The sequence below is a fragment of the Dromiciops gliroides genome, chromosome 1, assembly GCF_019393635.1.
Source record: "Dromiciops gliroides isolate mDroGli1 chromosome 1, mDroGli1.pri, whole genome shotgun sequence".
Classification (NCBI taxonomy): Eukaryota; Metazoa; Chordata; class Mammalia; order Microbiotheria; family Microbiotheriidae; genus Dromiciops; species Dromiciops gliroides.
Window position 1 is genome coordinate 140,918,596 of NC_057861.1, and position 121,896 is coordinate 141,040,491.

The window sequence follows — 121,896 nt, forward strand, 5'->3', positions numbered from 1 at the left end:
CCTGGGCAAGTCACTTAACCCTCATTGCCCCGCAAAAAAAAAATAATAAAATAAAGAGATTACAGGGGAGGACCCCTGGGCTGGCACTGGGTGCAGGACTGGATGCTGTTTGGAAACTCCATTGCGCATATACTGTTCCAGGTTGCAGTTTCAGGACAGAGAGAAGCAGTAGCACTTGTAGCTGCCGGGGAGCAGGGGTAAAGACCATTTGAGTAGTGACCAAACCAGATCACATCACCTAGGAAGGAATAAAAACGTACAGACCCCCAGAACTAGTTCTGAAAAGAGCAGCACACACACACAAAAAAACAAACCCTGAAGCTTTAGACAGTGCCTCTCTAACCCCAGGGGAGTAGAGACTAATTTTAACATGAGTTCAAAGTCAAGAAATTAGTTGGGAAAATGAGCAAACAACAACAAAAGAACCTGACCATAAAGATAAAGACGTGAACTCAGAATAAGATGACAATGTGAAAACAGCTATAAGCAAAGCATCAAAGTTTTTTAAAGAAGATAAACTGGACACAAGCCCAATGAGAATCCTTGGAAAAGTTAAAGAAAGAGATGAGTGGTAAAGGAAAAATTGGGGAAAGAAATGAGAATGATTCAAGAAAATTATGAAAAGAGAATTAACAGCTTGGTACAAGAGGAACAAAAATTCACTGAAGAAAACAACTCCTTAAAAAGCAGAATTGGCTAAATGGAAAAAGAACTGCAAAAGCTCACTGAAGAAAATAATTCCTTAAAAATTAGAATTGGGGGCAGCTAGGTGGCGCAGTGGATAAAGCACTGGCCCTGGATTCAGGAGTCCCTGAGTTCAAATCCGGCCTCAGACACTTAACACTTACTAGCTGTGTGACCCTGGGCAAGTCACTTAACCCCAATTGCCTCACCAAAAAAAAAAAAAAAAGAACACTATTCTTGAGGGTTTGATTTATTTTTATTTTATTTTATCTTATTTGGCTAGAAACGCTCATGAAGAACCATCCTAGATTCATCTATTAAGACCTGCAGGGGTTGTGATCTGATGTCCTGGAGAAAATATCCAAGATGAAATCATGGTTCTTTTAAATTATTGATATTTATATTTCTGATCTCAGCCAGACTATGAATTCCATGAAGGAAGGAACTAGGGGATTAGAATCAGGAAGACCTGAATTAAAATCTCTCCTCTACCATTAGCTAGTTATGTGACCATAGACAAGTCTGAGCTTCGTTTTCCTCATTTGTAAAATGAGAAGAATAGTACTTCAAATGAGATCTCTTAAAGGACTTGGCAAACTTTAAAGCATAAATGTCAGCTAGTATTCCTTGTTTTTCTTCCAAGTGAATAATAAATTCCCAATAAATAGTTACAACTAGAAAGTCTTGCTTCCTTCTCAAAATCATTAATTTGCATGTCTTAGCTCCCCAACTAGCCAAAAGAAAGTTTCCTATAGTATCTTTAGGCATCTTTTGATATGTCAGTAATAAACTTCTCTATTGTGTATGTCTTTGCAATTATTTCATGATTCATAGAGAGGAAGAAAATTTGGCAGTAAATAGTAATTTTAGACAATATTATCCTGTCCACATCCACTTCGTGACTACCATATAGTCAGGAAAGAAACTCTCTTTATGTCTTTTTAAAAGAGTAATTTGAATGATTTTTTTCAACATTCATGAGTTCACTAATACATTTTTTAAAACCTAGCTATGTTTAACAAAAAAATTCTACCAAGTATTTTGATTTCATCAAAACTTAAGTTTTTCCAGGACTGTAACACACTGAGGAATGAATAAAATGATGTGAAATTGTACTGCAACAAGTTTTATGAAGGATAAACAAAATTACACAGAGCAAAATATATGAAGAAATATCTTGCCTGGGTAACATTTTCAACTATCTGGCAAACTTGAGAAGCCAAAGCCAAGGAAATTTTTTTTAATATTTTATTTTTTAGCCAAGGAAATAATTTATTTATATATTGCAGGGCAATGAGGGTTAAGTGATGTGCCCCAGGGTCACACAGCTAGTAAGTGTCAAGTGTCTGAGGTGGGATTTGAACTCAGATCCTTCTGAATCCAGGGCCGGTGCTTTATCCACTGTGCCATCTAGCTGTCCCTAGCCAAGGAAATTTGTTTTTTAATTTAAGTGACCAAAAAAGACTTCAAAGTTCATTTTTCTCATAGGAGAGATCTTCAGGGCCTGTTTGCTATGCTTTTATCTAGTCTCTAATCCCACAGAAGGCTAGAAGCTTCAAATTAGAAGATAAGGAGAGCTTTCCATACTTTGACCTTGTTCTTTTCTGTGCTTCTTTTCTGTCTACTCCTGAGTCCTCCACTGAAGTACTGCCCTTGAGGGTGAAGGATTTGGGCTCATACCTTAGATGATCTGTTCGAAGACTATGAGGATAGTTAGCCTGGAAAAGAGAAGTCTAAGCAGGGATGGGATCCTTCTTTTCAAGCATTGGAAATGATGTCATATGGAAAAGAGATTAGATTTGTTCTGTTTGTCACCTGAGGGCAGAACTAGGAAGAATGGATAGAATTCACAAAAAGGCAAACCTAGGCTGGATTCCAGGAAAAATAAAACCCAAGTAGCAGTTAGGGATGCCTCAGGACTGTTTTAACTGGAGGTCTTCAAGGAAAGGCTGGATGGTAATCTGGGTATACAAAAGGAAGATTCTGTTTGGAAATTGTTGTTGTTCAGTTGAGTCTGACTCTTTGTGACACTGTGTACCATCCTGACCATGGGCTTATCTTGGTAAAGATACTACAGTGATTTGCCATTTCCTTCTCCAGTGAACCCAGCTAGTAAGTGTCTGAAGGCAGATTTGAACTCAGCTCTTCCTGACTCTAGGCCTGGCGCTCTATCCACACTGTACCACCTAGCTGCCTCCAAGAGGTGGTTGTTGTTCAGTCATGTCCTATTTCTCCTGACTTGCCCTACACTCTCAATAAATAACCAACATGCCTCTTTTTTCTAGTCACGTATCCTCTAATGATATCCTTGATCCCTCTTTTCTGGCTCATTTCATTGTAAGATGTTGCAGCAAGTTCAGCCCATGTATTTTTTTTTCCCCTTACTCTTTTGGTGATCCACAGCTTTTATTGAGAGTCTGTAGTATTTCTTCACTTAAAGTCATCACTCATTCCCAGAAGTATATTAATATTCAAAAGATGAGTCTTTGTTTTGTGGAGAAATTCGAGGTAATTAAAAGTCCCACACAATGTCCAAAAGCCAATCAACCAAATTGTGCCTCCTCCTCCTATTCAATTTTTAGCCTAGTTCATTGTTCCCCTCTAGCCCAGGATATATATAAACAATGGACAACCTCAATAGGCTGCCCATATAACTACGTAGTCTGGAGAATAGGAATCCATTTTGTTGTTTTTTTGAATAAACATTTTTTATTTAAACTTTTGAGTTCCAAATTCTATCCCTCTTTCCCTCCCTCCTCTGTCTTCTCCCTGAGGCAGTGAACAATCAGATATAGGTTATACTTGTGCAATTATGGCAAACATTACCATATTAGTCTTTTTATATAAGAAAACTCAAATAAAAGGAAAAAATGAAAGAAAGTGACAAATAGCATGCTTCAGTCTGTGTTCAATCAATATCAGTACTTTCTTTGGAGGTGGATAGTATGCTTCATCATTAGTCCTTTGGGGTTGTATTACATCATTGTATTGCTGAGAATAGTTAAGTCATTCACACTTCTTCATCAAACAACATTGCTGTCACTGTGCACAACGTTTTCTTGATTCTGCTCACATCACTATATTGCAAGCCTTTCTGAAATTATCCTGCTTGCCATTTCTTTTTTTTTTCTTTTTTTTTTTTTTTAGTGAGGCAATTGGGGTTAAGTGACTTGCCTAGGGTCACACAGCTAGTAAGTGTTAAGTGTCTCAGGCTGGATTTGAACTCAGGTACTCCTGACTCCAGGGCTGGTGCTCTATCCACTGTGCCATCTAGCTGCCCCTGCTTGCCATTTCTTATAGCACAATAATCTTCCATTACAGTCATATACCACAGCTTTTTTAGCCACTCCCCAATTGATGGGCATTCCTTTGACTTCCAATTCTTAGCCACCACAAAAAAAGTTGCTATAAATATTTTTGTCAAAATAGGTCTTTTTCTCTTTTGGGGGGATATAAACCTAGCAGGGGTATTTCTGGATCAAAGAGTATGAACAATTTTATAGCCCTTAGGGCTATAAAATATAGTGGATTAGCATCCCAGTTTTCCCACACATGCTCCAACATCCAACATTTTCCTTTTTTGTTATATTTTTCACTCTGATAGGTGTGAGGTGGTACCTCAGAGTTGCTTTAATTTGAATTTCTCTGATCGATAGTGATTTAGAGCATTTTTATATGACTATAGATAGCTTTGATTTCTTTGTCTGAAAACTGCTTGTTCATATCCTTTGACCATTTATCAATTGGGGAATGAGTAGAATTTTTATAAATTTGATTCAGTTCTCTATATATGTGAGAAATGAGGCCTTTATCAGTGATACTTGTTGCAAAAATTCTTTCCCCATATTCTGCTTTCCTTATAATTTTGGTTAATTTGGTTTCATTTGTGCAAAAGCATTTAAATTTTTTATAATCAAAATTATCTATTTTATATTTTGTATCAGGAGCTCTGTGCATTTAATGTCTTTCCTCTGCCATCTTGGCTCCACCCCCTAAGCTATAATTCTTGTCAGGGAATTACTATCTATTTTATATTTTGTAATGCTCTCTATATCTTCTTTGGTCCTAAATTATTATCATGTCCATAAATCTGAAAGGTAAACTATGCCATGCTCTCTTAATTTGTTTATGATATCACCCTTTATGTATAAATCATATGCCAATTTTGAACTTATTTTAGTAAGTGGTATGAGATGTTGGCCTATACCTAGTTTCTGCCATACTGTTTTCCAGTTTTCCCAGTAGTTTTTGTGAAATGATGAGTTTTTGTTCCAAAACCTTAGCTCTTTGGGTTTATCATATACTAGATTACTATAGTAATTTACTAAATTGTAATTCATACCTATTCTATTCCACTGATATACCACTTTATTTCTCAGCTAGTACCAGATTGTTTTTATAATTACCACTTTGTAATACAGTTTGAGAGCTGCTACTGCTAGACCACCTTCTTTCACATATTTTCATTGATTCCCATGATATCCTTGATCTTTTGTTCTTCCAGATGAATTTTGTTATTATTTTTCCTAGCTCTACAAAATATTTTGATAGTTTTGATTGGTAGGGCACTAAATACATAGATTGATTTCGGTAATATTGTTATTTTTATTATATTGGTTTGGCCTACCCATGATCAATTAATATTTTTCCAATTGTTTAGATCTGACTTTATTTGTGTGAAAAGTGTTTTATAATTTTGTTCATATAATTCCTAGTTTTGTCTTGGCTGGTAGACTCGCAAGTATTTTATATTGTCTACAATTATTTAAGTGGTATTTCTTTTTCTATCTGTTGCTTCTGGACTCTGTAATATATAAAAATGCTGATATTTATGTGGGTTTATTTTATATCCTGCAACTTTGCTTAAGTTGTTAATAATTTCAAGTAATTTTTTAGTTGATTCTCTAGGATTTTCCAAATATAACATCATATCATCTACAAAAAGCGATAGTTTTTTTCCTCATGGTCTGAGAATAGGAATTTTTTATCCATTAGTTTCTTCTTATGTGGCTAGATAAGCTGAACTTTTTTGAGTGATTATAAATTCATTTAGGAAGTTCTAAAGTGTTCTGAGTGTTGTTGCAATCTGTATATTGTCTTTCACAAATGGAAGAATCTGGGGAACCTCCTCAGCTATAGAGAATTGCTCTTCCATTTAGAATCTGTACTGGACATCATCTATGGGACTGTTTATTTATCTTTGTAACTCACTTGGCACCTACAATCAAAGAATCAGCAAACAAAATCATCTCTGTTATATCTTTCTAGGAATTTTTTATGCTTTTAATAAATACATGGGAGATACTATGGCCTGAAGAAAGCCCTTCAGACTATATTTTACTGTACAGAATCAAAAAACATTTTTATAGTAAATAAACAATAAGTATGATGGGATCTTGTAAGTATCATTACCTTTCAGTCAATTGTGTAATTTTATAGTTGTGGTTGGCTGTAGAATGTCATTTGCAGGGGACAGCTAGGTGGCACAGTGGATAAAGCATTGGCCCTGGATTCAGGAGGACCTGAGTTCAAATCCAGCCTCAGATACTTGACACTTACTAGCTGTGTGACCCTGGACAAGTCACTTAATCCTCATTGCCCTGAAAAAAAAGAAAAAGAATGTCATGGCACAGTAGACAGAGCATTGGCCCTGGATTCAGGAGGACCTGAGTTCAAATCCAGCCTCAGACACTTGACACTTAACTAGCTGTGTGACCTTGGGCAAGTCACTTAACCCCAATTGCCTCACCAAAAAAATGTCATTTGCAAAAAAGCCAGCCTATTCCCTTCTCACACCTTCACCAAGGATATCTTTGATTTATGCATTATTCTCAAAAATATTTTATAGATATGGGAAAGGGAAATAGGTATAGAGATCAGTAGTTACTGATATTTTCTTGGTTACTTTATTAATAATGTTGCTGTTCCCCCCCCCCTCAGATGTATATTAACCACTTCACTTTCAGAGAGCTTGAAAATCAATCCTTCAGTGTCCTTGAAAATTGTATTTCTCCTTCACAGACCTTTCCTCTGTATACTTGGTCTAGTCCAGATGCTCTTCCCCTTTTAGTCTCTTTAGTACCCTTTCTGATATTCCTTGTGCAGTACTTTGGGGCTAATTATGCAGATTTGGTGGCTCCATGATCACTGAGAAGGAACAGAATTTAAGAAAACCTAGAAAGACCATGCTGTGTTAGTAAATGCAAAATGCATTTTTAAAAACTCACAAAGCAAATAGAGACAGGATGAAAATTTTTATTCCAAAATAAAATTATAATAAAATTTTTGTATCAATCGATGTGCCTGTTCCTTCTAATGTTAGTAGAGAAAAAAGTTTTTTTATAAACATTTAACAGATTTTGTTTTTTAAAAAATCTATGTGCTGTTCTTTCCGATTTCATTCTTAAAAAGTTCTTAGCATGCTTTGACTTAAGTGAGTTTCTCACCAAACTGTGTATGAAGTCATTTTTCACTTCATTGCTTCTCATTGTTTATGAAGTGCTAATGTTCATAATCTTTCACCATGATCCTCTGTTATACTTTTTAAATGAGTCTATATCCTGGGGCGGCTAGGTGGTGCAGTGGATAAAGCACCAGCCCTGGATTCAGGAGGACCTGAGTTCAAATCTGGCCTCAGACACTTGACACTTACTAGCTGTGTGACCCTGGACAAGTCACTTAACCCCCATTGCCCCGCAAAAAAAAAAAAATGAATTTATATCCTTATGTGGTGTATGTATGTGTGGCCTCTGTCAAATAGAGACATATAGTTGGCCCATATGTGGCATGGATGGGTATCTGATCTGAGACCCAACCCATTTCCAAGGGAGTCTATAACTTCCACCTTTGGGAAGAGTAATGGAAGGTTTGTAGGCTAAGAGATTGGAGGGGATAGGGTTAGGACCAATCTGGGACCTATCTCCAGGGCTACATGACTTCTCCTTCACTTTCCTATCTCCAAGAAACATGTGACATTGGATTATATCTAAATTTTATCTATCTAGCAAATATATATGGGATAAAATAGGGGCCCAAAATAAAAGCCACTTTCCCTGATCTCTCTCAAAAGGAAGGTAACAGTTAACTTATTCTCACCGAGTTCCCTCTCCCCAAACACTACCTATACAAAAGACCATCACAAATAGCTTTTGCTGTTGTTCAGTGATGTCAGACTCTTCATGGCCCTCTTTTGGTTTTTTTTTTTTTCTGACAAATATACTGGAGTGGTTTGCCATTCCCTTCTCCAGCTCATTTTATAGATGAGAACATGAGGCAAATAGGGCTAGTGACTTGCCCAGGGACACACAGCTAATAAGTGTCTGAGGCCAGATTTGAACTCATGAAGATGATTCCTCCTGATTACAATCCCAGTGCTCTATCCACTGCACCACCTAACTGCTCCTTCACAAATAGCTAGTAAATTTCTTTATCAAAGTAAGTAGTAAACAAAAATCAAAGAATTTATACACATTAGGGTTGATAATAAAAGATACCATAGTAAATGTGCTCTTTGATTTGGGAGTGAGATAAAAAATTACAGGTCAACTAGGGAAAAAATGATACCATCAAAGTAGTCCATTTTTGCAGTGTCTAGGGTTGTGGGTGCTGGGAATGAAGGGAAGGGACATGTTGGGAGTCAGCTTCCCCAGGTATCTGCTGCGCCAAAGAAATCTCCAGTCTACTATTCAAAAGGTCAAGTTTTTTGCACAAATGAAACCAAATTAACCAAAATTATAAGGAAAGCAGAAGATGGGGAAGGAATTTTTTCAACAAGTATCACTGATAAAGGCCTCATTTCTCAAATATATAGAGAACTGAGTCAAATTTATAAAAATACAACTCATTCTCCAATTGATAAATAGTTAAAGGACATGAACAGGCAGTTTTCAGACAAAGAAATCAGAGCTATCCATAGTCATATGAAAAAATGCTCTAAATCACTATTGATCAGAAAAATCCAGTTTAAAACAACTCTGAGGTGCCACCTCACACTTATCAGAGTGACAAATATAACAAAAAAGGAAAATGTTGGATGTTGGAAGGGGTATGGGAAAACTGGGATGATAATCTACTATTGGTAGAGTTGTGAATGCATCCAACCATTCTGGAGAGCAATTTGGAACTATGCCCAAAGAGCTATAAAACTGCATACCATTTGATCCAGCAGTACCGCTGCTATGTAGGGTACCATGGCTTTAACTGTATGGCTGAGTCTCACAAGGAAAAAATCTGACCTCCCATTCATCCTGTTACTAAGGGGAGCTATGTGTGCATAAGCATTTTTCAGGCACACTGTTATATCATTAGCCTGTCCTTGACAGTCTTGGAGATGTTTTTATCAAGTTTCCCAGGGAAGTATAGTTGGAGTGTGGGATCCAAGATATGCAGAACAGAATATCCAAATTAGGAAGAGACTTCCGGGATGCACTTAAGGTACATACAGTATGAGCTAGCCAAGCATGGGGAAGTCATGCAACCTTTTGACCAATCAACCCCCTGTGCACATGCCCCTATGCCTCTGATTCGTGCTTGCACAGACAAAGAAGGCTTTCTGCCAGGTATGCTTATATGTATAAATATCAAGGAAGGTTGGGGAGGAGCAAGACAGGAATTCACATAACATCTGCCAGTTGTCCCAGACATCCCCCCACTCCCACCCCATTAGTAAGTCTCCTTTAAATAAATTCTATCTCTTTAACACTGGAGCTACCAATGGCTTTCTTTGGTATTGAGTTGTTATCTAGGGGGGAAGTATATATCTCAGCCCCTACTTGTACCCAACAATTGGTATAGTAGGCAGAATCCTGTATCCTACAAGTGGTATCGCAGGATCCCCTACCCTACAACTAGGTTTAGATCCCAGAGACATCCAAAAAAAGAGGAAAAGACTTATATGTACAAAAATATTTATAGCAGCTATTTTTGTGGTGGCTAAGAATTGGAAATCAAAGGAATACCCATCAATTGGGGAAGGGCTAAACAAGCTGTGGTGTATGATTGTAATGGAAGATTATTGTGCTATAAGAAATGACAAGTAGGATGACTTCAGAAAGGCCTGGAAAGACTTATATGAACTGCTGTATAGTGAAGTGAGCAGAACCAGGAGAAAATTGTGCACAGTGACAGCAATATTGTTTGATGAAGAACTGTGAATGAACTTAACTTCTCAGCAGTACAATGATCTAAGAAAATTTCAAAGAACTAATGATGAAGCATACTACCCACCTCCAAAAAAAAAAAACTAATATTGATTGAACACAGACTGAAGCATGCTATTTGTCATTTGCTTTCATTTTTTTCTTTTGAGTTTTCTTATACAAAATGACTAATATGGTGATGCTTTACATAATTACACAAGTATAACCTATATCTTATTGCTTACTGCCTCAGGGGAGAGAGGGAAAGAGGGATAGAATTTGGAACTCAAAACTTTAAATAAAAATGTTTGTTAAATTTTTTTTTTAATTCAAGCTTGCCTCTCTAAAACAAGAGTTGGCAAATTAAATCCATAGACCAAATCCAGCCCACAACCAAGGAATTCAAGAGAGGTGTTCTAGAACAGAAGTTTGCCGCCTATGGGTTGAGGGCCAAAGTTGGCCCTTTGCCTGCTTTTGTATAACCTGTGAACTAAGAATGATTTTTTGCATTTTAAATAAAGGTTTATGAAATTTTTAATATATTAAATTATTAAATATTTTAAATAAAGTAGATAAAGTTTTTTATTATAATAGAACTTACTTTAAAACATACAAAAATAAGCTAGAGAAGGAAATGGCAAACCACTACAATATCTTTGCCATGAAAACAACAGATAGAATTGAGAAGAGTCAGACACGATTAAACAACCACCAACCATTCTTAGCTTGCTGGCCATACAAAAGTGAGCAGTGGGCCAAATTTGGTCTAAAGCCTAATTTTTGTCTAAAGCTGTCCAAGCCCTGCTCTAAAACACCTCTCTTGAACTCCTTCTCTGAAATGTCTGTTCCCTATGCAGCTAGGTAGTACTTACATCTCTCTCCACATAATCAGTGTGAAGTTGTCACTCAGGGAAATCATCCTAGACTTGAATTGGAAGGGGGAGGGGGTTTACATTCAGGACCATAGATTTAGAACTGGAAAGAACCTTGGAGATCATGTGGTACTTTTACAGATAAGGAAACTAAAACCTAAACTAAATATGACTATCATATCTTTCTACTCGGTAAGAAAATCAAGTATTTGCTGTCTGATGTGGTTTCTAAGCTCTTTGGATCTCTGCCTTATGGTAATTGATTTACATTGGTTCAACTTCCTGGTTGGGGGGCAGGGATGATAGTCTGTCAGTGTCTGTTCTTTTATCTATTACCCAAGGCCAAGTTGAAGTTGTCTAAATTATGTATCATATCTTTTTATCTTTGCTCTAATAAGGCAATGGCCAAACTATATTTAATTCAGAAATCACCCACATCAATAACCAATTATTTTCTGTTGACTATAATACAATTGCATTTTGTTGTGTTTTTATTTAGTGATCACGATGTAGAGTGACTCCTAACGGGAGGTAATGTAGTATGATAGAAAGAACAATGGACTTAGAGTCAGAATAACTGGATTCAGATACCAGCTCTACCACTTACCACCAATGTGACCTTAGGGAAATCACTTTCACTCTTTAGGTCTCAATCGTTTCATCTGCAAAATGATGGGGTTTGACTGGATGACTTCTAAGATCAGTTCCAGTTCTAATGTGATCTTATGCTCCTCTTAATAACATATATATAGCCATTAGCCTTCTGTCTGGTCTACAAGTCTTCAGCAGTCTCATTTCTTACTCCTGAATCATCTTTTCCAACATTTTTTAAAATTAATTTTACCTTGGTATTGAAGTCAACAGATATTAAAGTTGATTTAATTTGGAAGGTCTTAATAGAATTTCTCTGTCTCTTTATCTTTTTCAACACATAATGGCACATGAAAACTGTGATTATCTTTATTTATGTAGTCTTTTTCACTTCAGTTCATGATGGCCAAGCAGTCTATGAGATTCCTTTCTGGTTGTCTTTGGACACACAGTAAAACCAACAACCTTAAATTCCTTTACTTGCCTATTTAAAGAGAATCTGTGAGTCAAGCCATCCTTCCACTTAGGTGTAACTTCCTTTGTCCTCTGTGAGAATAACCCATCACACCTCTAAAATCATTTACAGTTATCCCTTTTCCTTCATGACTTTCCCCATCAAAGTCTCAACATATCACAGTTTCAATATATCCTGGGTTAGCATGAGAAATTAAATGGGAATTTTAGGGGAGTTTTATGTAAGTCACAGACAACACACAAAGGCCTGCAGACAATACAGAAAAATACTTAACCCACATTTTACAATAAGGTACTGTAAACACCCCATAAAAGAAAAAGAAAAAAATTCAGACTTCTTCTCTAGTAGGAAGAGAGGACCAAGAAATTTTACATGGATTTTCCAGATCCCTGAGGGTACCATGCCCTTCAGTACCCCCACCCCACTATGTGGAAGGGATAACTATATAGTAAAAATGTCAAGACTGGGATAACTTGGGTCCTCTAGTAGTAACGATTCATTAGTCACTAGCCAATATCTCACTCTTAGAATACCAACTGTTTAGTTAATATTTATAGTCTCATGGCAGCTGGGTGACATAGTAGATAGAGCCAGGTCTCTAGTCAGGAGGGCCTGAGTTCAAATCTGACCTCAGACACTTATTAGCTGTGTGACCTTGGGCAAGTCACTTAACCCTGTTTATCTCAGTTTTCTTGTCGGTAAAGTGACTAGAGAAGGAAATGGCAAACTACTCCAGTTTCTTTGCCAAAAAAAAAAAACCAAAAATAGGGTCATGAAGAGTTGGACACAACTGAAAAAATGACTAAACAACAATAATAGCCTTCTGATTCTTAGCACCTCTTGACCTTTTTTTTGTTTTTTTTTGGCAGGGCAATGGGGGTTAAGTGACTTGCCCAGGGTCACACAGCCAGTAAGTGTCAAGTGTCCGGATTTGAACTCAGGTACTCCTGAATCCAGGGCCGGTGCTTTATCCACTGCGCCACCTAGCCGCCCCCTTGACCTTTTTTTAAAATATCATTATTCCAGTGCAGAAGCACAAGGTTCTGTACAGGATTGTGAGTCATATTATATTTTTCTTTGTTTCATGAGTTACCATGGCCAAAAGTTCATCACCAAGTGGCCAGACTACTGGTGATGAGCCTCTATGTACTTAGTATTAAAAGTAGATATAATTTGTTTCTGAGACACTATTTTTTTTTTAAGAAAATAAAACAAAGTCAGAAGCAGCAGGATGTCAGAGAAGTAGGGAGATGATGCAAAGCAAATTTTGTTGTTGTTAATTCATTTGTTTATACTTTGTAAACATTTTATGGGTTGAACTTGATGACCTCTGAACTTTCTTTAAGCTCTCAATCTATGATCCTCTGAATGGATATAAGAGTTTATTCCTTATTTTGCATATTTGGTTGTCATTTTTTAATGTCTCCTAGGATTATAATAATTTTTTAAGGTATAGAGAATAGGTATGACAGCAGTGAGAAGTAACAGATATAGCAAAGGGGGAAGTGGAAAAAAATTTAAAGCAGATGGATAAACTAAAAAAAAATATACAGACATCTATATTTAAGAGCCCTTAAAGTTTGAAGTCCTTAAGTATAAAAGCTAACAAATTGCCCTATACAGTCATACACCTTAATAGGTGATGAGAACCCTACATAGCATTACAACACAGTCAAATGACTGGTATTCATAATGGTGGCCTTGCATCATCAAGGTAAGTTTTAAATTCCATTCATTCTCTTCAGTTTAAGAAAACAAGTATCACAACCTAACCATAAGGCATTCAGAGTTAAGGAGTTAACGAAGGCAGCTGAGTCCTGGTTAATCTGATCCACCCATAGCCATAACTAACATGGTACAAATAGGACTTTTCCCCAGGGTGCCAACATCCAGGAAGGTACCCTTCCTTCCTTCTGTTGCCATCCCTGTACTTCATTCATAATGTGGACAACCAGTAGTGTAGAAGATATCCATCCTCAGGCCTAAAATCACACCTAAAATTTAGCCCTACCCACACCCAAATGAGAATTTGAGCCATCTATGTTGTAGGCCCACTACAGCGTGCCCAGGGTTAAAAAAGCAATATTCCCTAGGGCCCTACCACATAAACTAGCTTTCCCCAGGCCCTGCCACAGATAGGTAAGTCTAGTTTTTCCTTTAAAAGCATTTTTAAGCTGTCCTTGAGACTTAATTGGCTAAGGCAATTAAGGTTTAGGACATTAACCTAACTTCCTAGTCAGCTGACTACAAAAAGAAGCAAAGAAGTGCTCTCTCAGGGCTTCTGACAGTGAACCATCTTGGGTAATTCAGAGGCAGGGAAGCTCTTCTCAGATGAATCACTTCTGAGTCTTTGTGGAGTATCCTTTACATGCTATGGTTATGTGAGCGTCCCTTTGTTAACTGCCCAATATTCCAACTGTGCCTCATTTTATTCCAATTTTAGACCTGACATATTTGGCTGGACTGGACAGGCTTGGTTTTTATACATGTCCCTTTCCTTCCTTTAGCGCATGGCTTCTATTTGAAATCCTCCAATGAAGAAGAACCCAATAGCTCCCACTCCACTTTTTGGATAGCTTTAATCGGTGAGAAATATTCCCTGCTATTGAGCCTACATTAAACAAGACTAAATCTGCAATGGTGCCCATTCCCTGTGGCCTGCTTTCTGACTCAAAATTAAGTGGCCCATTTCTGCTCCATTCCATCTACCCCCTCTCTGCTGCCAGAAATGAATTTACTCTAGTTATGTCTAGTTAGGGCTTTTGCCCAAGGTGTATTTATAGCTAGTTATGCCTCTCTAGTCCACCTAGATCTGAGAAAACAATTTGGGAAGCTGGAGAACTCCTATCACCTTGTAAAAGTCAAAGAAACTCTTTTTGAGTTGCGTGTCAAATTCAGGTAAGATAAGGAAATAAAATTCTGAGGGAACAAACATCAAACAAAATCAATTACCAGAGTCTATGCAATTTTACATGTTGTGCTAAGAAAATCAATTAAACTGAGCAAGCTAAATGAAAAGGGAAATTAGGTAGGGTCACAATTACAGTGAAACTAGATGGGCTTCTCAGGGATAGGTCACTGCTGAAACAAGTTGTTGTGAGACAAGTTCAGTCTGTTTTTGTTTGTTTGTGGGGCAATGAGGGTTAAGTGACTTGCCCAGAGTCACACAGCTAGTGTCAAGTGTCTGAGGTCAAATTTGAACTCAGGTCCTCTTGAATCCAGGGCTGGTGCTTTATTCACTGTGCCACCCAGCTGCCCCCTCAGCCCATTTTTGATGGGACTGTGGATGCCCTTCCCACTCCAACATCTTAAAAGGCCTGTGCTTTCCTTAAAACTGAATCCTAACAAATGGAACTTACAAATCATTTTAGAAAGGGCTGTATCCAAACGGTTTTTTTAAAACTTTTTAAAATGTCAGTGCTTAAAGTAGCATCTACTTGACTATTTAGAAACCTCGACTCTTCTGAATAATTCCTTCCTTCAAGGCTTCCATTGGATAGAAAATGGTACAATATCTTGCAATATCTTTAGACTGTAATCTCTATAGAATTAATATTATAACAGCTGTCAGAGGGGTGCAAGCAAATTACCCCAAGGGCAAGGGAAGCATTTTAAACCTTTGCTGAGAACTATGGGGCTTGCATTCCCTTTGCCTAGCCTGAGAAAAGACGGAAGGAATATCACATGATTTGGACTATAGTAAGAGGGATTGCACAAACCTGTGAGAAGCTTGAATTGGTCTGCAGTAGAGAGAGTCCAACTGGGAGAACCAAGGGAGACAGAGAACTGAACAACAGAGGTGGTAGTGGCAGCCAATACATTCCCCTCCCCATTCCCTGAGGAACAGAAGAAAAAATAGTGGGAGGGATCAGAAAAATGGAGACTGCCCTTGGTCACAGAAGCTTGCCCTTTGTGGCTTGAGCTTTTGATTCAGAGGAAATACCTCTTTGGGGAAGGTGTATGAACTGAATTGTTCCTCTCATGGGGAACTGAAAAAAATCAACAAGGCTTTTTTTTTTTCTCTCTCTCTAACTTTGTTCAAACCTGCTTGGTCATGATCAGGCAAACTGTTTGTGATTCTGTTCCATGTTGTGTCCTAAGCTATTCCTTTATACTGAATTTGCTCTCTCTCCACATAAATTTGTGGTTGATCTATAAAAGTGTATTTCCTGTGCATATTTTTGTCACCTCCAAAGAGTTCAAATGGGGAATTTTGACTCTTTGGCTACATAGAATTTAACCGTTTGGGAAGTTTCTTTTCTAGCTTGACAGCTAGGTGAAAACTAAAGGCATGACAAGCTATTATTTTATTTTATCAATAATTCTACAAACCTCTCATAGGCAAGACTTTAAACTGAATCTGGGATTCCTCTTTTTCCCCTAGAGAAATCATGCTATTATTATAACATGGTATAGCTGAGTCTCCTAATCCCAAGGTTGGTCCATAGAAGAAGAGACTATGGTGCCTTTTGGCAAAAAAAACAATCTCTGGACCTTACTAAAAGAGGTGAGTTTAAGAAAGAGGGGTAGATAACAGAAAGGAAGGTTCTGCCTCCACTCAGCACATAAGTGATGGCAGATGTGATCTGGAAGAATTCAATTCCTCCCACTCCAAGAAAGGAGGATGGAGGTAAATACTCCTTACCCTTTCAACTTGACCTCCAAAGCAACACCTACAGATTAAAATACAATTACTATCCTAGACTTATAGGGTACTTCACCTCATTACTGGCAATCTTGCTACAAGATAAAGGTTTATCCTATAAATAAAGAAACATCCACAAAGACCAAAATAGATACATATTGGTTCTTATTAATATATTGACATTACAGTGATAATTTTCATACAATAGTCTGTCTTACAGTAAAGCAAATCAAATTGTCCACATAGAGAGATACAAATACATTCCACTGTAAAATTGTCTGGACTGAGGACCTTACTTTCATACAATAATATTTAGGGTAGGGTTACTCCAATTGCTAGAGATCAGCACATCACTTACCACTCTTTATTCTAATTCAGATCTGTATGTGCCCCTGCCTCAGGTCTCTCCCACCTTCCCATACCTACAGACACCCAAGATGTTCCCAACTCTGCCTGTATTCCCTGCACCTCTTCCCTCCCCACCTTTCCTTTTCCTCCCTGTTTCCACTAGCTCTATTCTACCCAGGTCCTTGCTCTCCCCAAACCAACTTTGTCTGGAGACACCTCAGATACTTTAGTTCTCTGTCTTCTCCACAAATATCTCTGCCCTAACCTTTCTGCCCAGGTGCATACAATTCCCCATCCTACCCAAGGGATTTATCTCCCATTTGTACATTCTTCCTGTAGAATTAGTCATTGTGTTCCTTCCTCTCCAGGATGTACACCACTCCTGACTCCCCACAGGACTTCGTCCACCATCCCAGGGAAATCTCTTCATCCTGGAAGCTCACTACAATCCTAGGCTACCTACCCTCCACCCCATGGCCTCTCCTTCTGATTGGCAGGCTCCTTCCAGAACCTCGATTTTAAAAAGGAGGCCCAGGTCAGCCATCTTCTTTCATCTCCATGTTTCACTCCTGGCTCTCCCCAGGACTTTGTTTACTATGCATTATATTGGGTACCTTCATCTCCACCACTCCCCCACCCTTTTCAGCTCCCTTTTATGTGCTGGCTTCCACCCCTGAGAATGGGGGAAGAAAGTGTTTTTCTTTCTGCTTCTTTTTGTATTCTTAGGCCTAGCACAGTGCCCAGCACACAGAAGGGGCTTAATAAATGCTTACTTGCTTGACCTGTGTTTCCCTAAAGTTACAGCTCTGTGGAACCAGTCAGTGACATTACTCAGAGAGTGACTGCCACGAACTTTTCTAGATGTATATCAATAGTGCTTTAATAGAGATGTTTTTAATTTGGACGATTGTTGGTGTTCTATTCATCCATGTATTTTGATGCAGGAACAAGAGCAGCACATACACAACACTCTTCGGTACAGGCATAGAAGAAGACATCTGTCAAGTCAGAATGGATCACCTTTGGAAAACAACAAAGCAAACACCAGATGGTAAAAGCTTTGGCCTGTGAGGTGTCCAAGACAGTCACTTTTCACGTCTAAAATCAGCACTTGGAGTTGACTACAGCGGTCACTAATCACTTCCTGTAAACAACAAAGACAGCTGGAATAGGAGTGGAGAGAAAAGAGCTGGGGGAGGGTCTGAAAAGAGCAAGCTGCCGCCAACTAAACCAATATCCAAAAGGAATAGGAGAGGGGTGCTGAGAGCACATAAGTCTATAGCTTTTTGGAGATGGAGTAGAAGATCCAAATGTATTCTCCATCCCTTTTCTTCCATTACCACTAGAAAGGGAGTAGAAGACATTTTGTAATAACCTATTCACCACAACAAAGAGGGGACTATTGATTGGGATTAAGCAATCAAATATTTATTGAATATCTATCAGATTATGTGAGAGATATCATTTGAGCAGTACGGTGATAGATACTGTGTGAATTACAGATGTACATAACATATTTCCTGCCTTCACAGAACTTCCAATATAATTGAGGCTTATTAAACTAACACACATGAAGGAATTTTAATATTATTGTTGTTTGTCATTTTCAGTCATGTCTAACTTCATTTGTCTGACCCCATTTGGGATTTTCTTGGCAAAGATACTGGCATGGTTTGCCATTTCCTTCTCCAGTTCATTTTACAGATGAGGAAACAGAGGTAAACAGGGTTAAGTGATTTGCTCAGGGTCATGGAGTCTGAGACTGAGTTTGAGCTTAGGAAGATAAGTCTTCCTGAAACCAGGCCTGGCTCTCCATCCACTGTGCCACCTCAATGCCATATGAAGGAATTTAGAGAACAATTAAATGTAATACCGATTATAGGTGTGTGTGTATGTGTGTGAGTGTGAGAACCATGCTTGGAACTGGGAGAATAACAGTGTGGGTTAGGATTAGTCTTACCTGTAGGAGACCAGGATTTGAGGGGTTAACTGAAAGGCTGTAACAGATGGGGCCCAGGTGGATACAGCAGAGATCCATAACTAGAAAGTCTTGATAGCTTCAGTCCTTTTCAGCTTTATGGTATCCATAGTGGGAAAGGGAACTGATTGTTACCAGATGTTGATGTGGCCAGACTAAGCAGGATCCACGTGAGTCAAAGTTGCTCTTGGGGAACTGGGAGATCAGGCTATGAGAAAGGAGAAAGACTCTGAGTCATCAAATCCAAGAGAAGTCTAAAGAGGGAAATGTGAGTCAGCAGGTCAGAAGTCAACATGGAACAGGCTGGAGGAAAAGATCTGGGCTTCTGAAGTAAGAGCAGTCAGAAGCAACTGACACTGTGAAAAACACATATGGCAACCACCTATTATTGTCCCTAGGTAAGTCAGGAAAGCAGGGGTAAAAATGGAGGAAAGTGGAGGAAGTATGGTCCAAGAAGGGTGTGTTCATCAGTGGAAGATGGATAGTTGATGCCAGATGAAGATGGCCCACATGGAGAGGATCCAAACCACGACTCAGATGATAGGGAAAAATGCATAGTGGTACCCCTTTGGGTTTTGTGAAGATATTTCAGAATTCCCCAATTAGAGGGAGTTATCTGTCCAGACTGGGAGTAGGGAGGCTAAATTCAATTTGATAATCTATTTGTGGGGCTTCCAAGGGAATGGTAGCCATGTGCAGAACTCATTAGAGGTTAAAGATAGCAATCAGCCCTGGACTCTCTAAAACCTCAGATTTGAAAATTACTGCAGACCTGTGGGTTTGAGGAAACTGAGGGTACAGATCAATAGAGACTCACCAAAGCTATGGTAGGCCTATTTGATCAGGACTCAGAATGACATCTCATGCTCCATGGGTAATGGATGAATGAATTAGACATGTCACCAGATAGTGTCCACTAGTGAAGTATAATGTATATATACTTTGTTCAACATTCCAGAAAGTGATGTTATACTCCACAGGATCTCTTTGTTTAGTCTATTTTATGTAATTCTGCTATGTGATGCTATGTGCTACATGTTTGCATGTGATCTGTGTCTGGTCTACTATGTGCAACTTTGCTATATGATTCTCTATATTAAGTGTATGTATGTCACCTATGTTTCTATTACACTGACTGAAACTCTGTTATTGGGTGTTATATACTGCGAGCTAGGATATAGTATAACAATTGGAATGACGCCACCTGCTGGAGAGCTACTGTAGGAAAGCTCCACCATGAGGAGAAGGTGCCTGAGGGCAAGCCATGTGGCTTTTCTTTGGCGTCAGGAAGTGACATTGGCTTGTGGGAGATAGAGGGGGTGAGGCTGGCTCTCTCGCCTCTTTCATCTGGACTCTGGTGGAGAGTGGAGCTAAAAATGCGCTCTCCCTTTGATAGATAGATGAATCTTTGTAGTTCATAAGAACATAGATTTAGAACTGGAAGGGACCATAGAAGTCACTGAATCCAACCACCTCATTTTACAGATAAGGACATTGATAGCTACCTGTGACTATATTTTATGCAAATTAATGAATGCCTTGATGTGCACCTACGAACCACACCTGGTAGAATTTACTGATACTATAGTTTGTTTTTTGACTCAGAGAAGATTTTTTTAAAGGTATGGGTTTTTTGGAGGGTTTTGGTGGGTTTTTTTGCTATGGTGGAAGGAATGATGAGTAATGGTCACGAGTTCTAATCCTCTCTCACCAGGGAAGGTTGAAGGTAATTTGCTTGGCTTGGTTGCAAGCTGCCAGAAGCAGGAGGGGAATTGAAAGGCAAATGAAAAGCAACACATGTATTCAACACCAGCCTAAGGAAGAGTCAAAGGTAAGTAGAGACTGTGTCCTGGGGCATACAGAACATATTCTGGGGTGTCACCTGGATAAGAGTGAGCCTTTGGGAACTTTCTGCAAGGGAGAAAGGGAGTATTGCAAGACACTGAACCAAGATCTTAACAACCACTCAGTGGTACTTTTATATATTGGATAAGCATGGTAGAGGCCTGATGAGCTTAAGAGTTAAAAATGTGGCCCTGAGATATATTGACTTGAGGGCAGCTAGGTAGTATAGTGGATAGAGCACTGGGCTTGGAGTCAGGAAGATCTGAGTTTAAATCCATCTTCAGAGACTTACTAGCTGTGTGACCCTGGGTAAGTCACTTAAGCCCCTTTTTGCCTTAGTTCCTCATCTGCAAAATGGGGAAACACTGGAGAAGGAAATGACAAACCATTCCAGTATCTTTACTAAGAAAACCCCATGGACAAGCCCATGGGGTCATGAAGAGTTAGACATGATTGAACAACTACAAATATAGGCTCAGGGTAGCCTCAAAAGAAAGCAAATAAAAGTTCCCCCAAGCAAGACGCAACAATAGCTTCAGCAGCGGACATCTTCAGCAGATGGTAGGAGAAGTTGGTCAGAAGAGCTGTGAAACAAACCACCTTTCACAAGCAGATAGTAGTGAGATGGGTCTTCAGATTCTGGAAGTCAGAGATTATGGGATCTTTATATTAGAGATCTCAGAGCAGGACTATGATGATAAGGTACCAGGAATGGTCATACCTAATCATGAGTGGCTGTAGTAAAAAATGTAAATGTAGATCAATGGAATCAAAGCTGATGAGCAACAGTGAAATTGTGCATCTTGTTAAGTCATCAATAGGTATGATAAAGTGCTAAGGTTGTTAGGGATTGAAACAAAGCAGAAAAACATGAGCTATATGTTAAAAGTCAATGTAGGGGGCAGCTAGGTGGTGCAGTGGACAAAGCACTGGCCCTGGATTCAGAAGGACTTGAGTTCAAATCCAGCCTCAGACACTTGACACTTACTAGCTGTGTGATCTTGGGCAAGTCACTTAACCCTCATTGCCCTGCAAAAAATTAATTAATTAAAATTTTTTAAGTCAATGTAAAAGTAGAAATGCATTCTGGGATGCAGTGTTGGGAAGGAGTAATAGACAACCAAGTGAATGGTTTTAAACACTTTGGGGGGGGGCAATTAGGGTTAAGTGACTTGCCCAGGGTCACACAGCTAGTAAGTGTTAAGTGTCTGAGGCCAGATTTGAACTCAGGTCCTCCTGACTCCAGGGTCGGTGCTCTATCCACTGTGCCACCTAGCTGCCCCAAGTGAATGGTTTTAAGAGGCTAATAGAGATGTCATGGATCTCAAGTGAGAAGAAAAGAATAAAAGATGGAAATCCAATAGTCTAGAAGAAATAGCACTGGGGAACAAATGCAGAAGAAAGTGAGGCCTCTTTGGGAAAGACCATAATTCAAATTAATTTCACAAGCATTTGTTAGTCACCTACTATGGACCAGGCACCACAGAAGGTGCTAGGGACACAAAGACAAAAATGAAATTGATTCTGCCCTTGAAGAGCTGACATTCTAGTAAGGACATATTGAGATAACTATTTTTTAAAATGAAAACAGAGGAATACATAGGAGCAATTTGATTTAAAGCACTTGACCTTGGGCAGCTAGATGGTACAGTAGATAAAGTGCCAGGCCTGCATTCAGGAAGATTCATATTCCTGAGTTCAAAACAACTGAATAATAATGAAATTTGACCCTTCAATTTATTTAAGGAAGAAACAAATGAGTGAGTATATCATCACCATGGTATGAAGAGGCCCACTTGTCAGCAGGGGATTTGGTATTTTTCAGGGGAAATTCAGGTTTCAGTTATGGCAAAGAGGTAGAGAAAAGAGGTAAAAAGATTGAGTTAAGATAAAGCTGATTTTGCTCATAAAAGTGGGAATTGCACAAGATATAGCAAGAGGGTGGGAAGCACAGAAATGATAAAAAGAACAGTGGATAAGATGAGAGTCAGTGTGAATGGAATGAGTCAATGTAGGTGGGAATAAAGTGAAGGTAGTAGGAGTGTGAGGTATGGATAATGGGAAAGAAGGCTGTATTCATGAGGGAACCAAATTAGACCTTCATCCGAGTGGAGAGGAACTGAGTAATGAAACTGTTTCGCAAGGCCAACTTTTGCCTCAGTGGCCATCTAATTACTGTAAAACTGTGTCAGAGCCAGCTAAACAAACAATGACTATTGCAATTCATTTCGTAATATCTAGTTTGTGGCTGCTGTGACCCTGCCCTTAAAAATTTACTTGCTTTTTAGGATTTTTATAACTTCAGGCAAATGTAAACATGGTAACACCACTTTCTAGTACAGATACAGATACAGATACAGATACACACACATTAGCAATTGCTTGCCAGCCCATCTCATTGATGTATAACACCCCAATACAGAAAGCACCAAACACAAGGCCCTGGATGAATGTCAGTCTCTTCACTACACTTTTTGGTTGTTGGTGGGTCATTTCAGGCATGTCCTACTCTTCCTGATGCCATGTTGGGGTTTTCTTGGCAAAGATACTAGAGTGGTTTGCCATTTCCTTCTCCAGCTCATTTTACAGATGAAGAACTAGGACAAACTGGGTTAAGTGACTTGCCCAGGGTCACATAACTACTATGTGTCTAGAGCCGGATTTGAACTCAGGTCTGACTCCAGGGCCAATGCTCTATCTACTGAGCCACATTGGATTAGATGACCTCTAGATTACCCTCCATTGCTAAATCTATTATTTTATGTGAGAGTTTCTGATTCAGATTACCTATTACAATTAATATAGCCTTACAGCTATTTCCTACTTCAGCTCATTTTACAGATGAGGAAATTGAGGCAAACAGGGTTAAATGATTTGCCCAGGATCACACATCTAGTAAATGTTGGATTTAAGTGAGGGAGGGCTGTGCAAAGTCACCAGCCTCAATCTCTCCTCTGGAACCATCTGGGTCCAGTGGCAAGATATACATCAGGATGACTGGGGATGGCCCCAAATGCAGTGGGAGACCTTGGCCTTTTTAATCTAAGGTCTTTCCCAGGTCTCAGTTTATCTGAGGCAACACCCATTCAGTGATTAAGGTTAGGCAAGAAATGAGGCAAAAAAAAATGACCTCTTTTATGTAGTCAAAAAAAAAAAAATCAATCTGGGAGGGGAAGACCCTCAGGGTTTCACTAGTCCTCTTCAAGATGGACAAACAAGAATAAATGTCTGATAGTGGATTTCAACTCAGAAGATGAGTCTTCCTGATCTCAGCCCAGTGCTCTATCCACTGTACCACCCAACTGTCCCCTTCACTACACCTACTTTACTGTTTTAATGTCTGGAAACTGGCTCAGGAGAGTTGACTAAAATCAAAAATTCAAGCCAAAAACAAACTTAAAGGCATTTTGTTTCCTCTTCTGTCATGAAGCCTCTTTATGAGCCACCTACGCAGAGGAGTGAGTCTCTAGACTCCGGAAATATTTCAGAGCTCAATTGATTGGTCATGAGATTAGACCCTGATTTTTATGACAATTGATGCAATGATAAAGTCAGCCATGGGGTAAATCTGATTGTCTCCTCTATTTCCCTTTCTCCCTCCTGCATCTAGTTAACTAATTATGATGCTCAAAGATCCCCCAGTATAGATCTGGGGATAGAAATAACAGATAGCACCTTATTTTCCCACCCATCAGTGCCCTAAAACTACTGAGAAGTAAGGACATCCTATTAGCAAATGTCAGAGATAGGACTGGTCCTATATAAAATGAGAAAGCTAGGACACTATTTTGGGAACTGCTGCCATCCCAAGTTGATCTGATATAGATCTAGTGATTTGCAATATTCCCCCCTTAGGTCTCCATTAGTTTTTGGTTTTGTTTTTTTTTAGTGAGGCAGTTGGAGTTAAGTGACTTGCCCAGGGTCACACAGCTAGTAAATGTTAAGTGTCTGAGGCCGGATTTGAACTCAGGTACTCCTGACTCCAGGGCCAGTGCTCTATCCACTGCGCTACCTAGCTGCCCCAGGTCTCCATTAGTTATAAAGAATATTCTTCAATCCTTCAACAAATCTCATTTGGATCCTTAAAGCCATCTGTCTAGGTTCTCCCTTTTTCCTTTCCTAGTATAAAAAAATGCTGAATTAGCCTACAAGGGTCATCCCAGGGATTGTGTGCCTAGAGTTCCCCATGGAAACTTGAAGGGACTCCAAGGATGTGATGACTCATTGCTTGGGCTTTTAGGGGATGACAAACTTCGTAACTGTTTCTGGTCATGGGTGGCCCTGAATTGAAAGAATCTGGCATTTTAATGTGATATGGAAAACCCTGGTAGTCCCTTGGTCCTTCTTCTGACTCATGACAGGGCCAGTGGGACAAGGTGCTACATTTTTAAAAAGAAGTAATAGTTCCTGCTTGGTCTTCTTGGCTGTTTCTTCCATGTGATAAGTAGTATCATCTGTGTCTAGACTCCCATGATGAGGACTGGAAGATGGGCAACTCTTCCCACATGAAGAATGAACTAAACTAGTCAACCCTGGCTGCCTTTTCTGCTTTATGTTTCCTTTCCTAAGATGGAAAATGAACATGGCTCTTAAGGTGGACATGTTCAGGCTTGGAAATGAGCTTATGAGTTTAAAAGGTTCAGAGGTCAGCCCCTGACACTGAAATAAATCTGCCAACTCACTTTTTTAACCTTATCTGAAAGTGGTCAGGCTATGTCTGGACAGCTCACTTTTTGTACATGTGTAGTTTCATTTCCTCAAGCCAGGCAAAGAGGGAGCCAAAAATGCAAAATTTAGAGGAAATTAAGAGTTTGGAATAGATTAAAGGTGCAGAGCTGAGGTAAAATCTAAAAGAGTATAATCTGTAATTTCACAAACTGCTTTAAAATCTAATGAGATTTGAGTTATTATTCTCCCAGCAGATTATAAAAGTAGTTATAGATTTAAGTTATTGAATCCTGTTTTGGGGTTGTTTTTGTCAGATATACACTTATAAGAGAATCCTGTGTTTAGCTTTCCTTTTATGTGCAAGAATAAATTACCTATACCATACCCAATTTATATAATTTATGGAATATGTTTTTGTAACTTTTTTTTTTGAGAGGCCTCAGGTGTGAGCTCTACATAAAATTGTTCCGGGGGCAGCAAGGCAGAGGACTTAACAAGCCAGAATATGAGAAAAGGAAGATCCATTTCACTGGAGACAGGCTTCCCTAGTTTTGATTAGTCCAAATCACATGCCTAGTTACAAAGCAAAGATCAGCACAGTACCCTCAGACGCTATGGTGATCCAGCTGTGCTTCTGTGTGGCCCCTCCAGGTCAATTCAGCTTAGGCTACAGTAGAATGAACTCTGATTTACCACAAAATTGCTTATTTGGAGAGCATTTGTCTCCAAATGTAGGAACTAAAATTGAGAGAACTTTATTCTCCTTTTCATTTTAAGAGGAAAAAATCTTGCAAACTCAGAAAAATAGCAAGAATTTTAAAAGGTACATGTGCAGGGAGTAGGGAGGAGTGAATCTGCCTCCACAATGTTGGAACTTCTTTCCCCAGCAATGGATTATTTTGCCTTTCTTTATTTACTTTTGGGTCTACACTACAGATTTCATCAGTGTAGAAACCAATGTAGCTCAGCATCTCATCTGTAACTTATAACAGAGGCCTTGAACCTGGGGTCCATTTTTTTTTGTAGGGCAATGGGGGTTAAAAGACTTGCCCAGGGTCACATAGCTAGTAAGTGTCAAGTGTCTGTCGGATTAGAACTCAGGTCCTCCTGAATCCAGGGCCAGTGCTTTATCCACTGTGTCACCTAGCTGCCCCTGGTCTATTTTTTTAATCATAAAAGTGTTTTATTATTTTATAATTACATGTAGAGATAGTTTTCAACATTTGTTTTTTTAAGATTTCCAGTTTCAAATTATTCTTCCTCCCTTCCCTCCCTCCCCTACCCCTAAGACAGCAAGCAATCTGATATAGGTTACATATGTACAATCACATCAAACATATTTCTGCATTAGTCATGCTGTGAAAGAAGAATCAAAGCAAAAGGGAAAAACCTCAAAAAACAAAAACAAAAAAAGTAGAAATAGTATGGTTCAATCTGCATCTAGATTCCACTGGTCTATTAATTTTTTTTTTTTGGCGAAGCAAGTGACTTGCCCAGGGTCACACAGCTAGTAAGTGTCAAGTGTCTGAGGTCAGATTTGAACTCAGGTCCTCCTGAATCCAGGGCTGGTGCTTTATCCACTGCACCACCTATCTGCCCCCATTAATTTTTAAAAAAATATTTTGATATCTGTATTTCAATATAATTGGTAACCTTTGCAATCCTATGTATTTTATTTAATGTGTTTTAAAACATTGTAGAGGGGCAGCTAGATGGCGCAGTGGATAGAGCGCCGGCCCTGGAGTCAGGAGTACCTGGGTTCGAATCCGGTCTCAGACACTTAACACTTACTAGCTGTGTGACCCTGGGCAAGTCACTTAACCCCAATTGCCTCACTAAAAAAACCCACAAAAAACCAAAAAAAAACATTGTAGAAAGAGTTTCATAGGTTTTTCTAGATTGCTAGAAAGGTAAATGACACAAAAAAGGTTAAGGACCCCTGATTTAAAGTTTTAGAAAGTAGCCTAGGGGTACTGAGAAATTTAAAAGTGATTTACTCAGAGTTACACAACTGAGTTATTCCAGAAGTTAGACTTGAATCCAGGTCTTTCTGACCCCAAGGTCAAGCTGCCTATTGATTGCATCACACTGCCTCTCCCTACCTCTTCTAATCCCCAACATATACCCTATTGATGCAGGGCAGTCAGACACAGGCCCCATTTTGCTGAGAGGAAGGAGGGAGATTTTTGTTGTTGTTCACTCATTTTTCCAGTTGTGTCCAACTCTTTGTGACCCCATTTGGGATTTTCTTGGCAGAGATACAAGAGTGGTTAGCCATTTCCTTCTCCAGCTCATTTTACAGAGAGGGAGAGAGGTGCATAAATATAGCTAGAGTGACAAATGACTATCTATGATTGTAGCCCCTGACTCCAAAGTAATTCTGCCAACTCCGTTGTTTAGCCTTATCTGACAGTGGTCAGGCTATGTCTGGAGAGTTCACTCTTTGTGCATATCTACATATCTTCATTTCTCCAGGCCAGCCAAAGAGGGAGGGAGCCCAGAAACTGGCAGCAAAGCAGATGGGCATAGGTCCTCCTATAAGTACCCAGAATTATAATATGTCTACACAGTTTGCATATTATTTCATATACCTCGTAGTTAGAACCCTTTAGTGTGAAGCTTTGTCTGTGACTCTTGTTCCTAACTACATTAGCGCAAGTGTTGGCACTATAAGCTGCTCAGCATAAAGTAGAAATCTTTTTGATGGAGCTTGCTCACTGCCTCAAAAGAGTATTTAACATGCCAGGGTTAGGGTTGTCTCTGTCTTGCCCTGCCTTGCCTCAGTTGAGAAATAAGGAAGCCACCACCATCAACATGAAGGACACTGGAAATGAGCTCCTTGCTCTGAGCTTCTCTACTGCATGAATTCTATCACATTGGTTATATCTCTAGCATCTCTGCAAATGAACATTTCAGGTTGATGCAGTAGGGCAGAGAGAACACAATACATCTGCATCACTTGCTCAGACATCCTGACTCCATAGGTAGAGCTAAGGCAGATGATAAAAACAGATCAATTGGTGATGCTATTGTCATCTTTCTGAATTTGGCCTTAAATCCATTTTGGTTACTTTAAAAAGAGAAACCAGATGCTTTCCCTGAGGGAGGTATTTGCCAGCAGACTCTCTCTGAAATGAAACTACTAAGAAATTATGAGACCTGCTTAAGATTTTGCAGAGATTACAACCACAATAAAATAATGATTGACACTGACATATTGGAGAAAGCTAATGAAGAACTAGTGCTGCAAATAATATGCAAGGAACTAGATAGAGCAAGAAAACACAAGAATAACACACACTAAAATCCCAGTACCTCACCCAATTAATACAAATTCAGTGGATTCCATGATCAAAACAAAACAAAACAAAAATTATTTTTCATATACCCTAACCAGGCCAAGTGTAAAGATGAACAATCCAGGGCGGGATGTGTGGGACTGTTTCATTGCAAAGTATCTGGAAAACAATCCAAATAAAACATGCAAGAGGAAGAAATGCTGGTTTACCTACTGGAGAAGCATAAACCACATCCAGAGATGTCAAATGCACTGGCTCTTATGATGATTATTTTGGGACAGAATAAGAATTTTAATAGGAAAGAAATAAGATGTCAACCCACAGAAGCTCTGCCAATACTGGATTTAAACAACCTGTGGCCTAGAGAAGCTCCCCAAACCAAAATTATATTAAAGATTTATTCAGCATTTCTTTCTTGAGAGAGAATGTCAAAACATAGCTTTTTTTGTTTGTTTGCAATCAGGCTTGGAGTTTATGTTTCAAATAACATTTTTTAAAGAATACAGAATAATACTAGTGGGTAGTAAGATCCTGGAAAGAGGAAGAAGAGATTGGGTCAAAGGCTTAGGTATAGAGGTTATCCTTGGAAATGAGGCACCTTGTCTTTTTATCTCTAGCTCCAGAGCAGTGCCTAGTCCAATGCTTGTTGAATTGAATTGAATGGAGTTGTTGAAGGAAGAGGAATATATTAAAATAGGTGGGAAGGGAATTGAAGGAGCTGATATCCAATAGCCTTGATCTCAATAAAGTAGGAGGGAAGGTCATTTCCTGAGAGTGAGGACTAGAGTAGGAATGGAGGCTTGAAAAGAATTGGAAAGACTTGGAATATTCTTTGTAGGAAGTATACAAAAAAAAAAAAAGAATGATCGAGATATCAAGAATTAAACTTCTGAGCAGCAATTAGAAATTAGAAAGCATGTCCTTGTAGCAGGATAGGTTGGTAAAATTCCCTGACATGTTCTAGCAGTGCTCTTTATCTCAGAAGAAGGGGACAGAAAACAGATGATTGGAGTGATCCAGTTTGGGATATTGGCACAAGCTGGAAATTTAATCTATATCCTCAACAAAGAAGAAGCTGCAGAATATGATGATGTATCAAAGCAAGTCAACAAGCATTTATTAACTCTTACTCTGTGCTATAAAGTAAAAGAAAGACAGTCCTTGCCCTTTAGAAGTTTACATTCCTCTGCAGGAAATCTACGGATTCTTTCGATTTTGTTTTCTGTCTTTACAAGTTCTGGGCAGTTGGTTGTTTTGTTTTTGGTTTTGTTTTTTTGTATTATTTCTTGATTACGGATTTCAGGGTTTTTTCTTGTCACATTCTTCTGGGAAACATATAATCCTTAACCAATCTTGACCCATCCTGTCTTCAAGATTAGTGTATAAATATCATATTTTCTTTTAAAGTTATTGCCTTTTGCTTCTCTTCTTCCGGACTGTCCTTCATTTTTATACATTTTCATTACCAATAAATTATTCTTTTGTTTCTTTGGTAACATTTGACACTATGGATTCAAGTTATTCCATTCTGCCAATTATTTCTGTTATGCAGGACATAAATTCTGTTTTCATAATGAATCTACCTCTGGAATTGTTGGACCTTCTTTCCCATCAATGAATTAATTATTTTGGGTTGTCGGGGGTTTTTGTCTACACTTGGGATTTCATCAGTGTAGGGACTAATGTAGCTCACCATTTCATCTGTAATTTTTAGCTCATGTATACAGCATCTACACTTGAATCCAGGTCTTTCTAAATCCAAAGCCAGGCAACCTATTTATTGTATGTATCACACTGCCTCTCCCTACCTCTTCTAATTCCTAGCTTATGTTCTAATGATGAAGGTAAGTCAGAAATAGGTCCCATTTTGCCTAGGGAAGGAATGGAGATATGTACATAGGTATAGCTAGCATAATAAGTGACAAATGGACAAATGACCAATCCATGATTGTAGCCCCTCACTCCAAAGTAATTCTACCAACTCCCTTATTTAGCCTTATTTAACAGTGTTCAGATAGTCTGGCCAGAACTGGCTCCAGCTCAATGCTGGGCTCTTTCCCTCAGGCTTAATGGAGTACTGCCCAGCCACTCATGTCCTGCCCCAGGTCTCTCTGTTCCTCATTTCTGTGATTGAGCTCAATTACAGCACAGAGTGACACACACTGCCTCTCAGGCAGATCGAGTTTCTATCTTTTGGTTTTCTCTAGCAGTGGAAATCCAGAGGGATAGAGTTGTGATCTATTGCAAGCAGGTAGGTCCACCTATGCAGCCCTGCCCATGGGGTTGAGGGAACTGAGGGAGCAAGTTAGAGGTTAAGAATTAGCCTTCTGGGGCAGCTAGGTGGCGCATTGGATAGAGCACCGACCCTGGATTCAGGAGGATCTGAGTTCAAATCCCACCTCAGACACTTAACACTTACTAGCTGTGTGACCCTGGGCAAGTCACTTAACCCCAACTGCCTCACTAAAAATAAAATTTAAATAAAAATTAAAAAAAAAAAAGAATTAGCCTTCTTCATTGAATTGCTACTTCATTTACTTCTTGTTGTCCTAGACTATGGAGACAACTGAAACAGACAATTCCTATTTTGGATAGGTATTAAGAGGATGTAAAAATCAGAGAAAATGTTTGGTCCTCCCTCTTGTTGGTCATATAAGGAACTGACATTCTGTTAGGGAAGGACAGCACATAAAATTAAGTTGAAAAGTAAGTATAGGGGGAAGCTAGATGGCACAGTGGATAAGCACCGGCCCTGGATTCAGGAGGGCCTGAGTTCAAATCCAGCCTCAGACACTTGACATTTACTAGCTGTGTGACCCTGGACAAGTCACTTAACCCTCATTACCCCACCAAAAAAAAAAGTGTAGGAGTGTTGGGTGAAATGAAGGTGCCCAAGTAGGGGGATGGTGGAGAGAGAAATCTAGAGAGTCAGGAATAGAGACCCTTGGAAAGAAGGAAGGAGTGAAGTTATCAGGCCTGGGCACTTTCCATAAAATGGAGATTTCAGGATGACCAATTAGAGGAAGGAGCTGTAGGGTCAGAATGATCTTTCAGGGTGAGCAGATTTTTGTGGCATGATGGAGAAGGAAGTCCTGGAGAGTCAGGAATGGAGCCTGGAAAGGTATGAAGGAATGGAAGTTTCTGTGTAGAGTATAGGAGTGAAAGAATTATGTATAGTATAAGGGCCTTATTCCCCACTTTGAGCATGACATCCTCTAGCTGGCTCCAGACTGCTTGCTACATGATAAAGAAGAGCCTTTTTGAATGGCTGCATAGCTAAAACTGAGGTTCCTTCAAAATGCACCAGTTAGTAAGGACAGTCTCTTGGTGAAGTCCCTTCCCAGACCCACTGGCATTGGTGAAGGATGAGCTGCTGAAGATTTTTGGCCATGGGCTGGGGGGAGGTCCTCAGGGCCTCTTTCTTTCTTTCTTTCTTTTTTCAGCAACACACATTTGTTTTCCAGTTACATGTAAGGGTAGTTTTCAACATTCATTTTCATAAGATTTAGAGTTCCAAATTTTTCTCCCTCCCTCCCTCCCTTTCCTCCCCCCTCCACAAGATTGCAACCAGGTTATATATGTACAATCCACAAGTGTTCTTTTTATCAGTTCTTTCTATAGGGGTGCATAGTAAGCTTCCTCATTAGTTCCTTGGGATTGTCTTGGATCATTGCATTGATGAGAGTAGTTAAGTCATTCACAATTGCTCATTGAACAATACTGCTGTCACTATGCACGATGTCCTTCCAGCTCTGCTCACTTCACTATACACTGATGTTCATTAATCTTTCCAGGTTTTTCGGGGATCATCCTGTTTGTCATTTCCTGTAGCACAAAACCATTCCACTACAATCATACAGCACAGCTTTTTCCATCATTCCTCAATTGATGGACATTCCCTTGATTCTCAATTCTTAGCCTCCACCAAGAGTTACTATAAATATTTTGTGTACAATTTTCCCCCTTTTCTCTTTTTCATGATTATTATTGTTAACTGTTTCCCTTCCATCCTATTCCCTTCCCCATGATATTTATTCTATTATCCATCTTCTTTCATCCTATCACTCTTCAAAAGGGATTTGCTTCTGTCTGTCCCCTCCTCCACTCTGCCCTTCCTTCTTTTTCCCCTCTCTCTTTTTTATTTTTATTTTTATTTATTATTTTTTTTTTTTGGTGAGGCAACTGGGGTTAAGTGACTTGCCCAGGATCACACAGCTAGTAAATGTTAAGTGTCAGAGGCCAGATTTGAACTCAGGTACTCCTGAATCCAGGGCTGATGCTTTATCCACTGCATCACCTAGCTGCCCCTGCCCCTCTCTCTTTATCCCCTTCCCCTCCTATTTTCCTGCAGGGTTAAAGAGATTACTCCACCCAATTGAGTGTGTACATTATTCCCTCCTTGAGCCAATTCTAATAAGATTGAGGTCTTTGAGCCAATTCTGAAGAGTGTTAGGCTCATTTGCTGCCCAGATTAAATAGATTACTCCACCCAGTTGGGTGTGTCTGTTAGTCCCTCCTTGAGGCAGCTGTGATGAGTTTAAGGTCTTTGAGCCTTTTCTGATGAGTGTAAAATTCATTTGCTGCCCTGTTCCTCTCCCATCTCTTCCCCCACTCCATAAGCCTTTTCCTGTTACTTTCATGTAGGATTTCACTTCTGCCCTTCCCCCTCCCCCAGTGAATTCCCTTCACCCCTCAATTTAACCCTAAAGATGTCATCACCTAGCTAAGTGACACAGTGGACAAAACATCACCCCTGGACCCAGGGGGATCCCAGTCAAAACCCAGCCTCAGACACAAGACAGTTGCCCAGTGTATGACCCCAGGTATGTCCCCCAGCTCCAATTTTTTATGGTTCTCTAGGGTCTTGTATTTGAAAGTCAAAATTGCCATTCAGTTCAAGTCTTTTCATCACAAATATCTGAAAGTCTTCTTTTTCTTTAAAGTCCCATTTTTTTCCACTGAAAGATTATGATAAGTTTTGCTGGGTAGGTGATTCTTGGTTGTAATCCCATTTCCTTTGTCCTTCAGAATATCATATTCCATGCCCTCCGGTTCTTTAATGTAGAAGCTGCTAGATCTTGTGCTATCCTGACTGGGGCTCCACAGTACTTGAATTCAAGAGAGAGAATGGGAGTAGGGGAAAATAAGGAGACAGAGACACAGAGACAGAGCTACCAGGAGGTCTATAGATACAATCCATGCCAGATTTAGTGGCCAGTCAGTCCCTCATTGATGTCCTGAGGAATAATGTTCAGGACCCAGTCCAGCATTGGAACACAGACTCATTCAGCAGCTCTCCCATATTTGGAAGTGAACTTGGTGGGCAAATGCTATGTAGAAAGCTAGTTATATTTGAACCCTCTCTGTCCAGGAACTAAAGTGATAGAGGGGAGAGTGTATCCTGAGGTTTGGGGGAGAAATGTGTTCTTGCCATGTAAATATCCCTTTGTAAAAGCTAATTGATGTTAACTGGTTATATGATACTGGGTAGTTAATCTCTGGCATTTAAGAGGGAGTGGAATAGACCAGAATAGAATCTCAAGCCAATAGCTTAGAAAAAGACACCCATGGCCCATTGGGGTACCTAGAATGGGGGAGGGGGAGTGAATGTGGATAGCCTCACTTTGGGAGAGCCAAATCACTACAATAGTAAAAAAGATTAATGTACTACAGAGACCAATGTTAAAGTGGGTGACTATAGAAACAGTCTAGTTGCCAAAAGTGGGTGAATAACCTAGTTAAATTAATAAATATAGAATCCCAGAGTTATACAGGACTTCAGAGATCAGCAAGTCCAACCTCTATCTTAAGTATGACCTCCCCTTGAGAAGATCCACAGCAAGCTATGGACCAACAGGCCTTTAATAACTCCAAGGATAGTGAACTTGTTTCTTTTTGAAGCCCATTTAATTATGTGATAATTCCAATTTTTATACTTGTTTTCTTCATATTGAACCAAAATCTGTCTCTATACAAATTTCAATTCTATTCCATTTCACACAACAAATATTTATTAAACATTCACTACTCATCCCGTTCTGGTTCTATTCTCTGGAACTAAACAGAACCAGTTTAGAACCTCTCCCACATAATCCTTCAAATATTTGAAGACATCAATCCTAGTTCCCCTAAGTTTCCTGTTGTCCAGGCTGAACATCCTTGGTCCTTTTAATTGATCCTTAAAAGACATAATCTGGAAGATTCAGATTTAAAGGTCAAGCAGTTGGGAATCCTACCAATGAAGAAGGAACTGGTTTATGGGATAAAGATCATAGATAAAGAGCTGGAAAGGACCCCAAAGGCCATCTGGTCCAGCCATTTTCATTTTAAAGATGAGGAAACTGATCCCAGAGTTAACTGATTAACCCAAAGTCACACAAGTAGCAAATGTCAGAGGTAGATTTGGAACACAGATCTTCAGACTTCAAAGCCAATATTCTTTCCACTGCTCTACAAGAAAAGAGTTTTACCATCCTTTTATAATCATAGGAGATAAGACTAATACCTATGTGATAATTTCTCATTACATCAAATTTTTACTGTATATAATTGTGTTAAGGAAAAGAGGTGGGATTACCCATGAGTTGAATTGTAGTATAGCCATATCCACATAATAATTAAGTAGTCAGATTTTCAATTTAGTCCAAGTGCAGAATATCTAATCTGCACTAGTAGAATACTTGAGGGGGAAAAAAACAACCACATGAGATTTCTTCTATCTAAACTCCCCTAAAGACCAGCTAAGTGGTATAGTGGACAGAGGACTGGGTGAGGAATCAAGAAGACTCATCTTCCTGAGTTCAAATCTGGCCTCAGATACTTACTAGCTGTGTGACCCTGGACAAGTCACTTAACCATGTTTTCCTCAGTTCCTCATCTGTAAAATGAGAAAGAAATGGCATACCACTCCAGGATCTTTGCCAAGATCCTAGTCACAAAGAACTGGTCATAACTAAAAAAAAAAAAAATGACTAAACAACAACAAACTCTCCTATGAAAAGAAGGTATCCTATTCTCATTCTCCAAATATTCTTTTTCAATTATTCTTCATGAGCTTTATTATATACATATAGCACTGTGCTCAGTTAAAGAAGATCTCTTTGGTACCCACACTAGTGGGAGCAGAGCCAATTCTTTCCCAGGCTCTCCCTTCAGATTTTTGGTTTAGAGATGACTTTCCCTGAGTTGATGCCTTTATTCTGCCCCTCCAGGAGGTGAATTTCTTTGAATTTGCTGTGGGAATAGACACCAGAGAGAAAATTTGCCTCAGGGCTGCTGCTTGCAAGGAAGCTTCCTCCCACTTCTAATCACCAAGCCTCCCCATCACTTAAAACTGCTTTCTCTTGGTTCAGTTTTGCCTAGGGTAATAGGTACAGATTCATTTAATCTTTCTCCTGCTATGGGGAAGTTATATAATATAAATAAGATTCTCTTTCATTTAGTTCCAGAGCCCCCAGTTGGGAAGATCTTTCCAATTTCCAACAGAGAGTCTATTTTCTCTGCTTCCTTCTTTCTGAATAATAAGCTAGTTACTGCCCTCCCCTCACACATGCTATTTCCAATAATGAGACATCTACAAATCAGAAATTGAGTTGCCTTACCACAATTTTATGTTGTCCTTCAATACTAAATGAACAGAATAAAGATGGAAAAAAACATTAAGGCACAGGTAAGATTTGGACCTAACATAAGTTCTCCTAGGCAGGGAGAAGGGGGTGGAGGGGAGGGATAGCTATCAATTCTATGGAAAGTTCAGCAATGACTAGTCTACCCAAACATACCTCTCCTTTTTGGCCTCAGGCTGTTCTCCTACCAGTTGAGGTAACAGCAGTCATGGTCAAGCTCCAGTGAGTGAGTAAACACAGATTGCCCTACCCACCTCTATATCCATTCCAGGCTCTCTCCAGTCACTCTTCAAAATTCATGCCAGGGGCAGCTAGGTGGCGCAGTAGATAGAGCACCAGCCCTGGATTCAGGAGTACCTGAGTTCAAATTTGGCCTCAGATACTTAACACTTACTACCTATGTGACCCTGGGCAAGTCACTTAACCCCAATTGCCTCACCAAAAAAAAAAAATAATAATGCCAGAACAACTGAGCTTAGCCCTATACCTTACATAAATCTCACCTCTCCTAAGACTTCTCCAGGGCCAGAGGAAAATAACACTGTTTCTTTAAGGCACAATGCCTCTTTAATCAATAGATAAAAACAAACTGAATTTCTATTCTGGTCATCAGACTTTCATCCAAATATTCCAAATCTTTTGGTAGAAGATGCAAAAGAGGATATTCATTCAGAACAACTAAGAATATTTAGGTTCCTCGTAGGAAAATACTTTACAGAAAAGGTATTAAAAGATCCATTGAAAACTGCATTAGACAATACCTTCTTACTGTATAAGCAGGTTGAAATAGAAATGAAAGAAACTGACTAGATTTCCTAACCTGTCATAAATTGCAAGATAATTTAATACTAATTTCAGAGAACAAAAATGCCACATTCCTTTTCCTGCAAGGCATGTAATCCAGTAGAATATTGAGAAGGTGCAAGAATCATCTATTCATGATTGATTATCTACTTAAGACATCTAAATTCTTGAATTTGATTATGTTGCTGTTTTCTTCCTTTCAAAGTACATTGGTTCAAGTATACATACTCTGAATCCTAAAATGCTTGCTACTAAATTATTTCACTGAAGGTTTAAAAAGGGTAGATAGCAGGGGCAGCTAGGTGGTGTAGTAGGCAAAGCACCGGCCCTGGATTCAGGAGGACCTTAGTTCAAATCTGGCCTCAGACACTTGACATTTACTAGCTGTGTGACCCTGGGCAAGACACTTAACCCAAATTCCTCCCCCCCCCCAAAAAAAAAGGGTAGATCAGCCAGAAAAATAAAAATGATTTTTGTGAACCCTTACCATCCTGAGTGTAGGCACAGTGGATTCCTTTCTCTAGTAAAAACTATAGTATGAACTTTTAATTCCATAAAAACCAGGGAGTCTTTGTGATCATGTGATCAAAGCACTGAAATTTACCTATTTTTCTTGAGATGTCACTTGAAAACTAAAGCTTTTCCAAACAAATTTCAGACTAGGAATCTAATAATTTGAAATAGAAATAGATGTTTTGAATGGAATTTTTTTTTTATTTTGGTGGGGCAATGAGGATTGAATGACTTGCCCAGGGTCACACAGCTAGTTAAGTGTCAAGTGTCTGAGGCCGGATTTGAACTCAGGTCCTCCTGACTCCAGGGCCAGTGCTTTATCCACCGTGCCACCTAGCTGCCTAATGTGTTACTTTGGACCAATCATTTAAAACTTTCTGAGCTTCAGATGATTTCTAAGTCCCCTTCCAGAAATAAAATTATATTATTCTAATAATAATAGTATTTACATAGCACTTTAAGGTTTACAAAGCACTTTAGAAATATTATTTTATCTTCACAATCACCCTGGGAGGTAGATTCTACTATTATCCCTATTTTACACATGAGGAAGCTGAAATTGAGTGACTTGCCCAGGGTTCACACAACTATAATTTGTAAGTATCTGAGGCTGGATTTAAACTCAGTCCTTCCTGACTCCAGCCTGTGTTCTATCTACTGTGTCACCTAGCTGCCTCATAGATAAGATCCCTGATGGGCTGTTTTTTTCCCCTTATACAACTATCCAGCTATTTTAACATTTTGTTCTCTTAGATCATTGATAAGCTTGTTGGCTTAGCACACTGCTTGTTTGGGGCTTTGTTCTTCTTCTTCTTCTTCCAAGCCAGTGATGCTTTTCTGTAACTACCAAATCTGAACTTCCCCTAAGTCTACACAGGGCTGTATATTCTCTAATATAGATTATATATTAGATACTCTTGTACCCACAGTATCTAATGTCATCTTCTGCCCATTTTTTTATTTCATGAAGACCTTCGATAAGCTGTTTTGAGACCTGGCCACATTTGCTGGGAAGTGACTGTTTAAAACATGTCTTCCCTAAAGATGTTTATAATGGGATTCCCCTGGCAGAAGTAGATGGGATTTTTTAAAAATTGGAACCATCATAGAAATTGAATTACTTTTGGTAATCGCAGATGCATTTTACTGAATGGTATGAATGGGGCTAAAGTGGCGATCAAAATGGAAAAGGGAAGGCAGGTAAAGAAGAGGGTAAAATGTTATATTTGAAAACCCTCTATTGTTGTAGCACTTGTATGTGCTGAGTTGCATTTTTCTTTCCTACTTTCCTCTTTCTGCTTAAATATTTCATGGCTTCTCTGTTTCACCTCAGTGATTGATGCTACAACAGTTGTATATATCATAAAATAAAAAAGAGAGAATAAAAATGATGTGATCATACATTTGGAGTAGCAATGGTAATTGACAGGGCTTTAAGGTTTGCAAAACACTTTACAAACATTACCTCATTTTATCCTCAACAATCTGAGGAAGGAAATGCTTTTATTTTCCCCATTTTATTGACAAGGAAACATGGACAGAGGTTAAATGACTTTCCCAACTAGCAAGAATCTGAGGTCACATTTGAATTCAGAGCTTCCTAACTCCAGGTTCAGCTTGCTAACCACTGAGCCACCAAGCTGCCTCTTAGGTCCCCTAGGGAGTTTTCTAGCAACAGATATTCACATATGGGATATGTGTTTGGCATTGGAGCACTAGGCTATTTCTAGAAAACTTCCCAAATGGAATATAATCTAATAGGAGTTTATTCCTAGAGCATTTCTGTGATATGACTTAGCAATATTTCACCAATGGTATTTAAAATTCACTCTACAAACTGTGTTTCATATAGAAACAAAATTATTGAAGAAAGCTAACATTTCATGAAAATTTAAATTTGCACTCTTCAGGGTATGAAATATAAAAATTAACATCTCTACAAGTTTTGCAAAATGCTTACACAAATTAATTTCATTGTTAGAACAATCCTTTGAAATAGATACTTACAAGTATTAGCAGCATTTTACAGGTGAGGAAAAACTGAGGCTCAGGGAAGTTGAATTGTATAATTGTCAATCAGTATTTGAATTTAATTTTTTTCTTTAAACACAAGACAAAACTAAAGTTTCCTAAGCCTTTTCCAACCTGCACAAAAGGTTTCATGAATATGGCAAATAATATAGGTGACTATGCCCCAGTTTATGGGGAAAATACCTTAAATAGTAGTAGTATACAGTAGTAGTAGTAAATGCCTTTACTTTGAGCCAATTGTATTTATTAGCCAAGACTTAAAGAAAAGTTCATCAGTGGGGGCTTCATGAGAATAAGATTTGTTAAGGGCTAAAATTCTAGCTAGACTGTCTAAAATATCTAATGAGTGGTCGCCAATAAATTATAAGCTTTAGCAAGAGTTAGACTTTTAAGCATTTATTAAGGAGAATAAGAATTTGGTAAAGAGAGAGAGAAAGGCCTAGATTTCTATCTATTAAGGGGAGAGCACATTTCTAGCTCCGCTCTCCACCAGAGTCCAAAGGAAAAACCGAGAGACCGAGCGCCAGTCTCTTCCTTCCTCCTCCCACTAGCCCGCGTCACTTCCTGACGCCAAAGAAAAGACTCCTGGTCTTGCCCTCAAAGACCTTCGCTTCATGGGTGGAACTCTTCTACAGTAGGTCTCCAGCAGGTGGCGTCATTCCAATCGTTACAGTTCCCCGCTTTGTTTCCTCAAGAAACGGTAAGTTTCCTTGATGAAACAGTCAAAAAGAATATAATAACTATTGCTAACTAATAATATGTGAACAACAATATAGAAAAGGAAGAGAGGAAAGTTTTGTCCAGAGGGGCGATTTTTTTTTTTTGTCCTCATGAACCGATGCTTTGACATTAGTCTTGCAAAGGGAGGGCCTCTGCAGAGAATACATGTTACAGATGGTGTATATTATAACAAAGAGAGAAAAACAACAACAACAAATCAAAACTGTTCATTTAAAGTCTCTGAAAGTCTTTTCTCAGATGTCCTCTAGGTGTAGTCGTGGAATGGAAGTCTTTTCAGGGGTTGATGTGTGTATACTGGTAATCAGCCAGGAAAATTTCCTACAAGATTGAGCTTAACACAACTTTAAAATAGCTTTGTCAATAATCAAATCAAACAATGAAAGTTCTCAAAAACATGTCTAAGGAATTCAGAATCTTAGTTGTTACACATGAAACATATAATAAAACAAAAATTGAAACATTCTTTAAAATTAATATTAATAGATTTTAGGAATACAGATCATAAAGTGCCTTAAACCTGACATTAGTCACCCTTTGGGGACCCAGACTCTTCAGTATAAGTGCTGAATTGGGAAAGTAGCCACAGAAGAAGTGGTACAATTACTGCAATTACATCTATCCCTTCACTGTCACTCACACAGCTACCACTCTAATTCCAGCCCTTATCTGCCCTTGCCTGTATTATTGAATAGGCCATCTCACAGGTGATCCTAACTCCAGGTTCTTTCCCCAAAAATCCATCATAGCTGCCAAATTGTCCCTAGTCTCATATAGTAACTCTGGCCTGACATTTAAAACCTATCAAAATCCATCTCCAAATTACCCTTTTAGGCTCATTACACATTGTTACCTGTTGTAGCCAAACATGCCTGCTTGCATTTTCCCTGTATGTGACATCCTGCATCCTATCTCCATGCTTTTGCACAACTTTCCCCATGTCTGAAAAGCACCCCCTCCCTCCTCATCTCTGCCTCAAAGAATCCCTAGCTTAACTTCCAAGCTCAGTTCAAGACTCACCTCCTAAAAGGCAGCCTGTTCTGATCTCCCAGTTTATTATCAGTGCCCTTAAAAATCACTTTGGATATGTTTTGTATTTAATTTTCTAAGTACATATTGGTCCCCCCCCCCACAATAGAGCTTTAAATCTAATGATACCAACAATCTTCCTCAATAGCCTGATTCTTTTAATTCAGTGGCTGTAAACTCTTTTGAGTATGAGCACTCATATAGCAATAGTGATGCTGCTATTAGTATATGTTGAGAAAATACACAATGACAAAAAGCTATGAATTCAGCAATGGTTTTAAATGAGTTGGTATTTATTAATCATAACTCCATGTACATAAACCTGAAAAGCAACAATAAACATATGGAGAAGCTTAAAACTGCACTAAAACTTTAGGGACACCCTGTATATGCAAAACATTTTTTTCAGGCTATAGGAGATATGAGAATTGCCACCAGAAGTAAAGATACCCTAGGGTCATGACAATTGTTTCACACATATATGTCTCTGTGACCCTCAAAGCTCAGTGCCCCCAAAATAATTCTCTCAGACCAAAAATGTTACAGTACAGTTGCTGGTCTACACTGGTAGTGGACAGTTTCCTCACCAGAGACCTCAGCACCAATGAAATCAAAAGCCTGGACTTTAAAAATGTTAGAAGTTATTTTGTTATTAATTTTTCAGCTGTGCCTGACTCTTCATGGCTTCATTTGGTGTTTTCTTGGGATAGCTACTGGAGTGTTTTGCCATTTCCTTCTCTAGTCCATTTTACAGATGAGGAAACTGAGGCAAACAGGGTTACTGATTTGCCCAGGGGTATGTGTCTGAGGCCAGATTTGAACTCAAGAAGATGAGTCTTCATGACTCATCCAGGCTCAGCACTCTAGCCACTACACCACCTAGCTGCCCATTAAAAGATATACTTATTAAAGTGATTTAATGTTGTTTAATGAAATGACTGTTGCTATCTTGCAGTTTTCACAGATTAGATAGTCTGGATGAAGCAATGACAATTTTAACTTTAGATTTGGTTCCACATCTACACAAATGGTTTCACAAAACATCAGACAGAACAACAACAATGATGCTAGGCAAAAACAGAAACCACAAAACAATGTTAGAAAAGCAATAAGTTGCCTTAAAATAGGTGGCAAGTGGCCATCCTGACATCCAGCTACTAATACAGTGAAAAGAATGCTAGATTTAAAGTTATAGCACCAAATTCAAATCCTGGGCTCTGTTGTCTGCAATTTCTCCAGTATTTAGTTTTCTCAGCCATAAATTAAAGGGGTTGAATCAAGTCAACAAGAATTTATTAAGTAATAAATGGGGACTGCACCTAAGCACTGGTTAAGCTATATGACTTTTAAGGTTTGAAGGCAGCTAAGTAGTTTTGTGGTTAGACAAAGCCAGGAAGGCCTGATTTCAACTTCTGCCTTTTAACATTTTTTTTGTTTTTTGGGGTTTTTTTTGTGAGGCAATTGGGGTTGAGTGACTTGCCCAGGGTCACACAGCTAGTAAGTGTTAAGTGTCTGAGGCCAGACTTGAATTCAGGTCCTCCTGACTCCAGGGCTGGTGCTCTATCTACTGCGCCACCTACCTGCCCCTGCCTTTTAACATTTATTAGCTGTGGAACCCTATGCAAGTCACTGTTTCTTTATCTATAAAATGAAGATTAGGGCTTGATGGTCTCTAAGTTCTTTCCAGCTCTAAAATCTATTATCTTTTTTCTTAATTTTTTATCTATAAGTAAGTATATAATATATAATACACATGCATGTGTAGATGTGAAAGACCAGGATTTTAGATACCTAGATATGTATGTATGTATGTATGTATGTATGTATGTATGTATATATATACATACACATATACATATATATACATATGTGTGTGCCCCCCCCACACATATACAGACACACACACACACACATACACACAAACATAAATAAGAAATCCTGTGTGGGTTTGTTCTTAATCCTAGTGTTAAGATTTTATGTATGTATGTAATGTGTGCCATGTAGATTATGTATGTCCACATGGGTTGTCTAACCTTATAAAGACAAGGCTCTTAGAAGGCAGGGGGAAATCTGACCTGAGGTCCAGACAGCCTCTGAATAGTAGAGGAAAACCAGAGTAGCCTGGGCACCACTACCAGCATGCTGGCAGAAGCAGGAAAGGGGCAGACAGATCCTCATAGTACCTTGAGGCATCAGATTTTTTTCTCAGTCTCCAAGAAGAGTACAGGACTAGACTTATCTAGAATTATATTTATTTGCTGGGCAGCTAGGTGGGGCAGTGGATAGAGCACTGGCTATGAAGTTTGGAGAGCCTGAGTTCAAACTGGGCAAATCACTTAACCCCCATTGCCTTTATTTTTATTTATTTTTGGCGGGGCAATGAGGGTTAAGTGACTTGCCCAGGGTCACACAGCTAGTAAGTGTCAAGTGTCTGAGCCACATTTGAACTCAGATCTTCCAGAATCTAGGGCTGGTGCTTTATCCACTGTGCCACCTAGATGCCCCTTCAATTGACTTAAAAAAAAAAAAAACAACCACCCAAACCCCAACATCCAGGGCCATCTCTAGTTGTCCTGATAATATATCTTGCCACTGGACCCACATGGGCTCTAGAGGAGAGAGCGAGGTTAGTTACCTTGCACGACCCTTCCTCACTTAAATCAAATCCAGTGCAAGTTATGACATCACCCTGGTGCCTTGGTCCTGTTGGTGAACAAAGGACAAACAAATGACCTAGGGGGTGTAACTTTAGGTATTCAAAATAAAAGCTACTCTCTACTTGTTGGCTCTTAAAGGGTTTAGCTTGGCCCTTTTCTGCTATCTATTGATCTGTCATAGCTCTAATTTTGGAGGGAAGACTAAATGAATAAGCTTATATTTGGAGGACTTTGAGGGGGCTAAGGATATGACTGCATCATTTAGCTAGCAAGACTTCCTGTAAAGGACTTTCTTGATGTTCCCAGTTAACACTCTTTTGCAGTTACTTTGTATTATTTTGCTTTACCTTCATGTTACATGTTGCATTTGGCAGAATAAATTCCTTAGGAGCTAGGACTTTCATTTTTCTTTGTATCCCCAATGTCTTGAACATAGCCATCTATGTGGGAAGGACCTTGGAGACGATCCAATCTGATCCAATCCTTACATTTTACACGAAACTGAGACTTGGGCTGCCCAAAGTCACAAAGGTGGTAATCTGCCAAATTTGGGATTTGAACCCGGGTCTTTTGACTCCGGAGCTGATGAAGAGAATTACTCATTAAAAAGGAATTCCTCCCCCCCCCCCCCCCCCCCCCCCCAGCAAAAGGTGGCCGGTTTGGAGCAAAGAAACGCAAGAAGTATTTATTCAGCACCTCCTAAGTGCTAAGCAGCACAGTGTTAAGCGCCAGGGATAGGAAGAAAGAGAAAAAACAAGTCACCGTCTCAAGAAACTCACAGTCTAATGGGGGAAGACAAGCTGCAAACATTCATGTAACTAACAAGGATAAACTGGAGGTACTTTCGGAAGGCACTGAATGAGATTAGGAAATGAGGCTGAAGATGTAGTTTAAAATGCAAAGTGCAATGAAAACGACTAAGAAGGGCGCAGAGGATGGATGTAACTGAAGCAGGGACTCAACCCGCAATCTATCAATTTAAACAAATATATACGGTAAGTGTATTTTGTGATCATTGGTTTCCGTGGCCGTCCTGGGCATTTAAAAACATTCTGGGAAGGTATGCATAGGCTTCCCAGGACTGCTCTGGGCCCTTCTTAGGGCCGCTCGGCCTCAGCCCCCTGCAAGCACTGCCCAGTCGGTTTTCTCCCGATTCGGGTCGACCGAAAGACCAGCATGTCCTTGGGCCGCAGCCGGTGTCTCCCCGGGTGAGGAGTCAGACGCGCCGGTCCGGCTCCAGGACAGCCGGCGGGGCTGGGCTGGAGCTTTCCCGGAGCACCTGCCCCGCAGCTGCAGGTCCGGGGCCCCCAGCCTAAAGCCCGGAAGCCAGTGGCGTTCATCGGTAAAGGACGCGGTGTGAAAGGAAACAAAAAGAAAAGCAAGAGCCAGTTCCAAAGTTCCCCGGCCAGGCCACCCCGCAGTACCCCGAGATGGCGGGGCTGCGGCGGCGGCCGGCGCCGCCAGGTGGGGGCGAGGCTACGGGAGGCGTCAATGGTCTTGAGGCAGGACGGCGGGGTGGGGGAGGGAGCAAGGGGGGCAAGGGAGGGGGCGTGTGATGGAGCCGAGGCAGCGCCCCGAGGTGCACCGCCGGAGGGGGGGGCGTTAACGGCGTCAACGGTGTCTCAGGACAGCGGGGGCGGGGGGTGTGGAAGGGAGAGCTCTAGAGGTGTACCACGAAGACGAGAGAGAGGCAGCCGGGGCGACCGCCGCGTTATCGAAGCTCCAAGACACCGAACCGAGTGGGCGTGACGCCGCCATGACGCAGCTGCGGGGCACGCGGGGCGGAGGCTGGGAGGAAAGAGGGGTGGAGGGAAGACGAGGAGGAGGAGGAGGAGGAGGAGGCGGCGGGGGCGGAGGCTGGAGAATGGCAGTTGACGGGAGGAGCTGCAGAGATTGGGCCGCGGAGGAGGAGTCCGGGAAACGGGTTGCCTGGACCCCTCCTCCCTACCCACCCCCCTGCCCCATCTGAGAGGCGCCTCCGCCCGCCAGACCCCTCCCCCCGTACTTCCTCCTCCTGCCGCCGCCGCCGCCGCCGCTGGGAGATGGGCCTGTCTGCCAGCAGACAGCGGTGCCCTGGCCCCTGCCGCCGCCGCCGCCTCCACCGCGCTTGAGTTGAAGGTACCGGGGCCTCCGGGAAGGGACGGGAAGGGAATCAAAGAAGGCGTCCCTGGGACTACGACTCCCCCTCCCGGGCCGAGGCCGCGGCTCTTTCTCCGGGACGCCCATAGACTAGGGAACCCTCGGGGAGGGAGAGGCCGGGGAGTGCCCGGCCAGCCTCGGGTTTCGTGCGGGTTTTGTTTTTTCTGGGTCCGCTCTCCTCGGACCGGGCCGACGCCCTGCCGAACTGAGGGGAACCGGGAGGAGGAGGAGGAGGAGGAGGAGGGGATCCGCCCTGGGAGTCCGGTCCGCCCTCTCCGCCCGTGCTTTCCCGGGGGTCACCCCCGGCGTATTGTGACGGGAAGGGGGGGCAGCGTCTCCCCTTGAAGCACTTCCCCCAACCTCCGGAGGGAGGGGAGACCTGAGCGGCGGCCGCCGCGGGGAGGCGGTGGGGGCGGAGCACATTCCTGGTGGGTGAAATCGGCTCTAACGGGACCGTGTTCCGGGTCTTGTCGTAAATTCCGAGAGCCGGGTCCACCCCTCTCCCCTTGCTTCCCTCCATCCCCAAGCCGGCGGGAGACCCCAAAGAAGGAAGGCGGGAGTCAGCAGGGGAATGCCCCCCAAAGAGGATAGTGCTCCGTGGGGGAGGTGGGAGATGCCGGCGGCCACGGAGGTGTGCCACTGGGGCGCTGGAGGTTCTGCGCCCCCTCCTTTTAGAACTGGAGAAGTAGGGTTCCCCAGCCCCAGGCCCCACCGTGCATCGTGCCTGTCCACCTCGGCCATCCTCGTTCTTCCTACCAGCTCCCCTAAGGTTGCTTTCGTTTCCTAGCTCCATTAAGGGGAAGAAAACGCCAGTCCAGTAATTCTGGGACACGGTCAGTCAATAGGGAGAGGAAGTAGTTTAGGTTATCTATATATGGCAGAAGCGTTTAGTTTTCTCGATTGAGATTCAGAGATGGAAATATGTAGGGTTTTTCCCACTAGGAATTTCTCATATGTTCTACTAATTATTAACCCTTAAAAGTGTTGAGAGTGCTCCCATAATTTTCAAACATAGGTTCTGACTGGAAATTCGAGTTGCAAATGTTAGTAAGCAATAGAGGCTTAGTCATGTATCTCATCAAACCTTCCCTATCATCCTTTCTGGTTGTCTTAAATTGATCGTAAAGGTTCTTCCCCATGACATTTTTCTGTGGGAAAATTACAAACCATTTTTTGGTCTTCAATCATGCTTGTAGATATACAGTCGTACTGGTATCCATTTACTTTTTTAAATTTTGTGAACGAGGATACTGTCGAAGTTTTGTTCCCAACTTTTCCATTCACTTATTGGGATCACAAACTGGGCCTTGCCTTTCTTGCATAAAGTATAAACAATGTTGTATTGGCGAGCTCACCAGGAAAAGACTTTCATGCCTAGCTGATACTCTGAAATAAACATTATTAATAAGCTATTCATTACTCTTTCTCTATAACTTTTGATATTCGATTCTTAGGAGTCTGAGTTGAATTAAAGTTTAAAGACATACTTACCTGTTTACAAAGGGGGGAGGGGGGGAGATTGTCTTATGTTGAACTAATTTTCAACAAAAAAGTTCTTTTATAAAAAAGTTGATCTATGCATAGCTCCTTAAGAAAATAAAAAGGGTGAAAAATTTTGTTTGAGTATATTTTAAATTTTATGAATATGATAGAATTGGAAAGCTTTAAAAAACAAAAACAACAACAACAAAACCCCCACTCCTTCCAGAAAAGCACCTTGGAATAATGTAAGAATTCTTTCAGTAACTAAACTGAAGTATTTAGAAGACAACTTATTTTTCTTTTTTGTTTATCTTTTATTAGATTAGTCTAATTAAACTTTGTTTCCTTCCCCTCAACCGGTCCTGAATTGAGGGCTCTCTAGACTCTAGCTTCATGATGCATCTTACTGGGATTAGCCCATAGTTGCTGTTTGAATTTATGATATGGATGAAATGTTTAACTTTTAAAGTCTTCATCAAGACCATTCATAAGGATTACAAAAATATGTTTTGTTTTACAAATCCCCCTGTCTAAAGATCTTTACATTTGCAAATTGAGGTTGTCTGGTAAATATTTCAGAATTTCATACTAGATCTTAGTCATATTAACTTTACCCTGTGAGACTTAGAAATAATCAGACCTGAAACAGGCAAATTAATTGTTTTATTTTTGCTTGCTTCAGTTTTAGTACAGAGGTAGTATGTTTTGTTTTACCATTCATTCAAATTATCTACTGTTGAAGTTTGCTTTTTGACTTTGGCGCTAAATGTGAGCTTAGCAAATCAGTTAACTTTTGAGTGTTTTTTCATTTTACTGAACAGGATCATCTTATTTTTCCCATAGCATATGAAATAAATCTTAATAAATGTCTTGTTTTTTATAAGATACTTAAAGAAAAAATTACATGAAAAAAATGTAGTTCAAAAAATTTCAGTGGAATTGGTTAGAATCATATTGTAACATTTTTGCGGTTGACGAGCCAACCCCCTAGGGCCTTCTTTTTATGTGACTAAATTTAAAGAGTATTGTAGGATTGCTGGATGAATTTGGAATTTAAGGGAAACAGTTCTTAGGGCTTGTATCATATTATTTTAGTATTTTCTGGTAGTTCATTGTTTGATCTTGAAAATTAGTTTTAACACTGAATGCCAATTTCGCTTTTAATGATCATATTTTGGTTTTGTAGCAAAGAATGTTGAGTTAAAAAATTGAATGTTGGTTCATCTTTCTGTATCTTCCATAAAATTGGTAGAATAACTTAAAAGGTTTCATTAATGCAACTTAAATTTTCTTAGCTTCTCTGTGCTGTGACTTACAAAACAGCTTTGTCATTTCTTTTCCCAAGTAAACTTACCCAAAACCTAGTACAGTGTTTTGTACATAGTAGGCACTTAACTGTCAGCTGGATGGATAAATTAATTCCACTTCTTTCTGCAGGCTGTTAAGAACATAGCGAGTGACTCTTGGAAGATATTTTTTATATATTTCTGAAGCCACTCACAAGGGCCTTTTCATTTGTCAAATGTACTCTGGTTGCTTCCGGACAAAGCATATGCTTTTATATCTTTAAGGTCTGGAGACAAAATTAGGCCACTTCTGAGTATAAGCAGGGTAAACTAATCATTTCTGAATTTATCTTCAGCAACATAATGCTCTGTATTTTGCAAACTACCAGGTCAAGCAGAAATACTTTAATAATTGACTAAAAAGAGAGTACTCTTATATATGGAACACTTTAGTGCTTTAGAAGCTTTGGTATGACTCCTGTTTAGCAAACTGTTAATCTGATTACTGATAAACCCTTCTCTACAACAGCTAAATTTTCCATACTTAAGCTGATAGTTTGGTGAGGGCTTTTCTCCCTATTAGAAGCTAATTTTACCTTCATTATATTTATATTTTCAGTTTTAAGATGTCACTTCTTTGCTAGCTGAGAGAAGATGCATAAGATCAAGCCAATATACATGCATAACTACACCTACACAGCTGAAGACAGAGGGAGGGATGATATTGCTTTGCTAAATACATCTATCGATTCCAGATGGTGATAGACTTCAACCAAAAAAGGTAATGAGATATTTTGAATGCCTATCAACTTGGTTGTTTCACTTTCCTTTTGATAACTTCCATATTTATATTTTCTACATTTGAAATATGAAAAACTTGTGGCTTTTCAAGTACACTAATATTAGTATCTGGGTTTGCTTTCTTCATAACTTAGATAACTGAGGAATAATCAGTTTGTTCTCTTGATGGCAACAGTGTTCCTTCAGGATATGACATTGGCCTTGAAAGTGTTCTAGAAACCCTGGTGCTACTGGTAACAATTAGTCTTTTGCTTTAAAAAGTGTTCACTGAAATTTTAATTATGATTATTGTATGTATTTGGAGAAGTTTATGCGGAAGAATTTGAAAAGCATAAATAGCATAAATTGAGTGTTTAATGTATTTGCATAATGATTTATTGCTCAGAAATTATCTCATAATAAAATGTTGGATCTGAAAGGAACCATAGATCATATTGTCGAAGCCCTTTGATTTAATAGATAGGAAGCTGAGATCCAGAGAAATTAAGCAACTTATCCATGGCCACATACAAACTTAGCAACCAAGCTAGAACTAGAATCCAGGTCTCCAGACAAGCTTTTGGGCCTAAAAGGTAATATGTAAACATGCCAAATTGCTGTTTTTAGGCATTCCCTTGTTTCAGAAACCCCTGGATTATAAATAGTCCTCAGTGTAATGTCAGGAGCAGTCAGATTGACTGCTTGAGCAGAAGAGACAGTCTGATGGAGATAAGCCATAGGGAACAAAAGCATGTTAGTGGTGAGTTTAGAGAAGTTAGGGAGGAATGATAGAGGAATCTTAGAGCATTAGACTTCTAGATAAATACCATCTTGTATTTGTACAACATTGAATTTCTGTGTCTGACTATAAGACATCACTGAGTTAGAGGATGCCTATATATTCCCACAGCATGTTACTTCACATCCCAAAGTTGCTATTCAGTTAACCTGGTTTTGAGACTTCTTTTCATTCGTTGAGCTTTAGGACATGCCTCAGCTGCCTTCTCCTTTCTCTGTTCCCTGTGGCCCTTTTCTCCCATTGGTGAATTCTTCCAAGTCCCTCTATTTTGAGGGAGGGCTTAGGCCAGCTATTTTTCGTTATTCATACCTTGTCACCATTCCCCCATGACCTTCTGTGGATGGATACTACCCACCTCTTCTTTTCAGTCTCTTTTTATGTGTAGTCTCTCATTAGAATGTAAGCTCCTTAAGGGACATGACTGCTTTTCTTTTTTGGTATTTTTTTGTATCCAACCACAACAGCACTCAGCACAGTGCCTGGCATATAATAAGTACTTAATAAATGCTTCTTGAATTGAGTGTGACACATTTTGAAAGAGGGAAAAGTAGCAACACCAAAATACTTTCATTCTTAATAATTATAAGATGCATTATAAAACTTTGTAAAAATCTAAATAAGGCCAAACATCATGTAGTGTTCCTTATGTTACACATAAAAACTAATTACAGGTGCAGCCAGGTGGCACAGTGAATAGAGCACTGGCCCTGGATTCAGGAGGACCTGAGTTCAAATCCAGCCTCAGCCATTTGAAACTTACTAGCTGTGTGACCCTGGGCAAGTCACTTAACCCCAATTGCCTCACCAAAAATAAAACAAACAAAAAAACTAATTACAGTTTGCAGTAGGAATTCAGGAGGGCATATTTAATCAGTCTGATCGTTATTTTTTTAAACCATCTAGCCCAGAGGTCTTTTTTTTTCTTTTCTTTTCTTTTTTTTTTTTTGGTAAGGCAATTGGGGTTAAGTGACTTGCCCAGGGTCACACAGCTAGTAAGTGTAAAGGGTCCGAGGCCGGATTTGAACTTGGGTCCTCCTGAATCCAGGGCTGGTGCTCTGTCCACTGCGCCACCCTAGCTGCCCCTAACCCAGAGGTCTTAACCATTTTTTGTGGGATGGATCTTTTTGGCAGTCAGGTGAAACTTATGGATCCCTTTCCAGAGTGTTTGTTTCCTATATTCATAATAGAAAGCAATGCTAATTTTAATTGGAGGTTAGTGAAAATAAAGATGTAATATTTTTACCCAGCCTAGGTCATGAACCCCCTGAAATCTCTCCATAGACCCTAGTTTAAGAATTCCTTATCTAGCTTGATCTTTCTAGTTGAAGGATTTGCAGTAAATAGCTTGTGGGTTTTTCCAACTTAAACCTTAAAATATGGAATCTTAGTGGGAAGAAAATTAAAACCAATCCATTTTCTATTTGCCTTTCTTGCTGCCAAATACCACTGTTGAAAGGTGTGTGTGGTACTGACATGAATGAAAATATGTGTCTCCCTTCTAAACCAAGGGTGGCATTTGAAAGAATTCTATTGAAATTGGAGCTAGATGAGCAGGTATAGCTAGGCAGCTAGGTGGTGAAATGATACATGTTTCATCATATTGTATTACATCCAATACATACATGATACATCTGCTTATTGGGACTAACCCATAGTTAATGTAGAACTGGACCTAAGGTCAGGAAGACCTGAGTTTAAATCCAGCCTCAGACACTTTAGGATCCTGGGCAAGTCATTTAATGTCTATCAGCCTCAGTTTCCTCTACTATAAAATGAAGATTATAACAATACCTACCCCACAGGGTTACAAGGCTCAGTTCTCACAGTGATTATTCATCAATTGAGTTATCTTCTATAACACTGTACCTGGCACATAATAAGCACTTCTTACCTTTATAGCAAAAAGTACTATATAAATAAATGTTGGCTATTATTTTTTTAATTAAAAAAACTATTATCAAATAGGACCTTTTATTCTGTTTGTATATTATCCTAAATGCTAGGGGAATATTTAAACCGGTCTGATACTGTTTGCTCAAATTTCTGGAACCATACCAAAAAATCCTCAGTAAACCAAAAGAGTTTATCCTTCAGTGTTGATCATGCTATCCAGATTATGTTTATGATAGGTATCAGAGACAAAAATCATCATATTCTAGTAGGACTACCAGAGGAAGTGCCCCCAGAATAAGCAGGACTGGAAAGTAAAAATTATAAATATACTAGTAAAATTAATTTTCTCCCTCTGATCTCACTACTACTATCTTAATATCTAGAGTATATATTTATACTTTTTTATTGTTTTGGAAATGGAATCCTCATAAAAGGATTGAGAAAAGCATTATTCTGCATTTTTGTACTTTTAAACATTCCTGGGATTAAAAAGGACCAGTGGAATTATTTTACCTTTCCAACAGTTTATTTTTTTTCAACAAAAAAAGTATTCATGTAAAATCTCATAGGGTCCCAGAAGATATTTTTTGTTTGTTTCTTTTCTTTCTTTCTTTCTTTCTTTCTTTCTTTCTTTCTTTTTTTTTTTGGTGGGGCAATGAGGGTTAAGTGACTTGCCCAGGGTCACACAGCTAGTAAGTGTCAAATGTCTGAGGCTGGATTTGAACTATTTGTTTTCTTTTAAATAAATATGAATGTGAATTCAGGGAAAATCTGTTTTAAGCCCTAGGACCAGTATATGACAAGGCATGGATAAAGAATTGGGAAGGATAAAGGATAGGGAAAAGGAAAAATTTTAGCCTGTTCAAAAGTAATTTTCTAGATGTGGAAGTAAGAGACCTTAGTCTAGGGCAGTCTGGTCACTTAAGTATACCTCGATAATACTGTCTATCAAAGGAAACTAGAAGACTCTAAAAGGTGAGCTATCTCTTTTCAGTAGGCTAGCATGGACTTGGGGATTGTTTTTCTCATACTGTGTTTGGAAGATGATGACTATTTCCAAAAACCAAGAGACATTTTATGTTAACCAAAACACCTGGTTTAATCTATGTGTTTTCTCTAACAAATACACATATACTTTCAAACAAAAAAAATATGCTTTTACATTTTAACTAATTTTGGTTATGTGGGAGGTGTTTGGGGTATGTGTAAAAATAATTTAAGCAGAATTAATGTGAAAAGATGAAAAGATAACTTTATTAACTAAAGTATTTAGGGAAAGGGTAGGGTGTTTTGGATGATTGGATAGTCTGAATAATGTAGGGTTTAACCAGTTTTAATCCTTGAAGATACCACTTTCAAATGTAGTGATATCATATGCTAAAAACAAATATTTTTTGGTAGGGAATTTTTTTCTCAATTAGAGAAAAAGGTTTTAGATATGTGAGACCACACTCTGAACCTAGGCATCTTTTTTTTTTTTTTTGACTTGGTGCCCATGGATAGAGTGGTAACCTTGGAGTCAGGAACACCTAAGTTCAAATTCTTCATTAGATGTTAGCTGTGTGACCTTGGGCAAGTTATTTAAATTTTTTCACTCGGTTTCATCATCTATAAAATGAACGGATTATACTTAGTAGCCATCTCATCTCCAGCAGATAGTTCCCTCTGTGTGTCCTCGTTCTCTCTCTTTCTCTCTCTTTCTCTCTCTTTCTCTCTCTCTCTCTCCCTCTCCCCCCCTCCCCCCATGCTTCCCTTCTGCCTACATACACATGCCCATGTCTTCCCTCATCCTTAGAAAACCCTCATTTAATCCATCCATCTCTACTAGCCATTGTCCCATATTCTCTCCTCCTTCTTGAGAAGTCCATCTACCATAGTGTTTTCCACTCTTCCTTTTTCCTCATTCTTTTCTTAATTCACTACATCCTGACTTTCTACTTCATTATTCAACTGAAACTGCTCTCTAAAAAATATAGTGGCATTTTTTCAATCTTCATATTTCTCGACCTCTATGCAGCCTTGGTACTGTCAGTCACTCCCTCCCTGATACACTTTTCTCTCTAGGTTTTTGTGACACTGCTTCATTGAGGTTCACCTACCTCTCTTGTTTTGCTTTTTGTTTGTTTGTTTTGTTTTTTTGGTGAGGCAATTGGGGTTAAGTGACTTGCCCAAGGTCACACAGCTAGTAACTGTTAAGTGTCTGAGGCAAGATTTGAACTATGGTCCTCCTGAATCCAGGGCTGGTGCTCTATCCACTGCGCCACCTAGCTGCCCTTCACCTCCCTATCTTTCCTAGATCTTCATCTTCTAACCCTGGATGTCCCATAGGGCTCTGCTTTGGCTTTTTTTCTCTTCTCCCTCTATATTATTTAGCTTACTGATCTCATCAGCACCCACAGATTCAATTGTCTTCTCTATGCTGCTGATTTTTTTTTTAAAGTGAGGCAGTTGGGGTTAAGTGACTTGCCCAAGGTCACACAGCTAATAAGTGTTAAGTGTCTGAGGCTGGATTTGAACTCAGGTACGCCTGACTCCAGGGTTTGTGCTCTATCCACTGCGCCACCTAGCTGCCCCTATGCTGATGATTCTTAAACCTTATTCTCCTCAACCTCTTTCCTGACCTCCAGTCTCACATCCCTAAGTACCTATCAGACATCTTGAATTGGCTATTTCCTAGACATTTAAAATCCAATATATCCAAAACAGAACTCATTCTTTTCCTCCAAACTGTCTCCTTTTTCTAATTTCCCCATTACTATCAGTCACTTATGCTTGCAAGCTAGGTTGACTTCTCATTCTCACCCCCATATCCAATCTGTTGCCAAAGCCTAACAATTTTGCCTTCATAACATTTTTTGTATATGCCCCCTTCTCTTCCCTGATGCTGAAACCACCCTGAAGTTCAGGGCCTCATCATCTTATGCTTGGACTGTTGGCAATAGTTTATTGGTTGATACAAGTCTCTCTTCTTTCCAGATCATTTTCCATTTAGCTGCCAAAGAGGTCTAGCCATGTTACACACATCTCTCTCCCCCCCAAATAGTCAGTAAACGCCAGTAACTCCCTATCACCTCCAGAATCAAATATAAAATCCTGTTTAGCATTCAAAGACTTTCATAACCTGTCCCAACTCCACCTTTCCAATCTCCTTATACTCTATGATCCTCCCCTCCTTCCACATATTTAGCTTCCCGGTGACATTGGCCTCCTTCCTGTTACTTGAACAAGACAATTCATTGTCTCCTGACTCCAAGCATTTTCACTGACTGTACCTCATGCCTGGAATACTCCCCCTCCTTATTTCTACCTCCTAAATTCCCTGACTTCAAGTTCCAGCTGAAATCCTATCAGGAAGCCCCCTTAATTCTAGTGCCTTTCCTCTGTTGATTATTTCTACTTTATCTTTTAGATATTTTGTACGTAGCTTTTTGCAAGTTGTCACTCGAATCAGAGTGTGTGTTCCTCCAGGGCATGGACTGTCTTTTCCTTTTCTTTGTATCCCTAGGTCTTGGCACATAGTAGGTACTCAATAAGAGTGTATTGATTGACTGACTCTGAGGTCACTTCCAACTCCAAATCTGTGAGCCTATAATCTATGACAATATCAAATTAATTTTTAGTCTATTTTAGAAGGAATTTGACTAAAGGATGACCCAAAGGACTATAAAATTGCATATCCTTTTATCCAGCAATGCAACTGCTAGGTTTATATCCCAAAGATATCTCCCAAAAGAAAAGGTCCTATTTGTACAAAAACTTTTATAGCAGCTCTTTTTGGTGGGGGGTGGTGGTAATGAGGGTTAGGTGACTTGCTCAGGGTCACACAGTGAGTGTCAAGTGTCTGAGGCAGATTTGAACTCAGGTCCTCTGAATCTGGGGCCAGTGTTTTATCCACTGTGACACCTAGCTTCCCCCTATAGCAGCTCTTTTTTTGTGGTGGCTAAGAATTGGAAGTCAGAGGAATACCTATCAGTTGGGGAATGGCTAAACAAGCTGTGGTATATGATGGTGATGGAATATTATTGTGCTATAAGAAATGACAAGCAGGATGATTTCAGAAAGGCCTGGAAAGACTTGTATAAACTGACATATAGTGAAGTAAGAAAAACCAGGAGAACTTTGTGCACAGTGACAGCAATATTGTTTGATGAAGAACCGTGAATGACTTAACTCTTCTCCGCAGTACAGTGATCTGTTAAGGGCTAAAATTCTAGCTAAACTGTCTAAAATATCTAATGAGTGGTCGCCAATAAATTATAAGCTTTAGCAAGAGTTAGACTTTTAAGCATTTATTAAGGAGAATAAGAATTTGGTAAAGAGAGAGAAAGGCCTAGATTCCTATCTATTAAAGGGAGAGCACATTGCTAGCTCCGCTCTCCACCAGAGTCCAAAGGAAAGAGAGTGAGACCGAGCGCCAGTCTCTTCCTTCCTCCTCCCACTAGCCCGCGTCACTTCCTGACGCCAAAGAAAAGACTCCTGGTCTTGCCCTCAAAGACCTTCGCTTCATGGGCGGAACTCTTCTACAGTAAGTCTCCAGCAGGTGGCATCATTCCAATCGTTACAGATCCAAGACAATCCCAAGGGACTAATGATGAAGCATACTATCCACCCCCCAAAAAAGAACTGATATTGATTGAACACAGACTGAAGCATGTTATTTTTCACTTTCTCTCTTCTTTTTCTTTTATTCACGTTTTCTTTTTTTTTTTTTAATGAGGCAATTGGGGTTCAGTGACTTTCCCAGGGTCACACAGCTAGTAAGTGTCAAGTGTCTGAGGCCGGATTTGAACTCAAGTCCTCCTGAATCCAGGGCTGGTGCTCTATCTACTGTGTCACCTAGCTGCCCCCATTCATGTTTTCTTATATAAAATGACTAATTGATATTTTACATATTTACACATGTATAACCTATATCTAATCAGATACCATACCACTTCAGGGAGGAAGGGACAGAATTTGGAACTCACAACTTTAAATAATAATGTTCATTATTATTAAGAAATATTTTTTTAATTTAAAAAGAAATGTCATTTTGTAAGCTGTGGTTGGTGGGTGGATTGGAAAAGGGAGAGATTGGAGGCAGGGAGACCAGTTAGGAGGATATTGTAAGACAGGATGAAAATCCGAACTAGGACACCTTTGAAGGTGATGAATAGATATTTTGGAGGTAAAATTAACTAATTAATTGGGGGAAGGGATGGTGGAGTGAGGGAGAGTAAAAGATTAAGACTAACTCCAGGGGGCAGCTAGGTGGCGCAGTGGATAGAGAACTGACCCTGGAGTCAGGAGGACCTGAGTTCAAATCCAACCTCAGACACATGACACTTACTAGCTGTGTGACCCTGGATAAATCACTTAACCCTCATTGCCCTTCCCCCTCCCCCCCAAAAAAAAGACTAATGCCAAAGATGTAAATATTGGTGGCTGGAAGGATGATAGTGCCTTATATAATATGAGGGAAGATCAGAAGAGGGGTGAGTTTTGAATAGAAGTTATGAAGGTCTATTTTTGATACATTTTGAATTTGAAATGCCTATGAAACATTCAAGTAATGATATTCAGCAGACAGGGATGCATGAGATAAGGATTGGCTATGTTGATTTCAGAGTCATCTGCATTGAACCCCATAGGTGATGATATCACCAAGAGAAAATATGTAGAGAGAAAAGGCTACAGGACATAATCCTAGGATTAGCTGCACATAGAGCAGAACATGGATAATGAAAAATCATCTTGTTTAGCCTACACCTGCATAGGAATCCCTTTCACAGCATGACTGGCATGATCATTGAGCCCCTACTTGAAAACTCAGAGTGATAGGGAATTCACTACTTTTTAAAGCAGCTTATTCCACTTTGGGACAGATTAATTGGAAGTTTTTCCTTTCCATATATGGTGTGGAAATTGCCTTTTCCACTTCCACCTATTGCATTTCATTCTGCCTTTTAATCATTCTTTCACATAATAACCCTTCAAATCTTTAAAAACTGCTATCAAGATACATATTTGGACTAATTAGGAGGGACAAATGTTTAGTTTTAACAGTCTAAACAGCCTCACATGGCATCCTTTCAAGTCACCTCACTATCCTGGTTGCCCTCTTTTGGACATTTGTCAGTATTCTTCCTAAAAGCTGTCCTTTGTATTTACAAAATATTAAGGAATCAGTACTGGAGTATTTCTTAGATTTTTACTACAAGTTACTATTTAGAATTGAAATCAATACAACTGATATTTTAAAAGTCTATAAATCAGACTTTTCATTAATTTGCACTCAGATTAGGTTTTTATAGCATCACTAGCTCTAGGCCTGAAAGAATTAGTTGAAGTTACCTTTTATGTTAAGATGTTGCTATTCTGTCATAAAGGGTGCTCTTCCATTTTCTTTTTCTTTTTGTTGTTTGTTTGTTTTTTTGGCGGGGCAATGAGGGTTAAATGACTTGCCCAGGGTCACACAGCCAGTAAGTGTTGGATTTTAACTCAGGTTCTCCTGAATCCAGGGCCGATGCTTTACCCACTGCACCACCTAGTTGTCCCCTCTCTTCCATTTTCTAGTAGTGCTGGATTACTTTTTCTTCCTTTATATGTTTCTCCTCTTCAGAGAGCTTCAGTTTTATGGCTGTAGGATAACTTTTAGTTCTTTTTGGAGGAATTGCTAATTGGGAACTTATTGTGCTACTGACATAAACTAGATTATGGATTAATAAATTATAAATATCTTAAGTGAGTGATTTGGATTCAACAGACCTAAAATCTGCTCCTGCTTGGGTAGTAGAACTCTAATTGGTTAGAAAAAGTAAGGTTTTTCCATTTCAGAAATCATTTAAGTATTTATTGTGTTAGGCCATTAAGGTCCCTAAAAAGTATATTAATAGCTTGCACTTAAATAGTTCTGTAAGGTTCATAAAGTACTTTCATCGTAACAACTGTATCAGGTAGATAGACTATGAAATATAAAGATAGACGTGCAAATACTATTTAGGAAATAAAATTGTGCTTGTTATATTGATTCACTGTGTGTATATACTTCAGTTCTTTAGGGACTCAAGATTTCCTCAGTATAGTACTCTTCACTGAGGCAGATTACAATTCATCTTTGTCTTAGTGGTCTGCTTTCTGTTTGCTGTATAGGGAAAAAAATTAGCCTCTTGTGGCTAATCTCATGATGAGTCTTTCTGAATTTAGCTTGTTCCTCAGTCAGTTTCCAGTACTTTTATGTAGTTTTCAGGACCATGTTAGACCTTATGCTTTGCTGCTGTAGTCTTTGAGAGTTTAGGGTTACTTCCCAAAAATGATTTGGAAACTTCCAAGGGGAGTACTTTATCAAAGTATAGTAACCAGTTCTTCCTTACTCACATCTCTACACTTTATCTCTTATACTGTTGCCTCAGTTATTTTTCTTAAGCACGGATCTAAATATGTTGCTCCCCCACTAAATCAACACCACTGCTTTCATATTGCTTCTAGAATAAAATAGAAACTCCTCTTATTTTAGCTCTTAAAGCCCTTTAAAACTTTGCCTTAGCCTATCTTTCCAGCATCATTATATATTACTGCTCCCCCTACACTGCATTCTAGCCAGACTGATCTTTCCATACCTCCATTACTGTTTTTATTTCTTTGCACTGTATTGCCTAGAATGTACCACCATCTCACCTCTCTGCTTCATAGAATTGTTTTATACCTTCAAAATGCAGCCTCCTTCTTTATGAAGACTTTCCTAATCCCCTCAAATGCTAGTGTCCTCCTTTTTGAACTACTTTTTCAGGCCTGAAATGAGTTTGGTAATTGCCCATTCTTGATGATTTGTACCACTTGGGAGCGAGCAGAGGTCCCCAAAATGCAAAATTATATAATTCAGACAATTGTTTGGCTTCCAAATGTTTTTACATTTTTAAACATTTGGGTGCATCAAATATAATATTTAATTTTAATTTTTTTAAATTACCGATAGAATGTATTTTGATCCAGGTTCCCAACAAACAGCCAAGTAAATTGCCTTATAAGGAATATTCCCTGAAAGTATTTGGTTTCAACATTAACAGAATGTTGTCTTTTAATTTTGACACTGTAATTCCTAATAGCAGTCATATTTCATTACATAATATGCTCATACATTTTTCCAGTTGTTGTGCATAAAGTTTGTTTCTAGATTTTATTATAAATAATGCCACTATGAACATTTTGCACATATAAGTCTCTTCTTGCTACCAGTAATTTCCTTGGAATATAGTATCAGTTGTAGAATCTCCAGGTTGGACAATAGAGACAACTTGATTAAGTTTCACAGCTCCACTGGCAGTAAATTAACATGTCATTCGGGCCCACAACCCCTCAAAAATTAGCATTCCCACCTTAGGACATTTTTGATGGCTTGATAGGTTTGAGGTAATACCTCAGGACTCTTAATTTGCATTTTTCTATTTATTAATGGCTTTGAACATTTTTTCAGGTGAGCATTGATTGTATTCTTTTGAAAACTGTTCCTATCCTTTTGGAATGGTAATTTCTTTTATGTACATTTTATTGATGTCTTTTGTCTTTGTCACAGTCATATTTCAACACCCACTTCAACACTTCAAATCTCTCTTTTGACAAAAGAAAAACAAGCAAAACATCACATATTTGCCACTAATGAGGATGGATACAATATGTTTGAGTCCCCTGCCTTTCTGCTTTGAGGGAGTTTTATTTCATTTTTGCTTCTCCTTAGCCTTCATTGATTTTTCTATTATTCACAATTCATCTTCGTTTTGATGATATTTTTCTTAGTATTGTTTTAAGTAGTCAGTCGCTAATATTAATTGAGCACTTATTATGTGCCAAACATTGTATTAATCACTGGAGATACAGAGAAAGATAAAAAGATAGTCCTTGGCTCTCCAAAAGTTCACAATCTGATGGAGGAGACAACCTACAGACAATTATGTAAAGACAGGTTATATGCAGATCAAATTGGGGATAATCAACAGAGGAAAGGTACTAGAATTAAGGGGGCTTGGAAAAACTTCCTATAGTAGGGGGGATTTTATCTGGGACTTGAAGGAAGCCAGGAAATCTAGGAGATAGAGATGGAAGAGGGCAGTATTCCAGGCTTATGAGGAAACAGCCAATGAAAATGCTCAGAGTCAGAAGATGGATTATCTTGTTCAAGTAACAGCAAGGAGATCAGTGTCACTAGAAAGATGAATGGGGGAGGGGGGCAAGGTGGTGTGTGGAGTGTAAGGAGACTGGAAAGGTAGAGTGGGTAAGGGGCAGGTTATGAAAGTCTTTAAATGCTAAACAAGAGTTTATATTTTGATTCTAGAGGTGATTTGAGAGCCACTGGAGTTTATTGATTGGGTTGGGGTGGGAAAGGTGACCTAGTCACACCTATGCTTTAGGAAGATCACTTTGGCAGCTGAATGGAGAATGGACTGGAATGAAGAGAGACTTGTGGCAAGCAGACTCACCAGAAGGTAGTTATAATAGTCCAGGCTTGGGATGATGAGGCATATACCTCAGGGTGGTGTCATTATCAGAGAAGAAAAAGGAGAATATATAAGATGTTTCAGAGATAAAATTGACCAGCCTCAACAACTGATTGGATGTGTAAGAGAGATTGAATTGAGTGAAGAGTCAAGGATGAAACATAGATTGGGAGACTGGTGTTACTCTTGACAGTAAGAGGGAAGTTGGAAGTAGAGAGAAAGGTTAATGAGTTCAATTTTGAACATGTTTACTTAAAGATTATCTAGGGGGGCAGCTAGGTGGCACAGTGGATAAAGCACCGGCCCTGGAGTCAGGAGTACCTGAGTTCAAATGCGGCCTCAGACACATAACACTTACTAGCTGCGTGACCCTGGGCAAGTCACTTAACTGCAATTGCCTTACTGGAAAAAAAAAAAGATTATCTAGGGACATCTTGTAGTAGAAGTCTTATAGGCAGATGGGAGTCTGGAGAGGTTAGGAGAGGGGTTAGAACTGGATAAGTAGATCTGAAAAACATCAGCAGAGATAATTGAAACTATGGGAGTTGATGAGATAACCAAGTAAAATAGTATAGAAGAAGAGAAGAGGGCCCAGGACAGAGCCTTAGGAAACACTCACTTTTAGTGGGCATAACTAAGATGAAGATCCAGAAAAGGAAACTGAGTTGAAGCATCAGAAAGGTAGGAGAGCCACAATAGAGTGATGTCATGGAAACCTAGAAAGAGGATATACTGTAGTTTTTAAAAGCCATTTCCCAATCAGTATCTATCTACTTCATTTCCAGTACTTTTGTGATATGTATGGTCACCCTACCTGTCCCCTGTATGGGGAAAAGCTAACTATGACAACAGTTTAACAGTTTAGGTATTAAAAATTTATTAAAATAAATTAGAGGTTAATAAAGAGAACAAGTGTCTTTGAAAGAATAGGAAAACCTACCCTACCCTCAAGAAATCAGAGCTGCTAACCCCACAAGGGTTCAACCACCTACTCCCAAAACCAACTGCCTTACACACTGCTTCAAGCTGATTGGTTGAGGGTGGGCACATGCTCACACAGCAGGGGGCCTGTTCTCACACACTGTCTCAGGTTCACACAGCAAGGGGGCCCTTGTAATAGTAATAATATTCTCATACTCCCCCCTGTGCTTCATTAAGAAACAGTTTCCTTAAATGAAGCAATAACATTACATATACTTATAACTAACAATGTGAAGGGAATAAAAAAAGAGAAAAGGAATCGAGCGATGCATTCACAAAAACTAGAGGGCATTGCCCTTTAGTAGGTGGACATTACAAATAGTGTATACAGTGGGAAAAGGAAAACAGAAAAATGTCCATTCAAGTCTTTAGAAATCTTTTCTCAGATGATTCTTGGGATGTCCTCTGGGTATAGCTCTGGATCCTGGGCATGTTCTCAGGTGTGGTTGTAAAAAAAAGTCTCTCAGGTGTTTCAGATACTGATGATCAGCTAGAAAGTCTCAGCTGATCTTAACACAACTTTAAATAACTTTGCCAATAACCAAATCAAACAATGAGAATTCTCAAAAAACGTGTCTAAGGAAATTCAGAATCTTTTAGAGATATAATAAAAACAAAAATTGAATTCTTTTTTTTAAACTTAATATTACTGTAAACCCTCCTGTGGGGAATAAATTAAGAAGACAATTGTGATATTATAAAGAGAAGAATTTATCTTTGTTTCATCACTTTTTGCAATATCTGCCTAATTATCCTCATGCCATTATGAGAAATTAAAGAATATTCTCACAGTGTACTACAAAGAATACTGCAATTAATATTTTGCTAAATAACTGGACCTTTGCTTTTCTGTTTTTGGCTTTTTGAAGAGTATATATCCAGTAGTGAAACATTTAGATCAGAGGGATTTGGACAGTTTTGGTCACTTTTCTTGCATACTTCCAAACCATTATATAATATCACTGGATCACTTCACAGCTTTACCAACAGTGTCTTGGTATAGTTAGTTCCTCTATCATTGTAATTCATTTTCATCTTTTCCAATTTACTTTAGTAATCTCTTTTAAATAAGGTAACAGTCCATTTATTACACCCTACTACTAAAAATTGTCAGAGAATTAACACATTGCTATTATGATACTTATGTAGAAAAAGATCCAGAGAAGCTTGGAGAACAGACAAAATTTATTTTTGATATTTTTTGAAAAATTAGTTAAATCTTAAAAGAGGTAGGATCACTAAAAACTAAAACTAGAATTATCTTGATCAGTGGGGTTAATCAGCTGGGGTTGTACTCCACCCCTACTGGAGAGGACAACTAAAATTATGAAGATGAATGGAGTAAACTACTAAATAGAAACAGCTTAAAAAGATTAGGACTCTTAAATCTAAAAAGACAAAAGCCTATACAGGAGCATGATTAAATATATGGAAGAATTAAGACATGGATAGGGGTGTACATAGATCTGTTTATCAAATCCAGGGGCATTAGAACTTGGACATTAGACCAAGTTCCAGGTGTGGAACTGGTTGCTTGACTCTGGGAAAGTTACTGAAATCCTTTTTTTTTTTTTTTTAACTTTTAAAGCCCTTTATAACCTGGCTTCTCCCTATTTTTTTTTATTTTTAATTTTTTTTTTTAAGGGAGGCAATGAGGGTTAAATGACTTGCCCAGGGTCACACAGCTGGTAAGTGTTAAGTGTCTGAGGCTGGATTTGAATTCAGGTACTCCTGACTCCAGGGTTGGTGCTCTATCTACCGCACCACCTAGCTGCCCCGTTCTCCCTTTCTTTTTCATCTTCTTATACTTTAGTCTCCTCCACATACTCAGTGATTGAGCTACACTGGCCTACTTGCTATTCTTCAGACATGACACTCCATGTCCATTCTCCATGCTTTTTGTTTTTTTGGCAAGGCAGTTGGAGTTAAGTGACTTGCCCAAGGTCACACAGTTAGTAAGTGTTAAGTGTCTGAGGCCCTGAATCCAGGGCCAGTGCTCTATCCACTGCATCACCTAGCTGCCTTTTTACTTGATGTCCCTCCCTTCTTACCTCTGCCTCTTGACCTACCTCCTTGGCTCTTTTCAGGACTCAACTCAAATTCCACTTTCTATAAGAGGCATTTCCCAGTTCCCCCAATTGTTAATGCTTTCCCTTAAAGTTATTTTCCAGTTGTATTGTACATACCTTATATGTAGATAGTTATTTGCATGTTGTCTCTCCTCCTTAAAATTTGAACCCCTTTCCAGGCACAATGCCTAGTTATATATCATAAGTGTATAATAAATAAATGCTTGTTCACTGACTGATTATCGATTTGATTGGAAAAGCCATCAATATTTATTACAAATAATATTTATCTTTTGGTTTTAGGTAAAATCCTTTTGATCTGATTAAGGGAAAGGACCTTTTTATGCCTTTTAGTGTTTTGGTTTTTTTAACATAAATGAGTTCAGTATTTTTATAAATGCCTTTTCTGCATCTGTTGATATAATCATATATAGTTTTTATTATTTGCATGCTAATTTTTTTCCAGAGAAGCATCATGACATAGAGGTCTAGTCTTGAGATCAGGAAGCAGTTCTTGGTTCAAATCCTTTCCCCACACATAATAGTTGTGTGACTTAACCTTTCAGTGTCCCCAGGCACTTCACACTAGGGATTCCCTGTACCACTAAAATCACAGTTCCAGAATAAAAAAAGGTTATCCTAATTTTGGGCTATCCTTACATTCTTGGAATGAATGAACAAATGAATGAGTGAAAAAGAATTAATTATTAAGTACTTAACTTAAGGCATTATACAAACATATTATATATATCTATTTCAAGTATATGTAAATATAGTAATTATTTTTGTACACATACAAAGATAGGCCCTGGTGTGAGAGGGTACAGGTCCAGCATAAATATAACTTGATTTAACTTGATCTTAATGAATACTTAGAATATAATGCCCTGGTCTATTTGCCAGCATTTTATTGAAAAATTTTACATCAGTGTTCACTAGTGATATTGGTCTGTAGGTCTTATTCTCTGCTTTATTTCTCCCTGGTTTGGGAATTGGGATTGTGTTTGTCTCAGAGTTTTTGATAAGGTATCCTCTTTCTTTGGGAATTTGCAGTGTTCTTTCAATAACTCTAAACTTTTCTGGGTTTTTTTGTTTTTGTTTTTTGCAGGGCAATGAGGGTTAAGTGACTTGCCCAGGGTCACACAGCTAATAAGTGTCAAGTGTCTTAAGGCTGGATTTGAACTCAGGTCCTCCTGAATCCAGGGCCAGTGTTCTATCCACTGTGCTACCTAGCTGCCCCTCTGTCTTTTTTATTACCACTCTTGACATTGTATGGCTGCCAGACATGGAACATTGTAATTTTCAAATGATTAAAAATGAGTATCATTGTAATGTTGAGTGTAAATGGACTACGACATGTTACAGACAGGGAAGAGAAGTGGAGTAAAAAAATCAAATCAAAGAAATGTATGATGAAAAAGATGGGATGGTCATATGTCAAGAGGAAAGGTTGACTGATGAACAATATTACAAGAAAATGAAGAAGACTTCTCAAAACATTGGGTGGCTATTCTGTAGCAAACTTATGAGATGGCACAGACAAGATTTGCACAGGAATGTTTAGGTTGCAATCTGTATCATTTGAGGTAATATATTCAAATGAAAGAATAACACGTCTATTTGAGTACTTGAGAGCTTGTCATTTTTAGAGGGTGAATTTATAATTTCCTTCTTTCTTAATTTGTTAGATCTTATTGTGTTCTAGCACATGATCAATTTTCAAGTCCCCCTAGAACCTAAAAACAAATATTTATCCTCTGATATTCCCATTCAGAAGTCTCCTCCAGTCTATTAAATCCAGGGGAGTTTTTTTGTTTTGTTTTGTTTTTTATGAGGCAGTTGGGGTTAAGTGATTTGCCCAGGGTCACACAGCTAGTAGTCAAGGGTCTGAGGCCAGATTTGAACTTGGGTCCTCCTGAATTCAGGGCCACTGAGCCACCTAGCTGCCCCATCCAGGGGAGTTTTTTAAACATTTTGTTCAAGCCTTTAATTTCTTCTTTTTCTAATCTCTTGAACTTTTTAAATTCTTACAGAAATGTTAGATCTGCTTTGCTTTTCCTTTGAGAACTTTGTTGCACTATTTTGTGCATGCATATTTAACACTGATGATGTGTCATATATATATTCATATATATATATATATATGAATGAACTTTTGTATAGTTTTCTTACTGGTCTTAATTATGTTTGCTTTTGCTTTATGTCATTCATGATGACAGCACCTTTTTTTAATTTTGTTTTTTATTCAGCTGAATGCATGATAGATTTTATTCTATCCCTTAACTTTGAATCTATTAAGTCCCTCTGCTTTAGGCATGTATTTTGTAAGCATCAAGTTGTTGGGGTTTATTTTCTAATTCATTCTGTCGTTTTCCTTTTTTGGGGTGAATTTGGCCCATTAACATAGGATTATAATTGTTAAGTTTATTATTACTTCTATTTGCTCTAGTTAAGTATTTTTATATATCAATACAAGGTACTGTATGCCCTGATTTGTTTTTAACAGCTCAGTTTTACTCCATATCCTAACAAATAATCAACCCTTACTTGCTCACAACTTTACTTCACAATTCAGTAAGCATTTATTCAGACAAAATAAAACATTCCTGCTTTCAAGTTGATTACATTCTACTCAGGGAAGCAACATATATACAGATAAGTTAGATATAAAATGCATATAAAGTTAATTCTGGAAGAAAAACTTCCTCTTTCCTTGAGGAAGGTGAAAAGTGCTAAGTGGGTAGATCAAGAATGAGCTTATGAGGTTTGACAGAGAGCTAGGATTCCAAGAGGTGAAGAGGTTGGAGGGATTCGTGGCATGGGGCACACCCTATGAAAGAAAAGCATAGAGACAGGATATAAAATGTGTCCTGTACAGGAAATAACAAGTAGGTTGCTGTGTGAAAGGGGTATAATATGAAATTAGTCTGCAAAGATTGATTGGAGTGAGATTCTATTTATTCTTAGAAGGATTAGCCACTGAAACTTCTTGAATAAGGGAGCAACACAGAACCGTGCATTAGAAATATTAATTTGGCAGTTATGTTGAAAATGCACTGGAGAAGAAAGAAACTATAAGCAAAGAGACTAATTTAAGAGATTGTTACAATAGTCTAGGTAAGAAGTGAAGATGTGAAATTGGTGTAGTGACTTTGTGAGTTGAGAGAAAATGGATGCAAAAGAAGGGAATGACAAGACCTAGAAGCTCATTGTATGGGAGTGAGAGTGAGGAAAGAGCTGAAGATATTAAAGTAATCAGAAGGATGTTAGTGTTCCTAACAGAATCAAGAAGGTTAGGAAGAAGGATGGGCTTAGAAATAATTGTGTTCTGTTTTGGACATATTGAATTAATTCTGGCTTTTTTGAAGATTTTCTTTGTTGAAGAGCTGGAGCTTTCAACTACACTTCTTGATGAATTAAATTTTGAGTTCTGCATCATCTTCTGAATTCTATTAATCTTGTCTCTATTAATCTCTATTTCTAAGTCTTCTGGATATTTTCCTCTTTGACTTTCTAGAATATGGTTTTCTATTCTTTTGTTTCTTTGTACTGTATTTTGGAGGAAATAATTCTAGTTCTTTGTTGATAGATTTTGTCTTCTAGCTTGGAAACCCTTAGGTTATTTTCTAGTTTTACCATTATTTTTTTCCATGTTTATTCTTTTATCTCTGTTGTTGCTCTTGTTTATTTTACCTGAGCCATCTAGCTGCCTCAAGGAATTGTAAATCCTCTTTTAAAAAATGTTATGGAGGTAGGGGCAGCTAGGTGGCACAGTGGATAAAGCACCTGCCCTGGATTCAGGAGGACTTGAGTTCAAATCCGGCCTCAGACACTTGACACTTACTAGCTGTGTGACCCTGGGCAAGTCACTTAACCCTCATTGCCCTGCCAAAAAAAAAAAAAAAAAACCAAGTATTTAAAAAATGTTATGGAGGACTTGAGGTAAAGGGATTACTGAAAAAGTAAACTTTTGTTTTGTGTCTTTTAGTATGAGGCTAAATTTTGGACCTTAAGCATAACTCTTTTGCAATTTTAGGGACTTAGTTCAGTCTTTAATTTCTAGATGGAGATGTAAAGGCTAAAATTCTAGCTAGTCTGTTTAAAATCTAATGAGTGGTTGCCAATAAATTATAAGCTTTAGCAAGAGTTAGACTTTTAAGCATTTATTAAGGAGAATAAGAATTTGGTAAAAGGAGAGAGAAAGGCCTGATTCATCTATTAAAGGGAGAGAGCATTCCTAGCTCCACTCTCCACCAGACTCCACACGAAAAGAGAGAGTCAGAGCGCCAGGCTCCCCCTTCTTCCTCCTGCAAGCAAAGGTCACTTCCTGACGCCAAAGAAAAGATGCATGGTCAGTCTTGCCCTCAGAGACCTTCACCTCATGGCAGAGCTTTTCTACAGTAAGTCTCCAGCAGGTGGCATCATTCCAGTTGTTACAGAAGACTTTATATTTCATCCTGATAGCGTGAGATCCTTTTGAGATTGCAGTACTGTTACCCACCTAGTCCCTTGTCATCTGCAAATTTGGTAAAATATACTATGTTTGCCTTTATCTAAGTCATTGATAAATGTGTTACAAAAGAATAGATTCAAGGATCTGAGCTCTGGGACATTTTCTAAAGGACCTCCCCAACCCCCTTGAGCTTGGCATCAGTCACTGCTCTTCAAGTCTCATTTCATTAAGTATTATGATGTGAGATCATATTTACCTTCCTAAGCGAATATTTCTAAGTTTGCTTTGTATTGATGTCTTTGATGGTACCAATTATGAGTGTCCTTTTCTACCATTGCCCCTTGTGGAATACTGAGTTACCTCTTACTTTCTATGTCTTGCCTGTAGCGCCCTATACTTTCTGATTTAATTGCTATAATATCTGGGTACTCTTCTTCCTCACCTTTTTATCATTTAAAGTTCTCTAAATATATTTAATAAAACTTTAGTTCTGAAAGGATAACATAAAAATATTACTATGAAACATCCTATCCTATCTTGAACCGTCCCTGTTAATGACTCCCAAATTGAGCTCCCTGACACCTTAAATATGTACTGTAGTTAGGTATTTGCTCCGAGCTATATGTTTCTAATTCTCTACATTCATTTGGCTGTCCTGACACAGATTCATCTTATTGTGAAGAAATTGAATTTTTGTTTTAAAATTTATTTTATTTATTGCTCCTAAAAAAGGTTGTGTAATGGGCAGGGTTATTACTACTAAACTATATATGTGAAGGCAGTATTCCCATTTTTCTGCTCACATTTTACAAAGTAATTTCAGGTTTTTGAAGTTTATCAAGCACTTTTTTCACAAAAATTCTAAAATTAGATAATATATTTTCTCTTAAATGTAAAAAAAGTTTACATTTAAGAAAATTGAATCTTGATGGATGTGACTTGCCCAGGACCACATTCCACTCATGGTGTGTGGTTTTATTTTGGTTTTTTATTTTTGGTTGAATTTGAGTTTTAAGCTGTCTCCCCACCAACCCCAAACTAGAGAAAGCGCTCGCTCTCGCTCTCTCTCGCGCTCTCTCTCTCTCTCTCTCTCTCTCACTCACTCACTCACACACACACACACACACACACACACACAAAACCATACATACATACTTCTGCATATCAGTTCTTTCTCTGGAGATGGATAACATCTTCCTTCCTAAGTCCTTTGTAGTTGATTTGCATATTCATGTTTCTCAAAATAGCTTAGTCATTCACAAGTTACTCTTCAAACAATACTGCTTTTACTGTATACAGTATTCTCTTGGTTTTGCTTGTTTCACTCTTCATTATTTCATGCAAATCTTTCCATGCTTTTTCTAAAAATCAACCTGTTCGTCATTTCTTACAGCACAGTAGAAGTATTCCTTCATAATCATATATACCACGACTTATTCAGCCATTTCTCCATTGATGAGCAGCCCCATAATATCCAATTCTTCGCTGCCATAAAGAGAACTTTTCCTTTTTCTCTGACCACCTTCGGGAAGAGACTTATAGTGGTATTGCTGGGTCAAAGGGTACACCCAGTTTTATAACTCTTTGGGCATAATTCCAGACTGCTCTCCAAAATGGTTGGATCACTTCACAGTTTCCACCAACAGTATTTTAGTGTCCTAGTTTTTCCACATCCCCTCCAACATTTGTGTTTTTCCCCTTCTATCATTTTAGCCAATCTGATGGTGGTGAATTGCTTTAATATGCATTTTTGAATCAGTAATGATTTAGAGCATTTTTTCATATGACTAGATTGCTTTGATTTCTTCTTCCAAAAAATGTCTGTTTATATCATTTGACCATTTATCAATTGGGGAATGGTTCATATGACTCAGTTCTCTGTATATTTGAGATTTGAAAACTTAATGTAATCAAAGTTATCCATTTTATAGCCTACAATATTCTCTATCTTTTATTTATTCTTCAATTCTTCCAACCATAAATCTGATAGGTAATATGTTCTCCTAATTTACTTATGATATTTCCTTTTATGTTTCGGTTATGTGTCCATTTTGACTTTATCTTGGTAAATGGTATAACTACTAATAGGTGTTAGAACCAGGATCACCAGCTGAGTTCTTTTTTAAATGCAAAGTGTTCTCCCCACTCCTACCCCCTACTGTCATCATATTACTTTACTTTTATATTTCCTTTACCTCTTAAAAAAAGAGGATATGAATTGAGGAAGGATTATTAGGAATGTTGATTCTTGTGGTTTAACTGGAAAGGTGTTTGGGGGATAAGGCAGGGGGTGTGTGTGTGTGTGTGTGTGTGTGTGTGTGTGTGTGTGTGTGTGTGTGTGTGTGTGTGTGTGTGTTATACTTGAAGTAATTCTGGGCTACCACATAAATGGGTATATTTGTGTCCTTTTGCCCCGATACTTAAAAAAAATTTTTTTCTCCCCTCCCATTGCACCTGCATATGATATAGGATTGTCAGCAGGACTAGCTAGCTGATGTAGTGAAGACTTCAAATTTCCATTGATTATGATATAAATAAAAGTATTCTCTACTTTCATCTATATGTGATGATCTTTGGCCAAACTGTAAATTGGGAAATTATTGAATATAAAGAAATTGACTGCCACTTGAAACTGATACTATTTATAATTTAGATTCAAAATTTGACTCTCATACTCAGTTGAACATATTTTAAAAGCTATCAGTCTCAGTCTGGTTAAAATTATATTTATGTTCCATTTCCCCTGCAATTCAGGATAAATGTCCTGACAGAAGTAAAATTATTCTTTAGTTGTTAGAATCCAGCAGCATGTTGATAAAAACCCAGGTTTATAATTTAATTCCTTTTATGTTATAATTGGGTTTGTGAACCTCAGAGTACATTGGTATTTTTTATTTTGTATGTGCTAAATATATGCTAAGCTTGTGTGTGTGTGTGTATTAACTTCATATTTTGGTGTGACAAAAATGGTTCCTCTTCTAAGTGATATTAGTTAAGGGAGACCATAGTGTTTTCATTGATCAATTTTTCTCCCCTACCCCTTCCCACCCCACCCCCACCCCTGCTAATAAGCACTTATTTTCTCTTCCTCCCAAGCCACAAATATGTTAAGCAAGACAAATTCCCACATTGACCATGTCCAGTGTTTGATTTTTTTCCTGCATCTTGAGTCTCTACAAGGGGGTGTGTAGTTTGTATCTTTGGGAATTGTGCTTTGTCACAATCTTAAGTTTTTCAAAATCAAGTGTGGGGGGCAGGTAGGTGGCAAAGTGGATAAAGCACCGGCCCTGGGTTCAGGAGGACCTGAGTTCAAATCTTGTTTCAGATACTTAACACTTACTTGCTGTGTGACCCTGGGTAAATCACTTAACTCTCATTGCCCCTCCCCACCCCCCCAAAAAAGTCAAATGTGTCTTTACATTGTTATTATTATATGTACTATTCTCCTAGTTCTTCTTACTTCACCCTGCATCAATTATGCAAGTCTTTTGGGGTTTCTCTGAAACTGTCCCTTTTGTTATTTCGTATAGCTGGTTGTCATTTCACACAGTGGTTAGAGCCCTGGGCCTAGAGTCAAGAAATATCTAAGTTCAAATCTGGTATCAGACACTACTAACTATTGTAACCTTGTGCAAGCAAGTCTCTTAACCTCTGTTTGCTTCAGTTTCCTCAATTCTAAAATGGGGATAATAATAGCACCCATCTCACAGGATTGTTGTGAGGCTCAAATGAGATATTTGTAAAAAAGCTATCAGCACAATACCTGGTGCATACATTGGTGTATTAAATTCTTTTTTTTTTTAATTTTGTGGGGCAATGAGGGTCAAGTGACTTCCCCAAGGTCACTACATTAAATTCTTTTTTTGTTTTTGTTTTTTTTTAGTGAGGCAATTGGGGTTAAGTGACTTGCCCAGGGTCACATAGCTAGGAAATGTTACGTGTCTGAGGCCGGATTTGAACTCAGGTACTCCTGACTCCAGGGCCGGTGCTCTATCCACTGTGCCACCTAGCTGCCCCACTACATTAAATTCTTAATCTTTTCCCTTCCCTCCCTTCCTTCCTACTGCCTACATGAATGTTTAAGCCCTTTCTAGCCTAAACCCCCCCCTCCCACCCCCAACAAATCAACAACTTCTATACTTTCTAGGTGTCATCCTTGATCTCTTTGTTTTGTTTTTGGTTTTGTTTTTTTGGTGAGACGATTGGGGTTAAGTGACTTGCCCAGGGTACACAGCTAGTAAGTGTTAAGTGTCTAAGGTTGGATTTGAACTCAGGTCCTCCTGACTCCAGAGTCAGTGCTCCATCCACTGCGCCACCTAGCTGCCCCATCCTTGATCTCTTTGAATCAAGCTCCTTAAAAAAGTTCTATATTCAGTCTCACCAGTTACACCTCTTATTCTCTTCTAAGCTGAAGAGAGCTGAAACTCTCTAAAATACCAGTGATCTCTTAATTGTCACATTTAAGGACCTCTCCTTATTCTTCCTGTCTATTTCCTCAACTATAAAATGGGAGTAATAACAACACCTATCTCCTAAGGTTGTTGTAAGGATCCAATGAGATAATTGTAAAATGCTTAACATGGTTTCTGGCACATAGCATTATAGAAATGTTAGCTGCTGCTATTGTCATTTCCTTCTTCCTCATGTTGACGGCCTTCTGGTTATTCTCTGTCTGCCTGCTGTCTCTGTCTCTTTGCCTGCCTGCCTGCCTGCCTGCCTGTCTGTCTGTCTGTCTGTCTGTCTGTCTGTGTGTGTGTCTCTCTCTCTCTCTCTCTCTCTCTCTCTCTCTCACACACACACACACACACACACACACACACAGAGGGTCTGTATACTTTATTGTATTTATATAGGCTAGGATTAAGTTTCAGAAACTATTCTGTCTTATGAAACACAATTCACAATGCCTTTGAGCTTTTTCTCTGATTTTAGGCAATCAAACTTGATTTTCAGCTCTTTGAATCTAGTATCTTCCCAAAACTATGACATATATAAGGGAAAATCATTTTCATATGAATTATTTTTTAAACTTTTAAGTACTGATTAATGTATGCAAATGTATTCACAGAGCTGATTAATGCTCTGAAAGATACTATTTGAATTATTGTCTTTATAAGTTTAGTTAGGATATGAGGAGGGCTCTTTTAAACTTTTCTGGCTTTACAAAAAAAATGCTATATTGAATTATATTTTGAAATAGAATTTAAATTTCTTATAAAAGTCCATTTTATAAGAAATCACAGTGTATTTCTGCATGTAGTAAAAAAGATGGGGGCAGCTAGGTGGCGCAGTGGATAGAACACCGGCCCTGGAGTCAGGAGTACCTGGGTTCAGATCCGGCCTCAGACACTTAACACTTACTAGCTGTGTGACCCTGGGCAAGTCACTTGGCCCCAATTGCCTCACTAAAAAAAAAAAAAAAAAAAAAAAAAGATGATTCCTAAATTGAGAATTGGAATACTGTACATAAAATACTGGTTGAGAATTTTTAAGTTTTAGTTGCAATTTCCATATTGATATTTATTATTTGACTTACTATCTGTTCTGCTGTATTTTGCACCTTAGATTTGAAAGTTGAAGTTTTTGCTAAAACCACATTGCTTGTCAGAGATTTTGTCAGTATCATCAGTAGATACTTTGTTCATGGTGACACTCTACCCCGCCTCTAGCTTTTAATATTCTCTCCTTCCTCTGGTGCTCTTAGAGTACTTTATTTTCTTCTTTGCTCACTATTAGTCCATGACCTTTTGTTGTACTCTACTTTGTATATGTAGATTACATTTCTTTACCTTGTCTGTCAATCAACAGGTATTTTATTTATTAAGTACTTATCTCCCAGGCTTTGGTAAGATCTCCAGGGATACAAAGTAAGGCAAATTACACAGTTCCTGCTCGGAGTGCTCACATTCTAATGATGGACATAACACGCAATACACAACTACATATATACAAAAGACACACAAACATACACAGTGTATTAGGGGTAATTGGAGAGGTAGGGAAAACAGCAGCAGTGGAGGAGAGGATCATGAGAGGTCTCTTGAAGATGGTGGGATTTGAACTGAGACTTGCAGGAAGCCAGGATAGCCAGAATGTGGAGGGGAGAGCATTATACATAGGAGGCAGCTCAAGTGGAGACAGGAAATGAAGTATCTTATATGAGAAACAGCAAGTGGGAATCCTTGACAACCTCATTTCCAGCCTTCCTTCACCCTACTTTTCTAACCTTATTTTACATTACTATAGTTCAAGTACTTTACCAAGTTGGAATAATTTTTATTCTCTAAATTCTTTAAATACACCACGTACTTTTCCTTTGTGTCCTTGTTCTTTACCTGTGTGTCCTGTCTTTGTGTAGAAAGTGTTCATGGAGTGTCCTCTTTTTCTTTATTCTCTTGAAATTTCTCCTGCCTTGCCCAAGCCCTTCTGTCACACTCTCCAGCAAGGCATCCTCCCCAGCCATCTACAACTTTACAGGGTGTGCCTTTCCTGTGCCCTTCCTTTCATCAGTCTCTAGGTACCCTCCTTCAGCATCACCACCACCACTCCACCACCTTTTCACCAGCCACACACAGCTCCCCGATTCTCTGGGACAAATCCACTTGAAAACAGATTCCTGTCAATGATGACCTACCTGACCTCATTCTTCAATGATTAACCTAGTTGCACCCTGTCATACTCACCCCAAACTCTGTTCTCCATCTCCCACTAACTGCACCTTTATTCCCATCCCCCCTCAGTTCCCTTTTTCACCCCACCCCCAAGCTACTTATTCCCTCCACTGTGTTCTCCAAAATGCCTGCACTGTAGGTAACTGGCTTTCATCTTAAACCTCCTTTCTTAGTCTTTCAGTTGTCTTGCATTCGCTGAGCCTGGCTGCTTCCTGATTACATAGCCCAGTTTCTTAGTACATTTCCTGGCATGTAGTAGGCACTTAGTTGACTGACTGACTAAATTGTCCATTCTTTAAAACCCAACTCAAGTACCCACCCCCTTTAAACTTTCTTTGATCCCCTTTTAGTAATGATGATCTTGCTCCTTAAACCTCGTGTAGTATTTTATTATTCTGTTCCTCCTACATAAAATTAGATCGCGATGGATCATTAGAGGCCACCTATTCCTACCCCTTTGTTTTATAGATGAGGAAGCTGGTTCCAGTTAGGTGAAGTGACTTACCTGTGGTCATAGAGCAGCAGAGGCAGGATTCAGATTCAAGTTTTCTGACCCCACAGCCAGTGTTCTTTTCATTACACCGTGTTTTTAAAGTCCTCATTCACGTGGCTCTTACAGTCTTCTCAGAGAAATAGAACCTTTATACACGTAAGTATTGATGTAAATAAAATGTCACAGCAAAGGAGAGATCCTGACAAAGTGCCGTAGGACAACTTGAGAAGGAAAAGAATTACTTTCAGCCTTAGGGGATCAGGGAAGTCTTCCTGAGCTGATTTCTGAACTGAGACTGCAAGGAAGAGAATTGCCGTGGATGGGAATGACAGGAAAGGGGCATTTGCCCAGCTTGGGGGTTGACCTCAGCCATGGGCTTGGAGCTTTCCAGCTCCTTTCTCTGTACCTTCCAAGACCTAAATATACCTTAAATATACTCCATTTCATCTTGACTTCTTATAATTATTAGTTTCTTTACATACCTCCTGCAACTAAGTGTTTCTTGCTCAATACCCTACCTCCTCTATTTATGTAAATGACTTCTTTCTTCCCAGATTACCCTTTTATTTGTCTACATGTTATGTATTCTTGGTGCTTGGCACTATACCTTGTACATGGGGTTGGGGGGGGGTAATCTGTTTTTATCTAGACCTGTGATTTCTTAGATAACTTGTGTGTAAGTAACTCCCAGTGAGATATAATATACTCTACTAGGTCTGAAGTTTATAGTCTTAAAGGAGTTGTGTGGGACACTGATTTTAACTGACAGGTCACTCAGCCATTGTGGGCCAGAAGAATGACTTGGGCCCAAGCCTTCCTAACTCTGTCCTCTCTATCTTTTCTTTTTTTGTTTTTGTTTTTTGTTTTATTTTGTTTTTTTAGTGAGGCAATTGGGGTTAAGTGACTTGCCCAGGGTCACACAGCTAGTAAGTGTTAAGTGTCTGAGGTCGGATTTGAACTCAGGTCCTCCTGAATCCAGGGCCGGTGCTCAATCTACTGCACCACCTAGCTGCCCCCCTCTCTATCTTTTCTACACTGACTCTTTTAGACATAAGGCTGTAAGGTTGGAGCTATATTGTAGAAGTCTGCCAATGCCAAACCACTGTTTTTTGTTTTTTTCCCATAGGCAAGAGGAATTAACTGAAGGTTTTTGAGTAGGGAAGTAACATGATCAGACCTGTACTTTAGGAAAATTATTTTGGCAGGTTTGTGAAAGATGATTTGAAGAGAGGAAAGATGGTAAATAATGAGACCAATTAGAAGGCCATTATAGTAATGTATACAAAAGATTGAGGTGCAAGAGCTGTAGTTGTGGCAGCACGATTCAGGAGGAGCTTGATAGAAGAGAGTGTAAAGATATAATTAATTGATAGGATTTGGCAAGTAATTGAAACTTGGGTATTAAAGGAAAGCTGAGAGCATAAGGTTTCAAGTCTGGATCACTGGAAATGGCATCATGCCCAGAAATTGAAAAGGTAAAAAGGAAGGACAATTTTATGGGTTAAGTTGTAGACATGTTAAGATATTGAACTACTCAGATGAATCTGAGATCTTGTCCACTGAGGAACTCCCTTCACAGTGTAGCTCACAATCTTCCTTGATAGGAGATGGTTAAGAGATTTAGGATTGTAGCTGAGGGAAGAGAATACATAGATTTGGGATTTGCAAAGAAGCCATAAAGTCCTAGGTATAGATGAGATTCAAAGGAAGAAATATAGAATGCTATTAATATGTGAAAATTATTTGAAAAACTTAAGTTCTACGCATCAAATAATGAGGCATACCAAATAAACTAGTTTTCCAGAAAACTAAAGCTTAGACCTTACTATATAAAACTTTACTTTTAACCATTTTTGGTTACTATATTCTATTATATTTTCCCCTTCTTAAACTCTGAACTTCAATCCTATAATTCATCTGTCATCTTCTCATCATTATAGATACTTCCTATAGTGGTGAAGATCACTGTCCATCCATGCTGTACATGACTTTTGCCCATGTCTTGTGAATTCTCCAAAGGAAGTCCACCTATGCTGGGGGCTTTGTTTTTGATCCCTCGACATTATATAGGAAATTAGTGTAGCACACAGGTGCATTGTTATCTTTCCCTTCACTACATAACCAGTCCATCTCCTTTCCCAGTCATATCTCTTTGTGAACTTTCACCAGGAACCTTATGTATTATTATTTATTGGAAATATGGTGCAACCTACCCATTCTCACAGTGTATCTCTCCATTATGATTCTTTATGATTAATAGATTTTCCATGACTCAAAGTCACATAGCATCACTGCTAAAATATTGGTGTTGAGTTAGTTTTTGTTTCAGGTAGAAGCTTAAGTTTATTAAAAGCACAGTACATTTTCCCAAAGGCAGTCTAACCCACAAATTTCCACCTCTTCAGTTTTGGGCCTAACTCATTGTCCTTGTGTGATGCCTATCCAAGATATAGGTACTGATGGATTGATTCTGTGTTCTCCCCAATCAATTGTTTATAATAGTTTGGACAATAAACATCCTCCATCCACTTGCTTTTTCCTGTGTGGATAGTTAGGCTGAACTCTTGAGTGATTGTGAATCTCATTTAGGAGGCTCAGCAGTGTTCCGGGGCTTGATGTAATCAGCACAATGTCACCTGCAAACAGGAGCATCTGGAAGACCTCACCATCCATAGGGAATTCCTTTCCATTTGGACTCTGTGCTGGACATCCTCCATGACAGTGACAAACACCTTTGGTGAGCATATGTCTCCCTGTTTTATGCCTCTTTTAATAACCAGAGGATTGTTAAATATACTTATCTGTAGCATCTTTCAAGGAATCTTGTTTTACTTTGACATATGGGAGACACTTTGGAGGAGAGCCTTTAAAGTCTTGCATTTTATTCTATTGAATCAAATGCTGTGTGCTTTTTTAAAAATTTCCAATGAATGTTAAGCACAGTGGAGATACTTGTATCTTTTAATCGTATGACTGTGAAGATACCACCTACTATAACATTTATTTTTGAAAGCCTGCCTCTTCTTTTGTCATAGTTTAATCAGAGATAATCTCAATATATATGTAGATCATTCTCATTAAGATTTTATAGAGATGGGAAGGTAGGCATAAATCATTAGTTAAAGATATCTTCTATATCCCTCTTTCAGTTATATTGCATATGTGTTTTCTCACCCCCTCTTCCCCCCCAAAATCATCTGGTATCTAGCTTCCCCTCTTTAAAATATCATGAACATGTGTTCAGTACTTTCTCATTTCCAGCATGGATTTCTTCTATATGTACTTGGTATGGTTCAGTTTTTCTTCCTGTATCAGTTTTTTGTGCCATTTCCACTTCCTCATTGGTATATTTGGTACTGAGATGTTAGGATACAAATGTGGAAGTTCTGCTGTCATTAGTGATGAAAAATTATAGAAATGCTGACACATCTATTTTATCTATTAGTCCTTTTAATTTTATCCTTCAAAGTCTTGAGATGATCTGGCTTAATTTGGTTTCATGTCAGGATTTTGTAAATTTGTTTTCTCTTCTATACTTCTTACTTTTTAAATAAATAATCTTTTATAAATAAATCTTTTGCTATCCTCTGTAGTGTTTTAATGTTTTGTTGCTACTTTACTGTCATTTCCCAGTACTATCCCTCCTTCCTCCCCCAGTAGAACCATCTTTCATAACAAAGAATTATAGTTAAAGAAAGAAACTAAAACATTGGCCTTGTTAGACAACATAAGTATCATTGTAAACCTCTCTAGAGTCCACCACCTTTCCTCCAATAGGAGAGAATAATTTTTCACCATTAGTCTTCTGAATTCAGAATTCAGATCTTTGTATTTAATCAGAGTTATGACATCTTCCTGTTTTTTTCTTTATTGTGGTCATTGTGTAAATTGTTTTCTTGGTTCTCCACAATTTGTCCTGCAGCAGTTCATACAATTCTTTCCAGGTCTCTCTGAAATCTTCTTATTTGTGATTTCTTAACAAGGCACAATAATACTCCACTACATTCATATACCACAGTTTTTTCAATGATTCTTTAATCATTGCCATAGCTACTTGGTTTTCATTTCTTTGCTATCACAAAAAGTCCTGCTATAAATGTTTGTATATATGAGACTTCTCCCCTTGTCTAACTTTGCTTAGTAGTGGTGTCACTTGGTCAAGTAAGTCTGGTGTAGTAACTTTATTATTCCAAATTGTTTTCCACAACAGTTAGACTAAACAGAGTTCCAGCAACATAGTATAACTTCTATAGCCTTCCCGATATTTACTATTTTTATCTTTTGTCATCTTTGCCTATATGATGATGGTGTGATAAAAAAACTCAGTTCTACTTTGCATTTCTTTTTTTTAGTGATTTGGAACATTATTTCATGTCATTGTTTATTGTGTGGATTTCTTCCTTTGAAAACTGGTTCTTTATGTCCCTTGACTACTTAAATATTGGGGAACTGTACAATTTTGCAGATAAGTTTCCATCCTAAAACATTGTTCCCCTTGGCTGCCGTGTTTCCCCTTTTTGTAAAGAGATCAAGTGCTGAGACATTTTTTGAACTCTTCTGGCATACTCCTTTTGGCAGTTGCTTTATCAGTTAAAAATATTGTGAGAAATGATGATTGTCTACAAGCCTTTATTTACTATGTGCCTGGTAATCTGATCAATGTCTTTTCCTTTACCCATTTTCCACTGTTCAGCAGTAATAGCTTTAGTCAGGGTGGAACTGGTCTAATTTCACACTTTATCATCTCAACTTTATCCTTGCAGTTTATTGTTTATTTTTACCTTTTGTCTAACTAGTTGATAGTCTATTTATACATAGCAGGTGATAGAGAGGATATAGGTGTTGCACTTAGAGGTCAGGAAAACCTGAATTTGAAACCTTCCTTAGACACTTCAGTTTCCTCATCTGTTAAAAAAAATAGTAATAGTGTTTACCTCACAGGGTCACTGTGAGGATCAAATGAAATAGTCATGTAAAAGCACTTTGTAAACCAGAAACATAAAATAAATGCTAGCTGCTGCTGATGATACAGTTAAAAGTGATTCTGACATTGTTAACTTTATTTCCTGTCAATTTAGATGTCCATTTTTTGATGATTAGTGCTATATGTAGTGATTTCCTACTGTTTCTTATAGAATGTAATTGTCATACAAAAGTGTGAGACTTCTGAGAAATCTCATACCTTTGGTCTCTTGGTTTTTCATCCAGAACTATATTTTACAATCTCTTCCCCTGCCCCAAATTATACTCCCATTTGCTGAGCAATGAGGGTTAAGTGACTTGCCCAGGGCCACACAGCTAGCATCAAATGTCTGAGGTCGGATTTGAACTCAGGTCCTCCTGAATCTGGGCTTTATCCACTACGCCACCTAGCTGCCCCCTCCATGGCCATTTTTCCATTAAAGCGATTTAATATTAAGTTGTATATTCTGACTTAGTTTGCAAAATCATATTGTGAACCTCTTAGCATTTCTTCTTTTAGTTATCCTTTGAAACAGATGTTGGAGCATTGATTGCAGTTATCTCTAGTGTAAGGGCTTTTTATCCATGCTCAGCAAGGAACAAGAGATGATTAAGTGTCTCATGGTTACCTTTAGGTGCAATTCCTTTATTATTTGTGTCTACAACGAAAACCTGTGAAAATCTTTTAATTTAGCATCAACTTCCCTGTGGCTTCTGGTTCCACTTAAATTTAGAATGTCAGTGTTTGTATGGTTCATTTCTTTAGTAATATGTGTTGAATCATCGGAGGAAGATCTGACCTTAATTGGGTAATTCTGTACTTAGGTATGTAGGTACATAGGTACTTAAGTAATTAGGGACTTAGGCATCATTAGATAATCATTTGTTATTATTATTATTAGTTGTTGTTGTTCATGACCCTGTTTGAGGTTTTCTTGGCAAAGATACTGGAGTGGTTTGCCATTTTCTTTTCCAAATCATTTGACATATGAGGAAACTGAGGCAAACAGGGTTAAGTGACTTGTCCAAGGTCACCCAGCTATTAAGTGTCTTCGGCCAGATTTGAACTCAGGAAGATGAGTCTTCCTGACTCTAACCCATTCACCACCTTGTTGCCCAAATTAATATTTATTAGGTAATAATTAGATACACAGGGGTTTGGTAATTATAACTTCCTTCATGGGAATAGCTACTTAGGTCTTTAGATACTTAGGTACTTATGTGGATAAATACTTTAGGTACTTATAAGTACTTAGGGACAAGTGTATCTTGGTACCTAGGTAGTCACTTAATTAGGTACTAGGTTATTTGGGGTGTTCAAGGAGTACTAGGATCTCTAGTGTACTAGGACAAGTGTATCTTGGTACCTAGGTAGTCACTTAATTAGGTACTAGGTTATTTGGGGTGTTCAAGGAGTACTAGGATCTCTCAGTTTACAGGACTGCTTATACTGCCCCTTTTTCCCCCCCTCATCTATCTTTGAAGTCTTTCTGACACTCAGCTCTCACCTGTGAGTCCAAGAAAGTGTTGTATAAACATCAACCACACCTTGGTAAACCATCTGAGCAGATGGGCTAAACTAGGTTGAGGGTAACCTATTGGGTTTTGAGTTGGGGGGGGGGTCTCTCCCAAGAATGTGAAGATTTCCCCTAGTGGATCGGGTGGATGAGAACAATTTGTTCCAACATACATGAAGATGGCAAAATCAGGCGCTTTGTAACATTTAGAGCTTGGTCAGACGTGGAAGACTCAAGATTATCCACTGGACTCTGATGACTCTGGAAGAGAGAGTGAGGCTGACAACTTTGTGCAACTCTTCACTTAAATTCATTCTTTGTCTTTGAGTCAAGACTTTACCTTGTGTTTGGTCCTCTTCCACGGTGAAGAACCAAACAGCTACAGCAATTAGTAGGTACTTAAGGTACAGTAATCAACTAATTAGGTACTTAGGGACAGAGGCATTTAAATATTCAGGCATCTGGTTACTGGTTAGATACTCAGGTATTAGGTAATGAGGCATTTTGTTGTTCAGTTGCTTTGCAGTCTTGTTTCTTTTTGTGACCCTATTTGGGATTTTTTTTAAAAAATAGAGATACTGTAGTGGTTTGCCATTTCCTTCTCCAGCTCATTTGACACATGAAAAACTGAGGCAGGCAAGATTAAGTGACTTGTCCAGAGTCACACAGCTGATAAGTATCTGAGGCTAGGTTTGAACTCAGGAAGATTAGTCTTTCTACCTTCATTCAGGCCTACCACTCTATCTGCTAACCCAGGGTCACAGCTATTTATTATGCCACCTAGCTGCCCTAATTAGGCATTTGGTACTTAGGTAATTATTTGTATAGTTACTTAGGTACATAAGTAATTAGTTAATTGGATACTTAGAGACATAGGCACTTAGGTAATTATATAGTTAGACACGTAGGTAATTAGTTAATTAGATACTTAGAGGCCTAGGTATTTAGAGACATAGGCACTTAGGTACTTAGAAGTTTTGAACCTGATTGAACTGGTTTCAACCTGTAATAGTCCTGATTTGAAGTGGTTTAAACTGTATTGTACCTGTTATGTTTAAACTTGTTTGAGCTGGACAGAACTAGTACTAGTAAAGTTAATGTTTACAGCTGATAGAAAAATGGAATCTTCTAAACCTTTACCATGATTCTGCCCTTGTTATCAATGATGAAACAGAAAGGGCGTTCACTGGACTGGGTACTTTCAGAGGCTTTGTGTTTTTGTTTCATGGATAGCTTTGGCCAAAGAATTTATGATCTGAGCTACTTAGCAACAAGCCTCTTTTTAATTAGGTAGGCTGGTCCTCAGGCAACAGTCTCTGGGACTGTATTTGAAACCTTCCAGCTTGGTTGAATTGTGTTTTCTTTCATTCTTTTTTGTTTTAAACTTTTTTTTAACTTTTTAAAGGTACCCAATTTAAAAATGTTTAGTGATATCTTTTGCTTTTGCCAACTTAAAATGTATTAAAGTGAAATCATACATTCTTTTTTTTAAGTAATAAAACATTTTTATTCATAGTTTTGGGTTCCAATTTTTATCCTTCCTTCCCTACCTCCTCTTTGAGGCGGTAAGCAATCAAATGCAGGCTATACATGTAAGATGATATAAAATATTACCATATTAGTGATTTTGTATATGAATAAAAAATGAAAAAGTGAAAAATAGCACGCTTCAGTCTGTGTTCCATCAATATCAGTTCTTTGGAGGTGGATAGTATATTTCATGGATAATACTTTGGGATTCTCTTTGATTATTAATTTTTTTGAGGATAGTTAAGTCTAAAAAAAATTTTTCAATTAGCAAAAATCCTCCCTTTCTCCCTCTAACCCACCTCGTCCCCCAATTGAGAATGAAAGGAAAAATAAACTCCTCTTACAAACATGTATAGTCAAGCAAAGCAAATTTTCTCATTGTTTATGTTGAAAAAAACACGTCTCATTCTGCGCTGAATCCTTCACTTTTCTATAAGGAAGTAGATAACATGTTTCATCATGAGTCGTCTGGTATGATAGTGGATCACTATGCTGATCAGAGTTTGCCTGATTCTGCTTATTTTGCTCTGCATCTGTCTATAAAGTCTTCTTAGGTTTCCAAGAAACCTCCCCTTCATCTTTTCTTACAGTACAATGGTATTCCATCACATTTCTATACTTCAACTTATTCAGCCATTATCCAGTTAATGGGCACCCTTCAATTTATAATGGGGGGGGGCAGGGCAGTGGGGGTTAAGTGACTTGCCCAGGGTCACACAGCTAGTAAGTGTCAAGTGTCTGAGGTCAGATTTGAACTCAGGTACTCCTGACTCCAGGGCCTGTGCTTTATTCACTGTGCCACCTAGCTGCCCCCAGTTTATAATTTTTTGACACTAAAAAAAGAACTGCTTTAAATGTTTTTGTACACCCCCTAGTTGGTTTCATTTAGAATCAATTCCTCCCTTAATCTACTCTCCCTCTTATTCCCACCCTTCTATCATAACTTTCTATTGAGTATAGTGTATTTCTGTACCCAGTTCTCCCTGTGTGTGTATTCTTCCTTTCTTTGACTAATTATGAGTGAAGTTCAAGTGTCACCCACTTTTCCCATCCTTGTTTGTATAGACCTTGCATGCCCCATTTATGTGAGATAATTTTCCCTAACTTTACTCTCACTTTTTCCCACAATATATTCCTTATTCCCTCCAGTTTCTACCCTTTTTAAACTCAAGACATAATTGAACCACTCCCAGATGCATCTGTCTAATTAGAATCTATGACCTCTAACAATGATAGAGTTCAGAGGGGTAATGTATCATCTCATTAGAATGTAAACAGTTTATCCCTTGATTCTCTATACTCCTTGGTTTGCACTTAACAGTGTCTCAGCAACTCTGGTCTTTTCATCAGGAATGCCTAGAAGTCTTCTATATCAGGGCTTTTAAAACTTTTTCCTCCACCCCTTTTTGCTCGAGAAATTTTTACACAACCCCAGGTATATAGGTATATAAAATAGGTATACAAATCAAACATTTACTGCCATATTTTTTCACTACCCCCACATTGTTATGTGACCATATATGACGTAAAAAAAAAAGCCCGGAGAAACTCCTGAAAAATGTTTAATAAATTAAAATTTTAACAAGATAACAGATAATATGGTTTTTCTAAGTCAATATTCAGTTCAAAATCAATTTCTTTTTGAGTTTGACAGTTTTTGCTAATTTATGTAATTAAAGATCCATTTTTTCCTCTGTAGGATTATGCTCCATTTTGCCAGGTAAAATTTTTCTTGGTTGAAAGCCTGTATACTATAGCTTTCTGTGATTCTGAGTGTGGCTTTTATGGTACTTAAATTCTTTCTTTTTGGCTACTTAATTTTCTCTTTGACTTACAAACTCTGAATTTTGGTTATAATGTTCCTTAGAGAACATTATAAAATTTTGGAGTTTCTTTCAGGTGTCTGGTAGGTTCACTTTTATATACACATTGCTTTCTAGTCCAAGAAATCTGGGCAGTTTTATGACTTTTTAAGATATTTTAACCTTTTTAGTCATGACTTTCAGGCAATCTAATGATTCTTAGATTTTCTTTCATCAGTCTCTCTTTTTTTTTTTTTTTTTTTGATGAGTCAATTGGGTTAAGTTATTTGCCCAGGGTCACACAGCTAGTGTGTGTAATTTAAGATTCTAAATGTGGATTCTAATCTGTTCCCCCAGTTTTTGGGGGAAACTGACTAAAATCACTGATAAAACGAGTTTAGGTTTTTAAGGGTTTATTGAAAAATAGAAAGAAAAAGATTGAGAACAGAATTCCAACAGCCTGGCATTCCTATCTTTCCTCAAATTTCCTGTGAAGTCCTCTGCTGCTGCCGCTACCACCATCAAGTCAGGAACCCAAAAGCACGAGAGCTCTCCGTGCAGGCTCCCTTTCCTCCTTCCTGTCTCCTCCCAGAAAATAGGAGGCTCCTCAAGTTGATTGGCTGGTAGCCTTGATAGACAGCACCCATGAGTAAACGTCATTTCCTGACGCCAAGGAAAAGCCACAATGCCTCTGAGGCATTTTCCTCATGGCGGAGCTTTTCCACAGCAAGTCTCCAGTAGGTGGCATCATTCCAATCATTACAAGTGTCAAGTGTCTGAGGCCAGATTTGAACTCAGGTCCTCCTGAATCCAAGGGCCTAGCTGCCCCACATCAGTCTCTTTTCTAAGTAATTTATTTTTACTAAAAAATACCTTATTTTTCTTCTATTTTCTTTCCAGCCTTTTCGTTTTTAATATTTCTTCTTGTTTCATGGAGTAATTAGCATCTATTTGGTCTATTTAATTTTCATCTTGTTGCATTTGTTGTGCCAAGCTGTTAATTACTTTTCCCATTCCTTCTTGCCTGACTCTTACTTCTTTTTTTTCCTCCCATACTGGCTGTCTATTTTATTTTTTTAATCATAAAAGTATATTATTATTTTCTAGTTACATGTAAATATAGTTTTCAACATTTGTTTTTATAAGATTTCTAGTTCCAAATTTTTCTCCCTCCCTCCCCCCTCCCCAAGACAGAAAGCAATCTGATATCGGTTATATATGTACTATTTACGTTAAACATTTCTGCATTAGTCATATTGTGAAAGAAAAATGAGAGCACAAGGAGAAAACCTCAGAAAATAAGGGGGGAAAAACCAGCCCAAAAGTAGAAACAGTATGGTTCAATCTGCATTCATAATCCACTTTTTTCTGGATGTTGAGAACATTTTCTATCATGAGTTCTTTGAAATTGTTTTGACTGCACTGCTGAGAAGAGCCAAGTCCATCACAGTTGATCATCACACAATGTTGCTGTTACTGTGTTCCTGACTTATTTCTTGTAGCGCTTTCAATTCATTTTTTTTTTTTAAATTACACTCTTGTTTAATGACTTCTAGGAATGCTAGTTGAATTTGTGCCCAAGCTGGTTGGTTGTCTCTGAAGTTTTGCTTGTAGATATTTTGGAGTAATATTCTTATTTTAGCTTTATGTCTTGCGCATCTCTATCAATATAATTTTTTTTGGTTTTGTTTTTGCGGGGCAGTGAGGGTTAGGTGACTTGCCCAATATGGGGAGAGTTAATTGGGTGGCTCGCCATAATATTGGAGTTCAGAAAATAATGAGGGACCTCTAGGTCCAAAGCTTCCTCCCCTCTGATTCTTCTTGCGCAGCATGACTAATGCAGAAATATGTTCAATGTGACTGTACATATATAACCTATATTGGGCTGCTAGCTGTCTTGGGGAGGGAGGAGGGAGGGAGAAGAAATTGAAACTAGAAATCTTATAAAAACAAATGTTGAAAAATAATAAAATACTTTTATGGGGGAAAAATGGGGTGGAAAGACAGTGGAAGTTTCTACTGGATGATTTCCAGAGCTCTTTCCTGCCCTTAGTATTTTATAGTTCTATTTGATTGTAGTTCCCTGTGATTATTTTCGATTTTGATTTTTTTTCTCATTCCCATCAGAATGTCAAAATCATTTATTTTAAATAAATATCAATCTGATTCCTTTAAACAGAGGGTACTTTAAACTCATCCTGAGGGAAAGGGGATTGTGTCATCAGCATGTAGAATCAGAAATTAAAAGAAATTATGCCACGTTTTAGAAATTGATTTAACAAGCATTCCCTAGGTATGAAAATTCTCTCCCCCTGCCCTCCCCCCCCCCCCCATTCTAACATAGGTTTATAGAGTTGCCTGGAGCCGATGGGAACAAAACTAGTATGATCTTTTGGGGGGGGGCAGTGAGGGTTAAGTGACTTGCCCAGGGTCACACAGCTAGTAAGTGTCAAGTGTCTGAGGCTAGATTTGAACTTAGGTCCTCCTGAATCCAGGGCTGGTGCTTTATCCACTGTGCCACCTAGCTGCTCCCACAACTAGCATGATTTTGAGAAAAGACTTGAACCCCAGGTCTTCTTAACTCCAAAGCTAGTCCTGTAGGCCCTGGGTACACTGCCCTGCCTCTCATATCCTTTGTACTTTCTTAGAAGTTCTGTAGCTTTCCAAATTTCTCTACATTCCACTTCTTTGTTGTGTCTACCATTATCTTCATATTTCCATTTTTACTGGTATCATTTTAGTTTTCCTTATCTGTGAAACATGGATAATAATCTACCTTGCTTATTTTCTCATAGTCTTGTGGGGATGTAATGTAACATGGAATTTAAAGTTCAAAGAAAATTGGCAGCAGATGATGGAAACATTTACCAAGTATTTCTAGAAATTAATGCAAATTCTAGCAAATAGAACCAAAATTATAAGAACTCATTGGCAATGTAGAAATTTTTAGGGGTACAAAGGAAAAACAAACTTTTCTAAGAGCTTTGAAAAAGAGTTTTTTCCCCATTGTTCAGCTGGCATTTTGATAAAATCATGAATGTTATAAAATATCACAGAATGTGATAGCTTATAAATAAGATTTTTCTATTTTAAGTAATTTTAAAGTAGTTATTTTAGTATTCCTTGTTTTTCTGTGTTCCTTCATTTAACTACTCATTGAAAAAATGGTTTTAAAATAATGTATAGAATGAGTTTCTAAGTTATTTTTTTTAAACAAGCAGGACTTAGATATAAAGTTTAATTTTGTTAATGGTTTTTGTTTTTTACTTTATTATAGTGACAACTTTCAAAAGAATTTTAACTAATTCTAATTTTTTTCCCCCACAGAACATCTGTAAGAACAATCACTTGGAAATTAAAACTGTTGTGAAGGTTCTTCAGCAAGAACTAAGAAGGATTATCTCACATCATGGCCAAATCATAATGCAAAGACAAGAACAATGACTTATCTCTAAATATGATGAGGGTTGTGTGTGAACACTGACCCTGACTCAGTTGTAATGAGTATTCTAGACATGAGTTTGCATCGGCAAATGGGGTCAGATCGGGACCTTCAGTCTTCTGCCTCGTCCGTGAGTTTGCCTTCTGTCAAAAAGGCACCCAAAAAAAGGTCCTTTAGGTCATTTTTATTTAGAAAGAAAAAGGACACCAAACGTAAATCAAGGGATCTCAATGGCGGGGTAGATGGAATTGCGAGTATTGAAAGTATACATTCTGAAATGTGTACTGATAAGAACACAGTTTTCTCCACATATACCTCCTCTGACAATGGAATGACTATCAACAGCAAACAAAATGGAGACTTTATGGAGTGTCCTTTGTGCCTTTTGCGGCATTCTAAGGAAAGATTTCCTGATATAATGACCTGTCATCATAGATCTTGTGTGGATTGCTTACGGCAATATCTGAGAATTGAAATCTCTGAGAGTAGAGTTAATATCAGATGCCCAGAATGCACCGAACGATTTAATCCTCATGATATCCGCTTGATATTAAGTGATCATATCTTGATGGAAAAATATGAAGAATTTATGCTTAGACGGTGGCTTGTTGCAGACCCTGACTGTAGATGGTGCCCAGCTCCAGACTGTGGGTAAGAATACATATTAAGATTTTTCTGTTTGTTTTTTCCTACATACCGCATTAAACTTTTCTGTGGGTGAAATTTAAATTGCTGAAAAATGTGAGATGAAAATATTTACCAAAGAATTTCACTTTTAAAGATTTTATTATATTTGAAATGACTCAGGGTGTTATGTTCAAAGATATTAAATATGTGATAGATTTATAGTGAACTCTATCATAAAAGCTAATTTATCTGACACTTAATTGGAAATTTTTGTTAACTAATTTACTAACCACAACACCCCATTTTCAGACCCCATTCGATAACAGTTTACGTGCCATAGAGTTCCATGCTTGAGTTCTCTTTTTGGGGGGAGAGGAGGGAGTGGGGGAATGAGGGTTAAGTGACTTGCCCAAGGTCACATAGTTTATGTCAAGTGTCCCAAGCCGGATTTGAACTCAGGTCCTCCTTAATCCAGGGCCAGTGCTTTATCCACTGTGCCACCTAGCTGCCCTCTTGAGTTCTCTTTAATGTGTTTTTTGTTTGTTTTGTGTTTATGTTAACTAGCAAGAGAGTGACACAAATTTTTTTGGTTTTGCTTTTTTTAAAAAAATAAATAAGTCTCACAATACTTTTTTACTGTCAGATACTTAGCATTTATCATGTGCAATATTATTTTTTAAAATCAACACTTTTATTTAAAGTTTTAAGTTTAAATTCTTCCCCTACCCTGAGGTGGTAAACAATCAGATATAGATTATACAATAACAATATGTAAAACACTTCCATATTAGTCATTTTGTATAAGACTCAAATAAAAATGAAAGTGAAAAACAACATGCTTCAGTCTGTTCAGGCAATATCAGTTCTTTCTCTGGATGCAGATAGTATGCTTCATCATTAACTTTTTGGAATTGTCATGGATCCTTGTATTGCTGAGAATAGCTAACTCATTGAAAATTCTTCATCAAACAATATTTTTTCCATAAAATTATTTTATTATTGTCCAGCTACATGTAGAGATAGTTTTCAACATTTGTTTTTATAAGATTTCTAGTTTCAATTTTTTCATCCTCCCTCCCCCCTCCCCAAGACAGCTAGCAATCTGATATAGGTTATATATGGACATTCACATTAAACATATTTCTTCATTAGTCATGCTGTGCAAAAAGGAAAAACAAAAAAAAATAGAAATAGTATGGTTCAATCTGCATCTAGATTTCACAGTTCTTTTATTTCTGGATTTGGAGAGCATTTCCCATCATGAGTCCTTTGGAACAATCTTGGACCATTGTATTGCTGAGAAGAGGCAAGTCTATTACAGTTGATCAACACATAATGTTGTTGATACTGTGTACAATGTTCTCCTGGTTCTGCTCATCTCACTCAGCATCAGTTCATGTAAGTCCTTCCAGGTTTCTCTGAAATCCACCTGCTTGTTTCTTTCTTTCTTTCTTTTTTTTGGTGAGGCACTTGGGGTTAAGTGACTTGCCCAGGGTCACACAGCTAGTGTTAAGTGTCTGAGGCTGGATTTGAACTCAGGTCCTCCTGACTCCAGGGCCTGTGCTTTATCCACTGTGCCACCTAGCTGCTCCTTGCTTATTGTTTCTTACAGCACAATAGTATTCCATTGCATTTATATACCACAACTTGTTCAGCCATTCCCCAATTGATGGGCATCCCCTCAATTTCCAGTTCCTTGCCACCACAAAAAGCAGCTATAAATATTTTTGTACATGTGGGTCCTTTTCCCTCATCAAACAATATTGCTGTTACTATGCACAACATTCTCTTGATTATGTTCACTATATATTGGTTCATGGATTTTTTGAAATCATACGGCTTATTTCTTATAGCACAATAATATTCCATTACAGTGATATACCACAGGTTGTTTAGCTACTCTCCAATTGATGGGCATCCTTTGATTTCCAATTCTTAGCCACCACAAAAAGATCTGCTATAAATATTTTTGTATAAATAGGTCCTTTTCTCTCTCTTTTTAATGTCTTTGGGGTATAAATCTAGCAGTGGTATTGCTGGCTCAAAGGGTCGTGTTCAATAGTCTAAGCACAGGGGGAAAGGGGATGAGTTGATATATGAAATTATTTTAGGATATGGATAGAAAATTCCTAGTAATCAGTCAGAATAAGCATTTATTACTTCCTGAAACTATATTAAGTGCTAGGGATATTATTTTTTTTTAAGTGAGGCAATTGGGGTTAAGTGACTTGCCCAGGGTCACACAGCTAGGATGTGTTAAGTGTCTGAGGCTGGATTTAAACTCAGGTCCTCCTGACTCCAGGGGTGGTACTCTATCCATTGCGCCACTTAGCTGCTCCTTGCTAGGGATATTTTTTAATATTCTAAAACCCTCAAGAAACTCATTCTAATGATAGACAAAAGATGTAAATAACTATGCACATTTTAGAATTAACTTATCTCATGGAGTCATCCTGTGAGAACAACCTCTTGTGTTTTAATAGAGAGATTATGTCACTTAAATTGACAGTACAGTATTATAGTGAGTTTTGGTTTTGGTGATTTCATATTCTTGTGAGGTGATGAGGAGAGGTAAGATTACAAAGATTTATGAGTTATTATTTTTTGCTAGGTAGTGTCAGCTACAGAGTTGGTTAATAATGAAAATAGTAATAACTATGTTTCATTTACGCGTGCTAAGTCAAATGGTTCGCGGCTATTACATTGAAAAATGCCAACCCAGAAAAACTTAAAGCATACACATATATGGAACAGGAAGTAATTGTGCCCTTTGTTATATTTCTCTTTATATTCTCCAACAATCCCACTCTTGAAGGGAGGAAATTTAAGAATACATTCACCTAGGGGCAGCTAGGTGATCCAGTGGATAGAGAACCGGCCCTGGAGTCAAGAGGACCTGAGTTCAAATCCAGCCTCAGACACTTAACACTTACTAGCTGTGTGACCCTGGGCAAGCCACTTAACCCCAATTGCCTTACCCCCCCCCCCAAAAAAAAAAGAATACATTCATCTAGTGGTAGCTCATGTGGCCTACTTTTTAGAAGAGAGGTAGAGGAAAAATTGTGAAAAGAAATGAAACGGATGAAAGATAATCATGAAAAAAGAGTCAACAGCTTGCTTAAAGGAGGCACAGAAAATATTGAAGCAAGTAATAGCTTTGAAAAACAGTATAGGTAATGGTAAAAGAGGCACAAAAATCCACTGAAGAAAAGAACTTAAAAAGTAGAATTGATCAAATGGGAAAAGGGTGTAGAAAAGCTCATGGAAGAAAATAATTTTTTAATAATTAGAATTGGGCAAGTGGAAGCTAATGACTCATGAGACATCAATGAAATAATCAAAGAAAATCAAAAAGAATGAAAAAAATGTGACATCTCATTGTAAAAAGAACTGACCTAGCAAATAGATCCAATCAAGATGATTTAAGAATTATAGGACTAGGAGGCAACTGGATGGCGCAGTGTGGATAAAGCACCGGCCCTGGATTCAGGAGGACCTGAGTTCAAATCCAGCCTCAGATAATCAATAGATAGATAGACAGACAAATAATTAAATGAAAGAATTATAAGACTACCTGAAAACCACAAAAGAACCTATTTATCATATTTCAGGAAATTTTAAAGGAAAATCACCTTGATATCCCGGAACCAGAGGGTATAAAATGAAAAGAATCCACCAATGATCTCCTGAAAAGAGATCCCAAAATGAAAACTCCTGGCAATATTGTAGCCAAATTGCAGTGCTCCAAAATCAAGGAGAAAATATTCTGAACACCTAGAAAGAAACAGTGCAAATATCATAGAGCCACAGTCAGGATAATAATACAAGATTTAGTAGCTTCCACTAAAAGAGCAGAGGGCTTGGAATATGGTATTCCAGAGGGCAAGGGAGCTAGGATTACAACTAAGAATCACATCCAGCTAAACTGAAAATAATCCTTCAGGGGAAAATGCTTATTTAAGAAATAGAGGACTTTCAAGCATTCCTGATGAAAAGACCAGAGCTGAATAGATTTTGACATTCAAATAGAAGACTCAAAGAAAAGCATAAAAAGATAAACAGGAAAGACATCATAAGGGATTCAGTAAGATTAAACTTGTTTACATTCCTACATGGGAAGATGATACTTGTAACTCCTAAGGACTTGATCTTTATTAGGGCAGTTAAAAGCTGTATACACAGAAGACAGCAGTGTGAATTGACTATGAAGGGATGATATCTAAAAAATAAAATTAAGGGGTGAGAGAGGGATACACTGGGAGAAGGGGGAAATGGAGAGGTAGAATGGGGTAGATTCACATAAAAGAGGTAAAAAAGAACTTTTACAGGGAGGGGGAAATGAGGGGTAGGGTTAGCAGACAGTGCTTGAACTTTACTCTCATCAGAATTGGCTCAAAGAGGGAATAAAACACCCTCAGTTGGATATAGAATAGGAAGGGAAGGGAAAGGCGATAAGAGAATATAACTGTTTCTGTCTGTGTGTGTTGGGGGTGGGGGTTGTGGTTGATAGAATGGAAGGCCGATTGGAGGAGGCAGTGGTCAAAAGCAAAACATTTGAGGAATAGGTTGAAAGGAAAAAGAGAAGGCTAAATGGAAAAAAAAAATAGGATGGAGGGAAATATACAGTAATCATAACTAAAAATATTTTTATAGCAAGTATCTCTGATAGAGGCCTCATTTCTCATTTATATAGAAAATAGAGTTGAATTTATAAGAATACAAGTCATTCCCCAATTAATTGATAAATGGTCAAAAGAGGCAGTTTTCAGACAAAGTAATCAAAGCCATTGATAGTCACATAAAGAATGCTCTAAAATCTCTATTAGTGAAATGCAAATTAAAACAACTCAGGTACCATCTCACACCTATCAGATTGGCTAATATGACAGAAAAGGAAAATGATAAATGTTGGTGAGGACTTGGGAAAACTGGGATACTAATGAACTGTAGGTGGAGTTGTGAACTGATCCAACCATTCTGGAGAGCAATTCAGAACTATGCCCAAATCGCTGTACATGTTGCATACCCATTGACCCAGAAATACCACTACTAGGTGTCTGTATCCCAAAGAGATTTTTTTTTTTAAGTGAGGCAATTGGGGTTAAGTGACTTGCCCAGGGTCATACAGCTAGTAAGTGTCAATCTTCTGAGGCTGGATTTGAACTCTGGTACTCCTGACTCCAGGGCCGGTGCTCTATCCACTGCGCCACCTAGCTGCCCCTCCAAAGAGATTTTTTTTTAAAAGGACTTACATGTACAGAAATATTTATAGCATTTCTTTTTGTGGTGGCAAAGAATTGGAAATTGAAGCGATACCCATCACTTGGGGAATGGCTGAGTTGTGGTATATGGTTATTGTACTATAGGAAAAGACAAGCAGGATGCTTTCAGAAAACTCAGAAACACAGAAACTGATGCAGAATGAAGTGAACAGAACCAGGAGAACATTGTACACAGTAACAGCAATATTCTACAATGACCAGCTGTGAATGACAGCTATTCTCAGCACTACAATGATCAAAGACAGTTCTGAAGGACTGAAAAATGCTATGCACCTGCAGAGAAAGAGAATGCAGATTCAAGCATGCTTTTAAAAAAAAACTTTCTTTTTCTTGGATCTTTTTGGTTTTGTTTTGGTTTTTTTTGTTATCTTCTGTTACAACATGACTTTATATGGAAATAGTTTTTCATGACTGCACATGTATAACCTATGTATTGGACTAGATGATTTCTGAGATCCCTTCCCAGATATGAACCTATGGTCATTCTAGGGAATGAATCATTGATTCCACAGCATATTGGTGACACATACTAGAAGTTGTTGCCCTAATTTATTTGGAGGGTATTCTGCTTAACCTGGAGTGTATAGGACGTTCAGGGAGGACTAGCAGCTCTCATGAAGGCTGCCAAACACTTTTCAGGGCTACTTATCCACCTTTGGTGTCCAGTTTTTCACCCAACTCTTATCTCTGACTCCAAGAAGCTGTGTAGCATGCACAGTGGCCACAACCCTTGTAAAACCATTTCAGCAGACAAGCAAAACCAGGTCGAGGGTAACTAACAGGTCTCAAACTTGTCAGTTAAGTTTAGGGGGATATCTACCCTAAACATATGAAGACTCCTTCCCCCACCCTCTCGATGCTCCCCACCCCCACCATGCCAGGGGAAATGGACAGATAAAAACAATTTGTTCCAGTGACTGCGAAAGCAGCTGAAACAGGCCCTGTGAAGCTCTCCCAGTTTGGTCAGACATTAGAGATGCCATAGTAATCCACTTCATCCTGACTTTCCTCCAGCCCCTGGACTTTGATGACTCTGGAAGAAAGAGTGAGGCTGAGGACTGTGCAACTCTGCCTCACTTAAATCCAAGTCACACAAGAGTCAAGACGTCACTCCTTGATGTCATTGGTCCTCTTCAAAACAAAAGGGGAATAACATTCTCTTTTACCCACCTTCTTAAGTTAATGAGGCTGCCTTAACTTCTGTCCTACTCCAAAAGTTTTGAACCTGATTCTTTGTCTACTAACACTCTTTTTTGTGGGTTTGTTGTTAAGTAAATTAATAGTAATCATAATTCATTTACATAATGATTTGAAGTTTGCAAAGTGCATTTCTCACAACCCTATATAGTAGATAGTGAAAAGATTATTACAATTTGTTTAGATGAGGAAATGAAGGCTGGTGTCATCTAGGACTCGAAATCCAAGTCTTCTGACTAAATGTGTTTCCATAACACTACTGATAGACTTAGGAAGATGGGAGATTTAGAGATAAAAGGATTCTTAGAGACCATGTAGTCCAAAACCCACTTCTACCCCTTCCCCCTTTTCACTTTCAGTTGACACATCTTGCTTTAAAAAATGTATTAATCTTTTTCTGTATAAGAGGAAACCTATATTTAATGGTAATAAGAATGTTACTGCAGGCTTAGATCCTATAGAAAAGCTATAATTTTAAAAATCCTAAAAACTTGTTATAGTGTTATATATCAAATATAGAAAGGATAGCTTCAAGTTTTCAACACAAAGATAGTGGTTTTTTACACTGACCTTTTTAAAAAAATACACATCGTAGTACCTCTTTCTTAACTGCTTTTTCTAGTTAGTATTTTTTTTTCCTCCTACAAAGAAAAAATACCAATTTTCTTTGTTTTCCTACCATTTTAACTTTTTGGAGAATCTTCTCCTTCCCCACTCTTTTTTTTTCCCTGATAAAAGTATTTTATTTTTTTCCAGTTACATGTAAAGATAGTTCTCAACATTTGTTTATATGAGCTTTCTCATTTCAGATTTTTCTCCCTCCCTTCCCCCTCCCCTAGACAGCAGGTAATCTGATATAGGTTTTATATATATATGTGTGTGTGTGTGAAATAACATTAAACATATTTCTGCATTAGTCATGTTATAGGAGAAGAATCAGAGCAATGAGGAAAAACCTCAAAATAGAAAAACAACAGCACCAAAACCAAAAGAAATAGTATTATTCAATCAGCATCTATACTCCACAGTTCTTTTTTTTTTTCTGGATTTGGAGATCCCCTTCCATCATGAGTCCCCTAGAACTCTCCTGTACCATTGCATTGGTGAGAACAATCTAGTCCATCACAGTAGATCAACACTCAATGTTGATGATACTGTGTACAATGTTCTTCCGGTTCTGCTCATCTCATCATCAGTTCATGCAAGTCCTTCCAGGTTTCTCTGAACTCCTCCTGCTCATTGTTTCTTACAGCACAATAGAATTCCATTACATTCATATACCACAACTTGTTCAGCCATTCCCCAGTTGATGGGCAACCCTTCAGTTTCCAATTCCTTGCCACCACAAAAAGAGCAGCTATAAATATTTTTGTACATGTGGGTCCCTTTCCCCTTTCCACGATCTCTTTGGGGAAAAGACCCAAAAGTGGTATTGCTGGGTCAAAGGGTATGTACAGCTTTATAGCCCTTTGGGCATAATTCCAGATTGCTCTTCCCCACTCCTAATACTTTATTCTAGATGTTTTTAAAATCAGATTAGGCCTTTATTTCTCTATCTATTGCATTAAATTAGATGTAAGTGCAATTTTAGGGAACCCTCTCTCCTGGTCTTTCATATTTATGAGACAATTTGTTATTGGCAGAATAGGGGAACCCTCTTTTCCCCCTTCAGGAAAGAATGAATAATTCAATTGTTGGAAACCTGCTAGAGGAGAGAAAATAGACAATCAGTTGAAGAATGAGATGTAGCAGGGGTTTTGTTTTTGTTTTTTTAATTGGGGGGTGGGGAACAGGACAGTGTTAAAACCAAACCTATCAAAGACACAAAGGACAATAATTCTGTTAACTAGTATTTTTATTAAATATTTCCATAGTGAGTTGTGTCCATTTATGGATTAGATGATTTTTAATTTCTTTACATATAACAAGACAAACTATTTTTTAAAATCCTAATACCCTAAACATTAATGTTATATACCAAGTATAGAAGGAACGATTTCAAATTTTCCACGAATAGTGCTTTTCCCCTTAATTTTCTTTAAATTAATTTATTATAATAATATAATTTAAATTTCTTTCGGATGTTTTTATTTTAATTTGCCCATTTATTTCCATTTATAACTTAAGTTGTATTTCCCCCAAAATAAATGAACCTGACCCCAACATCTGATCTTTTTTTTTAAGTGAGGCAATTGGGGTTAAGTGACTTGCCCAGGGTCACACAGCTAGTAAGTGTTAAGTGTCTGAGGCCGGATTTGAACTCAGGTCCTCCTGACTCCAGGGCCGGTGCTCTATCCACTGTGCCACCTAGCTGCCCCCCAACATCTGATTTTTTAAAGGCGCATTTAGAAATCCTAACATTGTCCAAGAAACAATTAAGGAAAGATTGCATATAAGATTGACAAAATATAAAAGCATAGTCATCACACAATCCTTTCCAAAATAAAGTTATGGTCTTCTGCATGGTCAGTTCATAATAGACTTGCACATTCACTAGAACTACATTTACATTTAAATAGATCATTTAAAGGGTCTACTTTTATGTCATTTTCTTGAAAATAAGTCATGGAATGGAAATCATTTTAACAGGTAAGGTAAAGGCTTAGAATGCACTGGTTTGTTGTTGTTTCAGGTTTTTTTCACTTGTTAAATACAACTTCTTAGGAAATGTTCACGTTTGCTAATGTGATAATTATAGATCAATTCTTACTACTATCCTGTTCATCTTTAGAACAGATGGGGGGTAAGGGATGGGACAAGCTTACTCTGGCCTCATAATGAATGGGGGTAGGAAGTGGAGTTGGTGGGGAAGATGGGGGATGGGCAGCATGTAATAGTAGAAAGAAGACTGGATTTAGAGTCAGAGGGTACGGATTTAGATTTCAGCTCTTCAATTTACCTGCCTTGTGACCTTGAACACAAGTCACTTAATCTTTCTAAAACTTAGTTTCCTCCTTGTACAGCAGAGAATGGGCTAAACTGATCCCTAAGGTTCTTTTCCAAATCTAAATCTGTGATCCTGGGATTTTATGGTATGATGTGGGTAGCATCCATTCAATTACCTCTCTTAATGTATAATCATTTAACTTAAACGTCTGTGGGCAGTTTGCTGGAAACGGAAATTGTTGCAGAGATAAAATTATAATTAGATAATTTTTTTAGTATTTTGAGTTTCTCTCATGTTAATGTACATATTTAATCCCCATCTTCTCATTTTGATTCTTCAAGATATGCTGTGATAGCATTTGGCTGTGCCAGCTGTCCAAAATTAACTTGTGGACGTGAAGGCTGTGGAACAGAGTTCTGCTACCATTGTAAACAAATTTGGCACCCAAACCAGACCTGTGATGCTGCTCGACAGGAGAGAGCCCAGAGCCTGCGTCTGAGAACAATACGTTCTTCTTCCATTAGTTATAGCCAAGAGTCTGGAGCAGCAGGTATTTATGCCTAGTTATTATCTTTAAAATGTTTGGAAGATACATAATTTATTTCAGCAAACAGCAATATAGTCTAACAGCTTTGAATTCTCTGTTCCCCTTCCAATGTTCAGATAGTTGTGATATGGGGTAGGGTTTCTGTCCTGGAAGTATTTGAGAAAATTTTATGTGAGGAAATATTTTCATTATTTAAAAGTTATGATTTTAAAAATTAAAATGATGGGTTTTTTTTAAGAAACAAAACAAAGTGCTTTGACAGTTTATATACTCAGTAATTAAGAATGGTCATAAAGTTGTAGTTATAGTATGTATTGGTCCTTTGGCCAGACTTAACATAAACAGAATTTAATTGAGAGGTAGATAGATTCCGGCCATGACACCATTAGTTATGGATTCTTTTTTAACAGAAGAATGTTAATTATTATAGTTTTTGGTGTGTTTTTGGTTTTTTGGGTTTTTTTAGTGAGGCAGTTGGGGTTAAGTGACTTGCCCAGGGTCATACAGCTAGTAAGTGTTAAGTGTCTGAGACCGGATTTGAACTCAGATCCTCCTGACTCCAGGCCAGTGCTCTATCCACTGCACCACCTAGCTGCCCCCAATTATTGTAGCTTTTTTAAAAGGCTTACATTGTACAGGTGCGACATTTGCAATTGTCTCATCTCCACTTGAGGATATTTAAGCATACTTTAGTTTGAGATGCTAAAAATCCAAACTCATGTTTTCAAGTCATAAGTTTGAAATTATTTGAGGGCTCATATGTAAATAACATTTATCCTCCATGCCCAGTAGGAAAAACATTTTCATAAGCCACAGAATCCCAAATTCAGAGAGTCTGGCCTATTTTAATGTTTATCCTGCAGGTCTCTGTAAGATGCTCATGTTACTTTTAAACTCCTAGCACTTTCATTGGGATTTCAATAAGGTTGATCTGTGAGGGAAAATATTTTAACTTGTGCTTTTGGGCAATGAAAATCTTCAAAAGTATTTTGGTGTTGTCTTGAACTGAAATGTAAAATGTAACATTTGTCAATTTGTATATACCCAGATGGGATAAAACCTCAAAGTATTAGTAAAAATTGAGAGACCTGAAATAGTTATTGAAGGAAGACAAACTGAAAAGTAGCTAGGCAGTTGCTTTTAGGGACCCACTTGAGAAATTATTTGCCCCCTCTCAGAATAGGATAGGATCCATCAGAAATAGTCATAGAATTTGCTATTTAGAATGGCCATCAAGGGGCAGCTAGGTGGCACAGTGGATAATTAGTGGGTTTACATGTACCTGAACTACATGTGTGTATATGGGTATGTGTATGCATGCACAATTAAATGATAGGATTTTTATTTAACAGACACCACAATTTATACGCCAAAACAATTCATAGAAGTCTTCTCAGATTTTTCTGAAAGCAATTCAGTAAACATTTGTAAAGTTCCTAATCTGTGCCAGGCGCTGGGTATACAATTAAGGGGCGGGGGTGGGGGGGAACAACCATGGTCTCTTCCAAGTACCTTACAATTTAATGGAAGCACACAAAAGGAAGCTGAAAGGGTCAGAGGGGCTACCAGTGGGTACCCTGCCAGAGGGTACTCTGTTCCCTGAAATTAAAGACAGAGCAGCTGATGGAAAATGGAGTACCTAGAAGGTTGGTAAATCTATAAAGGAAGGCTTTGATAAAAGGAGTTTAGTGCTCTGCCTTCTAGTCCCCCATCTAGTGCCCCACTCTGAGGTGAGAGGCAACTGAGGATTAGTTGAGAATGTGTAGAGTATCAAAACCTGAGCCATCCTTTGTAATGATTCCTTCACATTCTTATAATTTGTTCAGCCATTCCCCAGTTGATGGCCATCTCCTCAATTTCTAAGTCTTTGTCACTACAAAAAAGAGCTGCTATAAATATTCTTGTACATCTGGGTCCCTTTTCTCTTTGATGTCTCTGGAATACAGACCTAGTAGTAGAGTTTCTGGGTCAAAGGGTATTCACAGTTAAATATTTTTTTAGGGTATAGTTCCAGAATGGTTGGACACAGGTTCACAGATGCTACATTAGTGTATCTGTTTTCCCATACCTCCCCTAGCATTTGTCATTTTCCTTTTTTGTCATCTTGGTTACTTTGATGGGTGTGAGGTACTACTTCAGAGGTATTTTAATTTGCATTTCTCCGTTAATGATTTAGGGCATTTTTTCATATATTAGTTGATAGCTTGGATTTTTTTTCTCTGAAAACTACTTATTAATATCCTTTTGTCCTTTACCAATTAAGGAATGACTTTAAAAAAAAATTTGACTGTTCTGTATATGTCTTTGGAAATGAAGCCTTTATTAGAGAAACTCACTAAAAAGATTTTTTCATTAACTTATTCTTTTTTTAAATGATAATAAATATTTTTTATTAAAGTTTTGAGTTCCACATTCTATCCCTCTTTCTCCTCCCCCTCCCTGAAGCTGTAAGCAATCAGATAGAGGTTATACATGTACAATTATGTAAAGCGTTACCATATTAGTCATTTTGTATAAGAAAACATGAATAAAAGAAAAAAATGAAAGTTAAAAACAGCATGCTTCAGTCTGTGTTCAATCAATATCAGTTCTTTTTTTTGGAGGTGGATAGTATGCTTCATCATTAGTCCTTTGGGATTGTCTTGCAGCATTGTGTTGCAAGTTAAGTTAAGTCATTCACAGTTCTTCATCAAACAATATTGCTATAACTGTGTACAACTTTCTCTTGGTTCTGCTCACTTTACTATACATCAGTTCATACAAGTCCTTCCAGGCCTTTCTGAAATCATCCTGCTTGTCATTTCTCATAGCACAATAATATTTCATCACCATCATATTCCACAGTTTGTTTAGCCATTCCCCAATTGGTGGGTATCCCTTTGATTTCTAAATCTTAGCCACAGCTCTTTTAGTTGTCTTTTTCTCTTTTGGGGGATATCTTTGGGATATAAACCTAGCAGTGGTATTGCTGGATCATAGGGTATACACAGTTTTATAACTCTTTGGGCATAGCAGTTAACTTAATCGTGGGGGGGGGTGGCAATTGGGGTTAAGTGACTTGCCCAGGGTCCCACAGCTAGTAAGTGTCAAGTGTCTGAGGTCAGATTTGAACTCAGGTCCTCCTGACTCCAGGGCTGGGGCTCTATCCACTGCACCACCTAGCTGCCCCCAATTAACTTATTCTTAAAACAACTCTGATACCTATTGTGCCCTGAAAGATGACCCTAAATTCTCTAAAGTTTGCTGAGCAAAGAATCAACTTTGGAAAGACTGGTACAATGATACTCCAAAGTTTGTCATCAGATTGGCTATGGGATAATGACTTTTTCTACACTAACAAATTTTAAAGATGATTTACTAAGTACCCACATCAATCAGCAAAGTTAATTATGGAAGTAAGTTCTTAACCTCTGTAACCATCCCTAGGACTTATCTTCATTTTCTCATTCCTATTATTTTTGCTCTTGTGTTATTTCTCATCTTTTATCATGCTCATGTTTTGAGAATTGCTTATAGTTCGAAATAGCTTTGTCTTTTGGAAGGGAGGGGAAAAGTACTTTATAAATTACAAAATAGTATTGGATAGTGCATCAGTGGAAAGGTGTATGAGTATCTTCATTTCATATAATAATCAAGATTCTATTAGAAATTTTATCCGGAATGAGTTATTATTGATATAATTTGGTATATTTTACGTATCAATAAGTTTCTATTTTTTTTCTTAATAGCTGATGATATAAAACCATGTCCACGATGTGCTGCATACATAATAAAAATGAATGATGGAAGTTGCAATCACATGACATGTGCTGTCTGTGGTTGTGAGTTTTGTTGGCTGTGTATGAAAGAAATCTCAGATTTACATTATTTAAGGTAAGTTTATTGTAATAATTTTATATATCATGTGGTTTTTAAAACAATGGCATTAATTTTTTCTCACTGGTGTTTTAAAATTTGAACTTTGGAATATGCTTAAAGTGATTAATTTTGCTCTAATTCAGTAAATAATAGAATAAGCTAAATTCTTTGAGTAGGGTTAATAACCAGCAAGACTTCTAAGTAGTGTTTTTTGTGGTGAGAAGTAGCATTGCAGAGTGCTAGCCTTGGAGACACATGAGTTCATATCTGTCTTATGACACTAACTAGTGTGTGATCATAATCACTTACTTAACCTCCCTGAACCTCTGGCAAGTTTTTAAAATTGAAAGCTCTAAATAAGGATGTTTTATTGTATCATAATGGAAGCCTTATGCTCTCATTGTATTGGGTCTTAAAAGTTCTTAAAAAACATTTTTTTGTATAGAAATCATAACTGTCCACAAAGAGTTTATAATATGTGTATATATCTAATATGTGATTATAAAAGGAATATTTTACTGCTTGAGCAATAATTAAAGGGTTTGGGGATGTTTTCAGTACTAAGGACCAATTCCAATTCTCCTTGTGCTATACAAACTACTTTTTTTGTTTTAGAAACTCTTTTCATTGTCTAAAAACAAATAATAAAACCTATGGGAAAAATTCCATAACCTGTCTGATAGTCACTGCTATAATTCTGTCTGATAATTATTCTTGGGTATTTAAATTAGTGTTGTTTTATTTTTTAATTCTTTTCATTAGCCCATCAGGATGTACTTTTTGGGGAAAGAAGCCTTGGAGCCGTAAGAAGAAAATACTGTGGCAGCTGGGAACACTTGTTGGTGCTCCTGTAGGAATTGCTTTAATAGCTGGTATCGCTATTCCTGCAATGATTATTGGAATCCCTGTGTATGTTGGACGTAAGGTAAAATGTGCAATTCCTTATTTGATGTGTGGCTGTTGTTTTTACTTTGTCTTTGAAATAGATCATCTATAAATTGATATTATAGAGGGTTTTTTCCTTACTTAAGGATAAACTGTTACTTAGCCATAAGATTATCAGTTTCAAAAGTTTTAGTTAGCCTCATTTTATTCATAAGGAGAAAAATGAAAACTCTAGTAATCTTTCATGCTAAGACACATTTCAAAATTTGAAAAATATTGAATAAAGGCAGGATGCACAGTTTTTATCACAATTCTACCCTTTTAAAAGAGCCATTTAGAAGAATAACAATTCTGAGTACGTTTATTTATTGAGGTTAATACCTGAGACATCACCTCATTAGACGAATCAGAACAAAAAATTGACCTTTCACTTCCAGAATCCACTGTCCAATGCTTTAAATTCAATTAAATAGATATTTATTAATCAACTTAGCTGGCTCACTGGACTTGGTGTCAGGAAGACCTAGATTTGAATCCTACCTCATTGACTTGCTAGATGTGTGACCATTTAACCTTTCTGGCCCTTGGTTTTCTCATCTGTTAAAAAATGAGGGAGAGGGGCAGCTAGGTGGTGCAGTGGATAGAGCACCAGCCCTGGATTCAGGAGTACCTGAGTTCAAATCCAGCCTCAGACCCTTGACACTTAAGCTGTGTGAGGGAGTTGGACTCAGTGACTTCTAATGTCCCTTCCAGCTCAAAAAATCGATAATTCTGTGTGTGCAAGGTTCTAAACTGGGTTCTGGGGGTACAAAAAGAAAAAACAATCCAGCTTTCAGGAGCTTATATTCTACTAGGGAGCATAGCAATTATTCAAATATGATACAAATGCTTTATTCTTTTAGTCAATGTAGAAATTTATTTTGATTTGGGGACCCTACCTTTAGTCTGAGATTAGAAAGCCTTAGGCCCTCAGGGTCTCTTCTGTGTGGGAGGTGCTGGTGCCCCTCTCCCTCTGCTTCAGCTGAGATAAAAAGTCCCGTGGGCTGTACAAGATGCCAGGTCAGACAGCTGGGGGGGAAAAGCCCCCAGCTCCCTCCGACCTGAGCGGAGGTATCTAAGAGATCCTGGGCTTGTCCAGGCTGGGCTCTGGTGTAGCCTGTGCTGAGGCAGGTGAGGCTAGGAGCAAGGAGGAAAGGCCGGCAGACAAGAAGGAACAGGAACAGAGAAGAGAGGCCGAAGGGCAGACTGATGGAGCAGACAAACAGAAGGTCGGTGAGAGAGAAACACACAATGCAGTCAGGTTGTACATTTTATTTCCCTGTATTCTTAATTTTAAATAGTATCTCATAAATAAACTCTGCTTTGATTATTTAGTTAACAGGCTTCTTAATATTTTGCTTATCAATTTGGGAGTGGAGCAGTGTGGTGGAACTTTATAAACGGCCCATGTTAAATTAATAGCAGTAAGATAGCCAAATAGTCAAAAGTCCCCAGATTAGTCATCCACAGTTTTGTCCCCCCAAAATCAGGCTCAGTCAATTCAAAATATTTTACATTTGAAGGGCGACCCAGATGGGACTTACGGCCCAATTATAATTTCTCTAAACCTATAATTTTTCATATAATCATAATTTTTCATAAGTCCAATTATATAATTTTTTCCAGACTAGATTAGATTATTAATAATTAATTTTTTACAATATTTCATGGTGAGCCAGGTAGGAGTTTCTAACCTACTAACCTGGTAAATCTTTAAAAATTAAAAAAAAAATTAAAGGGCTACTAGGAAATTTTTTTAAAAAGAAAGGAAAAAAATTTTTTTCCACCCACTACTTCCCTCAATTTTTTTGGAAAGCCCCTTAAGCCTTATCAGTTTTGGGTTTTTTTTTTACTAGCAGAGAAAAGCCTTAGCATTTATACTGAACCATGATTGAATATTTGTTTTACATGTTGCCTTTTTTCATTGGGGGTATTCTGGGACAACATATTGTCTCACTTTAAAAGAATGACTAGCTCAGTATTTTCTTATAGCCTTACAGGACTTCTCCTCATCCATACTATAAAAAATTTCTGGAATGATGGGATGAGTGAGTCTATTTTCCCCACTGATCCCATGGTTAATATTATTGGGGACATTTTGACCAATTTTGAGCCATATTTTAGTAAAGTAATGATAGCTCTAGCAATTGTAATTTTTTTTCTCTCCATTACTAATATTATAGCATGGTATTTTCTTATACAACACTGGAGAGAAAGAATTGTACCCATAGTGAGCCATGTATTAAGAGGGATTCCAGAGCTCCCTCTACTAAAAATGACCTGAAGTTAGAAAAAGATGTTGACCAGTCTTTAAAAGAAGGTCAGCAAAAGCTTCCTATGCAGGATGCTGCAAAACCTAAAAGCAGAAGCATCCTAGCACCTGCACTTTCAGGTAAAACATTTAAAAATCAGTATAAGAACCCTAAAGTGTGTCAGTATTGTGAGAAGCAAGGATACTTGTTGAGAGAGTGTAGAACCAGAAGGTATGAATTGAGACAGGTAATGACAGAAAGCCTTAAAGACTTTTTTAGGGGAAATAGAAATAATCAAAGAAACTTTTACCAGAGAAGGAACAACCAAGGCAATTACAGGTCTTATTATCAACGAAATCATAATAACTTTAGAAGACCCTATCAAGAAGGTATAGAAGGACAGAATCAGGGCAATTATAGGCTGCCTTATAAACAAAATCAAAATAAATTTCCACATCAGTCATTCAATAAACATTTATTTATTAAACACTACTATGTGCCAGGAATTGTGCTAAGCACTGAGAATACATAGAAGGGCAAATGACAGTCCCTTCTTTAAGGAACTTACTTTCTATCTAGTGGAAGAATCCACTTAAAAAGTAGTTGGGGGTGGGGTGGGGCATGAGTGTGTGGAGCAGATTAAGGAAGTTCTCCAGGCAGGTGGGAAATGATTTGGCTGCCTTGGGAACTTCCTTAAATGGAGGATCTGGGAGAAGCTCTCCAATGTCTACCTTCTCTAGCCAGAGGGAAAGAGATGGGATCCTTCTGGCATTATTTGGGGTGTTTTTTGGAGTGATCATGTCATGAGTTCTGGGATCCTTCTGGTAGGAGGGTACTGAGGAAGTGTGAAATGTGATTTTGTAGAAAGTTGAATTTCTAGAAAAAATGTTGAAATCAGGAGAACAGCCATGTGGGAAAATGATATTCCATATGGTCTTTTTATCATAAGCATATGATAGTGATCACTATTTTTTCTCAGGTAAATAAAATCTAAAACAGCTTAATTTTTTAAATGGCTATTGTGGCCTAGAGTGTTAGATGTAAGCCATTACAGAATTAATTACAGAATTGGTGGAGCATAGTTAGTTGGCAGTATGTCTGAAAAAGATTTAGGAATTAGTAGAATGAAAGCTCGATATGAGTCATCAGTGTGATATGGCAACCAAAAGAGCTAATGTAGTCTTGGGGCTGCAATAGCCTTTCGATCTGCATTAAGAACCATAGTTTGCAGGAGTAAGGAGGTACCACAGTACTCTACTTGTTAGACTATATCTGGAATAGTATTCAATTCATTCACAATAAGTTGGGGAGCAATCTAGTAGGATGGCAAAGGGCCTCCCTATCTAAAGACTAGTTAAAGAAATTGGGACTGTGTAGCCTTGACAAAAGGAGACTCATGGGGGACATAATACCTACCTTCCAGGATTTGGAGGGCTATCATGTAGAAGAAGAATTAGAATTATGTTTGTCCTAGGACCAGCTTAGTCAGTCTTAAGAGTTGGGTGTGACCTAAGAGGTCATTTAATCTGACCCATACCCAAACAGGAATCTCATTTACAATATGCCCAGCAAGTAATCAGTCACCCAGCCTTCACATACCATCCTCTAATGAGTAATCCTCTAATACTATCTCCTAAAGCAGACAGTTCCATTTTGACAGCTCTGGTTATTTATTATTAGGAAGCTTTTTTCTTATTTTAGGATTAAATCTGTCTCTATTTTTCTAGTTCTGCCCTTTGGATCCAAGCAGAATAAATCTAATTTCTTTTTCCCATAACAGCCCTTCAGATGCTTGAAAATAGTGATTGTCTCCCATAAGTCTTCTTTTCTCTAGGCAAAATGCCCCATTTGAATTTTTGTATGGCATGAGGGTTAACCCTTACTATTCTTGTTGCATTTCTCTGGACATACTCTAGCTTCTCATTGCTTTTCCTGAAGCACTGCACAAAGAATTAAGTGCAATATCCCTGTTACTGTTTTACCAAGACATAATATAGATATATTTTTAAAGTAATCCCTACATAATACTTGAATTATTCTTAGTTGTGGATTTTTATTGTATGTACAGGACTTTACATTTATCCCTATTAATTTTCATTTTATTAGATTCAACCTACCTATCTAGTCTATTGACCCTTTTTTAGATCCTTATTCCGTCATATAAACTATCATTACCATGGGGTGTTTTTTGTTTGTTTGTTTTGTTTTTGGGATACAGTGTTACTTGGACACAATGTGTGCATTATTTTATTTTTTAATTTTTTTAAAACCATCAGCTTAACAAATATCAACAAACAATATCATTACTGTTTTTAACCCTAAGTATAGTTCTATATATTTATCTTTGTTAAATTTAATCTTGTTATATTGGGCCCATTATTTTAGATTGTTGGGATTTTTTTTATTTTTGGGTCCTTCCCTGCTTCAGTTTATATCATGCATAAATTTGTATCATAATCATGTACATCATGACCATTATACCATCAGTTGTAATTAATGGAGTCCAAGCATTCCATTAATTATTAGTTCCTGAGTTATTGTTCAGCCATTTCAAAATCTACCTTACTTGTATGGCCATCTGGCTTACTTTTTTCTAACTTGTCCACAAGAATGTTTTTTAAAGATTTTTGTCAGATGCTTTGCCAAAATGTGCAGCTCTCAATCAAAACCAGAAATGATAAGTCTATCCTGATAATGTTCTTGATAAAACTAGACTGGTGCATAGTGTTGTTTTTTTTAATTAATTGCTATTACACCAGTTTTGGGTAAGCATATTTTAATTTATTAATATTCTATTATTATACACGAGTAAAGGATTGACTACATGGTAGAGAACAGGGAGAGAGAGCTTCAGCATGGCAGGGAGAGCAGGAGAAAAGCCTCAAAAGAGCCATGCTGTCTTCAACAGAGAGCATGTGGCCTCCAGGAGAGTTCAGAAGACTTACACAACCCAGCCAAGTTAAAGAGCACGTTCAGTGGCCTTTTCCAAGAGTTTTTGTTCTTTTTTTAATTTTTGATTTATTTTTAATGCTTTTTTGATAAAGGCAGGTAAATTATATGTTGAGCAAAGCTAATTGGTTAGCATCATTTAGTTCCATTGGTTGATATGACTTAAGGGTGGTCTACATTAAAATGGTCCCTACAGATGACATCAGGGAGAATAATGTAAAAGACCCTCCTGAAGTGCAAAAGCAAAGTCCAGTATCTAGGTGTGGTTTGATCCCATCACTGAGCTTGACAAAAGAATCCATCTCTTTTTCTTTTGTCCCCTTGCGTTTGTCCCAAACAAGATCTGAGCTTTCTGGAGTTGGGAGAGAAAGGACTGAGGAATTGATCTCTGGGTCTCCCCAAGAAATCCATTATTAATAATTATTTTCTTACAATAATGAACCTTGAATACCTTTCTAAGTCTTCACAAACCATCCCTTCGATGTAACCCAGTTTAGAATTCTACCCAGATTTTTAAAAAAATTAAAAAAAAGAAAGAATTCTACCCAGAATTTTATTTCATCTTAGTTCAACAAATAACCATTATGTGTCTTAATGTATAAAGCATGATGCTATATACAAACCCCTGTGGCACTTAAGGATCTTATAGTCTATTGGGGAATAGAGTGAGCAGAAGGTAAATACACACCAAAAAAACTATGATATAAAGAAAAATGAGGTATGTACAAAGAAGTGTAAGCAGAGTGCAGTGAGACATTTTAGGAGGGATTTGAAGGATCACTTTTACTTAAAGTTATCAAAGATAGTTTTTCTTGGAAGAGGTGGCATCAAAGAAAGAATAATTTCAGTAGTCTGAGATCAGTGATGCAAGGAAAGAGAAATTCTTTGATGGAGTATCTTAAGGAGTGAATAGTTCTCAATGTCACAAGTTGCAGAGAGGTCAAGGAGAATGAAGACAGAAAAAAGGGCTGTTTGACTTGAAGATGAGGTTACTTTGGAGATGGCTGTATCATAGTGATGGGGATGACAGCCATATTGAAAGGGGTTTAGAGTGAAAAAGTGGTAAAGGAAGTAGAGGTGAAGAGTATGGACTAATATTTCAAAGTTTGGCATCAAAGGGAGAAGAGGTTGACAGATCAACAACTTGAGGTGTGTCAGTCAAAGGAAATTTTTTAATGGACAGTAAATAATAATAATAAACACTTATAGTGCTTTAAGGTTCACACAGCACTTCTTATATATTATTGCATTTTATTCTAACAACAGCCCTCATGGGTAGGCACAGAATGTATCATTATCCCCATTTTTATGGATGAGAAAACTAAAGATCAGATCAAGTGACTTACCTAGTCACACAGCTATTAAAAGTATCGAGGCAGAATTTAACCTCAAGTCTTCTGATCTCCAGGCCCAGAGTTCTGTTCCTTATGCTTTATCTCCTCAAGAAGATTTAACTATATTTGTGGGCTAAATAGAAGTTCATTGGTTTATAGTTTGAAGAATTCATCCTTGTCCTTGGTTTGAAAATTGGAACATTTGTCCATGTCCTGGAGCACCTTTCCCATTCTCTACCATCTCTCCCCCACCCCAAAGATTATTTACAGTGGCTTACTAATCACATTCAAAATTCTTTTATTACCCTAGAATGTAAATCATTTAGGCCTAGTAATTTGAAGAGCAGCTTTTGACTTATTTGGGGTTCTAATCCTCGATAATTGTTTTCGTTATCCTTCCCAATCCAAGGGTTAGCCACCAGGTGAAAAATTTGACCACAGCATTGATGAAGGGAATGCCCATACTGACAAAATCAGAAATCTTTCAAAGTATTGAAGTATAGAATATTTTAGGTTTAGTGGTATTCTTTGACCTTTCAAGCTCCCAATCCACTCCCTCTGGTGGTGTTATTATGCAGATTATACACATCAAAATATGGTCTGTCTTCTTTCACCAAGACATTACTGCTACAGTTATTTATGAGGTATAGATAAATTTTTCTGAGCACATACCGTAATGTTGTTCCAGCTTTCTTTTTTACAATGCTTACTGGCTAGTAAACCTTAACTGACTCCCTGCTAAACCCACCTGCCAGCATGTACACAGACTATGCTTCCCATGTTAGTGCCAATGAGGGAGCATGGTGCTACCCTTGTTCATCTGCATATTTTGACAACTTGAAAGATATTGTCCAAAAGAGATTGTTGGGACAAGATTGAATGCTAGCTTAGAAGGTTGGAGTAGAAGTGAAGTTCTGTAGAGATTGAAAGGCTCTGAGTATGGTGAAAGGTGTTGCTGTCCATTTTCCTGCCAATTATCTCCAATTTAAAGTATAAGTATTATCAAGTAAGTTATGGAGCAAGAGAGGACTCATTCTCATCCAGTGATATTTATTGAGTACCCTCTATGTGTGATGCTATGCTAAATTTATTACAGTTATACAGATTTAGCCTTTCTTTTCTCTCTTCATATTCCATGTAACTGAGCTATAATGGGCCAGGATCCAGAGTCATTTGTCATTATTTTCCTTCACATAAAAGAGTAGAGGTGTAAGTGGCTATCCAGTAATCAAGGCATGGCTGCTAGTGTGTTTCTGAAAGTTAGTAAAGAAATGAAAGCTTTTTGGGCAAACATCCTATAAGTTTCTATGTACTACTTAAGGATCCTAAAATAGGATGAAACCCATACACTTGGAAGTTTTCAGTATTATATTTAAACATCTAGTTTATAATCATGTTAACAATAAACTTAGTTTTTCTAATTTACTGAGTATAAAAATTATGGCAGTCACATTGAAAGGAGTTGAAAATGAAAAAAAGGTGGTAAGTAGAGGCAAGGAGCACAGACTAGTATAACTAAATAACACATGTTAAATCACTTTTATAAATTACTTTTTATAAAATATGAATTAGGGATAAAGTAAACATTTGTGAATATGCCAAGCGGGCTTAGATTTACCTTGTATTAGAGACAGTTTTTTTTTTAATTATAAAAATGAAAAAATACTTTAAATTTTTAGCAAGTCTAGATCTGTTATCTAAATAGAAAATGTATCTCTTCTCCAACCATTTTTCCTTCTTTCTATTCAAGATTCATAATCGGTATGAAGGCAAAGATATTTCAAAACACAAACGGAATTTGGCCATAGCAGGTGGTGTAACATTGTCTGTAATAGTATCTCCGGTCGTAGCTGCAGTAACAGTAGGTAAGGAAATACTGAACATCTTCAGGTACCTCAAACTTCATTTTCCTTAAAGTTTTGAGGAAATTATAAAATAAGGAATTTTGAAGTTAATGTTAAAAATGAAAAGTTCAATTTGAAAATGATTAAAATATGCCTTTGCATAAAAATTAATAATTTATGCGTTAAGGAATGTTACCTTTTCATATTTAGTGTAGCAACTGGAACCTAATTCCAGTACAGATTGTCAAAACTATAGTGGCATAAATTATTTTTGTATACACATCCAAGTTTGAACTTTGGCATTTTTATTTTGTACTCATCATCTCTTAAAAATGCTTTCCAATTCTCATTTTTTTCAGTGTTTTACTTTTTGGTTCATAATGATATTTAATTTAAGTTCTCTTTCTGTTGTTTAAGGCATTGGTGTTCCTATTATGTTGGCTTATGTTTATGGAGTCGTTCCAATATCTCTCTGTCGAAGTGGAGGTTGTGGAGTGTCAGCAGGCAATGGAAAGGGAGTCAGGATCGAATTTGATGATGAAAATGATATAAATATTGGTGGAACGAATATAGCAGTAGGTAAGCCTTTTAACCCAAGGAAGCATATTTACCTGACAGTAAATACATGAAAGTGATCGAGTACGATCTTGAGTCATAAGATGTGGGTTTGAATCCTGGCTTTGCCATTTACTCTTCCATTTGACTTTAGATAAGACACTTAGCTTTTTAGCATTGGCTTTCTCATCTGTGAAATCTGGAGAATTGAGCAAAATCAGCTCAGAGATCTCTTTCAGCTCTAAATCTGAGATTCTGTGATCATAAATGATAGAATCCTACTTCTCTTTGTATTTATTTGGACCACTATGAATGCAGGCCCTTTTGTGAGTAAAAGTAATTATCAAGTGAACTCTCTTAGGAAAGGGGCATGCAGTGTAGTCCAGGCTTACATCAGCTTTCTGTAGGCTTCCATATTCAGTTCAGCAAGCATTTATGAAGCACCCACATGTGCCAAGTGCAAGGACAAAAAGACAAAACACAACAGTTTCTTCCCTCAAGTTAGCTTATCTTTGACTAGCTATCACATATCACGCTGTCATATTGAACTTTCAGTTCATTAAAACTCAGCTCTTTTGATAACTAGCTGTGCCTTCCCCCATATTGTACTTCTAAAGTTGATTTTTTTTTAACCTCATGGGTAAGACTTTACATTCATCCCATTAAATTTCATCTTATTAGATTCAGTCCAGTGTTCCAACCTGTCAAGATATTTCTGAATCCTGACCATCATTGTCCAGTGTGGGAGTTGTTTCTCCCAGATTTGTATTAACTGCAATTTTTATAAGCATACTCTCTGTTATTTATTCAAGGCATTAATAAAAATATTAAGTAATGTAAAAGATAGGTCTATCCATTCAGCCACCCCTTCAAACCCACCTAATTATATTATCATCAGTTCCACATATCTCCATCTTTTTCAAAGAGCAGTGTGAGAAACAATTATCAAGTGTATTCTCCTTATATTTCAGTTTAGTGACAGTGTCAAAAAAGGAAGTAAGGTTAGTGCGGTATGACTTAATGAAACAAACCATGTTGACTTTTGTAATTAGCGCTTCCTTTTCTTAGGCATTCTCTAACTCTCTTTTGAATAATATGTTCTCAAATTTTGCCAAGAATTGAAGTCATTCTCATTGCTGCATAGCTTGAATAGTCTCTTCTTCTTATGAATTTTTTTTAAAGGACAACCCTTCTCTAGTCCTTTGGTACTTCTATTCTCCACAGTCATTGACTCAGCAATCATGCCTACTACTTCTTTTGGGTACAAGAAGGTAGCTAATATAGGAGAGATGACCTGAATTCCTCAGGCACAGCTATTTGTTCTTCATACTTCATCAGAAAAACAATCAATAAGATTCCAACAACTCTTTCTTCTCTTCATTGTCAGTTATTAGCCATCTGTATATCATTGATTTCTCTTCAGTCCTCATTATCCCTGACATTTCTGCAGCATTTAACACTAAACCTCTTTGATTATCTCTCATCCTTTGGTTTTTGTGACACTTCCTCTTTTTTTCTACTTTTCTGATCTTTTCTTCAATCTCCTGGAGTGCTTTCACTTCCTTCTATTCTGTGGGAATATTCTACTAAAGCCCTATCCTTTGCTCTTTTTTGGTTTTGGGTTTTTTTGCAGGGCAATGGGGGTTAAGTGACTTGCCCAGGGTCACACAGCTAGTAAGTGTCAAGTGTCTGAGGCCGGATTTGAACTCAGGTACTCCTGAATCCAAGGCCGGTGCTTTATCCACTGTGCCACCTAGCCGCCCCTATCCTTTGCTCTTAATCTTTCATCTATCTCTTCTTCCATCACAATCAGTGATGCTCCTTTGGTAGAATGTTCCCCTGCAATTGAGGTCTAATCTCACACTGAAATCTAGTACTTTTTTATATGAATTCATTTCCTAAATTAGAGTGATAATCTATACTTGGATCTTCTGCTATTACCTTCAACTTGGTATGTTCAGAACTAAACTAAACTTGTGCCCCATAAAACCTGGCATTTCTAATTTTTGTGTTGCTGTTAATAGTATCACCATTCTCCCAGTCACCAATGCTTAAAATGTCTGTCATCTTTCAATCTTCCTTCTTTATCCACATCCAGTAATTTCTTAAATTCTGTCAGTTGTGTCTCTGTAGTCTAGCATGAGCGGTCATGCCCATGGGCTATTCACCTGCATCACCTCAAAATAGCAATAAATTAGCCAAATAAAGTAAAAGAACAATAATAAAATATGTGTAAGAAATTTTCACACAGACAAGCCAGTGGAAATAAAATAGATATCCTTTAATAATGAATTAGTACTGTAGGGTAAAATAAATAGAGGAGAAATCTCTTTCAGAAAGAAAGTACAATACTACAAGTATAACTATAGACACCTCCCCTCCAGAAGAAAGAATGGAACAGTGATAAGAACCTTCTAGGGAAGTTTAATAACTAAATGAGAGAATTCAAGGGGTAAAAGGATAGAAATTAGATCTTTTAAAGAAAACTTTATCATTTCTCCTTTACCTAAACAAACTAACGAATTTCTACCTTATCTAGTGTGTGTGTGTGTGTGTGTGTATACACACACACACACACACATGCTTCATGTAGATATAAATCCTTTAAAAATAAATTGAAAGAATTACAGCTTTTTAGATCAAAACCAGTCAAGTTCTTTTGAGAGACTTAGTCAAATCCCATCTTGTGGCATTTTCTTGATTATATGTTAAGTCAGTATTCATTAGTTGTGCTGTTCATATAAGCATTTTATCTGCCTCCATCTATCTATCTTACCTTGGAATTTAATTTTTACCTTGAAATTTTCAGCCGTAATAATCAAACTCATTTTAGTTTTTTGAAAATGTTTTTATTTAGATGCGACTTCAGTAGCAGAAGCACGCCACAACCCTAGCATAGGGGAAGGCAGTGTTGGTGGACTGACTGGTAGTTTGAGTGCTAGTGGAAGCCACATGGATCGAATAGGAGCCATTCGAGACAACTTGAGTGAAACAGCCAGCACTATGGCTCTAGCCGGAGCTAGTATAACAGGGAGTCTATCAGGAAGTGCAATGGTCAACTGTTTTAACCGGTAAGAAATGTTTATAACCACATGTAAATTAATTGAGCTGGTTTGGGAATCATTAGCACTTAAGGCATTATCAGTGAAAATTATTTCATTAAATTGTACTGTCCTTCACCAGAGGTTATAATTTGCTGATAACATAATTCCAATACATTGTTTGTCAAAGTTTTTTTTTTTTAAATACTACTAATTGAAAAAAATCAAGATTGTAATCTCTTTCATAGATCAGAGAAAAGTAATACTTTTTTGTCTTCTAAATCTTAGAAGCTAGAAATAAAGCATACTGCTACACTGCCAGTTTCTCAGAACAGAAGCATTTATATCATAGAATATAAAATTTTCATTACTAAACTCATAAAATACCTGTTAGTATTGAATACCTGACACTGAACTGGACTTTTATGTTGTCCTCATTCTCAGTAATTGAGTAAATATCATATAGTAATTGAAATAACAAAGTATGAGATTTTCTAGCTGACTATCTTACCTTTTCTTCTCTTTGATTCTACATGGCTAATTCAGTATTCATTATTTGTGGCTTGCCATGATTATATATAAATGTATCTTTTAAATAGATGTATGATGAGAATTAAAAGGTAACATAGAGAAGTCAGAGTTCCTATGTTACATAATTCTCATCAGAATTCTTGATCTTAAATACAAATGAGCAAACGTCACTTCCTGACGCCAAGGAAAGCCACATGGCTTGCCCTCAGATGCCTTCTCCTCATGGCGGAGCTTTCCTACAGTAATTCTCCAACAGGTGGCATCATTCCGGTCATTACACTTGCTATAATACATAGCAACTGGATCTTTACATCTCATTTGTAAAACATGTATAATTCATTTGGTCACTTTTAGCATAGGATATTTTAGCTCACTGTTTTCTGCAAAATGTTATTATTCAGAATTGATTTTAAGTGGAGTTACTTTGAAGTAGATTACATGGTTCTCAAGTCTGAAAATGAGAATAGAGTAAGTTAAAATTCTTTCAGGATTTATTTCATGTTGCTGTAAGTGAATATCTTGCTCAGAATTTAGCTCATCACCATCAAGTCTGAACTGATAGTACATTATCCTTATGTTTCAGTTGACTTAAGTAAACAAATAAGAAGCATTTCCTTTTAAACCAGAACTTTAGAAATTAATTTGTAGTTGTTTCTATAGTAACCATTCTCATTTATGTGGCTGAATATTTTTTTTCCACAAGAGAGTTACTAATTCATAACACATTATAATAGTTCTGGTGTTGCATATAACTTCAAATTTTTATCTGTATTTTTTTCCCCCACCTCCCCAAGGTTGGAAGTACAAGCGGATGTACAGAAAGAACGGTACAGTCTAAGCGGAGAATCTGGCACAGTCAGTTTGGGAACAGTTAGTGATAATGCCAGTACCAAAGCAATGGCAGGATCCATCCTAAATTCCTACATACCATTGGACAAGTAAGAAAAAAATTTAGTTAAAATTAAGAAAAACTAATTTACTAGATTAATTTTTAAAAGAGAACAAAGTCAGATGATCAATTTGGATAGTAATTGTAATCAGCAAATTTCTCACTTTGAAATGAAAATATGAAATTATGTAATAAAATTGCCAAAGCAAAAAAAATTATAAATAGATTATAATTATAGGGAACAAAGATTTTTTAAGACAATAGTGGTTGTGGAATAGAAGTGGATATTCTCCGGTCCTGGTAATGTTATTAGGAGAGAAGTAAGGTTTGGACAGCTAGGTGCTGCAGTGGATATAAGTGCTGGACCTGGAATCAAATAGATTCATCTTGCTGAGTTCAAATCTGGCCTCAGACACTTACTAGCTGTGTAACTCTGGACAAGTCATTTGATCTTGTTTGCCTTAGTTTCCTCATCTGTGAAATGAGTTGGAGAAGGAAATGGCAAAGTACTCCAGTATCTTTGCCAAGAAAACTCCAAATGGGGTTACAGAGAATCAGACAAAACTGAAAAATGATTGAACTGGACATTGGAAAAAGCCTTATTTAAAGCCAGTAGCCCAGTGTTTATTATTTAATAAAAGAAAATAATAAAGCTAAGAGAGGACTTAGAATGGGTTGGCAACCCCTCAAATAATAACTGAATTTAAAATGAAGTGTTTCTGCACTAATTTGGTTTAGTAGCTTTTATAATACCTTTGAAAAAAAAATTAACCAAAACAAAATAGACCTTTGGTACCAGCCAAATAAAAGTAATAAAGGTAAAAAAACTCATTTTGGTTTAGCTGTTTTCGAATGGAATTTAAGAATTTCTTATACCACTTTGAAGTGATTTTTTTTAACATAATCAGCTTTTACAGCTAATTTATTAAAATTAATTTCTCTTAGTCTTAAATCATATGTTGATATGCACCATGCATTTTATGTTTCAGAGAAGGCAATAGTATGGAGGTACAAGTCGATATTGAATCAAAGCCAGCCAAATTCCGACACAATAGTGGCAGTAGTAGCGTGGAGGATGGTAGTAGTGCTCTTGGCCGTGGTCATGCTGGTGGTTCATCTGTTGGCGTGCCAGAAGGTAAATCCAGTGCCACCAAGTGGTCCAAAGAAGCAACAAGCAAAAAACCTAAAGGTAAATTGAGGAAAAAGAGTAGCATGAAGATAAATGAGACCAGAGAGGACATGGATGCGCAGCTATTAGAGCAACAGAGCACGAACTCGAGTGAATTTGACTCGCCATCTCTCAGTGACAGCATTCCGTCTGTAGCTGACTCCCACTCGAGTCATTTTTCTGAATTCAGTTGCTCGGACTTGGAAAGCATGAAAACGTCTTGTAGTCATGGCTCCAATGATTATCATACACGTTTTGCTACTGTTAGCATTCTTCCTGAGGTAGAAAATGACCGCCTGGAAAATTCTCCCCATCCAAATGGCATTCCTGTGCTGACTACTCCTGTGGAAGTTCCACCATTGAGTTATATTGCTGAAGAGCGTGGGAGCAGCGTGACAACAGCCAGTGTCGATCTCTGTTTTGGTGGGGGACTAAAGGAAACAAATAACAATGATTCACAACAGGTTATGGAATTAAATACTACAGTTCAGACTGAAATTTAGGCCTGTAAGTGCTGCAAGATATTTACCACTGAACAGCCCTGTCTGGAGCTGGTTGAACTACCTGTGACTACTGTAAGTTTCAAGTTACCAGCAAAGCCAGGTTTCATAATAATGATGCAATTAGATTTTATATGTAACAAAGTAAAATGCTTCATGTGGATCTTAGTTACCAAACTCTGTGAAGTGAAATGAAGCTTTAAAAGTGCATTACAACAGGACAATAAACCATAAGGTCAAAGCTAATGTTTTGTGTTTGCCACAAAACTTTGCTTTAAAGTACATACTTGTGTATTCAGATAGAAATTTGGCTTAATTTATAATGGATATATAAAATACTAATGTAGTTCTACAACATTCTTGTGAAAACTTGAGACTTCCTGATAAATGGGTAGTGGCAATTTATCGAAAACCACTAAGGGATACTGTTTAAAAGAAACATGAGTCTCCCAGGATCCTTGCAGGTTATTCTACAATAGCTGATGTCCTTTATAACATTTCTACTCATAACTGGGCACAATTTTTTTTTTCCCTTCTGGGATAAATCATATGCAATGTGGATATACAGAGCTTAATGCAGCCCATTTACTACTGTTTGGATACTTGTACACTTTGAGCAATGTTATGGCAATTTTTGCACAACTTTGAAATAGAGAAACATGGTACGTGGTATATCTTGTATAATGTTTATATCACCTTACTAGAAAGGTATAATGGTAATTAAGTAGACAGACAACAACAAATAATGATAAGATATATACAAAATGTAAAGTAAGACTCCATTGGTTTATAAGCATTTTAAAGAAACAGTTTCTTTTTTTCATTAAGGGGAAGAATGTGCCCCACTGATTCTTGGTGCCTTTGGAATAGACTGGGTTTTAAGTGCCTGGTTGTTTGAGGATTTTACTGTGTTTTCCAGAACATCCTCTGTGGCCACCTTGGATTATAAAGAAAACTACAGAACCCAAAATGACCGTGGTAGGTAGGGAAACACATAATTCCAGTTGCTGATGATGATGAAAAAGTATTAGCCTACCAAAGACTCATTCAGGCTTTATTGGACAACTTTTACATAATAGCAGTTTGCAAAACTCATGCCCATCTCTAGTCACTGCATCAAAGCACAGTGCTGTGCTTGCAAAGGTATAAAAGGCAGATTCCTGGTATAGCCAGCTTTATTTCCTTTTAACTTTTGCTTACAAAAAAAATGTTGACATTGGTCAAAATGCATGCACTGTTAACTTTCCTGCCTAATTCACTAAAATGCAAAGCAAACGATTCTGAAAGAAGAGTAGTAAAAATGTTCTCTCTTCTATGTTTCTTGTAAGTATTGCCATTATGGTGCTACCAGGAGTTTTGGTTTGGTTACAAAGCAAAATGCCATGGGCTGCAGTCCTCTTCCATGATTCTTCCTCACCAGTTCCATTAATATGCTTATAACACTAGTGCCAGTTATGTTATTTGATAATGCTTGTTATATTTGTATATTTGTTTGAAATCCAATTTTGCTCAATAATATGCGTGTAAACTGCATACCTGAAATAAATGTAAGTACTAATATTTTATTGTCTTTTGATTTGTGCATAAGCTTCTTTTGTAAGAACAGGAATATTCATTTACTATGTAGGAGTTTTCATAAAGATTGCCAGCTATCGAGATATTTCTATTTCTGAGCCCAAAATTATTAATCTGCTCTCAGCAAGACAGCTAGCTAAAGGGATATACAATGAGAGATGTGAGAACTTGGTGATTTGAACTCATTTAAAAAAATAACTTTTACTAAACATATCCCCCAAAAGCCTA

The 121,896-nt window shown here is 37.9% G+C and overlaps 1 protein-coding gene across 4 annotated transcripts; it reads left to right on the forward strand.

Annotated features, from left to right (window-relative positions):
- Positions 1–44,651: 44,651 nt before the first annotated feature.
- On the forward strand, positions 44,652–121,653 carry RNF19A (ring finger protein 19A, RBR E3 ubiquitin protein ligase). Of its 4 annotated transcripts, none has more exons than XM_044005242.1 (12): positions 44,652–44,934; positions 49,466–49,627; positions 79,045–79,192; positions 89,594–90,359; positions 100,043–100,251; positions 103,977–104,121; positions 104,869–105,031; positions 113,316–113,430; positions 113,827–113,988; positions 116,822–117,035; positions 118,331–118,474; positions 119,415–121,653. In XM_044005242.1, the coding sequence occupies exons 4-12, from the start codon at positions 89,767–89,769 to the stop codon at positions 120,094–120,096; spliced, it is 2,427 nt and encodes an 808-aa protein (XP_043861177.1). In that variant the 5' UTR covers positions 44,652–44,934; positions 49,466–49,627; positions 79,045–79,192; positions 89,594–89,766; the 3' UTR covers positions 120,097–121,653. The 4 variants fall into 4 exon arrangements, with proteins under 4 accessions (XP_043861177.1, XP_043861162.1, XP_043861183.1 ...); XM_044005227.1 differs by lacking the exon at positions 44,652–44,934 and adding an exon at positions 45,925–46,057; XM_044005248.1 differs by lacking the exons at positions 44,652–44,934; positions 113,827–113,988 and adding an exon at positions 45,925–46,057.
- The last annotated feature ends 243 nt before the right edge of the window (positions 121,654–121,896 follow it).

Coding starts and splice junctions, on each gene's coding strand:
- RNF19A (XM_044005242.1), top strand. CDS start 89,767: ATGAGTATTCTAGACATGAGTTTGCATCGGCAAATGGGGTCAGATCGG. Junction 104,122..104,868: donor TCAGATTTACATTATTTAAG/GTAAGTTTATTG, acceptor TCTTTTCATTAG/CCCATCAGGATGTACTTTTT. Junction 117,036..118,330: donor ATGGTCAACTGTTTTAACCG/GTAAGAAATGTT, acceptor CACCTCCCCAAG/GTTGGAAGTACAAGCGGATG.